The sequence below is a fragment of the Netta rufina genome, assembly GCF_964035555.1.
Source record: "Netta rufina genome assembly, chromosome: 2".
Taxonomy (NCBI): Eukaryota; Metazoa; Chordata; class Aves; order Anseriformes; family Anatidae; genus Netta; species Netta rufina.
The window spans coordinates 18,975,813-19,086,147 of NC_140124.1; the positions used below are offsets into that span (position 1 = coordinate 18,975,813).

At 42.2% G+C, this 110,335-nt stretch overlaps 2 protein-coding genes across 2 annotated transcripts; both read right to left on the bottom strand.

Annotated features, from left to right (window-relative positions):
* Window positions 1–1,006: 1,006 nt before the first annotated feature.
* On the bottom strand, window positions 1,007–1,978 carry PTF1A (pancreas associated transcription factor 1a; the record flags this gene model as incomplete). The annotated part of the gene is made up of 2 exons (XM_084282869.1): window positions 1,007–1,209; window positions 1,354–1,978. The coding sequence occupies 2 exons, from the start codon at window positions 1,976–1,978 to the stop codon at window positions 1,007–1,009; spliced, it is 828 nt and encodes a 275-aa protein (XP_084138995.1).
* Window positions 1,979–44,312: 42,334 nt separating this feature from the next.
* Window positions 44,313–96,579, bottom strand: ARMC3 (armadillo repeat containing 3; the record flags this gene model as incomplete). Its single annotated transcript, XM_084307035.1, has 17 exons — window positions 44,313–44,522; window positions 45,573–45,735; window positions 48,354–48,551; window positions 52,777–52,869; window positions 53,940–54,040; window positions 54,906–55,074; window positions 58,425–58,561; window positions 59,591–59,840; window positions 73,156–73,261; window positions 73,387–73,539; window positions 79,350–79,533; window positions 80,314–80,508; window positions 81,980–82,155; window positions 82,488–82,556; window positions 84,320–84,445; window positions 87,153–87,270; window positions 96,532–96,579. 17 exons carry the CDS (start codon window positions 96,577–96,579, stop codon window positions 44,313–44,315), a joined length of 2,496 nt encoding a protein of 831 aa, XP_084163161.1.
* Window positions 96,580–110,335: the final 13,756 nt, after the last annotated feature.

Consider the following 110,335-nt stretch of genomic DNA (forward strand, 5'->3'; position numbering starts at 1 on the left):
GCACCTGCGGCGCCGGGCCGAGCCCCCCGCCCCAGCACCGGGCCCCCCCTCGACCCCCCCCCGGCCCTCGCTAGTGGCATTTGCAGCCCCCCTCCTCCTTCCCCAGCCCCCGGGCAGGTGCAGGGCCGGCCCCCCCGGCCCCGTGCAGCGGTGCAGCCCCCCCCCAGCACAGCCCCTTTGCCACCAGTTGCCCGACGGCTTGTGTGTGTGTCCCCCCCCCCGACACTGCGGCGTTCCCAGGGTGACAGCGGGGGATGCTCCGCAGGTGGGGGCAGCCCCATGTCCCCTCTCCGGGGTTTTTGGGGAGAGCTTTGTCCTGCTGGGGGCGAGGAGCCCAACCCCATGACCGTGGAGATGGGGCAGGAAGAGGGGGTGGGGGGGTCGCAGGGACGGGGGGGCTCTTTCTGCTTGGAAACCCCAAGCGGAGCGAAGGCGCTGAAAGAAGGGGACCTCCTGAAGTCAGACAAAGACATCACTTGGAAACACTTGGGCAAGGGACGGCAAAAGGGGTGGAGAGAAAGGGGAAAGTGTCCCCCCCGCCCGCCCCGGCCCCCCGGCCCTATAAGAGCGGCCGCCCCCGGTGGGGCAGGGGCTGGGACCGGGGCCGGGCTGCGCGGGGCTCCCTCCCCGCAGCCTCTTCCCCCAAACACAGGGCTCCAAAAGGTGTGCTCCGGGTTTATTATTAACAAACACAGGAAGAGTCCACGTGCGGCAATAAATTATTTTCACAGGTTCCGGCGTTATTATTATTATTATTATTATTTTTCCTTTCCGAAAAGGTGCTGGTGGAATAAAACTATTGCATATCTTAAAAAAAAAAAAAAAATCAGGATAAATTATATAAATTATACATTCAGAACAGACGATTCTACCTCATTGTGGCTACTCCGTAATAAATAGATAAATAAAGTTGATTGCCCTTAAGAGTCTGAATCTTAATTTACAGCGGAGGTCTCCACGCACAGCATGTACAGGGTGGGGGGGGGGGGGGGCGCGCAGCCCACCCTCACGCCACGAAGTCGAAGGGGGGCTCGTTCTCGATGTCGTTGAGGGAGGCTTTGTTGGGCACCTTCCGCGGGTCCTCGGGGGTCCACACTTTGGCTGTCCGGATGATGTTTTGTTCCTTGAGCTGCTTTTCGTCAGTCCACGACAGCGAGTGGCCGGCCAGCGGGGGGAGGCCGTAGTCGGGGTCGCTCGGGGAGGGGGATCCTGGTGGGCAGGAGGGTTGAGGTATTTTTTTTAGGGGGGGAGGAGAGAGACAGAGGGTTATTGCCGGGGCCGCCCCGCCGCGCAGGTGAGCGCCGCATTCCTGCGGAGCCGCGACGGGGCGGGCCGGGCCGGGAGGCCACTTACTTGTGCCGCGGTGGCAGATGATGATTTTCTTGGGCTGGCTGGGGCTCTCGCTGCCGGCGCTGCGCAGCGGCAGGTCGGACTGCACCAGCTCGCTGAGGAAGTTGATGTAGCCGATGGCCAGGCGCAGCGTGTCCACCTTGGAGAGCCGCTTCTCGTAGGGCAGCGTGGGGATGTGCGAGCGCAGCCCCTCGAAGGCGTCGTTGATGGACTGCATCCGCCGCCGCTCCCGCACGTTGGCCGCCTGCCGGAGCTGCTGCAGCTCCGCCTCGGAGCGCACCCGCCGCCGCCGCTTGGCCGAGCCCAGCGCCTGCAGCCGCCCCCCCGGCGACAGCAGCGCCGCGCCCGCCGCCCCGCAGCACTCGTAGGCGAAGCCGGGCGAGGCGGGCGACGGGGGGAAGGCGGCGGCGGCCGCCTCGCAGCAGTAGCCGCCGTCGGGGTCGCCGCCGTCGCGGTAGTACTCCTGCAGCTGGCGGCTCAGCAAGTCCACGTCGGGCTCCAGCAGCCCGTCGGCGCCCAGCGCCTCCCGCGGGGCGGGCTCGGGGAAGAAGTCCTCCTCGTCGAAGTAGGGGGGCGAGGAGAACGAGTCCAGCCCCCCGGGGAAGTGCTCCAGCAGCACCGTCTCCATGTGCCACCGGCCGGGTACGGTAAAGCAGAGGGGAGGTGTGTGGGGGGGAGTGCAGCCCCGACGGGGCGCGCCTCCGACGGCTCCCGACGGACCGCGAGCGGCGGAGGACAGAGCGGAGACGTTGGCAGCGGCCGGGGGGCGGGGGGGGGCCCTGTCCCCTCTCCCCTCCCCTGCCCTCCCTCCCCTCCCCTCCCCGCCCCTCCCCTCCCCTCCCGGCCGGGCCCGGTGCCGCCGCTCTCCGGGGAGGAGGCCGGAGCCGGCTGGCGCGGCGGGGCCGGCACGCGAGGGGCCTTATAGCGACATCCCCGGGCGCGTGCCAGTGACCGCCGCCGCCAGCCAATCAGCGCCGCACGGGGGAGACGCCCCCCCCCCTTGTCCCCTTGTCCCCTTGTCCCCCCCCCCTCCCCTTCCTCCCCCTCCCGTCCCTCCCCGTCGGGGCTGGCGGCGCCGGGGACGCGGGGACCCGTCGGGGCTGCCCGCGGGAGAGGGGAGGCGACTTCGGGAGCCCCGAGGGGGCGGGCGGAGAGGGGGGACCCTGATGCAACCCCCCCGCAACAACGCGGGTCCCGCAGCCCCGGGGCTGAGCGGGGGTGCGGGAGCCCCGACGGCGCCCCCCGCACGTCGAGGGGGCGGCTCCGGGGCGCCCCGCGGGCCCCCACCGGGAGTCCCGGGCACCGAGCGGCTCCCGAATAAATCCCCCCGGCTCCCCCAGCCCCGCCGCGGGCGCTTTTGCTTTTTTTTTTTTCCCACCCCCGCTCCGATCGCCCCCTCGGATCTCGGAGCTCGCTCGGTTAATAATTCCCCGAGTGACTCTCACTGATGAAAGCGGTGCAAATTCTCACCGGGGTGAAATGGATTACCCGGCAGATTAGGGGAGGATTATCTCCGGCATTAGCGCCGCGATATTCCGCCCGGCAAAGCCTGTCGAGGTTGATGGAAAGCGACTTCCCAGCGCTCTACCAGCGCGGGCAGAGATCAAACCCCGAAGGGAAAGGCACCCCGCTCTATCAGCAGAGCAAGACAGGGCCAGCTTCACAAAAATAATAAATGACCCGACTTCAAAGCGCCTGACAGCACCGTGATAACGCCGGGGAAAACGTGTGAGTCACAGAGGGGGGGAACAAAGAGCTTTGCACGGCGACTTCTTGGAAAGCCCTGCCGCCCGACGGGCAGCACTTACAAACCGGACCGGGAAGGAGGAAACCTCCCCGAGAAACCGGGGCATCCCCCGAGACAGGGGCAGGGAAGGGGGCAGCCTCCGTGCTCGCCTGGAGGCAGCCTCGACCCCGCGGGAGACGCCCGGCACCGTGCCCCGACGGGGCGCACCCGGGCTCCGGAGCCCCCGGGACAAAGCTCCGGGGGATTTCCTGGCCACGCCGCTGGCGCCGGGCCCTCTGCCACGCGGCCCCGGGGGTGGCGAGCCTTTGGGTCGGTCTTTCAGCTGAAGAAGCGCTCCAGGTCGTTGAGCAAAGCACTTCGAGTGGCCCCTGTCACCGCACACTCCTGCGCTGATTCACGTCTCGCAGCACGCTCCGTGCCCTGCTGCACGTCACGCAGCCCGGCACCCGGAGCGGGGGCAATCCCCAGAAACAGGATTTTTTTCCCCCCTTTTTTCCCTTTTTCCCCTGCCTCCAGCCTTCTCCCAGCGCTCTGTCCTGCCGGGACATTTCTCCTAGACGCTTTGCGTGGTGGTGAAGCATCTTCCCGACATCCCAGCCCGGCGGCTGCGGGAGGGGATGGGGAAGGAGGAGAACAGCAGCATCTCCGCAGGTGGCCGGGGTGACCCTGCCACGCTGGGCACTGACTGTCGTCACCTCGTGGTCGTGGCAGGACACACGGGGGACATAAAACGTAGGTGGGTTGCTGGGGACACCCTATAGGGCCGCTCCGTCGGGAGAAAAGGGCATTTTGGGGGGCGTTGTGGGTGCCCCAAAGCCACTCCGGGGCCCTCGGGGCGAGCAGGGGGATATTTTGGAAACCCGATGAGCTGCCAGCATTGAGAGCAGCTGAATCCAGCACTCACGGGCTGCCAGGGAAAACATTTTCGGGGACTATCGCTGGAAGCAAACTGCTGGGGACTCCCCACACCACCCAGACCCACAGCGGTGCCCTGGGGGCGTTAGGGGACGCATGGTGATGCTGCCTCCTCTTCCTCGCCGGGACTCCTGCATGTGCAGGGCTGGGTGAGGCGGCGAAACCCCTGTCCCTGGGGGCTTGGCTCGGGGACAGCAGCACCCGGGGCCGCGCCGAGCTGAGCCGTGCCCGCGGGGCGCTGCGGGGGCAGCAAGGACCCAGCCGCATCCCCGGCGAGCAGCCTGACGCGGGGACCTCTCCCCTCGGGTTGCCCAAGGCTTTACGAGAAGGAAACTTGCGAAAAGCAGGAGGGAGCGGCAGCAGCAGCACAGCCCCGGCAGGGCCGATGCACCTGGGCAAGCACCGCCGGTGTGGCTAACGCCGCGTCCCAGCCGTCGCCCACCGTCGGGGCGGCAGCGAGGCTGCCCGGCACCGCCCTGCGGCAAAGAAATTGTTCGACGGGCGCCCAGCACGCCGGTATTTCTATTCCCCGAGTGCAGGAAGGGGCGAGGGGGTTCCCCAAGGGCCACGTTTGCTCCCCTCCAAAAGGCGAGGAGCACAAGGGGAGCCCACCCGGCAGCCTCCCCGGCGGGGCTGGCCAAGTGACCAGGAGGTCTTGGGACAAAGGACAGTGAGAAGGGCCTTGGAGGAGGGAAGCAGCACCGCTCGCCCTCGCTGCCTCTCGCTGGAGGCTCCCCGAGGATGCTTTGCGCTCCCCGAGCCCCCTTTCAGCTTCAACTTCAGCCCCGGCTGCGCGCCCACCGTGGACCTGCTTTGGGCACCGCTTTGTCCCCAGGGGCTGGGAGACCCGTCCCGACTGCAGGTACCCGTTGTGGAACCACAGGTGGAATGGGGCGAGCAGCAGCGAAGCCCAAAGGGCAGCAGAACCACAAGTGTCGGGGGCCAGGTCCATGGCCCTTTCGGTCCAGAGCCTTCTGAAGCACTTCCAAACCCATTTGGTTTGGGTATAACCCAGGAAAACGAACCCTCTTAGAGCTAAGGTAAGGCCCCAGATGTCCTGGTAAGGCCACAGGGACACAATGGGGCAAATACAGAGTATGACTTTTTTTCTTTTTTTTTCGCTGGATTATGAAACGCACCGGCTCCTATTGTGATTCTTTGGGCTCTTTCGGAGGTACACTTTTTGGTGCAGAAGGGAAGCAGGAGTCTTTTAATAGACTAACCCAAAGCTGCCCCGACACCTGTACGAATGCCATTTTGGCAGGAAAGGAGAACGAACACAAAGCAGTCCCTGATTTCAAACGGCACTCGGGCTAATTGAAAACACAGCATCTCCTCCCTCCCGTTTCCCGTTAAAACAGCCATTTACCGCACTGCACCCCCGGGGGGGCTGCCTGCCTTTTTTTTTACACCCCCCCAACGCACCGAGGGGGAGGCGAGCGGCCCCACGGCCACCAGCGCAGCCCCCCCCCCCCCCCGTCCACGCGTGGCCGCCGGCCCCGGGAGGGCGCAGAGGCTCCCGAGCCCTCCGCCGGTGCCTTGCCAAGAGATGAGGGCTGCGGGGAGCCCGCCCCGTCCCCCTCCACCACGGGAGGGCCATAAATAAGGCGGGGACGAGGCGCTCCCCCCTCGGCGCCGCTCGTGGGGCGAGCGCTGCGCCGTGGGGAGGAGAGGAGGCACCTGCAGCCGGGGTCGGGCTCCCCTCGGCGCTGGTACCTGGGCGCCTGGCTGGTAATGCAGCGTAAAGAGCCTCCTTTCAGGCTCTTTCAAGGCGAGATCGCGGAGGTCAGCGAGCCTACAAACCCCCCTCTGTCGGCCGCACGGCCCGGGGTGCCAGCGCGGCAAGCTGGAGAGCAGGCGCAGCCCATGGGAATCCCAACACTTGTGCCGGCGGCGGGCGGCGGGCGGGGGGCGGAGGGAGGGCTCCCCCGGCCCGCCTTTCTCCCCCCCTCCCCCGCCCCGAGGAGCCGCTGAATGTAACAAATGAGCTGCAATCGATCTGCGGGCACGGGGGAAAATCAAATTATATGGTGCGGCCGGCGAGGTGCGGCCGGGCGGCTCGCTCCCCGCCGGCTGCCGCTGCTCCGCTCCAGCATCCCCCGGCTTTCCTCCTCTCCATCCTCCATCCTTCCTCCTCCCCATCCCCAGCCTTCCTCCTCTCCATCCTCCATCCTTCCACCTCTCCATCCTCCATCCTTCCACCTCTCCATCCTTCATCCTTCCTCCTCTCCATCTTTCATCCTTCCTCCTGTCCATCCCCTGCCTTCCTCCTCTCCATCCCCGACCTTCCTCCCCCCCATCCTTCATCCTTCCTCCTCCCCATCCCCTGCCTTCCTCCTCTCCAACCCCTCAGCGCTGCCCACCCTTGCCCTGCTCCCCCTGGGTTGCCTCCGGGACCACCTGCCCGTGCCCGGGGGTGTCTCCCGGGGCTCCCCGAGTCCCCAGGAACCCATCTCAGCCCCCCCGGAGCCTCCCGGCCCCGCCGTCGGTGCGAGCACCCCCTCCCCGTCGGGCAGCCGGGGGCGCCGCGCCCGCCGCCGCCTGGGAGGGCAGCACCTGCCGGGGGGGCGAGAGGAGGGGGTTTGGCAGCGAGCTCGTACCTGAGCCCCCTTTTTTTTTTTTTTTTTATTATTTTCTGTCCCCAGACGTGCCCGAGCAGGGCTCGAGCAGCCCGTTCTGCTTGGGAAAAAAAAAAACCTCGGCCGAGCCCGGCGTTTGTCTGCGGCAAAGCTGCCGTCCATGGGAATCTCGCCACTTGTGCCGCCCGCAGCCGGGAGGGGGCTGTGCTGCCTTTACAAAAAGAGACACAATTAAGCAAAATGCTCAATGAACATTATAAATGATGTGCAATCGCCTCGCAGATTGCTTAGCAAATCAGATTATATGGTTGCCCACGGATGATTTCCATGCGCTTTAAAACGCAAACAGGTACTTTCTGATTTTGTTTTCTGTCATCCCCCCCCCCCTTTTTTTTTTGACCAAAAAAAAAAAAAAAAGTGCTTTAAACGTTGCGGAGAAATGCCACACGCTGAAAGGCGGCTGTGTGAATATTCACGTTCTCCTTTGTTCGCCCCTGGATTTCACAATAGCCTGGGGAGGGCACGTCCACTGCGCTCTTGTAAATTTACCAACCCCTGACTAAAACCGCCAGGCACCTGCTTGGCAGAGCACAAAGCTGCCCTACGTTTCCACCAACAATTTACTGTTTCGTCGGCTTCTAAATCGGCCTGACAACAGAGGGGCGCAACTCTCGCTTCATTTACAGCAGGGGGGGCGGCCGAGCTCGGGAACATTTCGGGAAGGAGCCCCGCGCACGGCAGCGCTCCGAGGGGGGAAAGGGTCCCTGCGGCAGACCCTGGCCGCACTGCCCTCTCCTCTCCCTCTCCTGTTGCAGGATCCCCCAGCCGAGGACCTGCACAGGCCGGCCGCCGTGCCTGCAGGAGGGTTTGCTGACAACAAAGCAAAGCAGGTGACGACGGAAAACGCGAAGCGGGTGAGCAGGGGAAGCGCTGGCTCCGCGCTGTAACGTGTGAAGCCAGGCTCCCCGGCATCAGCTGGAAGGAGGCACTTTTCTTGTTCCTGGGCTTCACTTTTCTTATTCCTGACGATTTCTCCAGGCTGAGCCCTGTCCCAGTGGATGACAGCACATTTTTCCATTCCTGTAAACAACCACTGTCTGTTCCACAAGTATATCAAGCACTAAATTAAATAGAATTAAGTTTTTCCTCTCATCGCTCCCCTTTGTGGGCCAGAGACTCTTTCTGTTCTCTAATCTCCTCCCTCGCTTATGATCATTTGTTCTTGTGCAAGCGTGGGGTCCCATTAAGAAACCCATACTCGGCGCCCACAGGATGCCCCTTAGGTTTATTTACAGTTTCCATGTTCCTTCCTGGCTCTCATCTAGACAAGGTAAGCAAAGCATACTCAGTACTAGACAGATTTAAATCACCTTTCCCTGACCTTTCCTAAGATCTTCTGGGACAACCAGATCTGTAGTTTTACGCATTTGTCCATGAGAGCCCTCGCAGCTCCTTGGAGAATGCCATCAGCCCTTGCCTTTCTGCCAACAACCCTCGTGTACCACGAGGGTAATATTTACTCTTGCCATGGCCATGTTCCTTCAGTGGCTTATAGCCACTTGGTCATTAACTACTGCCCCAAGGTCTTTTTTTTTCTTCTCTATCTGGCAAGGACTACAGACACCGCAGCCCTCGTACATGTTCTTATCACACGCCCAGGGTGCATGACCTCAGTACTGGATTTACTTTCTTCTTTGTCATCCTGCTACTCGCAGCCGTAGACTTCCTCCTGATGATTTTTTCAGGACTCCTCAGCGCTGAGATGCCCTTCCTGCTCTGTGACTTCGTCAGACGTTGTTAGCAGATTCCTTCTTCTGTTCTGAAAGTGTTCAAGAAAATTTTCCATTGGCTCCATACGAACAAAGAGGTGACTACCCTGGGACGTGGCATGGGTCCATCCAGTCCCCTCACCTCTCTGTGACTGTGGCAAGAGCTCAGGGAATTCTTTTGCAGAGACTGCTTCCGTGTGACTAAGAGCTCTTAACAGATCTCTTTCTCTTCTGGGAATTTGTCTAATGGCTGTTAGAACTTAAGCAGCATGTAGTTTTAATAAAATTATTAGGTCCTGCTCAGTAGAGCTGAGTTTTGAATGGCTGATTCCTGTTTTGGAAGCAGGTACAAGACTTAGAGGTGCAGGTAGAGCCTAAAAAGGCCTAAAAGCACCTGAGGGGTTCCCATTCCTCCGGATTCTCTCATCAGCTAGTGTGGCACCCCACCAGTGTGGCTCCTGAGGAAGTGTCCTACACAGGTGATGATTTGGTGAATAGTCTTGGCTGTAACAAGACATGGAAACTAAGATGACTTTTAGCTACGAAGACCTGCCTTGGTTGTTGAGTTCAAAAAAAGGATTTCCAGTGGAGATCCCTCCGTCTCCACTTCTAGGTGCAGTGAGGTTCTTCTCCAGCCCAGCGGTAGGTGCCTTCAAACCCCTGGCTCCTTGCTGAGCCCGCTGGCTCTCTCTTGCATTCTTTGTTGATCACCTGCCTCTCACCATCCCGGGAGCCTTGGGGCTGGGTGCCCAGCACCTACAATTCAGGCATTGCAAAACCACATCTCTGCATCCATTTAGCCCTGAGGCCTTTATCATTGTGGCCAATTATTAACCAAGCCAGGGACATGAAAAACATCTACATGAGGAGATGCTGCATTTTCTTTGGAAGTTGTCCACACATTAATTGTGCTGTTTACCTCGCCTGGCACCTCTTCTCCTCTGCCCACCTTCTGGTAGGCAAGGGAGAACATTGTTCACCCCCCTCTCGAAGCACCTTTCTCATCATGAGGATTGCTATCGTGTCACCTCGCAATGATCTCTTTCTGAGACGAAGCAAGCTCCCTTCCCTTCAGAGTGTATTTTTTAAACATCTTAACAGTTTTTGCTGTTCTCTGCTGTTTTCCCCTAACTTTTCTTCAAATGTCCAAACTGGACACTGTACTTAAGCTAAGCCTCAGCAGTGCCAAGTAGAGCAGAATAATTACCTCAGTGTTTTACCCAAGACGCTGCTGCTAATATATCCCCAAACAGCATTTGTTTTTCTGCATGAGTTTTATTTAGTTTTACCCACTGTGTGGCTCGCTACAGCCAATCAAACCATCCCGGCAGTATTGCTGCCTTATCAGTTCTTCCCCATTTCACAACCCATGCATTTGGTCTGTCTTTTGTTTTAAAACTGCATTTCGTATTTGTCTTTATCACACTCAGGCTTATTGATTTCAGACAGGCTCTCCAATCTGTGAAGATCAATTCGAGTCCTGATCCTGTTCTCCAAATCAACCTTTCCCGGCCTGTCCCAGCCAGCGCTCCCAGGAGTTGCATTATGTGCTCCCTTTTCCAGCAATTTACTGTCGAAAACACTGGGGCCACAACAGATGCGTGCAGGACCCCACTTGGTACGTCCAGCTTTGACAGTGAACCACGGCTCAGTGCTCCCATATGATTCAAACAAGATGTGCTCATTCTAATCCCTATTTCATTTAGATCTCATTACACAATTTTGTTTATAAGAAGAGCGAGTCTTTCGACGCTAACAAAGTCAACACACATCACATCTATCCCTTTACACACTTGGCTAGTTAGTCCTTCAAATAAGGACACTGAATTAATTTGAAGTGATATGTTCTTGATTAATCCCTTTTGATATGTGCTACTGCCTTCTTATCGCTTATGTGCTTACAAATTGATTAATAATTGACTCTCATTATCATGGTTATGCTGATAGATTTACACTTCCCAGGATCCTCTTCTTTGCTCTTTTTTTGGGATTGTAAACACATGCTTCTGGCATCAATGTCCTGTGGGACCTCAAGCAAGTGACTTAGGGTGTGAGTCATTACTGCCTATAACTTCAGTCACTCAAAAGCTGGACACGAATTAGGAGACAGATTCAGGTCCTTACACACAGGAATATGACACACACACGGTCCATCATCACGTTAAGTACTATACAGCATCCCAGACATTTCCCGAGGCTCACAGATATGACACAGGACCCACCTGCACCTTTCTGGAAGCTCAGCTGGAGGCTGTGCATACCTGAGAAAATTAAAAATGGGATAGGGCATGTGTTAAAGTGACTGAATCCCTCAGTTGTTCATTAAGAGTCAACGAAAAAAATAATGGTTGTAACAAAACACCTTCAGTAGGGAACTTTCTTTAGCTGGAGTCATTTGGGCTTTGGAGGTGCCACTTCTTTTTCCTAGGTAATACAAGGAGCCAAAAGTTTTTAGCTTCAGGTTAGAGGTCTCATATTTAGCCAGCTACATGTTTTACAAGGCATTGTGACATTTAAAGGTTCAAATGCCCAGTAAAAGCTTTGTAGTATCTAAGTGCCTAGCTTGCAGACTGGCCCATGTTTATTCTCTGATTTTCAGTACTACTCAAGATGCACAGGGCAGAAAGTTAATTGCTGCAAAGCCTACTGAATTCTGGAGTACTTTCTTTACACACTTATCGCTCTCTAACAATTATCAAGAGAATCCGAACTGATTAAACCTTAGTTTGGGTGTTTCTGTTCATTGAGAAGAATCCAGATTTTTATAATTCAGCCCTATCTATTAAGTGCAGAAAAACAGACTTTTGACTCACAGGGTGTTGTGAAGTAACCACATGAAAGCTTACAAGGCACTCAGATCTACGGTAACACAACCACGTGTACCCAAGGCAGAAGGTTTTGATGTACCCGTTAGTACAGAATGCAAAACTGGAAACTCCCCTGTGCTGCCCACAGCCCCAAAATGTATTATGACTTTCCACGAGATCTACAGATAGATCACTGTTGTCCATGAATTAAGAGAACATAAAACATCAAATTGGATAACAACTGCCTCCTATTTGTTACTGAGATGCTCAAGATCTCTTCCAGACATCATGAGTCCCAAGGGTTCATGACCACCACAAACCCATGGGTTTGAGCTGCATGCATGCACCCATGCTCATCTCATGTGCAAGATCTCTATGACGAATTATAACTAAACAAACAAGTGTTTGTGCCTTTATCTGCAAGCTGTCCAAAATGTGCAGGAATAATTCCACTGCCAGTTACATATGGGCTATTTGATTTAATCCATGCCTCCATCGGCTTCCACATCAGTAGAGCCACAAGGAGTTATCATCTAACAGTTCAGATCCAAATGAGCTGCTGCACTTTCCCACCCCAGCATGAGGACTGAACCCGAATTACCCTAGGCCACCTGTCCCTGCTCACCACTGCAATGTACAGTAGAGGGATTTAGCCCTTATTTGTAATCTTTTGTCTGCAGCGTTGTTGTTTGGGTGGGGCTGCACCTGTTCGTGGGGAGTGGGAATCCCTTAATTAACGCTGTGGGGCTGGGCAGCGAGAGCTGGCCCTGTGCACTGGCACACAAAGGCTTAGGGGAATGCGTGTGAATCCGGTGCCCTCTTTATGCCATGCCAACATTCATTTCAAATCCTCTGCTGGCCTTTATGGCTCAGCTCCTGCATTCCCAGGACTTCTGCTTGGTATTTCCCACAATGGATTTTCCATTCTTTAGAAGGTAGAGATGCTGCCTCCCTATATTTTGGATTCTAGGGGTCTGCAATTGTTCAGGAATAGCTGTTGAAGGACAATAATAGATTTTAGGATGTACTTTTGGCTATGGCATCATCACCAGTTCTTCCCTGCAACCAAAAGCAAATTGAGTTCATACAGTGAGCATGTCTCCAGTGCTTTGAAGTGTCATGTTAGGAAATACAGCCTGAGCCATAAAGTTGATCCAGGTTATACATGCTACTGAATGCTCACAGATAATGCAGCCCCAATTTCTTCCCTCACTAATCCCAGTTACCTACTAAACCTCTCATCCATGTCACTTCATTTTGGTGACCCCTCATTCCCTCCCTCACCCGTCCTGGACTCCTCTCTGTCCTCGACACTCAACCTCCCAGTGCCCAGAGCTGCCACCTCCTTTTGCTAGCCATGCCATTCCCTCCTCTCTCTCCTTACTCAAGCTCTGCCTTTCTGCCTTTCCAGTCAAATGTTGTCGTCTACCACCAAAATGCCAGCAGATAAAATGCAGAGGCTGTGGGAAGTCTCCACCTTTTATCACCAGAGACTTCTGAAGATGGGAAAGCAGACTGCAAGTAAATTCATGCCTAGACCTTGCAGTCCTGGGCTGAACTGTGCTCTGTTAGAAGGAAACCATGGTGTACTTGGCTGGCAAACTCTAGCAAGCTTCTTTTACGTGTGAATAGAGACATACCCAAACCTCACAATGCACCCAGTTTATTCTAGCCATCATATTAAATGTAGTCTTTTTCCTGGTCAGCTCTCCACCTGCCACTTCTGGTGATTCCTTGGAAACTGAGGCTTTGTTTCTAAGGTGCAGAGCGGAAAGGAGCACGCCAATTTTCAAGTGGTCAGTAAACATCACACTTTATTTGGGAGAGGTTTAAAAGAGCCTTTAGCTTCATGTCCCTTCCTCAGGGGATAGAAGCCAGAGCTGCAGGCGGGTTTTCCAGATGAAGTCTGTGAAGCCCTGAGGATCTTCTCTTGTGCTAAAGGGACTGTATGAGCGGCAGGCTTGTGAGGCAGCTCAGCCACTTGCAAAACAGCTATTATATATTTAAAAAACACATATTTTCCTGGCATTTTCAGCCCCCACCAGCCAAAGCTGCCTGTGGGCGCAGGCCTCGCTGGTCGCCCTCAGGAAATGGCGCGTTTCTGGCGGGCAGCCAGGGAAGCGTGGAAAATGTGGCCGAGGTTTTGGGCACGAAACCCATATTTTGGTCCCGGGTTTGCCACGGCACCGGGCTCCCTGCACACCGCCGTGCTGCCCTACGGGCCCGGCGGCGCTCGCCCCGTTACCGGCCCCGGCAGCGCCGCGGCCCGGGCTCGGTTCTCTGCCGCCATCTCGCGACGCCGAGCGGGACGGCGGCGGGCTGGGATGGCGCTCGGCCCCGCCGCCCTGCCGGCCCCGGGGAGCCCTCGGGAGGTGCTGAGGCTCCCCGTGAGGGCCCGGAGGGGTTGGAGGTGCCCTACAACACATCATTCCCCTTGAGCAGGGTGACACGGGTGCCCTGGGCATGCTACCTTTGCTCCTTGCTGCAGGACATACCACCCGTACTCCCCTCTCCAAATTTATCCCAAATCGCGTTGTCCGCCCTTGGCAGTGTGCGAATGAGGATCCGACACCCATACCTTCTTTGAACCTGTCCTAATAACCATGAAGATAAACAGGGTCGAGAGCCAGCTGTAGGGAGTTTATGCGGCAAATGAGAGGTTCAGATATAAGATTGATAGCAATTAGATTGCCACCTGCTATCTCTTTAATCCGTATCCTGGATTTTTAATTGTGGGGGAAGGGTGGGCTCTTGGCACATGAATACATAAGGACTATCTTAAAAGGCACAAAACATTAGGATTGCATCCCTGTCATCACAAGTGGGGCTGCCCCAGTTTTTAGTTTTAGCTTCTACTGTGAATTTTGGTCCGATTTTTCAACAGTTTTGCCTTGAGCCTTCTAGGATTTCTGTACTCTAGACTCCCATACATAAGTTTATTTATTTACTTATGTATTTTGCAAATGCAGATGATTTCATTTTAGGTTTGGCCAGCTCTCTCCCAGTTTGGCTTCCTGACAACCTTCTGCCGTCAAGTGGCCTGCATTCATTTGCATTGTGTGTGATTTTCAGCAGGTCCCTATCCGAGGCCTATTCCCTCTGGCTGTTACCCAGGTGAGCAGTCCTACTGCAGTCAGTGCGATAATAGCTTCCAGTAATTGGTACTTCCACAGGTTTGCAGGGTCAGGGCTTGCTTCTTCCCCCGCTTTGGATAGCTCTAATCTGCTTTCAAGCCATGCTTCATCAGAAAAAGGGAATGCCAAGAATTTTGAAAGGTTTGCTATCAGGTTCCACAAAGGGATATGCTTGGGAGAAACATGTTGATTTTGTTGGAGAGATACATAAAATAGACTGTGATTAGCATAAGGAGCCACTGAGAGGGGAACTGAATGAGGGGCCGAGGGAAAGGTTTTCATTGACTTCAAAGAGTATTGGATCAGATCCACACTGAGCATCTGCAACTTCCTTTGATACAACAACAAACTGTAGATAACAAGCCTCTTCTCTCCATACATGCCCTACCTAAGGAATTATGTGGAAAAAGACTTTGAGACTGGCACCAGCGAGTTTCAGAAGAGAAAGTGGGTCTGTATAATCTATTTGGGAGAAGCTGTAGTTTCTAAGTGATCTAGGGTTGCAGCAGGTCTGTCTGAAAGCAAACATACCCTAGAGGTCACTGCAGAGCAGCCATCAGTCACTCTGCGTTCTGAGAGAAAATTGTCAGATTATTCTGGAATATAAAACTAAATTAAAAAAAAAAAAAAAAAGTATTTTCAGGTAACCCTGAGTAGTCACTGTTCATCCCTCTCCAAAACCATCTAATGATATGTTATACCTCCACAGAACAGGTTCACAAAACCTTATCCCATTATCTTTCTCATCGAGAACACCACCTTCTTCGTGCTATACCCTCCACTTCATACTCCTACTTACTCCCTATACAACACCTCACCCTATGAGGTCTTCCAGCTGTGGTGCAACCCAGCCTCCTCATCATCATCATGCCTGCATCACACCTCCCCAGCACCCACAAGCTGCTGCTCCACCATGGTTCCAACAAAGGGTTTCATTTGTCCTTTTCCAGCCAGTAGGTTAGTTCTGATAGCAGACAGGTCCCTGCAGCCACTGCTGTGGGTGCTGCAGGCTGGGAAGTCATCACAGGTAGAGCTAAACCCTTCTATTTGGCTGTAGTAACTTCTGAGGAAGTGGTTAATGGCTTAGTTAAATTCCACTGCAAAGTGGAGGAGTTTTGCTATGTCTCTTTGGAGTGGTTCATTTGCTGTCTCTGTTGTAGGCAACACTTTTATCAGCACTTTCCGCCTATTCTTGAGGCAGGTGTACAGCAATAAGGTGAAACCTTGCAGAAAAGAAGACAAATTGGGGCAGGGGTGATAGAAATAACAACAGCAATGGGGCCAAAGTAATAAGCCATCACAAACATTTCTACAGGCCTTTTCAACTGTGGATTTCAAACAATTTGCCAGAGTTAAAAGAATAAGCCTCTCAGCAGTGCTCATAAGACCAAAATACATGCCGTTTCTTTCACCTACTGCTTAACTGCTGTCACCCCTGAATTCTGTGTCCTGAATTAGGACACAGAAGCTGTTCATTGCTCAAGGCAACAACGCCTGGCAATTTAGGGTGTGAGAGGCTAACTCAAACTGTAAGACAAGGCAGCATTTAGAGTCTAGAGTTGGCCAGGCCACTGCCTTACAAAAAGAGCCATGGATCTTTAAAACCAAGTGGTCAGGCCCTCAGTTTGACGTCCTAGCTGATAAAACAGGAAAGGTGAAAGCAGGGGCAGAACCAATCTTTTAACAGCTGGCTATAGGAGAAGACAAATTTGTAAACTGAAAGAGGGACAAAGAAAAAACATTTACCCCCTGCTTTTAATAGAGATTCATTCATAAAAGTAAAGCGAAGGCTACAAGGTCATAGAAAGTTACATGTGATCAGTTTTTGGAAAATGCTCTTCTTACAGACCAAGCCCAGAGGCAGCGGCTATTTGGACTATTGCCAAGGAGAAGTGTCATGGAGGCCCTTTTTTTTTCCTTCTCTGGGGGGCTAAGGAAACTCCAGCTAGACATATTGTACATGACAAGGTTTAATGACCTTTGTTCATAATGGACCCAAGCGTGAATACCCAAGTGCATTCAGGAGAGGCCCAGGACTAAGAGGTAATGTAAAGCCTAAAATAGGGAGTGAAGATTTTCTGGATTGGGAATAGGGTCATTCCTGGGGCAGTGGATGTGTGAGGGGTTCATTTTGCACCTGGTATTCTGATTAACAGTGCGGTCAATCTCCTAAATTTCTCAAGCATGAACACCTGCTTCTGGTTCTGTTCAGATCCTGGACCTTCATAAGACTTTCTCCTTCAGCAATCCAAGAAAATGCAGTGGTATCCCATGGCTCGAACAGAGCTGTCCCCAGGAGACTGCCACCTCAGGGAGGAGAGACCTCAGCTCACCCATTCCTGAGAGCTCGCTGCGACCTCTTTGCCTGCCATCTTCTACACGCTTTCAGTCCACTGTCCATATCCTCATCCTTTAGCACTGACTCCTGGAAAGGAAAGCAGTCGTGCTGACAAACCGTGCGTGCAGGGAAGGCAAGCTGGGTGAGCACATCTGATGCTGCTTCCCCAGAGCCTTCAGGCCAGGTCCCTGCAGCCACCAGATAGCAGCTGGCTCAGGTGGGCACATGGCTGGTGTCTGATCATCTCTCTGGCACCAGGAGGAGCAGACTGGGGGAGCCAGGAGGGTTCAGGCGCAAGGCGAGTGCAGTCTGGAAAGCCAGCATCAGGGGGATATTACAAAGGGATTTCTGGGGAGGAGAGAGGAAGGATACCACAGAGCAAAGGGAAGCCGGAGGGAGGGTGAGGGGGGAGGAGAGGGAGAGAGAAGACAGTATAAGGGAGGATAATAATGAGCATGAGTTTCTCTTTCTTCTGCCCAGTGGCAAGCTGCCAATCCCTTCCACACACATTCCTCTGCGCTACTAAAACCAATCCCCATGGACACACCTGCCTTGAGACAAATTCTTTCAGTCTTGAAAAAATCTGGGCACTTCTTCAATAAAGAGCTTTGCTTTTAAACTACTTTGCCTTTGTGAATTTTGGCAGCAGCTCACACTTGGAGAGCTTTTGAGAACCCTTTCTGTAATCAGATTTCCCTGCCCTGCCGCGGGGACTGCGGGCGAGTCACTTCCCACAGCTGTCCCTCAGCTTCCTATTCTGTGACATGTGGCTCACCACTGCCTCAAAGGGCTGCGGCGAGGCATCATTTGTGTGTAAAGAGCTGTGAAATCCATGAGGCTGATGGGGTGCTGAGCATTACACGGCATGCTGTGAGCCTAGTGTTACCACAGCTCATGGCTTGGGTACAGGAGGAGGTGGGACAGGCACAGAAGCATGGATGGAAAACACGTGGCTGCCCAAAAAGTGCAAAAAGTCACCAAGTGAATGGAGTGAGAGGCAGTTCGGTTGTGTGCTGGCAGGACTCATTTCCACACAGCAGGGCCAAGGTTGAAGACCAGGACACACCAGCACATGAGTACTAAGCCCTCACTGTCTTGCTTGAAACCACAAAACAGAGCAAAACCCAAACAGAGGCTTTCTCAGTTCCTTCTCAGGCACCAACCACATACAGATTGCCTCCTGAGCCATCTCATGCTGAGATGCTCGTTCTGGGATGGCAAAATGCTATTTTTCTCTGAGAAAAGTCTTCCTTCTGCTGCACTTCTGACCAGAATCTGACCAGGATGTCAACAAGCTTGAAGGACAAGCCAAATGGATTGCAGCATGGTGCCACAGGAAGGAGCATCCCTACAGTCCTGTGGGTACATGGCTAACGTAGTGGACATTTCTGGTGAAAGGAGGGTGAAGCTGCTAGTAATACGTGAGTAACTTGCTCCTTCCCTCCCAGTCTTCCCTCTGTGCTCACAAAGAAAGCCATTCTGCCTCCCAGACAAAGATGTTACTGTTAGCAAGCTGCTTTGCACCATTTCTATCTAAATCTGGCATGGAATATAAGAACATCAGTTCATTTTAGGCTGCATGGCAGTACGCAGCACAACCAGAGACTACAGCTGCCTATTTCCTAACCAAGCCTGTGCCACCTTTGCTCTGAAAAAGAGGGCAAGCATTGCTCTTTGTATGCCAACATTGCCCTAATTTGGTTTAGCTCTGGTTTTAATACAATAGCTAGAAAAATGTGTGCTATTTTTACTTCCTCTCTTTCAATAATTCACTCCTCAAAAAACTACCAAAAGAAGTTTTAGAAAAAGTAGGGTCTGAAAATCAGGATGGCGTTAGGAGTCAAACAAAGTCTAATTCTGGCTTGGCTGCAAATTTAATTTGTACTCTTGAGCAAGTCAGTTAAATTATTCTTATTGAGCCTTCCCTCGGCAAAATGGAGAACAATTACTTGCTTGTAGAGATGTTACAAAGACCAAGAAAGGCTTGGAATAGTTTATTTAAGATGTTAAAATCTCCTCAGAATTATGTAGAAACATAAATTAGGGTATGTAAAAAGGTTATTTAAAACACAATGGGAGAAAAATTATCATCACTGAAACTAATTAATGCAATAGCAATGTTGAAAGATTTCTCACATGTAAAGAATGGCACACTGACTTAAAATCACCTGGTAAAGTATATTCATATCAGAGAAGCAACTGTTCTTTATTTGCTTTGGTGGAACAAAGTCAGTGCAGATGCACAAGGTGCAACTCTTGTAGCCTATGACACTCTTTAGTAGCGTCTTCGATTATTAGCATTCATTTATGCCCTCCAGAGGGACCTGAGAGGTGGGCCTGCGCAAACCTCATGAGGTTCAACAAGGCCAAGCACAAGGTCCTGCATCTGAGTCAAGCACAAATACTGGCTGGGTGGAGAATGGATTGAGAGCTGCCCTGAGGAGAAGGACCTGGTGGTGTTGGTCGGTGAGAAGGTCAACATGAGCCAGCAGTGTGCACTTGCAGCCCAGAAAGCCAGACGTACCCTGGGCTGCATCAAAAGCAGCGTGGCCAGCAGGGCAAGGGAGGGGATTCTGCCCCTCTGCTCTGCTCTCATGAGACCCTACCTGGAGTGCTGCATTCAGCTCTGGGGCCCCAGCACAGGAAGGATGTGGAGCTGTTAGAGCAGGTTCAGAGGAGGGCCACGAGGATGATCAGAGGGCTGGAGCACCTCTCCTACAAAGACAGGCTGAGGGAGTTGGGGTTGTTCAGCCTGGAGAAGAGAAGGCTCCAGAGAGACCTTATAGCGGCCTGCCAGGGCCTAAGGGGGACTACAGGAAAGCTGGGGAGGGACTCTGTGTCAGGGGGTGTGGTGATACAGGACTCTTTCCTCAGGCCATTTTGCTGTATGAGAGAGGAGGCTTCAGCTGCCTAGCTCAAACAGCCAGTTGCCTACCATGATGTTCAGAGGCAAAAGGTAGTTGCTGTCTGGGCTCAGGCAAGCTTCTCCACTCAGTCATGAACTTGCCTGTTCACTATGAGGTGGTCTCTGCCAACCATTCATATCCCAAGTGCTGACCTGGGGGCAGTTTGCATGCAAGTCTGTGGCATTCACTCTTTCATCCTCAGAAGGTGTCAGTGAGATCTAGTGTCTGCGGGGACAGATAAGAAACATTTATTTTGCCAGTTCCAATACTAGTTATGCTGATCTAAAAGAGAACCCTTTTCATCACAAAATGACTGTGCATGTCTTAAGGAAAGCGTAGGGAAATTTAAAACCACTGTCAGCAGCCTGATGTAAACCCACCCAGATGAAACAAAACTCCACATTAACAAGCGACAAGAGGTATCCAGCTCCACTCCACGCTGCTATCTGCAGCCACAAAGAGCACTCTAGCTTGGTATCCCTCCCAAAAACTCCACACTTGGGCAGGTGCTGTCTGATCTACCAGCACCTGGCTGAACACAGGAGTCCAGCTAGGTCTGATGACAATCTACCTGTCACCATCTCCAACACTACATCAGACATCAGACCAGTAGCAGCATCTATTCGCACTGCTTCACACCTCTGAGGACCTCTGTGCAATTTTGTTTTAGGCTGGCTGTGGTTATAACAGTGCCTATATGATGTTTGTATATGAGTTATGAAATTGTAGAGTTCTCCCTTAGAAAGCACCAGGAGAATGAAAAACTGCAAAGCTCCAAGACACAAGATTAAGAGCAAAAGTAATAGAGCTCTGCTTTCTAAAGACATTGAACACTTTTAAGAATACACCAGGCCACAGAAGTCTAAGTAAATGAACACACCCTTTTTATTACTGAGGCAACCGAACCAGGGAGAATGGAAACAGCCTGTTATAGGTGAAGCCAAATGAGATGTTGCCTGGTAACTCTCAGCAGGGAGGCATTTAAACCCAGCCAGTTTCATGAAGCTGATGTTCTGACTCAGAGATGATTTTCTCTGAAAAAAAAAAAAAATAAATCTGAAAGCAGGAAAGCTCAATTTAACAAGCATATGATTTATTTTCCTGTTACAGAAAACCATGGTGATAATGCTTGGAGGAATTCAAAAGTATTTACAAACTTACACAAGGAAGAACAGACTAGGCATGTTTTCAACAAAAGGATCACTTTACTGAACATGTTTTTTGATGTTGCTTATTTCCCCAAATACAGAAAACTTCACATTATTTTTTTTTTCTTTTTATTTTCAGATTCTGAAACGCCCAAGTGATAAGAGAAGTTTGGAGATATTACACAGATCATTATGTTATAGTATTATTTCTGTAAAAGGAAGTCCCTAGACCAAAGTCTACTTCATCTCTGCTATTGGACAGAGAATCAAAGTCATTGATTTAAAAGAAGAAAGACTCCATGTCTCCACTCGTTGGTTCCATTTCCTGGAACAGTTTTAAATAGGGTCTCCTTCAGGACTTTGGCTTTTATGGATTCCCAGAAAAGTCATTGACTTGGGTAAAGGTCTCTTGCATCAGGGGAAACTAAGCCTCAAAGCTGATTTGGATGTTCATGTTATTTTCAGTTCCATTTAGGAAGATTTGATGATTTTATAGAAGTAAAAGCTCTGGCATGATCTGTCAATGTGCAACTGTGTTCCTGGGTGCCACAACTACTGTTCAGCGTAGGCAAAGTCCGGTTTAGGAGAGCATTTCACTTGAAAGGTCTCCAGACAGTTAATGATGATATAAATGTGAACTATTGAATAGATTTTTGTAAATTAAAACAAGCAAACAAAAAAAAAACATAAATAGATCAACACACCACACTAACGATGAAAGGCAAGCTGCCAAAGAGCTGTCATAAAAATGTGTATTTTATCAACCCCAATAGTAGCTAGAAAGAAAAGTTGCAGCAGTGTAGTTGCAAAAATTTGAGTTCTGTTAAAAGCATGTTTTTCACAATCCTGTTGTATGAGCAGTGACAAGAAGATCTATGAGCCACAGAGATCCACTTCTTACTGACCTGAGCTCAGTCTGAAGCTTAATGAAACACTCTGTTGGTACAGATCCTCTGCCCAGGAGGTGTGGGACCATTATCAAAGATGTGGCCTAGATGGCTGTTGCGCTGCAAGAGAAACAACCATCTTCAGCTTCCCAGGCACACATCTCCCTCCAGCCTCAAGAAGATGGTGTTGTAGTTTGTACAGAGCTGCTCCGTGATTGAGGCTGAGCACTGGAGGTGGAAGGAGGGGAGAGACAGCTCCCAAACCTCTTCTCATCAGCAGTACAAACATTCCCAAAAGGACCTCCTTTCACAGGATGAATCCACAACCAGAGTATGACTCACAGGAAAAACCCTCAGTTCACAGATCTTAGCGACAGGATGATCTTCTAAGGAGAGCAAAGCAGATACAGAGAGTGTCTGAAGATCTTTCTCTGTAGGATGGACACTGAACATATAAATAGACTGGAAAGGACTGGAAAGATAAACCCATTGGGGGGTGAGTCGGTTTGTGATCAATTCAAAGATCTGTATGCAGATAATCGAAGCAATGCTGTAAGGACCTACAAGTGTATCTTTTTAGAGCAACATTCATATCTGTGCACCTCAAGGAGGTGAAGAGCATGGCTGATTAGCAGGTGGACAGTAGACAGCATGGATAATGGAGACCTACCCGAAAACCTCTGGCACCAAACACAGGAGGCGGATGGACCAGGAGTGCCATGTGGGGTATTAACGACAGTGTGGAGCCAAATCTTGGACACCACATAAAACACAGAGGCTAACATATGAGAATGTAAAGGGTAGATACACAAGTGGAGATGGTAATGCATAAGAGACACAATTCATAACACAATACAAGGAACTGGTTACGTGCTTATAAAGGAGGTTTGTAATTAGGATATAATTTGTTACACTTGGTAGCAATGATACTCCAACAGTTACTTGACCATAGTGTTATGCTGGTACCTACTGTGCTGTCCTGGATGAAGATGATCCCACTGGTGAGATGGGTGGGTGGGTGAGTCTTTGGGAGAGGTAAGGCTAGAAATACATTCTGAAGTAATCACTTGTGGCCAGTGGGTAAATGTCTGACCCCAAACAAACATGTCCCAGAAGACAAATTCAAAATACTTTAATGCCAGATAGTATAGGAAAAAAAAATGGGAGGATCTAAAAGTCTCAATATATAATGAAAATTACAAGTTAATTGAGACACTTGCTGTAGCTGCCTCTCATAGGTCAACTGAGGATCCCCCCTCACACTTCTTCCAAAATTACCAAAATGGGAAATTTCCAAAAATGGGAAAAAAATAGACCCTGAATAGCTGTCAGGGGTTCATTATAAAGTTGGAAACAAACAAACAAACAAATAAACAAAACCACCACATAAATGGGAATGATTGAAGGGACTAGCCCTTTCCAGTCTAGGAGAGGGATGACTGAGGGAGTCGAAGCGGTGGCCACAGAATGGGAACTTCTCTGAAGGAAGAGAACCCCTGGAAGGCAGCTGTGAGGATGCAGGGAGCATCAAGGCTGTTCAGGGCAAATAGTCGTAAGCTCATAGTGCTGCAAAGCAAACCTAGTTTTCTCCCCAGTGCCTGAGCAGCAGTAGGAAGACCCGAGCATTGCACCTCATTACCCGGTGAGGATGTGGAGTCTCCATCACTGCAGAATTTATGAATGGCTTAAGCAAACATTTGGTAGGTCTGAATTAGGAAGCAGTGACCTTGTGACTGGGCGAATGGGTGGACTGAATCTCAGAGCACCTTCTGTTGTCTGTTGGCACACACTTCAGGTCACTGGAGGGTCTCTGAATAAATTATCTGTCCAAATGCCATCGCATAGCTATACTGGAATAACTACACTCCCCCCAGTCACATCATTTTCTTCATCCAAAACCAACTGTATGTGTTTGTTACCTAGAAATCTACTCATGTATTTCATACCAAGAAGCAAGACTGAAGATTTCCAATGATACTGCAATCTCTGTATTTAGGTAGATTCATTAACACAAAGAAAAGCTATCTGTTAAGATTTGTGTCCCTGGGTATCACCACCAAAATGAACATACCTGTATGCAGACAACTTCAGTTCTAGCTGATCTCAGTGAGCTATCTGGTCATCTCACGGTATTGGTATGACTTTCAGCTCTGTCTCAAGTACCATAAGCCTTGGAAAACGATGTCCATCCAGTCCCAGAACCATACTTCTTTTCTGAACCACAGCGGAAAACAGATCTTTATGTTAATTAAGAACAGAGATATAACAAAAACATCTGTTTTTAATAAGAACCTCGGCTTCTTTCCTCATCCCTGTCTTGTAAGACTATTAATAATATTTGGCACTGTAGACGTTTTCTCACTGGCACCAAACTGTGCTAGAACCTCTTTTCCAAAGGGAATTCTTGATCAGTCCACAATGGGAGCTTTTGCCTCCCCATTTCTATTTCACCAATAGTCTGGCACTTTATAAAGTTTGTTAAAAAAGTGGTTTCCACTAACTAGACACATTGACAGCTCAACTACACCTGTAAAGCTGTAGTTTAAGGCCTGGCACAATACAACACAACCTCAGAGAGCAGAGTTTAGAAGAAGAAATTAAATGTAAGACAAAACCAGAGTGAGGATGGAAAAGGGCTGGGTTGGCCCACCAAAGCAGCTTCTTGGGTGATGGTGGCTTCTGCACGCAGCCAGCAGTGCCACCGTCAGCCAAGCAGGCTGGTAAATCAGTCAGCGAGAGCCTCGCTCAAAACTTCAACCAACAAATGAAAAATTAATGACAGCACAAAGACCTGCTTTTCCCAAGAGATGACCACAGCCATCAGAAAAAGTACAGTAGGTTGTTCCCTTGTGGGTGCCTCCTTTTAATATACAGGATTGCCAGTGCTCCTTAGTTACATATTAAAACCTCGAGTGTGTTGTAAATAGGATCAGAAAATATTTGGGGTTTTTAACACAGAGAAATGTGAACATTCCAGGAATTAAAAGTGAAGAATTCTTCACTTCTTGCCAGTGTAGGGTGACTTAGAGGGACTTAGAGACAGAAATGAAGGCAGACTCGTATGTGGGTCCTTTCCATGATTCTATTCAGGGCTGTGTTGTCAAGTTTAAAAACCTCATAGCACAGGGCTTTCTGGTTATGCGATGCCTTCCTTGTCGCTGTTAGGATAAACCGGGTTGCCCATGCTCAGCCTCTGTCCCCCTTCCACAAACGCCAGGCTCTTACTGGCACCTAGTGGTGGACGGAGGCACCAACACCAGACACGAGCCTTGCTGTCAAGGCGATGATTGCATTATTCAGTGTATGATTTAAAGCAAAATATCCGGTTAAAAGAGCCATGTACTTTTTTCTGCGATATTAATATCACGAAGAAAAATCTGAGAATGTTCCTTGCAATACATTTTAGAGAGACATGATAAACAAGATGGCCCACAAGCTTAAATAAAAAAAAAATCTAACCCAAAGCTCGGTATTACAGCTTCAGAATGCATTTTATAATTAACTGTATGTGGCTTTCTCAGAGCAATGTAACTATGGAGATAAAAGAGGATTTGCAAACAGGGAATGACCAAAGGCTAGTGTTTGCGTGGGCTGTTGCTCAGTCTGTTACATTAATCCATGAAGACAGGTGAGAAATGCATTCCTACCTCCTCCCCCTCCATAAACCAGGGAGAAATAAGACACAGAAGCAGGCAGCACCAAAGCAAACACACTGTGCAGATTCTCCTTTCTCCTGAGAGGGTACCTAGAGGTCCAGGCCCATTTCTTTCCAGCTTTCTGCCATCCATGCTACAAAACCTCTCAAACACCATGCCTGCCAGGCACAGGCCCCCAGAGAGTCACCTGGGCGAGCACAAATGCCCATACAGCACTTCTGAATTTCCCTGACATGTACCTGTGCAATTTCCTTTCTATTTTCAACAGATTTCAACAGGAATTCTTCGTTTACAGACACGAGGATCCTTCTGCTCATCCAGACATGGGGAAGACATACCAGGTTCCTCCCTGAAACCCTGCAGAGCCGGGAGAGGTCTTTCTGCTGTAACACTGTGTGGGTTTTGCTTCTGACCCCGACTGACTCTGTCCCTTACACGCCGCCCACAATACTTGAATTTATTGTAGATGTTTTCCACTGCTAAAGGATCAATCTTCTGAGCTGTTAAACCAGCTCTCCGCAGAAATGGGCTCTGTGTGGTTTTACTAACAGTAATATCACTTAGATTCCCTAATAGAAACATTTTAGTACCCCAAAATATTGCTGTTCAAGATCATATTTGTCCTTTGAAGTATTTCACCACTTAATTTATGGATAAATGGACTTTCCCTAAACATATGCATTAGATTAGCCTTCGACACACCATTCCACCAGCACATGTCATTTACTTTGATCCCCATTTCAGTCGTCCTGGATGGAATCCAGATAATTCTAAAAAGTGCTTTTTGCTGTATGAATCTCAGCTGTAGGTTTATGGTTCGCTGAAGGTTTAAGATTTCATTAAAGCACCACAATTTGCTATCTATAAAGGTTAGGGGTTTGTTGCATGTATTTCTAACTCTTTCAAATGAATATTTGGTAGCAGAAGGTAATAAATTATGGCATAAGTATATACACAACCATGTATACTTTGAAAGAGAGGAGGAAATGCTTTACATTTACCTGTGGCTAATGACCTAATGCATTTGAAAAAGAAAGGACATTTTTAATGCACTAGGAAATAAATGTGATGAATGAATCTCTTATCAAACACCTTTTTATTTTTTTCCTTTGTGATTGTTAGTGTCCTTCACAACATAATACATTCATGGAAAAAAAGTATTTTCTGACCATTTTGCACATTTAATCATTTTCAATTTCCTTAAAAGGTTTTTTCTTTTTTCTTGTTGTTGTTGTAGTTGCTTTTTTGTTGCTTTCCCCCCCCCCCCCCCCCCCCCCCCCCGTATCAGTCTTTAAGGATTTGCATTATTTTATGCTTTAAACAAAAGTACCTATATTCTCTGAGAGCTGGATATTACAAAAAGCAGCATGACTGTTTGGTTATATTGTTGTTTTGTTATTAGTTTAGCAGCAGAAGCAATTCCCTTCAGTGCTCACCTCTCTTCGTGTCTGCCTGTCAATATCCATTGTCTAACACAAAGAATGCCTAAATTGAAGGAACATTTGAAGGTATTGAAGGAACTCTTCCACAGCTGAGCAATTTTAAATTTCTCTAATTTATCTGAATTTTCCATAGGTACTTTTTGGTTTTGTATTTCTCCTTAGAATATTCTGCAATGCTGCACTAGCTTCTGAAATCAAAAAATGTTTATTACCGACCTCCTAAAGAAAAACAGACATTACAGCAAATACTCGTATGTATAACCACAGCTTTCTGTACTTGGCCAAAGGAAAACTAACTGTTCACAGTTAGCTCCAATTTTACCAATTAATTGCTTAGTTCAAGTTTGTCTTTAAGACAGCCATTTTAATACAGTTTTCCCCCCTCTTATTACCCAGGTATCTTGTCCCTCAGCTTTCCACTTGAAATTCTGATCTCTGATGCATCCTTTAAGGTAAAAATAAAAAAGATGACACACACAGAAAAGGGCGGATCAGCCATATTCATTTGGACTCTCAGCTGGAAATGTATAAAGGCTATTTTCTAGATCAAAAATGAGGAACTGTCCTTTCTGGTTCAGTTACAGAGAACAGAACACCATCTGCATGTCCTACTCTGAGGCACTCTATTTCCTTTTACTCAGACTTTAATGAAGTTGCAGAATATATAGTAGTGTAAAGAGCACAGAGGTTAACGGCAGAGTCATTTGCAGCCAGAGTTTTAAAAGTAGAGGAAGCTAAAAAGGCAAAAATAGTGGAATTTAATTTAGGGAACAAGAAGGGGGTGGGGGCAGAGAGGGGGTCTCAGCTCCAGCATGAGGGGCCTGGCAATGAGACCATGTCAAGAGCTGTGCTGGGGCATACCAACAGCTGGTGGTGTTCTGCATGCTAGGAGATGGCTACAGAAGAGCACAAGACCAGAGCAGGCACATGGTGATATTCAGCACAAAGTATTTTGTGGCAATCTGTGTCTTAGAGACTTCTTAAACAGAGAATTATTGTCAACCAGAGAGAAATGCAGACCCGAATGCAACAGCTCTGCTGGCCCCTGGAGACCTTACATTCTCCAGAAGAAGGCATGGCAGGTACCTATAGCATTGCAAGTGTCCTGGAAGGGCCACACAAAGCACTCCAGCACCAAAGAACTGTTCTCTCCTAACTGAGCTTTCCATTCCTCCCAAACAGACACTGCACCTCCTGGCACAGTCGGGACATTTTCATGATGCTGTGAAATCTGAAGGACATTACCTGAATGGGGGTAGCACACACAGCAGTACCTTCCTGGTTCTGCGTTGTTCAGAGAGATCCCACTAAATAGCTTCTAAAAAGGGATGAAAAAAGGGAAGTTAATAATGTAGGTCTTTAAAAGCTCACCATCTGGAACAAGCATGTAGGAATCAGATTCAAAACAGGAGAAAAACCATAAAAAGAAGGCTTCACAGGGGGGCTTTGAAGAACAAACATTAGCAGCCCAAAGAAACGAAGGGGAGGATGCCTTTGGATTAATAGCGAAGACTACCCCCTGCCCCCAGAAACTTCGAGAGCAGTCAGACACATAAATCACCCAGGTACCAGCGCTGGAGTCACGACCTCCGAGGAACTTGCAAAACATGCAGGATCCCAAAGGGTGAGCTTTTGGTACGGGGCTCCACAACTTCAAAGTGGCTCTGCAGAGGGACCTCCTCCTCGCTGCACAGTCTGGAATGAGGATCCTTGCTGCTGAGATAAGGACCTGGGCGCAGCTCGCATGGTTTCATCCCACGGTGCATGCTTTGTGTGCAGAGCTGCAGGCTCCAGGCTGGAGAAGGCCTGCGCTGCCCTGGGGCCTCACTGCCTAATTACTAATATTATTACTGATATTAGTAATAAAGAAATCACAGAATCACAGAATGGTTTGGGTTGGAAGGGACCTTTAAGATAACCCAGTCCCAACCCCCTGCCATGGGCAGGGACACCTACCACCAGGCCAGGATGCCCAAAGCCCCATCCAGCCTGGCCTTGAACACCTCCAGGGATGGGGCATCCACAGCTTCTCCGGGCAGCCTGTGCCAGCGCCTCACCACCCTCTGAGCAAAGAATTTCTTCCTAATATCTAATCTAAATCTCCCCTCTTTTAGTTCAAAGCCATTACCCCTTGTCCCATCACCACACCCCCTGACACAGAGTCCCTCCCCAGCTTTCCTGTAGTCCCCTTTAGGTACTGGCAGGCCGCTATAAGGTCTCTCTGGAGCCTTCTCTTCTCCAGGCTGAACAACCCCAACTCCCTCAGCCTGTCTTTGTAGGAGAGGTGCTCCAGCCCTCTGATCATCCTCGTGGCTTCGTCTGGACCTGCTCTAACAGCTCCAGAGAAAGAAGAACGTGCTACCTCTGAACCCACCAGGCTGAGAACCAGTGTCAGTGCCATGTGTCTCGCTCCCGGCCCCAGGTCATCAGGGGAAAGCCAGTGAAGAAACCACATGGCAGCAACTCCCTGAAGCAAGTTTTTCTGTGGTCCTCAGCAGCTTTGGTTACTGGGGCTCCATTCCTTTTTGGGCTACAGCCCTAGGGAAGGGGGACACAGTTACACAGAGGCCACACTGCAGCTGAGCATAGGTCACCCACCACAGCACAAACCTCCAGCAACGCCTCCTATCAGTCTGTACACAGTGAGCAGTGGATTCATGATCAGGAAAGAATTAACAGATTGGCTGAAAAACAATGAGGAATAAACTGTTCTAACAGCTTCCTTAACCAGGTGTGTGCCAGAAGACTGAGACTTACATCCTTGCTCATCTGCCATCAGCACAGCTTAAACCATCAGCACAGCTTAAACCATGGGGAAAAAGCTCCCATGTTCTGCCAGAGGTGGGGTGTTTAAAATGGTGAGCCTGGCAGGTATCAATTGCTTCTCACCACCACAGGTTTAAAATCAAATCAGCACTGCGGCCAGAAGCTGCAGCATGTACTCTAATTTGTGCAAGGGAAAAAGAAATCCTGCCGAGGCATTTATCTGGGGCTGTTATGGATTGTTCGTAAGGAGAGCAAGGCCAGTATTTGCATGCAGAAACACTCGTGCTTCTTCTCTCCTAAATGCATGTTACATGCATTACTCTTAGTTGTATCGATCGAGTAATTGCAAGGGTGATGTGCTATCTGGACATCTAAGTGGCTGCTTGTTCACAGGGCATGATTTGCAGCCGCAGCTGCTTTGCCTTTCCCTATAAATACACCTGTAGCAGTACCCAGTTTAATTTGGCCTCCAGTCCTTAAAAAGCAGACCCAAATACAAGTGCTTTTGCCAGTTTAAGCCTTGATGGTGTTGTCTGCTTTTTCTGATAGTTTCATTTCTGGTTAGGTAGTTAATACTGTATAATACAGAACAAAATATTCTTGTTGCAGGGCAACAAAGCCAATAATAGCGTTTAATATGAGATAACTTTGTTTTTAGTCTAATTCTTCTAGCACAAACTCTAAACCAAAGCAAAAAATATATATATTGTGTGTGATCAGCCCTGTGTGTGCACACCCTTTCCATTGCAGCAGCCGCGTGTGTAAGGCGTTGAGCTCAGCGGCAGCCGAGGACATCCAGCGCACGGCGTGGGCAGCGCCACGGCTGTCATCGAGCCCCCTGCTCAGCCCCGTGACGCCGCGCACCGCGAGATGGATGGCAGGAAGGCTCCTGGATGATCGCTTCTGCTGTCTGCAGTGGCAGGGAGGGGGGCACGCAGGTGATTAATGGCTTTGTTCTGTATAATGAGACACAGTGCAGTGAAGCCAGAGTACCGTGATAAAAATGCTGGAGATGTGATGCCTGCAAGGCCTTGGACAACAATTCCAGGCTGGGGGGAAAGTGCTGCTGGACACGGAGGAGAGGCTGAGCCTTAGGGGCTGGCAGGGGACAGAGCCTCTCTCACTCTCCTGGGCAATGTTTTGCCACTTGGGGAAGCAAAACCAGGGGAAGATCTCTCCAAAATCTTTCCTTTTAATCCCTGATTCAGTTGAGGAGGGAACTGAAACGTGGTAGGAAGGCTTTGGAGGTGAGGGACCCAATGTGACGCTCCCCAAATGGCCTGGGGACAAGGAGCATTGGCAGGCATGGTGTTGCTGCTGGGCCGGCCGTGTCCCCAGGCCGTGCCTGGTGCCGAGACAGAGCAGGTAATCAATGCAGCCCTCCCTTAAGTATCCAGAAAATGAAGAACGGTAAGAGAAAGAGATTAGTCCTGCAACTTGCATGTTTTAATGTAATTGACATTGATTTAACTGCTGGTTGTTGTGCTCTTTTTTTTTTTTTTTTTTTTTTTTTTAGACAAAACTCAATAAAAAATGGACTGTCAATATCTTCCTTACAGCTGTCCGTCGCTGTTGCTACTCCAAAATGCTGCAATTTAGAGGCAACAAGAGATGAAACGAGGCGGAGCAGTCGCTCTGTGCTCTTCCTTGTGCTCTGCAGAGGAGCGTTGTGTATGGGGTGTGCAGGCAGGGCAGCAGCAGGAGCAGAAAGATCTGGGTTCATCAGCCACAGACACTTCGTCCTCCTCATTTCCTATCTCATTGCAAGCTGCTCCTTGATTGCAATGAGCACAGGAGCAGGACAGGCATATCCAGCTGACACCAATGCCTGTAGCCCATGTTTGAGGGCTCACACTTAATGCCGAGTTACTCTCAGGCATGGTGTGGTGTTCCTGACCGCTGTCCTGCCTCACCTTGATGCCCCCCAGCTGCTTTCGGCACACATGGGGCACAGGTGAGCAGAGGTAGCGGTGGGCCACCTCCTCAGCCACCTCACCAGCCCCGTGTCTCCAAGAAAAGCCCAACCTGCCACCCTCCCAGCCTCTGCGACAAGTCTTCCTCGAGCGGAAAGCAGCCCCCTCCCTCCCCGCTTGGAGGTGTTTCATTTTTCTGATCTTCAGTGCTGAAAAACAAAATCATTGTCCTGTCATGCCTGTAATATTGCCTCCCATGGTTACAGCACATACCAAGCTTCGTAGCTAGGCAGAGAACAGGCCTGCATTTCTCCCCATAGACTGTTATAAAAGCCAATTAGGCTGTTACTTAATTTTCCTCCTTTCCCCCCCCTCCTCCTCGTATGCACAAGGGGAAGCAGTTGAAAGTCTCCCCTAGCTACAGTATGCAAATTATAAAGTAAATTCTCCCCGAATTGTAATTCGGCTGGTTTATTGTTAAAAAATGTCATCAGCAGGAGCTGCACACGGGGAAGGGTTGCTGCTCTGAGCAGAGCCCCTTGCCAGGGGTGTGCAGGGGGAGCAGCCCCCTCCCTGCCCTCCCCTCCCTGCAGTCACCCCGTGCACGAAGCCCCAGCACCGTGCGTGTAGGCGGGCGGAGGCGCGGGTGGGAGGGAAGCGGTCACGGTCCAGGCTATTCTGCTAATATTTATTCAGGCTCTAACCACTTCCCAGCCCAGGCTCTGCCTTGACTGACAGCTCTGGGGACAGGCAGAGCATCGCATCGTGCCTACGCCGGCAGATACTGAGCAGTCAGGCAGGGAGCGGTGAGGGGCGGCAATCACATGAGCCCTTCTTGAATTCAAACCTCTGTTTAGGCAGCTTGTGTTAATAAAGCTTCTCGACGTTACTACCTATGGAAAAAATACTGAAATGGCAGCGTTTTTATTTTATATGCATCTGTAGGTACTCAGTTGTCCTCTCCTCATCTTGGCATACCTAATGCATGTCCCCTCCTAGGGGGTGTTCCCATTGAAACCTTTGGGAGCTTGGCATGCAAGGATGTGCTTGGACCTGTCGCTGGCAGTGGTGCTGCACACCCAGGGCCCAGGAGAAGGAAGAAGACAGACCAGCACGAGCACTCGGTGGGTAGGCTGTATCTGTGCCTGGCCCTGGCTTCCCCACAGAAATCCCCACTGCTTTTGCAGGAGGTGGCTGGAGGAGCTCCACATCCACCCTCAGTAGTCTCACCTCTCCCCTAACAGCCTCGCTACAACTCCACAGCGTGCTTCTGTCTGCTCAGGTAGCATGAAACTGAGATCTTGGTACATGCAGGTGCTGTTACCACATGCAAATGCTCTCCAAAGACATGTGGTAATGTTCCAGTGCTGGCTTCCAACGCTGGAAAAGGATTTCAGTAAAAAATCTTTTGGAATTGCTTTGTGCATCTTTACCCTGAGCTCCGGCTGGGCCCAGCAGCAGAAGTGCTGAAGCATCATGGAAAAGTACCGTCGGTTTCTGGGGGTAAGGAGACTTACACGGATCCAAAACCCACTGCAGCTGACTCATGGATCCTGCTGAGCTTCTTCTGCAGAGCAGCCTGATGTGATTTAGGTCAACGCCATCATCAGAAACACACAATTGCTCTGCCTTATTTGGTTTGCAGCTTAATATCTCTTTTTGCTCATCACATGCTAAAGGATACCTAATTATTCTGACTTCTGTTTTTAGAGAGAAAAAAAAATAGTTTGTACCTCTGGAGAAGCTTAAGGAGAAGCCTTCTGCTGGAGTCTGAGGCTGGAATTCGGCCCGCCATGACAAATGCTTGGGTTGGCTTTGACCAAGTGCTCTCCAGAGGTCCTGCCCAGCTGAGGTTATTCGAGGATGTTAAATGCTGTGAGAAGTTTCTTGCAAAATGAGTGAGGACATGAATTCAAGGTGCAATGGATATTTTGGAGCTATTCCTTGCAGGAAGGCCCCCTGTTCAGCCAAACTTTGAAAAGCAGACGTGCCCTACGCCAGGCATCAGCTGGGAAGCAACAACTCCAGGCCATTTCCCTGGGCTTCCCCTTGTATGCTCCGTCTCATATCATGCAAGTCACTTGAGGCACGTGGACAGAAATAACACATTCCCCAAACCCATCTGTGTGATTTCTTATCCCCTGTACCTCAAGGCAGTGAAGAACTGTGGTGGCTCTCCTTCCACCCAGCGCCCAGAGCCTGAACAAAGCATCAAACAAGCAATTATTTGGCAGCAAGCGCCGCCGCAGCAGCTTCCTGTGGGTTATCTGAATGGATTTATCACCCTGAACTAAGCCCTGACCATCTGTTCTACCCTCTAATCACAAATGCAGAAAGAGCTAATTCACGGTTGCATCATAAAAAAGTAAAATATAAATGATTTAGGAGTGGGGTACGTTATGCTCCACACTCCGGCGAGGGGAATGGCTCTCCCCTTCCCAGCAAGTGGGAGGACCTGAGGAGCTGGGCTCACCAGAGCAGGTTTGTCTCCTGCTCATTTGTCTTAGGTATATTTAAAATTTGGGATTCACAAAAGTGCAGTCATGAGCCTCCTTTCGTTCTCTCTCTGTCGTGGTGCTACTGTGAGCAGGCAGCAGCGGTAACGTTTTAGCTGTGAGCTCAAATTTTGTCAGTGTCCATCCTCCTTTGCCCTCTGGAAGTCTACTGATAAAAAAAGATGCGATTGGACAACTCATGGGGCTGTGTGGTAATGCCTTGGTCCCTCCTATGGAGCTCGTCCCACTGCCACAAGCCCCAATACCCAGAGAGACAAAGTCTGCCCTGAATCTGCAGCAGCTCGAGCAGCCCTGGGGGCTGTCAGTGGTCCATGCAGGAAGGTGATGGGGCACTCAAACGTGCTCTCAGCCAGACACCAGGTCCCCCACTGCCCCACTTGTGAGAGGTGGAGCAATGAAGGGGGCCATCGTAGAGTAGATGGGCAGTGGGGAGAGGAAGAGGTGGGGGGAAGTACCTCAGAACTAATCATTTGGCACCTGGGGTTTTGGTTGTTTTCTATTTATTTATTTATTTATTTATTTATTCCCCAGTTATCTAAAACCAGATGCAATTTCCTCTAACACATATGTTATTTGAGAAATAAGGAACGTTGGAAGGTGGGAGCTGTGCAAGAGGTCACTCTAATTAGGAGGATTGCCTGAGGGATTCACAGATGTACAGCGTGCAGGGCTGGCCTGCCTACTGAGATTTGCTTTCCTTAAGCTTATTCTTTCGGCAGTACGTTGAGATTTTGTTATCATCTTTGGTCTCCAGAATATTCACCAGGTATTTGTAGGAAAAGACTATCCGTCTGTCCTCCAGGAGTGAGCTGTTTTTCAATTTCACGACCCTTTGACTTAAATTTTAGGATGTATTACTCATTCAAAGGTTGCCATACATAAATATTCTGCTAATGTGATGCTCCCATGGCAAACAAACATGAAGGGAAGGGAACCCAATGCAGCGGAACGTGTTGAATAAAGTTTGGCTGTGGAGTTTGATTGGAGCACCTCCTCAGCTCTAATTGCCATCATGAAAATGGGTGAAATTAAAAATACCTCTTGATATCTCATTGCCCCCAAGATAAAAGTTGCAGCCCTTACCTGCTGGCAGGGAATGCACTCATGCAAAGTGCCACGAGGTATTGGCACCCAGTGCAGCCTTTGGGCCAGTGCCGCAAAGCTCCAGCCCCCAGTTAATTCCTGGTACTCAGCTGTCCTGACATGGGAATTCCCAAAGGGATTTAATACCTGAATATCTCTAAGCTCACCCAGTCTCTAGTATTATGGCCCCTGACTAGTTTTTAATACCTGAAGGCCAACCTGGAGACCTCTAACTCTCTTTTTGGTACCGCAGCTCCCATTCATAGTAAGCAGATCTAGAATTAAACTAATTTGTATCGGAAGTCAACAGCAAAAAGTGTAATGGAAAGAAATCGGGTCTCGGTGTGTAATTCTTCTGCACACCAGCAAGCACAGATAACTGTGTGTCAAAGTGCTTGTTTGTCAGAGCATACTCTAGTTTTCCAGCTTTAGATGTCATTACCAAAATCTCTGACATCTTGGGACATGGAGCAGAACTACATCTATATCCTCTCATAATTTGTTCCCTAATGCCAATTAAAATTAATGACTTGACGTTTCAAAAATCCTTTTGACTCCTGAATATCCTTTTGGCCTTTAAGGCCTCATCTTTCAAAACCAGTCACCAAAAGCATCTTGTTTAGAGAAGTTGAAATTAAAAAGTTGAAATTAATACACCTCACGGTGATTACATTTTTTGTTCCTTCTCGCCTCCTCCCAATACTTTTATAAGTAGGAAGTGCTGCTGATCGTTAGGATGTAGGTTAGCACAAGAAATTAATATCAGAAAACAGTGAGACAATCCTTTTGTTGTCTCTTGGTCTAGACTAGGCCTTTGGCCATCATGGCCCAGCTCAGGGAGGTAAGATTTTCCAGCCTGCTACCTGTCATAAATACACTGGCAAGATCACAGAATCACAGAATTGTAGGGGCTGGAAGGGACCTCCAGAGATCATCGGGTCCAACCCCCCTGCCAAAGCAGTTTCCCTAGAGCAGGCTGCCCAGGTAGGCATCCAGATGGGCCTTGAATATCTCCAGAGAAGGAGACTCCACAACCTCCCTGGGCAGCCTGTCCCAGTGCTCGTCACCCTCACCATGAAGAACAACATTCTTTCACACGTTGGTGCAGAGCTTCTTGTGCTCCATTTTGTGGCCATTACCCCTTGTCCTGTCCCCACAAACCACTGAAAAGAGGTTGGCCAAATCCCTCTGTCTCCCACACTTAATGTATTTGTAAACATTGTTAAGATCCCCTCTCAGTCTTCTTTTCTTAAGGCTGAACAGACCCAGGTCTCTCAGCCTTTCCTCAGAGGGAAGATGCTCCAGGCCCCGTATCATCTTTGTGGCCCTCCGCTGGACTCTTTCCAGGAGATCCCTGTCTTTTCTTGTACTGGGGAGCCCAGAACTGGACACAGTACTCCAGGTGAGGCCTGACCAGGGCAGAGTAGAGGGGGAGGATCACCTCCCTTGACTTGCTGGCCACGCTCCTTTTAATGCATGCCAGGATCCCACTGGCCTTCTTGGCCATCAGGTCACATTGCTGGCTCATCCAGCACAGACCACACGTGAGGGTTGCTGGAAGACGGGGTGAAAGCAGCCCCTGCTGGGTGCTCTCTTTGATATGATGGCTTTTCTCATCTCCCTGCATTTCCCTCAACGTTTAGCCAACTTCAAGCAAGAACTGGCTTCAATTATGCTTTGCACGTGGTTTCCGTGGATGACATCTCAGCATGTCAGTGAAACATCAATGAGCTGGAAGAACAAGCTGGTTAATTAGCATGCAAATAAGCTCAGTCCTTAATGAGAGAAAAGCTTTTACTAGCTCACTGTGTCTCCAACACGCTAGTTTCTGCTATGTCCTGCAAATAACATGTTTGTAGGTCAAAGACACATAGGTGTGCGCATTTTTCCCCTACATTTCTGGCATTTCTGCATGTACCCTACCTGTGCCTGAAGCCTAAATTCTGCCTGGGTGACAGTGGACAAGGAAAGCCAGGTGAAGTTATCCCAATATGCCTGATATCTTTCAATGTCAGAGGCAGCATTTGTATAATAGAAAAATAATTAGCTCATTAAGAGGGCTAAAGAGCTTTCCATTTATCTGCAAAGTTCTGCTCTGATAGCTGTACTGGTAAAGAGTGAAAAACCCATGCCCCGTGTCCACACAGCTATATTGCAAAGCCCTTGGAAAAATGCTGGAGCCCTTTGGCCTTCCTTTCTGGGTGAGGTGCAGGTGGGGTCCTGTGCCCTGGCACAGCCCCAGCAGTAGAGGATCTGCTCTCAGGACACCCTGTGGGTGTTTGTACCCCTTGTATAGTGCTTCTTCCCGGTGTTTTGGATGTGTTGATGGGCACTCAGCAGTTGGCACATTTCTGCTGACCACTGATTTCCCAGGGGCAGCCACTGCCTCCAAGTGTTTGCTGCGTGTTCAGCCCACCTCCCAGCGCTTGGGTGGCATCACTGGCCTTTAGGAATCCCCAGCTCTTGCCACAGAGCAATGCTTTATATTTTTTAAGGACAAAAATACTAAATCTTTTAACCAGTTCAACTCAGTCATCATAAAACCCACCCCAAGGTGTGTGGTGTCGTTATTATGAGGATTAATTTTGTTTTGCACCTCATTCCTCTGCGACAGCTGCCACCGAACAGGACATGCCAGTGACTTGGTTGTAACTCTGAGCAGAGCCTGGCCTCGTGTCCCCTTCTGCAGCTCGGGAACTGGCCACAGCCCCACGCCTGCTGTGCAGCAGTGCCACGTAAACCACATTTAGCGCTGTCCCCCCACGAGAGCAGACAGCTTGGGAAATACCTCTGATGGATGAATGTGCCAGGTGGCCCCAGGCAAGGCTGGTCGGGCCATTAAGGCCTGTTGCTTCCCTCAGTGCCTGACAATCGGTCATTACAGCAGGATTTTGTAGCCTATATCTCATCCCATAGTTCCAAACAGCCCAGGGACCCAAACCTGCTCCTGCTGCCTGAACCATCGGCTCCCCGCTGGCTACAGCTGTCGTGTCCATTGTTACGGGGAAAAGATGGGTTATGAGGAATGAAATCCTTTGTAGTACAAAATCAATTGATCTGAATGACTAAATCAATACAGGCCGCTTTGCCGACTGCTCGTTTTCGTATACCATTGAAGTTCTGGAGCTTTTAAATGAAGCTGCCACTGAACCTTCATTCTGGAAGTGCAGAGTTCTGCAGCATCAGGAGCTGGGGCACAGGGTTAGGGCCCCTCTTTTCTCTGCCTTTGAAGGCAGAGAAGGAATAATAACTGGAGAACACCTTCTGGAGCTAGTAGGACCCTACAGACCAAATTATTGAATACTTCTATGGAAGACTTTCCCATTTTGGCCAGCTAGCCAGTCCTTGCTCCACAGGAATGAAAACGTGGGATTGCACGAAAGAAGCTTTGGTTTAGTGGCTGACATAGGTGGTAGGGGGATGGTTGGACCAGGTGATCTTGGAGGTCTTTTCCAACCTTAACGATTCCATGTTCTTCTAGTTAATCAAGGAAGATACCAGAAGCAAAAGAGCTGTGCATTTATTATTTCACTTGAAGTTTGGACTTGTCTTTATTGGATACATCCTATTCTTCAGACTCTTTCCTCTGAGGTGAGAAGTAACAGAGTAAACACATGTAATGGGGACAGGTCCATGAACTCAAAAAGGTGTTTCCAGGAAATTTGCACTTTCTAGCTAGTGGAGCATAACAGCTGTCCTTTACTGTTGCATTTAGCAACTGAGGATGGCACATGGCATAATTATGTAAGGAAATTGGGTATTTAGAAGGCCTGGAGAATGAACCGCAATGCCATGTAGAGGGTATGATTTCCAGAGACTGTTTATTTATTTTTTCCACTCGATGATGAGTCAATTCAGTACCTCCTAGTTGTTCACCTAGTGCATGGCAATGATGTCTGTCAGGGAGTCATAAAGAAACCTTGAGTCACGTTAGGGCTCAAGAACAGCATGGAGCTAGACAGAACATCCTGAGCTCCAGGACATTGATATAGTTTAGGATTAGATTAGTCAGTGATAACCACTGCCTTTGCAGCTAATCTGAAGAACTTTAAAGACATCTCATTAGACCTTGCATAGCATGATTCTTGAAATGAGCGCTACTTACTCCTCCATATTCTTCCATTCAAGGAAACTGTGTAGCTAAATGATCAGTAACTATCTCTTGTAAATAAGGTTTTAAAATAAAATGGAAAATTTAGATTAGATATTAGGAAGAAATTCTTTACTCAGAGGGTGGTGAGGCACTGGCACAGGTTGCCCAGAGAAGCTGTGGATGTCCCATCCCTGGAGGTGTTCAAGGCCAGGCTGGATGGGGCTTTGGGCAACCTGGCCTGGTGGGAGGTGTCCCTGCCCATGGCAGGGGGTTGGAACTGGGTGATCTTTAAGGTCCCTTCCAACCCAATCCATTCTATGATTCTGTTTTTCTAAGATAGTGAGCCGGATTTGTGGAGAAATGAATCGTGTAGTAGAAGAGGTGTGGATTCATGCAATAGAGCTATGGATGAAATAATACATCACCATCCAAAATCCATATTCACTAATAAAAGACTTTGTTTGTTTTCCCCTGAAGCCAAGCTTGATGTAAAAATAAATAAATAAATAAATAGAAAAAGTTCCTCTTGGATCTCAAACTTAACACCTGTTTTGCTCCGAGACCCTTGGATCCTTCTCAGGACTGGTAACAGAGATTTACTGGAGAAAGAGTTCATTTCAATTGCTACTGTGCAAAGGAGTACAGAGTTTGAGAGAGTGACATACTGGCAGCCTTCTGCCATTGCTGTAGGATAGCAATGGGAAATCAGAATCTATCTGAAATGTATTCATTCCATAAATTACACAGCAGTTGTTCCTTGCTAACATAAAGATAAAACAAGTGGAAGTTAACCTGGATGCTCCCACTGATCAGGGATCAAGGGTAACAGAGGGGAAGCATGGAAGTGCAGGTGCTGCTGCTGCCAGCGATCTTTACTGCCTCTGCACCTGCTTTGGGGAAAAAATGAAGAATCCATTTGTGTAGCTAGAGGTTTATCTGAGCCAGCAAAGTGGTCTGAAAAGCCTGGAATTATTAATTTAGGATCCTATTAGTTGTGATGCTCTCCACACATGAACAACAAGTAAATGCAGAGAAGTGTGCAGGGTCAAAGCATTAGACCTTCTCATATCAAAAGCTCTATTGCAACTCAAAATCACATTGACAGCATCACCAATTTCAGTCTGCTGCTTTGCTGGTTCACATTCATTAGAAAAGTCGAAACCATGTCTGACCTTTCGTCAACACAATCCAGTTTTGTATTTCTTGATATGCAGATGTGCTCTATATTAAACGTGTTTTTCAATGCCAAATCAAAAGCAAAATTCTTTTTTATCAAAACGAATGGCAGTTGTGCGCATGCAGTGAGTATGAGGTGTGCCTTGGAACAGCCTGCAGTGAGCAGCACGCTGAGCAGGGTGCTACCTCCGTTTGGCAGAAGCAGTTTGAAGCTGGCTATTCCCAGTGAACTGGAGAAATCAAGACTACAGTGTCTTTGTCCTAGCTTCTCTCAGAAGCACAGACATCACAATTGGGATGACTTAGAGGTGCCTCTTTCAAATAAGGGTCTACAGTCCACAGCACTGTCCTGGGATAATCATCTATATACTCTTGTCTGTCATGAAGCTGCACAAGTCTCATTTGGTTTTCAGTCTGTACAACTGCTGGTCATGACGCCTACTTTCATGTAATTGCCCAGTGGTTACAGCTATGGAGGAATGGACCTAGTTTCACTTGCTGTCTTTGCTTAAGAGAGCCTTTTACCTTGCAGGACAGTGCCTAACCAGGACAGCGTTGGTTGAGGTAGGGTACAGTTTCTAAATGTTACAGTAGACACAGTAAACTGTAAGAACACTTCTGGCAGCAGGTACTCGAGCCCTCTTCTCGAGGAACTTGAGACTCTCTTCTCCCAAGTAATACCGTTACCCCTCATAATATGTTGAGGAACCCCTAGCAGTGCAAGGAAATGGGGGCTGAATGTCAGTCCCTGATGCTTTCCTTCCACTGCTCCCTCACGGTCCCTCTCTGCCCCTGCTCCGCTGCTCCCCATGGGGTCCCTCCCACAGGATGCTGTCCTTCCCGAACTGAGCCAGTGGGGGCTGCCCACAGGCAGCAGCTCCTCAAGAACTGCTCCCACACGGCTCCGTCCCACTGGGTCCATTCCCCAGGAGCAAACTGCTCCAGCACGGGTCCCCCACGGGTGGGTGGCAGCTCCCCCCAGACCCCTGCTCCTGCGTGGGCTCCTCTCCACGGGCTGCAGCTCCGGCCCAGGGTCTGCTCCTGCAGGGGCTCTCCATGGGCCGCAGCCTCCTCCAGGCCACATCCTCCTGCTCCACCGGGGGCTCCTCCACGGGCTGCATGAAGATCTGCTCCATGTGGGATCCATGGGCTGCAGGGGGACAGCCTGCTCCACCAGGGGCCTCTCCACAGGCCGCAGGGCAACTGCTGCTGCCTGCCTGGAGCACCTCCTGGCCTCCTCCTGCACTGGCCTTAGGGTCTGCAGTGCTGGTGCTCACTCCTCTCTCCCAGCTGCTGTTGTGCAGCAGGTTTTTTTCCCCTTCTTTCAATCTGTTCTCCCGGAGGCCCACCCAGCATTGCTCCCTGGCTCAGCTCTGGGCAGCGGTGGGTCCCTTTTGAAGCCGTCTGGAGCAGGCTCTGCTCTGACATGGGGCAGCTGCTGGGCTCTGCTCACAGAGGCCACCCCTGCAGCCCCTGCTACCAAACCCTTGCCACATGAGCTCTACAAGTCTATATAGTCTATTATTCTATTAATCCTGCATTATTTTCTATGATAGCAGTGCTTCAACAAGAGAGATAAATAATATCTATATGTATATACTAATAACTCATTAATATAATAATTAATACTATTAGTAGTAATAATAATATACACTAATACAAATATTACACTAAGCAGTGGCTAGAATATAACCTGGCAATTAGGTAGCTGCAGACTGTTTTGCTCATCCTTAGGAGAGCATCAAGCCTGATTCCTTCCATTTCCTGAGTGACCCATCTGCCTCCTGAACTGTCATGTAGAAGGAAATATGAGGTCCTTCCCCCTCTGATCCTTAAAATAAGTTGGGCCATCACTCCACTTATGCATGGCCCAAGCCAAATGGTGCACTCTGGGCATATTCTGGGAATATTTACCCAGCTGAGCAATGCAAAAACTTTTGAATAGTTTATTGTCTGATTCAGCTCTGGAATGAGTGTGACATGGACTGCTCTTGTCAAAGCTGGGGGAATTCTTGACTAAATTGTGGGCACACTACAGGTCTCTGAGAAGCATCAAATAAAAAAGTGTGGCATCTCTTGATTTATGTGACAATCAAACTCCAGTTTTTCAAAATAACAATTTTGGGGATTTAAATGTTTATTTTCTATCTAGATCCTAGATCTCATTTCTGACACCCAGGTCAGAAATGAAGTGACAGAAACTCAGCTAATACAAAGCTAAAAACTGTGCAAAGCGTAAACCTACCCACATCTGATATTTTTGAATCAAAGTCTGCAGTATGTAAGGTTACGCAGTATTCTTTTCATTTCCCTAGCTAACTATTTTACATAAAGTAAGCTTATGTGTCTAGAATGGATGTTTCACATTATTTTGAATAAATTACTTTTTAAATTGACTTTTATTAGAAACTACTGAAATTGCTTTGTTTTTCAAGACCTCAAACAAAGAGAACGTCACATTTTAACGCTATAGTTCCAATACATAATAATGAAATTCTAATGTAGGAAATCTATACAAAATGAGAGGTAATAGGAAATTAATTCTCTGCCATTTACTGCACTCTCAAAGTTGCAGGTTTCTATATCCAATCATGTCTGTCAGTGAGAGTGTATCACTTTTCCTCAGTCTCCTGCCAGCACCATAGCAATGATAAGAAATACATCCTCACCTTCCACTCTGCTCTGCTAGTATATTCTATGTTTTGTTTCCAGAGTTCTCTCATTCTGATTTCTGCATTACTGCTGAACACAAGGTAAAAATTGTACATAACATAAATGTGAATTTACAACAAAAAGATAAATCTTTCGCTAAAAGGCTACCAGAAAATTATGCTGCTTGTCAATGGAGGAAGGAGGGAATAGGGTGGCATCGTACTCATAAACAGTATTGAATATAACAGATACAAACCTTTTTAAACCAAAATAGACTATACAAGTGACTGGGCTTACACAAACATCAAAAAATTAAACAAACACAGACTGAAATTTTATCTTTTTTTTTTTTTTTGATGGTCAGGAAGTAAATGCCTCATTGTCATTCTCTTCTGAAATTCAGTTATGCACAATATTGACTGCATTGGCTTAACTTTTGTACCGTTTTTTGTCACTTGTCTACAATTAAGTATACTCATTTGCATGATGCTCCCTTAAATACTCCAGTACATTCCTGACTACTTCACCAGAAAGTGTTTACTGGAGTGTACTAAGCAGTGTTTTACCTCTATTAGGTGCACCATCACACTTTGGCAACACCACGTTACCCAAGGCTGTTAGAAGTACAAATTCTCCACCCAGAACTGCTCCCTTCTCAGAGTCCATTTTATCTTCAAGTGAAAAATGAAGAATTTAAAGGGAGATTGAATGCAGTAACTTATCAGTCATCTGTCTTCTCTGTGTCAGGACAAATAGTATTTATGTTCATCCAGAGTATGTTTCTATCCATAATTATTAACTCTGGCAAGTTCCAAGAAATATAAATGGGGTATTTATATTTCAGCCTCTTCAGAGGTTGGAAGTACACTGTTATCCTAATTCTTCTAATTCTCAGTTCTTGTGCTATTTCACACACAAAAAGATGTGCAATTGTTTTTAGACAACTTGTTATTTCACCAGACATCACATTTTCTTGCTTCATGAACACATAATTTCTGTAATTGTGCATGGGGGTTGAAGGAACATAAGAAAAAAAATAAATATATACTGTATATATATATATACTGTAGTTTGGAAATAATTTAAACCTATTTAATAAGTAGTATAATGTTAACACATATAAAATATTCTTGATCTACCAAATCTATAGTTTTACAATTTCATCTTAAAATAGTACCACCTCCCACACCCAAGTCCCCACAAATATCTAAGAATTGAGGTTGGCTACGTAAAGTATGTTTAATTCAATGCTTAGGACAATGTACCAGATGCAGATATCTGAAGTAAGTTCTCAGAAACAAAGAACATCTTTCAGCAAATGACTATAGAAATATATGCTTCTTTTTGATAATCAGACCACAAGCCCCTTTTGTTTCATAAGTAACAACACTGCAATCGTCTTTAAAATGCTTATTTTGGAGAAATTTGGGGATGATTAAATACGTTTGTACTGATCTGCCTCTGCACTTCCCTGTTTCATCAGAAAGCCTGGCTCAAACATTAGATCTACAATATACTCTTGAGGAGGAAGCAGAAGCCCAGTTACTCCTTGTGGAGAGTCATCAACCAATTTAACTTCATTCCAAGCTCTGTTATACTCGCCACGAACTAAACTACAGCCAATGCCAATTCTGTCTGCTATTACCTAAAAAGAAAAGAAAAAGGTGTTAATCACACGTAGCTTGTGCAACATACAACAAGTGATGCTTAAAAAGAAAAGAAATACTTCAAAGGCCAAGAGCTTTCTTGATACAAACTGTGTAAATCTCTAGGGTGTTCTGAACTACAGATCTTTACTGTTGGTTCTGCTTAGACAGTGCAGGCTTATAAATACAATTTTTACCATATTCTGTGCACAGAAATGAAATCCTGAAAGTTTTTTACATTTTTACAAATGGACACAGATATCCTGTGCTTAGACTGATGTGTCTCTATGAGAGATGATCTGTCCCTACAAAGGTTTCTTTATAAACATCACAGTCAGAGAACAGTTGAGGGTATGAGAACACCAGTGCTGCTTCAGCACAATTAATTTATTCCCTCAGACCTCCACAAAATACGTCAGGAATGTTCTCTCCCCATGTATACCATAGATTTCAGATTGTACTCTTTCTCCTAGGCTTAGTGTCCTAGGCCTTTGCTTCTTTTCTCCTTTCCATCCAAGGAGTAAAGTCCAGCTAACCAATGGCCAAGGAAGGGGGATGGGACAGACAAGCAGGCTTACGTGAAGCCAGAAAAAGAAATGAAGCTTCCCAGTCTGTGAAACTGGAGCATAAAAGCTGTTACACTCTGTCACAGAATACTGGACAGATAGTGAATAGAAATTGTCCCAAGAAGCTTACATTTACAGCATGGGAAAAAAAAATCAGGAAACTGCATAATTCAATATTTTACAGTTTACAGAAAATGTAAAATGTTTTGACTACCATTCAAATAACTTGGCTTTTTGCCATTTATCAAGTATTCTGCTGATATCACTTAAGACAATTTAATGACAACAAGAATGTTTACAGAACGAAGCGATGCTGGCATTCATTCACTGGAAAATCAACTTTGCCAGTAAAAAATGACTTAAATATATACACAAGATTTTACATTAATATAAATATTATATTATACTGATGCAAGTATACTTTAGTTTATAATATACATTTAGCAGAAATAACTCTGTGTTGTAAAATAAATGTTAATGTACCTTGAAAAGTAAAGCCCTGTGGTAAAATGTCCCTTTTTTAACTTTCCCAATAGGCACAACATTGGATTTCAGTTCATATTCTATTTCACTTATATGAAGTTCCCAGCTGAAGTCATGTAGTTTTTCTTTTTCGATTGCACCACCCATCTTGTCTGCAACAAACCTGCAACAAATTTACAATTACAACAATTAAATCTATAATGTTTCTTGAATTTATTACAAAAATGCATCAGCAAAATGAAATGTACAGAAGCAGTAAGACAATGATATATAAAACATTAATACTGTCTCTACGTGTACTTGAATTGTTTTATTCAGCAGCTGGTATTTTACATATGCTCGCTATTAAATCCAGATAAATCTAACTCAGGTCATTCACATTTGTCACAGACCTAAGCCAAGGTGCAGCAGCTGCCAGCAATTCTGGAGATGTCTGATGTAGGAACCAACTACTCAGAGAAAATCATCAGTAAAAGTGAATTTACTGAAGAAGTGTTTCAGAAGCTAATGTTCATCTTCACAGCTAGTAGATTATGTGAGCTATACATGTATATTACAATCCTTAGCCCTAGCATTCATTTGAAGTAATAATAAAGACATGAGAATAAATATAACAAAATAAAGGTAATGATCCCAACACAGGAAAGCAATGATATCCAGAAAGGGTACTTCAACCTCTACATGTGTTTTCTTATATCAAAGCCAACATCTGGGGGCAAGGAGCTGTCTTTATCCATAAAAGAGAATAGCTCCATCAAAGAAAGAGAAGATCAGAATCCACAATCTGTGCAAACACTGCCCAAACCAGTGCCTTTGGGGTGATTGTGCACAGATAGGATCAACCCCCAATCTGTAAGTCCTTAGCTCCTCTTACCCACACCTTCACCCTGTGCAGCTCCTGTATGTAAAGACCTTCGTTCCTCACGGTGTCCTCAGACAAAGGCACGGGTGTTACTGAGGGCTGTAACTCCAGACAAGGTGTTGCAGAGCTGACACGGGAATCTGAGGCCATTGCCTCAGACCAGGAGAAAACCCACACCACCACATCTCTATTATAAACTCTGTCAGCAGGTTCTGGTTTCAGTAAATACGAGGGCAGCCCTCCATAAAGGGAGCAAAGCTTCCCATGCCTGCGTGCACACCACTCCCATGCATGCACAACGATGTGCTGCTTTTGTTTAAAAGGACACAGCCAGCACCACAGCATGTCCCCTAATCCACACTGGCTCCCTCCTGGCAAGCAACAGCAGGGACCCTGCCCAAGCTGCTGGGGGCTCCATCAGCTGCCCCCTCCTTCCCCTCCCATTCAGCACATGCCACCCAGGCAGCCACTGAAAATGCCACATGCATATAAAAATCCCCACAGAAAATATACTACTTCTGTTCCTGATGATTTTTTTTCACTGGGTTGTGTATTTGCAAATATTTCATTGGTGTGTGTGAAGAGCGGACTTGAAAGAGTATTTTACGGATTCCACCTTGAGGAAGGCAGCCTAATTTATACACAGCTGGATAGTTAAGGATGAATACCTGTCTTGTCAAATTTTGCAATCAATGGAAAAGTCATTCCTCATATCATAGCAGACCACTTCATTAAAAATGAAGGTTAGTAGAAGAAACAAATTCTGTGAGACTCAGCAGGATCTGACGCCAAACTCTCCAGATTCAGGAGGCAGCCAGGAAACTGGTGAGATAGTAAAGGTTAAACTGAGGAGAAGATGAAAGCAGCCACACTGCTTGGAGATGACAGTGATTGGTGCCCAGGCCGAGCAGTCGGGGTAACTAATGAATCACACATTGATAACAACGGTCTGTGCACACATCAGTGTGATCTTCTGGTGCTATTTAACCATCGGGATGTTAATTACAGCAGCACCTAAAAACTACATTAAAAAAAATGTCTTGTGCTTTTGGGTCTACAGAAAAACAAACAAACAAAAAGAAAAAAAGAGAGTTTTGTTGCAGGCCCCAGCTGGGCCCAAACCCCAGGAGAGCCGGGCCCTCCAGCCTCTGCCCACCATGGGCTACAGCGAGGCAGGCACATTCCCCAGATGTGAACGGCTGCTGTGCTGTCTCAGCTACTGGGAAGGCCTACATGTGCTGCCGTGAAGTGCCAGTGAAGGTATAGGAAGGAAGAAATGGAGAGGAAAAGAGCTGTCTGGGGAAGGTCCAGGCAGAAGGTCACAAAGGCCTCTCAACACCTGACAATCATATGGCTGACTAAAAGTAAATGCAAACTGTACAAAGTTCCAGGTGCAAGGAACTAAAAGGACATCTCCTGGGAATCTGGACTTTCTCCTGCAGAGCACTGAATTTTTGCATTTCAGTCAGTTTTTCAATCCTCATCCAAAACTCACTGGAGTCAACAGAAGTGCTCATGGCACTCCTGTTTGGGCTGGGCCATACCCAAGTAGCAGTGACAATAGAATGGCTTTATGTGCTTCCTTCTAGTCCTTTGTTTTAAAATTCAGGGGAGGAAAAAAGCATTAATTACTGATGTCTGATTGCTGTTCAACAATGTTCAGGGCATTATCACAGCAAAGATCACAACCAAGAATAAAGGCAACCTGAATTATCACAAAATAGGTGGAATGTGAGGAGGAATGGAAGTGGACTTAGTTCATGAAACAAGTTCTCTAATAACACTGGGCCAAAGCTGATCTGGATTCCAAGTAAAGATGAGAAATATAAACTGAAAAATGTTCTCCTGTGATGAGAAAGCTAGTATTCTACCAAATGAACATATCAGCATTACTTACAGAAATATAATTTGATACTCACTGTGCAAGAGCCACAACCTGTTCCCGCATAGTAGTGAGTGGTAGGATTGTTTTAGAAGCATCATTAATATAATCCAGTAAAATGAAGTCAGGTGGTGCTTGCCATTGTGCATTTTCTTGATTTATTTCATCCTGGACTTTGGATATAACCTGAGTAACATCTATCATTTTTTCCTCTTCTTTTTTCCCCTTCCCTTTTCTTATATAGAAAACAATGTACAGTTATTTAGAGTACTGTAATCTCTGAAGTCCAAATCCTGAACAGGTACCATAACCAAATAGCAGAAGTATAAATTAAATGCTTGTTTTGCTTAGATAAAATACCATGCATTTCACAGCTTTCATAGCAACTACAAAATCAGTACCTTACCAGGAGTATCATTAAAATCTATACAATCAGACAGCTTAGGATTTTTCATTTCTGGGAACAGGTAGAATTTGTGTTTCGTAAGCATCATGTCTTCTTTCAACATAGGTCTTGAGTAATTCTACTGGGAAATATGACAAAATGTCTTCTATTTCTTTAACGGGACTGGCTTTTTTAAAGAAAAATAAAAATCCAGAATATTTCCAGTATTTTTGGAAGGAAAAGAAAAGAAAGAAAGGGCCACCAGAGAGTAGCGTGCTTGAGGGCACAATATCATCACTGTATGGTCTTCAAATTATTCTTAAAATTTTTACAATGTACAGCACTCTTAAGAAGGTATTGTACAAAGCAGAAAGGCATATACCATTATCAGTAGTCTAATTCAAGCAATTTGTCTTCAGACTACTTTTCAAACTTTTCTTTTACCTATTGAGATTCATCATATTCACAAAAAGACCTTTTCATAGATTTTATAAAGCACATTTTTTAGAAGGACAACCAATTAAGATTTAATCTTCAAATTATAGAAAATTCACCACCCTGTTAAATAAACTGTTCTGGTTATTAATTACACTTACACTTAAAAAAGGAGACAAACTGTTTTCCTTATCTAATTTGACTCTATCTAACTCCAGCTAGGGAACCTTATAATGGCAGATTAAACCACTACCTACTTGTCCACTTATAGAGGTAGGCATAATGCTTGAGAATAACCTGTTAAAAACAACAACAAAATGAACTACTCCCACCTCTCTGATGTCTGATTTGGCAAGTTTTCAAAATGACAGACTTCTATAGATAGTATAATTCTTGTTCCTTGACCTTCTTGTTCCTTGTTCCTCTTTTTCTCCCCAGCTCTTCCCTTTTGTAGACCCAATATTTTATCTTCCCTATTAAAACTGCACTGCTAAGTGGTTGCACTCTTTGCAAATGCAGAGGAGCATAGAAAAGGAGAACTAATGGCAATTAATAGTCTCCAAGCTATTAGGATTGCTGCTATAAGTTCAGTCCAAATGTCCTTCAACACCAGAGAATCAGTGTGAGGAAGATGGCAGCCAATGCACCTTTCTACCACCAAAAGACAGCCATGACGCCTATTTTCTTTCCTTTTTTGCATAACTTAACCTCTTGTCTGTCTTTCAAAATGGAGTAAATGAGCATTGGAAAGTATTTCCTTAAATGCTCTACGAGAACATAGTGTGGAAGAAATACACATATATCAGTCTACATTAAAGATAACATTTTAGCTCAGTCATTGTGTATATCAGATACACAAGTGTTTGATCAAAAATGTTGCTATCTGTCTATGCAAATATATGTCAAACTATCAACTAGGCACTTCCTCTACATCTAATTCAAACACTTCCAGCAGACAATTATAACTCTCGTTTCTCTTAGCTTTCAACTACAGTTTATATAAACTAGTATCACTTTTCAAAAACAATGGTTTTAAACTGTGTTCAGTGGTACTCTGCAAAATAATGATGAACAAAAATGTATGATCAAAGGAAAAAAATATCTAGAAAAAAGTCTAAGCATGTTCAAGACTTGGAGTCAGCTATTGACCTTCAAGTAACTCCCATATATCTCACAAATTAATAGTAATAATGGTGTATGAATTATGGATTCAAAATGAATGACAATGGGGTTATAAATCATACAACTTGATCATGACATTCAAAAGCAATTATTTCATACTTGAAGAAAGAAGGCTTTGTATCCCTGCAAGTTTACTATGGGGAAATGGAGCCAGGCATTTGTTTTTTCCTATTTTTTTTTCTTGCTTTCTGGAACAGTTATGATCACTAACAATGCAGTCACTTACTGTGTAATTGACATAAATTACATTAAAAAGCAACTATCTAAGAGTATCCTCACCTTACACAATAATAAACAAACACATGATCTTGTCAGAACAGGTCTCTAAACTCCGTACTTTGAGACTATGCAAAATGCTCTAAGTCTCCAGAGCTTCTTCTGAAATGAAGAAATCCCCCACAAGTGCACAGAAAATATCATTGGCTTGATCTCTCCTCATCTCTCCTGCTGTATTTAAGTAAACTGGCATATGCTTAGCATGTCATGGCCAAAACATGCTGAGCATCAGGAGGACCTTCCAAATGAGCAGAAGTTAGAATAGGCCCAGTTAGACACTCAAGATGCAGAATTTATTCTTTTGCATCCTGAAACCTTCCACAATGTGACTCATTTCAGGTATTTAATATGAAATTGTTTAAACTGAATTCCAGAAGTGCTCGCAGCACAAATAACCAGCCAAATGTAAATGCTGTCCTGTAGCTCAATAACTTTTGGCTAGATTAATCTCACAATTTGGATCCTGGTTCAAAGTCAGAACCTCAATTCTTCACCTTCAGTAGCTATTACCTGTCAAAAATTTGTACTGCAGTTCTGAATGAACCTATACACACACAATTCAGAATGTAATACCTTAAGCCTTTTTCTCTACTGCTACTTTTGCTGAACGAAGATCTCCTTCCAGGTGGCTCCTGCTTTTCCTCTACTGGAGATACCATTAAGCTATTGAGAACACAAAGCAAGGTCAGTTCCCATTTTCTCTCATCTTTCTTACTGCAAATTTCACCTCTCACGCACACACAGATACATACATACACAGAAATATATAAACAGTGTAAGAAATCAACAATTCTATTAATTAAAGGTCTGTATAGACAGTAGCATATCATAGTTCATGGATGAGCTTCAAGCCAAAAATTGCAAACGCAGTACCTCAGTTCCTATGACAGACACAGACACTCTTTACTCAAACCCTGCAGAAGTTAGCATTTTGTAATGTCATCACTCACTGGAATTCACAGCCCTGAGATAGAGCCAAGAACCCCTGTACCACAAAACAAGGAGAATTTGGAAGTCAAGACTGGGTCCCACAGAAACCAGCATGATGCACGGTTGGCTCCCTAAGTGAGCTAACAAGAAAGCTGAGTCGAGTTTTAGGCTGCATCACGTTACTATCAAGGATTAGATATCATCCCCTTGTTTGCAAGGAGGCTGTATTAGGACTGGTTTTGCTGTTCTGAACAAGCCTCTGGAACTAGGTGTGTTCTCCTGCCTTCTCTAAAAGGCACCCTTGTGGTGATGACTGTGCTGCTGTTTTACATAGAGTTCACCGGCTGAGCTGGAAGACCATGGTCCAGTTTTCTTTTCCAAAAGAACAAGCTCAGGGTTAAGTATTTTATATTAAAAGTGATTATGACTGGGACTAGAACTTCAGTCTCGGCTCTGTCAGATAAATGTCCTAACAGCTGAAGCAGAAAGCACTGTTCATTAAGCTTCATCGTTAGTGAAGCTAGTGAAGCTACAATGAAACAGAGTAAGACTGCTAAACCCCAAGCACCCTATGATCAATGTGCAGGTGGGAGGGGTAGGCTCAAATCCTCTTTCTGTACAGGAAGGAAATGAAGTTTACCACAACATTAGAGATTCAGACCTATTTGGTACCAGCAGATATGCCCATCAGATCAGTCCCACAAAAAAGCCTGCTAGGGCTGTACCTACTGAATTGTACGGATCGGAAAGAGCCTTGCAAGTATGAGGCATTTTTAGCCTCATTGCTGTCAAAACTGGGACAGTATTGAACACATCCTTTTCTGCTTTTAGTCAGGAATTTCACTGGAAGACTTTTTATCTAGAAATAAGGATGGATGTAGGCAGTATAGGAACTTTTTGTAGGTGTATGTTCTAAATTGAGAAAGAACTACCCTCATTTCCCCTGTCTTGGCTGTCAAGCTATAACATAATTGCATTTCACTGTCTCCTAAGGATACTGAAAGGAAAAAACAGCCAAATAAATGGGAGATGTTCTAATACAGTATGGGGAGGACAAATAACTACTAAGATAGACAAAGGAAGATTAGTGCAATTAGGATGTGAAAGAAAGACTCTAAAAACATATTTAACATTGTATTTGAGCTATTGTACTCTGTTAGGAAACTGTTCATCACTATTTTCAACCAGAATTCTATTTCCAATGGTAGCACAATAATAGAACATTGACAACTAGTAAATCTTAAGACCATACCTTGATTTTTCTCTACTGCTTTTTCTTGAAACAGGTGACAAGGTAGTCTGTTCATAAGATGAATTTTGTGGCTTTTCCTCTACTGCAAGGACACTGAAATGGAGCAAGATGTTTTTGCATTATTATTTGTAGAGATTGTATAGTACGTTAAGCTATGAAAATAGAGCTTTGATTTTAAAGGACGGTAAATATATTCATAAGCAATATATAACTGGAAGGAATAACATAGCAACTAATAAACCTGATATTGATTCAGGGATCAGAAATGAAGTATGGGATACCAATGATGGACACAAAAGTAACTGGAGAGTAAGATTGCTGCCAAGGTGCAAAGGCAATAAGCTGTATCGAGTCAAAGAAAAGAAAACCTGATAGTTAAAGACAAGCTTAGGGATTGACAAAGAGCATGGAAGGTTAACTTGTCATAGATATTCTCAGACATCTTTATGGTGTCATATACAAGCTTAAAAGGAAAGCTAATGACACTGTAAACCAAATATGTGATGTGTTGACAGAGAAGATGATTTTGGACTTGCAAAATACTGGTAGAGCATTCTTTGATCTCTGAGACTGTTTATAGGAAACGACTCCCAGTTAAACAAGCTCAATACCAACTTCCTGCATTCAAATCTAAGAAGATTTGTTAGGTTGGCTTCAACTTAAACATAGAAGAAATAGACATAGGTTCTCTATCAAGCCTGAAAGCTTTGGACGGCCTCTTGGGACATTATGCTTAAAATTCCATGCATTTGTCTGTACAAGAAGACCATTAAATCACAGATTTCATTGTTGCTTGTTGACATTCAGCTTCAACGACATTATTATTACAGCAGATGACAAGCTTTGTTATAGCTAATAAAATAACTGGCATCCCATCATCAGAAATCAAAGGGTGTTAAATGAATGAGTCTTCATGGCTAAGTTTTCTAACGAAAAGTAGACTGACGCAAGTGAATGAATCTTTTCTATCTAGCGGGAAAAAAGTTATTTTCCAAAAACCTATTTTATAAAATACAAATCTTTTGCCTTTTAGGACATGTAGCACAGTGCTAGGATTAAAACAGATCTCTCACAATACCAACTATATAGTAGTTTCATATTGGAAGCAGTGGAAATGATAGAAAAATGAGTTATTGCAATAAACACTGGTAGATCAAACTTACTCTTCTTGTGGTTTAGCATTAATGAAGATTGTGGCCCTACGGTCAGTAAGTTCTTGCATACTCAGTTCCTCCAAAGATAAAAGTTTAATTCCAGGTTTTATCTGCAGGAAAATTAAAATAAAAGGTAAGGAGTTCTGCTCAGTTAAAGATGAAGACAAAAAATATCTTAAAAAGGTATCTAAAGAGTCAATCTTTAACAGAAGACTTACATGAGAACTTATAAAACCTGTTCAAAACATATGAAATCAGTTTCTTCTATATTCACATTTACTCCATTTCTAACTTGTAATTTATCTTGTAATTATTGTCATTATGTCATTGTAAAATCTAGGATAAGGAAATGTTCCTGCCTCTGAAGATTTTACAATTTACGATGAAATTTTCAAAAGCAACCAAATGCTTTGGAAGCATGCCTTTCACTGATTTTCAGTAAGAATAGTATTTCTAATTCATCTGGGCATTTTGAAAAGTATTTCTTTGATTTAAACTGAACAGAGCAGTAATTGGGGATACAGAGTGGGGTCAGTCTTTATATATAAACAGTGCTTCGTGAAAGAAAGGGTCATGACCAAGGTGAAAATACGAACCCTTCTTTATGTAAAAATAAATAAACTAGAAGTCTACAGGGTCATTCAGTGTCAGGTTAGTATTAAGTATACTGCAGTGAAAGAGACCAGAAGAACTGAGGTCTGAGAATGGCTCTGGAAAGGAACTAGGAGCAACACTGCTTACACAGGATTGGGAAGAAGATTGCAACTGGAAAACAGTATGAAGATGGTGAGATTTCACCCATGTGGAAAGATAATCAAAAGAAATTAGTATAAAAGCTGGAAAACTGCAGGACAAGAAAACACACCAAGGTATTTTAGGTAGCCAGACTCCAGCTTTTGCTACAGACCTCTTACTTTTGATAAATTGAGTGGACAATTTTACTCTTTCTAAGTAGAGTAATTTAAAGTAGCTTACCTGACCATAATCATAGAATCCATCAGTAATGATATTACTTGATGATAAATAACCCATCTGGCTGTACTTTTGGGAAAGATTATTATCAAGTAGTTTGTCCAAAGCAGCTTCACTGAAGTTATTTTTGCGCCCTGTTGACAGATTAATTTCTTCTAGGATGTCTAAAGCACTGTTAAACAAAATACAATAGCTCATCATTAAGTAACAATTAATTGCTATTACACAGTTCAGAGTTAGCATTACAAAGGCTAAGGTACAGATTCATTTCCAACTGGTAGCCTGGTGTCCTCTGGGCCAGCAAGGAGCTGGATGTGCTACACTGAATTCTTTCTCTAGAGGAGAAAAATGCCTTGTGGTGCCAAAAGTAAAAGGAATTCCTTTTGGCAGTTAAACAGTTACATAAAGAAAAGCTGACAGGATACCACAATGTTTTATCAGAAAGATGCTGGGTATCACAGAGAACTGGAAAAAAAAAAAAAAAAGAAAAATGTCAGAGTAAAAGGAATAATATTCAGAACTGACCATACAATACATTGGCAGATTCCAGTTCAGTATTATGCAAGGACTGAATCCTGGTTTAGGGCTGTTCCTGTGCTTGGGGAAGGGGAATTAGGCAGAGATGTGCTGAACTCAGTTTAGCACATGAGCACAAGCAGTTATATCAGCACAACCAGGCTGGCAGTGCTTTTGCAGCATGGAAATAGAAACAAATAATCATGGGGGGATGCTGGAGGACAGGGATTCATTCCTTGGTGCTGAAACCCACAGACTGACAGCTTCTGACCTGAGAAACTCAGGAAAAGCTCACTAAGAAGGAGTAAGAAGGAAGCTTAATCAGGAGAAAATAACATAGTACAGTTTTGGAAATATTTAGGAAAAAATAATGGAAGAAAGAGGGAGATATGTTTGAGTAAGTGCACACTTATTCAAACACATGCGTGTGCATATATGCACATGCAGACATTCTTCATATCCAAAGGAATAAATTTAATACAAAATGAACTCCACATTTATACTGCCTGTTTCTCTCTCTGAACTACACAGGCAGCCTCAGCTGTGGATGTTTTACAGGGTAGACTTCTGAAGGTATGTCAGAAGAAATCCAGAGATAAGTTTTGCAGACAAGGCAAGTGACAACCGTCTGTTTTAGAAGAAAGCACTGGGAGAAAACCGTGGAACAACCATCCAGGCTATTTGTCATAAAAGAAATTTCAACAAGACCAGGCAATGAGCAAGTAAGCTAATGCAGGGAAGAAATTTCAAGTGGAAAAAGGGTAAAGAAAAGTCTAATGAGTACAGCAATGTCTAAGACATGACATTAGAGGCACATTTGCACATTAGTCTCATCTGGAGAAAAGAGAAGACAAAAAGGGACAAACACAGAAGCACCAAAAATTCTGTGACAATCTGAAAACCAAAAAAGGACTCATGCAGAAATGGAAACATGGACGCTTCCAACAGGGAAGAAAAAGTAAGGTGCAAAACCAAAAAACCCGCAGGCAAATTGAGATACAACTATTCAGGGACCCGAAACAAAAATAAATGGTTCATATGCTACGAGTCAGAGAGGAAAATGTAGGCCTATTACTCAATGTGGGAAGAAAACTCATAACAGATGGCACAGAAAAGACTGAAGTGTCTGCTGCCTTTTTTTGCTTCAGTTTTGATATAATGGTTGCAAGCAGATGCCTAGCAGCAATATTAACAAGGAGGTAAAAACAGTAGGCTTAGCATGTCTAGAGTAAGCCGGAGAAGACAAAGTTTGTAATGCAGGAGAAGACTTTCCCCATAGTACAGTATGAAACAGCAAAAGCGTGCTCTGAGCTCTTTATAATTATCTTTGAAAATTTAGGGAGGACAGGCTGGGAGCCAGAAGAGTAGAGAAGGGCAAAGACACTACCTAGATTTAAAAAGGAAAACCAAGTAAATGATGGAGATCATTCAGCCAAATTTCAGTCTCCAGAGGACACCATATCAAATTATTAAATAATCAGTCTGCAAGCAAGCAAGAGATAAGGTGTTAAGAAATAGCCATTATGTATTTGTCAAGAACAAATCATGTAAAGCCAATCTAATCCTTTCTGTGATGGGGTAACTGACTTAATGTATAGGCGCAAGACGTAGATGCAAGATATGTCTTGACTTTGAGCTATGTTTTGACTTTAATAAGTCTTTTCAAATATTCCTATTTGAATACTCATGAGCAAGTCAGGGAAATATGATCTACATGAAAATAACATGAAGCAGTGCCTGACTGGTTGAAAAACTATGCTTAATGTGTTATTATCAATAATATGCTGTCAAACTGGAAGGACACATAAATTAGAGTCCTACTCTGATACTGTCACAAAGAAAGGACTAAATAAGAACAGTGCTCTATGCAAGATAGGGAAAATAATTACTGAGTTTTATTTGATGGTGGTATGACCTCAGCTGAAGTACCTCATCCAGGCTGGGAGACAGCACTTCAACATGGCATAAATAAATGAGGGAAATTCAGAGATGTGTGACAAAATGATACCAGATTTCAAAACAATCTTCAATGTTTTTACTTTGTCATGAAAAGGAAATTGAGAAAGGGCCAGGGAACATGAGAAAATTCAGTAAGTTAAAAAAGCAAACAAACTGCTATAAAAAGGTGGTTATTCAATCCCACTGAAATTAGGACAAGATGCAATTGGATGGAATTACCACAAGGGACATTCAGAATTTGAAAAACCCTTCTAATTGCAAGGATACTTCAGCACCCAAACAGGTTACCTCAGGATGTTACGAAACCCCTTTACAATTGCACTGAATGAGCAAAAATTTTTCAGTGCACCTGACTCAGTTCCAGGGGGCACACAGATAGCATCCCCTTTGAGGGCGGACCTACATTTTTAAGGTGAATGCAGAATTCCCTGACGGGTGGGTTGCAAGGAGCTGTGCAGTAACCAAAGGACTGTCCAGCAGAGGGAGCAGGGCAATTACATATATTTTACTCTAACAATAAAAGAGTCACCCCGTATAACAGACCTGTGACATAATTCTTACAGCTAAAACAGCTTTTCTAATTCAGATATTAATATATGGAACTCGGAGTTTCTAAGAAGGAATAGAACAGATTCTCTTTTACATGGCAGTTCAGCAAGCCAGCAGCTAACCAGACATAAACAATTTGCTGTGCATTGAATTTAGCCTGAAACCTTAATTTCGATTTCATATATATGAGGAACTTGCAGTCCCTAATTTTAATGGATATAACCACACCTTTGATATAAAGCGTAACTCAGTCACAGGAACAATAAACATTTTTATAACTCTAGATAGTTCTTTCTTCAGACTTCTACTTTTTCTTAAGATTTCTGTAACTTTAAATCAGTGCCATTTCAACTGCAACATCGGTAGTACAAAAGTAGTTTCTGCTTGCCAAAAAGCATAGCTTAACTTTGTCATTCTGCTATAAATGCATAAAGACCAACTTATCAGAGTTCTCTCATTAAAATCTTTCCTCTGCCCCTTGATACTATTTCTACTCACCCCAGCCTGCACAGTTCGACAGCGGTGAGTTCATCACTTGCACAGACCATAACAGCCCAACAGGCATTTCTTCTGACTTCTTTGTTTTTGGAATGCAGCAGCTCAACAAGTGGTCCCAGTCCACCTGCATTTCTTAACTACAAAAACACAAAGACATTGCTGCTGACACAACTCATCTATTCCATCCCAGCAAGAACAGCGTATCAAATTCTCCATCCAAAGCACTCAAGCCTTGTAGACAAGCAAGGCTGGGCTGGCAGAAAGACATTTATAGGAATTCTCTGCTCCTCTGAACCTTGTGCAGGCTGGAGCTGAAGAGAGCTTCGGAGTGGTTCAAGACCCACATCTCCTCTGGCTCTGGCTTGCTTTTCAGTTATTAGGTTGCGGTGCAGAAACTGAAAAGACCATGCAACCCAAGACTGCCATGGAGAGTTATCCAGCTCTTGTCTGCATTCTGCTGCCTCCTAGCAACTAATTTACATCACAAAATATTTGAATTTGTATTGTACTGTATGCATGACAATCTTATTAACATCCTATTCTCTTGTGTGCCACAGTATCTTTCCTATACATGCTGGAGGAAATATTGCTCATTTGGATTTCTGAAGAGAAAAACATTTTAAGAACAGTGAAAGAGGTAGATTGATTATCTATGCCCCTTATTCATGTCCTAATTAACAGCTTTGACCCTTGAGAAATCTCTAGCTTATGATCTATGAATGCACACAGCACAGTCCTTATTTATGAAAAGAAAATAATATGACCATTGATAAACAGTGAAAAGTTCAACTTGCTGGATGCTACTGATCAAGGGATTAATTATATTTTGAATTTTGTTTGTATTACATTTACTCCACTCGCATCCAGTATCTCATAAATCAAAGTCAGGCATTGCCATTTGGGCCTTGAAAGCAGACAGCAATAAAACACTGAGGGAGAGTAAAGAGAACTTCTCATCTTCAAAATACAGCCTTCAGTTGCAGCTGAAAGAGTTGCAGAAATAAACCTTCATGCTTAATGCTCGTAAACATAGATTAAGATATAGCCACAGCTGAAGCTTCACTGGAATCTGTATAGCATGAATTTGTGCAAGCTTGGTAAGTGTGACACAAACCTCAGGATTCAGAACTGTTATAAACAACCGTGGCCTTGAAGAGGGCTTTTACCTCAGCTCTGGCATCAGCATCACAACCCAAGGCAGCCACGAGGAGCGCGGCTCTGCTTTGCACTTGGCTGTTGGTTGAGCGCAGCGGCTCCGCGAGCGCACTCATGGCCCCGTGGCTCTGAATGCTTAGGCGTAAGGGTTCTTGCATGGCCATGTTTGTCAGCACTGCAGCAGCATTAGCAACAGCTCCATCCCTCTGAGCATTCAGGGTTTTTACTAGCGGCTCAATTCCTTCAGCCTCAGCAGCTGTGCTAGTAAAATAAAGAAGAAAAAATTCTTAGTTATTTTAGGACCATTTTTTCCTCTTATTGTGTTACGTGTACCAACTAAATTAGCCTTACGTTTCAAGAAGAACTTAAATTTTTGCTTACCTACAATAAATTGAAAGAGTGATGTTTATATCTAAATTACAATTTGAAATTGAAACTAAAAACTGAATTGTGAAAGCCCTCCTTCTGATGCCTTCCCTAGGTCTGACCCACAGTGTGAAGCTCAAGAGGCACAACCTAGGCAGGCAAACCAAGGCACACACCTATGGATTCTTTCTGAGGTTTTGAATGTTGTGCATCTTTTCAAAGATGCTGAAATTCTCTATCTTTAGTTCCAGCCAAATGCCTCTTCAGAGTCTTATCAGCCTTCCTTATAATAATTCTAGCACATTTTCTAATGAGGATTTTAGTGCACAGAGTATCACGTTGCTGCTCTTTTTGCTGTCTCCTTAAATTTCCATGCTAGGATATGTGGGTGGCATAAACACAGCACAGCAAGCTTCTGCCACTCTTACTGAGTAGGTCTACGTGGTGCAGTTCAGTGCAATGCAGAAATTACTGAGCTGGCTTTATACAAGCTGATTTAGACGGGAGTACAGCAGAGACACCAGCACCAAGCTCAGGGCTGGCTATGACTGTACCTACACATCACCAGGAGACCCAGCTTAAATATTCCCTCTGCCCCCAGATGACCACTGCAGCCTGTGGCTGAAGGCTGCTGTTGCAGCCACATTTTAAGCAGCAAATAAAACAAGGGGAAGAGCGCTGGGGTTTTTGTAAGGACCCCTTCGTAGAGCTAGGTAGGAGAACAGGCAGGCTGAAGCAGCAGTAGCGAGGAAGTGGTACCTTTAGGCAGGAGGCAGCAGAAGGTGCAGGCAGCTGCACTACTGGAAGACACGTTTGGAGGGCTTAAATGTGACGTGCTGCAGAACTAATAGTCATGTGTGGCTACAGCTCAGTCCCAGCAGAGGGAACTGGCCTATAAGCACCTCATCTTAGCACTGCTGTTCTGCTTCTGGCAGTCACCTGAAGAGTGCCTTTTTTAAAAAAAAGAAAACCAACCTCATATTTAATACCCAGGATAAATAATATATTCAAAAGCAGCTGGTGACGTGGCTTATAATGACAGTAAATTCTTGACTACAACCGATGCAGACCCTGAAGAGAGAACCTGGATCTGGCTGAGGGGAAACTACCATGCTCTGACAAATGTGAATCTGCCGTGCTGAACAGGCACACGCTCCTGTTACCACCTCATTATGTATTCCTTGGATCCCTTGCCATAGGCAAAAGAGACTGCTGGTACAAATAGAGTTTACTTTCTTCAAACACCGTAAGATATTCCATAACTTCAGACTCTTGTTAACCTTCTTGCCAAGGCTTTGCTTTCTGCTCAAGAACAGGCACTTATTTCTTTCTCTGCATCATCTTACGTCTATATCATCTTACGTTCGTTTCAGGGGTATTCTTTCCAACGTTACTATAAACCAGCATGCTATAAAAATTGAATTGTCTTCCTTCTGGGTTTGTATATAAAATTTGATCAAATGATTTGAGGCATATGTCGAATTTACTGTCTGCTCTTCGTAATTTTACATTGGGCTCATCTGTTTGTTAAACAAAAGTTGGCAATATTGTTAGCAAAGGAAATGCACAGATGGCAATTTGAATTTCCCTTGCAACTGCTTTTTTCATACCACCTCTTTAGTACATTTTTTCTATATCAAAAACTTAACAAACTCCCCCACCTCTATCCAAGCATATCTGAGCTCTTGAAGCACAGAAGAGCACGCAGTCTTTATAAGCTTTGCTGACTTCCTGGCAACACATTAAGAGGAGAAATCTGGATGTGAAAAATCTTGCTTTTCCTGGAACAGCTTCTTACCAAAAATCTAATTAATCTTTTGGTAAATTTTACAATTACAAAGTAAACACAAGCTTAAAAGTATAGCATAGGCAAGAAACAGCTACACTCTCAAAGACCGTCAAGGCATTGATAAAACAAAAACACCTCAGGGATGCTGGTGGTCACTCACTTCTGCAAAGGAGATACAAAGCAGAGTACATGGCAAGCCCTGCCATATAATCGCATTACATGGCAACATAATGCAGATCTTACTGTGAACTGATCTTAGGGTAAGTATCTCCAAACCATGCTTGCAGAGGGGGGGGGTGCAGATACTCCTGCGCAGACCTGGAATGAATCAGTAGAGATCAGCAGGGTTTCTTGGGTTGATCTCTGAACCTTGGCTCCAAGGTGGTGGCAGCTGCAGGCAGGGCTCGAGGACGTGTATAAGGAAGGCTGTCAGGCAAGTGGCAGTCCCCAGTACGGAAAAACATGCAAAAGGCATCAATCCAGGGACTGACATTGTGTAGGGTTATTAGCTGGGGTGCAGTGTAAATGTATAGGGCCAGCTTGGTGTTGGCTAACTAATCCTCCTGGAGCACCTGTATCTTTAATGCAAGCACTTCAGGATCTGGTCAGAAGTGAATCCAGGTTTTCAGATGTCCTGCACTGTGCTCCTCAGAGCACTCATAGTTGGATTGCTGCATATCTGGGTGTCCTCCCCTTCATTCCCTGCTTGACCAGATAAGAAGAGCTGAAAATGTACTTTTTTTTTTTTTTTACTTAGGTAAGGCCACAGCATTTCTAGGTTTTCCTGGTAATAGATATTGTCTTTTCTTCTCCCCCAGTATTTTATCCAGATTTCTAGCTCCAGTAGTTCTGTAGCTCTATCCAGGCTGCTTTATAGGAAGAAATCCTGTACACGATAGCATGTAAGGATCAGCTATACAGCACACAGACCACAGCTTTTCAGGAAAGTATCACATTTGGAGCATGTGTATCAATGACACAATGTACGTACACCCATGAAAAGTGAGGGAGAGACTCACCATACATGCACACAGTAAAGTACATCCACAAGCTATTGTACTTACAGCATTGCACAGTATGTACACACATACCTTATCCAGAAAACAAGCAAACAGTTTTCTCTGTATAGGGAATGCACAGAAATTGCAGTACTCCCAGGATGCATGGGACAGAGGCGCTGTTCATGAATTGCATCCTTGTCTCACAGGTGTAACACATCCAGCACTCCTCCAAAGGCTCAACCTACTATTCCTGCACTACACCCAAGCACACGTGGATTCTCCCACAGGAAATCCTACTCAGCACGCAGTGCCTATCACACTGCTTCCAGGATGACACCCAGAACGGGGCCGTGCAGCCGACCACATTAGAAGCAGATTTACTGCAATCTGCATAAAGCCCGCGAGTACACAGGTACTTAACAAAAGAGCAAGGTGCCAGCCCCTTGCGCGTTCAGAGCTGACCTCGGCGAGGTACAGAGCACAGCCAATTTTCTCAAGTGCCACTCAACTTCAGAAAGATTGAGAAGCACTGCTTCCGAAGATCATACATATTTATTTCAGCCCTGCATTCTACCTCCGCGCGGATTCATTCTGAATCGCAGCCTCGTGGCTGCAGTTTAATCAAGTAGCACAATGGATCACACGGCAACAAGAACTCCTGTTAGGAGTGACAACAGCAGGTAATAAGAAGGGAAAGTAACCAATACCTTCAGGGATATGATTTAAAGAGAGGCTGGAACACCTGAGGGAAACACTGTGTCACCGCCACCCACAGCCACAGAGCTCCAGCTGCTAACGAGACAGCAGTGCCTGACCTCCAAAGGGAACCAAACAAATTAATACAAATAAGTTTTTAAGGTGCTGAAACACTACAACATTAAGACCAAAGTATGGAGGTTGTTCCCTTCCATCTTGGCAGTTATGCACTCTGCAGTTTTTCAATGACAAGGAAAGAAAAGTCAGAGCAAGAAGCTTCCACCAGCACTGGCTTTGCCCAGCATAGGTGGTGGTAGCCTCTCCCTGCCCGCAGAACACATTCCTTCTGCCTCAGACAGATCCTGCTGGGGTGGCACACTTCACAGGACTACCTCTTCAAAGGAAGAAGTGAGCGGTGGTCCAGCTGAAAAAAATAGATGCACTATTATATAGAAAGTATTCTACTATAGCAATAGAGTTCTTTCTGATGCGAAAAAGAGTAAATTATATACATCCTCATTTTATTGTTTGTTTTTGTTGTTTTTTTTTTCTTCATGTGGTGTAGAGACCCAAAATACATCAAATCAGAGAAAAGATGATGGAAAGGAAGACAGTGACAAGGGAAAAAAAAAAAGGATGTCACATTTGCAACATCAGTTTCTTTGAGAAGTGGAAGCTGACTATCTGAATCACAAACAAGAAACTCAGACAAGGTAGGTCTAGGCTTAAGTTAAAGTTAAAATAATTTGAATGTTATGATACAGAAATGCATGGTTATGATCATAAGGGCGCCTAACCTCACAGGGCTAGGCATTAACCTGAACCAGGGTGTACAGTACAATTCTGATTACATTTGGATTGTTTCAAATGAGTACATACAAGAATAGCTAAAATATTTTTCTCACATGGCATTGGAAAGGCAAACATTACATATTCAGATACTAAAAATTTATCTTAAATGATTAATTTTAAATATACATGATAGCATAAGTTATTAAGATATTTACTTGAAAATTCTCTAAAAGATCTCTCAGGACTCAATGAATAAATGCTGAGAGTTTGAGAAAAAGAAATGTTTTGTTCACTGTTTTTATTGCAAAATTCATTTCAAAGTAGACAATAATATTGTTAACAAAAGTTTCACAACACAAACTGTTTTTAAACAGTTAAGCTGTAGATGCATGTTAATTTCACTTAACTGAGTATTTCATTGTTTTAATTGTCTGGGGTGCAATAGGAAAGCTCAGGTACTGGTAGAGTGTTGTGTAAACAACCAGTAAAAATCAGAATAAAACTACAGATTTTTTTTAGGACAGTAAGCTCTCTGGGGCAAGAACCATCTCTTTGTTAGCATCACATCAAACCTAATAGCTCTGCTCCCCGATTAAGCCTCCCAGCCATGGCAAGAAAGGCAACGGATTATTGACTTCCTCAGTGCATAGGGATGGGTCCAGCCAGCATTTCTTCCTGAAGAGAAGGTTCAGCATAATGGAGAGAGAATAATGTTCAAAGAACCTCTGAAACCACCGAGACCACCCCTCCAAACCCCAAAGTAGGCAACCTCACGTGGAGCAGAGACAGAGGGGAAGAGCTGTGGTGCAGCTTCACATCACTGTTTGCTCTGGGTTGTGCTTAATTAACACTTGTGAGATTGACAAGTCATAAAAACCATAAAGTATATTCATATCTGCTCCTTCTACCACTACTGAACATAAATTGGCTTGTACTAAATTTTATTTTTGATTCTGTTCTATTCCTTTCTCCCTTTCTTGACTAAGGAAAGATTTAATAGAATTTTTGCTCAGAAAAGAATTAAAATTTTCCTCCTCACAAAAGCCATTGGACTCCTTATGGACTTCATTTTCTGAATACATTTGCAACTGCATGTTTAATTTCTGTGCAAAATTACTGTGATTGTGTGTGAGGTGCTTAGCTAGCCATTTATGCATGTGCATATCTCATTTTCATACATAATTGCATGTAAATTATGCATAAGAATTATGCATCTAATTACACACACATTTTTTTAAATCAACTCTGTGTTAAATCGCATGACTTCTTTTTCACACAAGACGTTTTTGATCCAGCTCTATTACATAATTTCTGTCTGTAAAGCAACTTCAGAGGCTGAAAAAGAACATCACAACCAGAAGTTGAAAAAACCTCAAGAAATACATTCCTTTTTGTTCCTTAAATGTATTGGTTTGTTAATTCTTTATTTACCTTCTTATGCCATTTGAATAATCACATACAATAAATGTCTTCTGCATTTACCAAAAATCTCACTTTGCAATTTAGATATTTTCATAAGCAATGACTGTTTTATATAGTCACTCTTATTTTATTTAATGACTATCATTACTTCTGCTTTCTTCACTATTCAAGGGAAACTAATGTCAGTATGTTTATTCCAAGTAAGAGAATCTAGCACATGGGAATCTTATCTACAATCTGGGGACCCTTTGTACTACAATAAAAATATTGATTATATCAGCAAACAAAATTCATTTTTCATTTTGGGAACAGAGCCCTCCATTCCTATTTTTTAATGGCAAGTACCTTGTTAAAATATCAACAAACCTAAAACTCAATAAACCTCACGGTCTGGAAGCAATCAAACCTTAAACTGTCTGGGCTAGCAGAGGCCGTGATATCTGACTCTCACTGAGCGAGACACCGATATTTTCTAAAATCTGACGTTGAATTCAGCTGACAGAGTTACAAAGATCTCACTTCCCAAACTCCAGTATAGCTAATTTGGATTTGAAATATTACAGAGGCATTGGTAATGAACTGGTAATGATTCTGTTCATGGTATCTGAGCCTTTCAATTATAATATTTTTTGCAGTCTTTATAAAGAAGTCCTGACACTTCTGCTGTTAGAAGAAGGGCTTGAAATTCAGAAAAAGCAAGCCTTTTTGTCCCTTAAAAATCCCACGTAGCTTCAGCCAGGATAAGCTCATGAAAAAGATACTATCCCCCCTCTTTTTTTTTTTTCTGATTCAAAAGTCAGTGCATGCAAAAAATCAATAACGCAGCACAAATGTTGAGAGTCTGTAATCCACGTTGTCAAAAAAGCAAAATAACAGAGAACATTCGGGAGCTGCCGGAGCAGCTATATCATGGTGTAATGAAAGGAAAGAAAGAGCCTGAGCAGGGTCCACACAACTCATCTGAACACAGGGACCGAGCCACCAGTGGCTCCTCTCCATCTTCGGAAGCAGCAGATGAGGAGGACAACAAAGCTGTGCCAAGTCAGCCTCCACAAATAGCACTCGGGCTGTGAAACTTGAGCCCATCTTTCATTTCTGGATAAGTCTTTTTTGGACAACTGCTAACTTATCTCAAGTGGCAGCAATCTGTTTTGCCCTGCTAAAGGTTCAAGCATTTAGGATGATTCAAAGTGGATAAACTATTACACCATTTTCTTATCTCATCTCTAAGGAACTACACATACACTACTACATTAAGATAACTTTCTATGCTGCACGTCTAAAGGTTTAAAGCCACTTGGAAAGCTTAATTTAATTCCCTTGTGTGTATGATGCCCTCTAATTAGATAACATGCCCCAGTCAGTGCACAGGTTAAATTCACAGCAACACGGAAGTTTGCATGATCAGAACTGCTACTTCCTTCTGTATGATTTCGTCCTAGATTAAAATAAGTTCAAGCATATACTTTAATAATTTGTATTTAATTAGATTTGTAATATATAAACAGCTACAAAGAAAATGTGCATGCAAAACCATCGACAGACTTGCCAGAAATGTACTCAAACGTAAGATAACCCTTGTCACATTTAATTCATAAAAAGCATAATTCATCTCAGTGTGTACCACCGAATGTCATCATAGGGATACACACTCAAGAGAAATCAGCATATTTGTACCACATCATAAAATGTAGGATGTTTTTTTGTTTTGTTTTGTTTTCCCTGGGCTTAGGAGTCTTCATCCAGGAGGGATCCAGTCTCATCTGATCCCACAGAAATCTACCTTGTGAAGTTACAGGTGAAAACACAGATGCTCTGAAGGAAACTCCAAACTAAGCTAAGACAAAATGGATCATATTGCAAGGCTTTGAGGGTAGGAGAGTATAAATAGCCCCAAAGATTTTGTTCTATTCCACAAGGCAAAACTTCTATTTAGTGTCTGCAATTTGGAAGCATTCTATTTTCTATCTGAAACCGATACCTCATAAGCCTCAGGATGCTGTGACGTGAGATTCGTGTTAGAGATTTGTGTTAGACCAATGTGGAGCATTGGTCTCTGTTTTCAATATAACCCCTGAAAGCAACACAGTTAAAAATAAATCAACCAGGAAAATACATAAATGTATTATTATCATCATCATCATCATTATTATTTTGTGAAAAATGAGCTGTACCAGGAACAAAATGCAGTCTTCAGAGAAACGTTACCATATACCCACACCTTCACAAATCTAGGAGAGAACAGCAGCTGGCTGAGTGAAACACCTGTCAGCGGGGGATGATTTAGGGTACTATCCACAAGTTGTGCATCAGTCATCTGATGCGTTTCTGCATGACATCGCTGCATCAGGCATTGATTCAGCTTTTATGCTAAGGGAGAAATCTGCTATAAAACACTTGCAGTTTTCAATCAAGTCAATACGTTACTTGTAAGGAGAAGCTTGTGAGATCTTGGGTAATGACCATGCTGTCTTTTCTGTTTAGAAAGTACCTATCACACTACAGATATACGGTGAGAGCAAGTCACACCAGGAATCTATTCATGGCTTGAGTTAACTGGATGTATTTGTATAGGGCTCTGCAGAACGGGTGGTAATGTAAAAATAACAACTCAAACCACAAAACCCAACAAAATCCCTTTTCATTGCGGAATAATAGCTCAAAAATGTAATTCTGTCACTAGGGGTCAGTATTAAAACATATTACCTTTATTCAATACAGTTAGAGGAATTCCATTGTTGATTTCCTCCTTCAGCAACACACTTATGTTGAACCATAAAAAAGACAAAACCTCTATTATGGATTATTGCCTATTTCTGTTTTAAAATTTAACACTCACATGCTAGACATTTTTTTATATTCTCATAAGTTAACACATTCATGAAATACTGACTCTTCAATTTTCATCCATTTACATGAATTAGTACCCATTGACAGTCTTGAAAAAGAAAATTGATAATTAAGTTTTCCATTTTCTAATAGGCAAGATTACTACCTAATGATATTACTACTTAATGGTAATAATCATTACTTTTTAATGATATAAACAACAGCTGAAATGTAAGGAAACTGGACAGTCTTTAAATTGAGTCCTTGACAGACAGACTCTTCTCAAAAATAATAAAAATCTCTTGTGGATAATGATAATCTCCCTTTAAGAGGGTGAGACTCTCACTACAGGTGAGCCCTATCCACTCATAAGAGACTAAGGATGTATTTTGGGTCGTTAGATCAGGATATGAATTTCAGTTTGGAATAGATGCAAAACCCACTGAAGTCAAGGGAGAAACTAATTTTCTCCTCACTGGGCACTGCCCCTAAGCAATGAGTTCCCAACCTATGTTCCTGTTCCAAGCCTACTCCCAAATCGTGGAAATCTTCATACATCTCACAAAGCACACATTCAGATGCTGTAATAATGCCTATAAATGCCTATACGGACATAATTTTCCTGCTGTAAATAGGTCCAGAGATTCCTCTGAAGGATTCAAGAATTAGAAAATGAAGTAACATCAAGCTTGCTGACTTTGCAGTTTTGGGGATGATATTTTATTATCTTGAGTCCGGATAGGATTCTTAGAAATATGTAACATGACACTAATTATAAACTCCCGGAGAAATATTCTGCCAGATCGTCAGGCTGTCGGGTACCACAATTTCCTGCAGTACTGAGTACAGATGAACAATATTCATCCCTTTCCTTCTTCCCCCAGACCAAACCGAGTGCTATCGATTTTGCATTTAAAATACACAATTAAAGACCAATATTATTGAGGCTGATAATTAATTTTCATGTTCATTAGAAAGCTGAAAATTTTCATGTTTTTCTTTAGTGGTAACTCCAGTAGATGCCCACAATTCAGCCACTGGCAGATTTATGAGGCCAGCTACTAGAAATGGCATTTGTGCTAAGACAATACTGAAGAAAATGGTTGGCCAAATTAACTAATGCCTAACTAGTATATTTGAGATCTTATTTCTATGTGTTACTTCTAACCAATATCATGCTTATATTTAACATGGTTAGATTACCCCAAATACATGATGAGAAAAAGTAATTGGTTATACTTTAAACAAGAAAATATCGGCAGAGGAAAAATTAAAACGTTTGTTCTGTAGCTAGTTGTGTAACACAGAACAACTTGTTTTTCTGTCCAATAGATGGCACTGCTGTTTCTTTATTTGTGTTTAATTCTTCAATTTGCGCATAATGCACATTACTGGAGTGACTGTGCCTACATTTCCTGATGCCTGGACACATCAAAAATGGACAGATTTCATAGACTATAAAATGGCATTCAGCCATCCAAATAACTGTATACAGTTTTCAACAATGCAAGTTAGTGTTCTGGATTTAAAAAATGTAAAGTGGATGCAAATACCTAGTTGAATACAATTCTTTTCTTCCCAGAAGCAGGCAAACAGAAACAAATTCTGGCACATATCTGAAGGATGGCCTCGGAGCTATGCGCATAGTAACATCCCCAAACCATTTCTTTACCATATGTTAGAGTAAGTACACGGGATTCTAAACTGCAGCATACTTCACAATTTTATTTTTATTTACCCAACTATTTTCAGGTTAACACTTTATTATCAGTATACAGAACGGCTTCAATTCTCTCATGCTTTATGATAAAATTCGGATAAAAGCATCATCAGAGGGCATTTTACTACTGTATTTTTTTCTATGTGCTACTGAAGCATGACCACATCAGTTATGCAACAAAAGCTTAAATGATGGAATATTTTTAAAGTTATTTGCAGTAATTTTTATGTATCCTGGTGGATATCATATTGAAAATCTATGTTTTCCAGTACGCCTGAAAACTCAAATTGTTGGTATTGGATTCATGTTCTCTTCTGCTCTAGACCTTTGGTTAAAATACTGCGAGGGCTGGAGTCATTGATTAATTTATTTACTTTTGCCAAATAACAGTTGCTTGGGGACTGGCGTGAAATGACAAGCTGGTCTCTGTCCCGTACATTGTGAACAGGTGTTCTAATTACAAAACCTCCACCATATTTGACACCTTTATTAGCTGTCTCAGTTGAGAAACAAAGGATTGATTGGGCAAGGGTACAGAACTAGCCTTTCATTGCTGTGGGGAAGCACCTAGAGGTCAAGGTTAATATACATTAGTGGGGGGCAGTATTGCCCATTGCCTGTGCTGCTCTTGTGTTATTAATCAATGGAAGACTTTATCCTAATGAGCTGGCTGGAGTGGGAGCCTTAATTACACGTTTCTTTTAACTTGTATTTTCTTCCATATTATATGAGAAGCAAGCAACGTTACTTGATCAAATATTCCTAAGAACAACAAATCTCTGGCAAAAATAGCAGTTTTGTCCCGTTTACATTCTGTAATATATATTGTGCACAAAGAAAGGGCAAGCTACTCTTCCTTCAATTAATATTAACACATGCAAAAACAGGCACTAAATGAAATGTGGCAGAACACACATATGAGTTCAACAAGATTGAATTTTATGTTCTGGCTGGTAAATAATGAAAACATATTTACAGTAAATAGTCTTCCCCTCTACTATAGCCATTTTCTTGTTCTTGCCATATAAGGCCTTCCTCATACTACTAGCTTTATGATTTAATATTCTTGGAGGGTTTTTAACAAGAATCTAATACATAGCCAATAAAAGGGCACTAGTCTCATTAGTCCCATTTGGGACCAGAATATTGTCAACATAATTACACAGCAAGGTCACATCATTATAAAAGTGTATCAGCATCTTCATTATATATACACTTATTTTCAGTGGTTTACAAGGCATACACACAAAATACTCCAGAATGAAATATGATTATGGTAACTCAATCTGGGATTCATTTTTTCCAAACTAATTTTTTTTTCTTAATTACACAAATGTAGAATACATATGGGCCAGATAGTCAGTCAGTGGGCTGGAACTACACCAATTTGTATCAGCCAAGGGTCCAATTCTATATATTCATTTGTAGATCCTAGTCACACTTGGAGCCATCTATGACTTATTAATGGTTTTGATTTAGAAATGAAGCTTTGAAGTAATTATATAGTCACATGGCATTCATCCAATATACATATTTAATGTAAATTATTGCTTCCTGATTTTCGCAGAAGACCTGTGATTAGATTATCTTGTGCTTGCATATTGTAGTTGGAGCTGGATTGCAAAGACAGAGAAGTATATGCAAGCCACCTTTACAATTTTCTGACTCTGTTTAGCAAGAAACAAATACGGCCTCCATTATAATTCGGAGGAACAGAGACAGCTATTTCCCTGCCTGAGGTCTCAGAGAATTGTTCTAGCAGTTGAGCTAAACAATGTCCTGACTATCTCCTTGGCAAAAGAAACTGAATGAGTTGGCATAAGCTGCTATACCAACTCAAAACTCTCCAGAGACTCCCTTTTCACAATGCGAAACCTCAAAGGGCTGTGCTACGAAAACCAGCTGTAGCGGGGCTGAGAGTCTGACCCCTGGACTCCAGTACTGTGCTCTTTTTATGTGTGCATGACTCCCACTGACACCAAATGGAGAGTCATGCACATGAGGAGAGCAGAAAATCAGACAAAAAAAAATCTCCTATGCGAATCTGAGAACAGAGTATTATTCTCTTGTGTCAAATTATGGCTCCATCTGGTAACATTAAGGGAATACTGGTGACTATTAGAGCTGGATCAATAAATTGAAACAAATAATTTATTTGGTGAGTTATTTTACTTTTTCACTTCAAAGAATGCTTGTGAATGGATTACAACTTCCTTGAGTATATTCCAGGAAACTTTTAAGGAATTTTATTTTATGGTTTGTTAGTTACATGTGATTGCTCATATACGTCAGACTGCTCTGTTTCTTTTCCTTGAACAGAACTTTTAATAGAGTTGGGATAGCAGAACTCTCCAACTGACAGTAGAATTTAGTTGGTACAATTATTTTGGAGCTTACAGTCAGCTAACCAACCTTTGCTAATTATTCTGGATACTGAAGTTACATTTATTTTCTTTTAGAGTACACTGTGAGTATTCTCTATTACTTGGGAAACAAAAAGAAAAAGAAGGATGGTGCTGATATTTAGAATAACTGAGTGTATAATGTCTCAAATCAGTCAAAAAAAAAAAAAAGCTGCAGGAACCATCAAATTTTAAAGGATACCTTACTGATTTTGAATTTAAAAAAATAAGTAATAGTAATCCCACATTGAATGTCTTAGATTATGAGGCATATTTGCCTCATATGTTCTCTTCAAAACATGATTTGTATCTCTGCTATCATTACATCTGCTTCATACCTTTCCCTGATAGAGCAAATGTTAGTGGAAATAGTGTAAGTCTTGTAACACTGACGAGAACCAACCTAATCCAGCCGACTCATAAACACCAAAAAGAGCTTTACAGACACACTCAAACAGATTTTTTATGATAAGGACAAGATGAGACATTCATTAAAAATCAAAACATTATAACTTGTGTTCAGATTAGTGTTTTAAATAATTAATTATTGCAGACTCACCTTGAATTGCTAGGACTGGCTGTAGTCAGATTAGCTAATGCTATGACTGCAGCTTCTTTTACCTCTTCGTTGTTACTGCTTAGCAACTCTACCAGCTGGGGAATCCCTTTAAAACAAACAGTTGTATACATGAACCTTCAAATAAACCACGACAATCTGCAAAATCGTAACATGTTCCTTACAGAAGGAAAATGCACAGACTGTCAGTTTGTTCCTTCCCACCTTACTTACCCTGGAGTCCAAACACACGTTTGCTAGATAAATTCTCACACATGGCAGAAATCGCTTGGGAAGCAGCAACTTTAACTCCATCATTATCAATTTCCAAAAGGTTTATGAGGCAGTTCTCAACCTCTTCCTCATTTAAGATTTTTCTATTTTCAGCTTTAAACAAAAAAGAACAATAGCATTAATCTGCATTTGTTTTCCAAATCAGTGAAAGGACATGAATTTGATTTCATATACTTGTTTCTAATGTAACACTTCCTTTTGATACCATGGAACTTAAAACATTTTGCTAGGAGGCACCAGCAATTAAGAAATGTGCACAAAGGACCTGATCCAAAGCCCATTAGACTTCAGTGAACTCTGAATCAAGCCCAAAAGATGCCTATTAAATACAGCTTTAAACACACACAGCCCAACAGAATGCACTTTAAAACTTAAATTCACATAATGTCGACGGACATGATGAAAAGAGATTTTTCCATTCAGTAGATCATACTTACTCAGGAACATATTTACTCCAGTTTATGCTAACAAAGTTCAAATTTATAAAATGAAGAACATACTAGTAAATGTATAACTGAATTTAGTGGAACACCAGTTAGCATGCTCTCGGAGCCAAAAAAAGGCAGGGGGAGTTAAAATTGAATTTTAAATTCTGTATAGCTTGCAGTTCTTCATTAGAGCACACTGTGCAGAGAATTTCAATTTCATATTTTTGCCTGGTCACGCAGGGTTCACTGATGACCAACTATATGCAGCAGCTAAGAAAAGCCACAGATGTTCCTCTACATAAGTAACAACAGAGAGTCTCTGCAAAGTACCTACAGGAGTCTGACGAGTATGTTAACAACCTCACTTAGCCCCAAATGGATTAGATCAGAAGTCTGGAGGACACGTCCAAACTCTCTCCTCTCCCAATGTGCACGTATTTGTTAGAAACTGCTCTAAGTCAAACTTTCTTACCCAGAAAGACACTGCACAGCATATAAACTGTACCGTTAAGAGTCAAGCAAAATGAATTTAACTATATGCATAATTTGAAGTGGATTAATTACATGTTTGAATTTATATCTACATGGTAAAACTTTAAAATGTATCAAAGAAATTTGGGAACCAAGTAGTCTGCAAGACTTTGGCACATTTGGAAATTTTACTAAGACTTGCTAATGCTTTCATGGATCAATGCCTTATGTGGTCAGTTGTCTAATCAATTAAAAAAAAAAAAAAAAGAGAGAGAGAGAGAGGGGGGGAAGAAAGCAAAGAAAAGCAATGGAAGTATCCTTTTAAATAAAACTGAACCTATGGAGAACAGAAGTAAAGAAATGTAATCCCACAAAGCCAAAGAAAAGACAATTTCATTGAAAACCTAGGTATGACCAAAAAAAAAAAAAAAAAGACAAGAAGGCTCACTGCACATACATGAGAAGCTAGCTGTTTTGTCCTCGCTAGCTCAACTTTAACTGCTTTTAGAATCATCTGAGATATGCGATTGAAATCTGAACATAAAACACGCAGCAGATAAAACAGGGAGGATTTTAAGCATCAGCAGAACCTTGGCCACAACCTTGATGTGTATCAGCCAGCTCTCAAGAGAAGGCCTTAATTGGGATTACAGACCGTTTTGACAAGTAATCAAGTATGCCCCTGGCCTGTTGCTTGCCAAAGTAGTCCATAATCCCTAATAATGATCTCTAGAGGTTCTTCATGCCTCAGTAATTTGGTTCTTATACACCAAGTTACTTAGTACTATACAGGTTTTCCTTAAAATTGTTCTTGTTTTTAAAGACAGCTATGATCATAGGTAAACATTGTTTACACAGTCACTTTAAAGATAATTTTAAAGATATTTTATGCCTGTATGAAGTCAGAATAATCATCATTATAATAATATGAATAATTTTTGAATGAGTAAAAATAGTGATTTAAAGTATATTAAACAGAATGAAGAATTTTTCAATAATGAGGAAAAACAGATTTTGAATCTCCTGTAAGCAGTATGCACCTATACTTAGCCAGCTAGATAAACAGAAAATTATTAGCATTTTAAGATCCAGGTACCAATTCTATTTAAGGGAGGAATATTTTCTGCTGATCCTCTCTCTGCTTGTACAAGTTTTTCCCTTTGGTTTTTATAATAGAAATGAAAGACTTAAGAGTTGAAAAGCATCCTTTGTGTTAAAGCAATTCTCATGTTCAGTGCCAACACCATATTTACAGTACCTAATTTCTTGACCCCTAAGTCATTTGAATACATTGATTTAACACTAAGTAAAATACTCAGGGTGGATAAAATACCCAACCAAAAGAGTCTGGAGTACTAACGCTTCTGTCCAGTGTTTCATAAATTGGCCCCATCACAAGCTAACCTTTGTTTTTCAGTGTGTTTTCCTGTTTCGCCTTCTTTCCCTAAAATTGTGATCAAAGAGTTCTACTGATCATCCATTCAGCTCATGGATGTCAGTTTATGGAAATATTTATACCGATTTCAAATGAAAAAATGTTGTCATTAAATAGTATCATAAACTTCCACTGATCTTGAGATAACCCAAGTATATAAAAACTTGTATTGTAAAAAAGCAGATGTTAATCAAGTTACAGAGCATATTTAGTATGCTCTCTTTTGAAAAGATTTGCATTTAGATACATGCAAAGAACTCAGAGAGCTTGAAACCAGAATGTTGGCAGAGTGAAGCCAAACTTGAGTGAGCATGATCATCACTTTCTTCTTACACGTTCCCTAGCATTTTGCTGTTGTGGTGCATCAAGTGTTGGCAGAGGAAAGTCAGGCCCTCCTGAAACAACAGTCAGGATAATCCACTCACAGGTATTCAAAAATTGACAGCTTTAAATTATATTTTGCATTCTGAGGTGATTGCATTATTTGCTGTGCAAGGAAGGAATCACAATAAAATTCAACACTAATAGAACTACTGATAGATTGATATATTAAATTCAAAATTATGTTACAGAACAAAACAGATTTCCAGTGTCAAAAGGATAATGATTACAGAAATTTGATCAATTTTAACTTACTCGAACAGAGTAGCACCCTGAAGATGCTATTTAAAATTGAACATAATGTTTGTGCCACGTAAGTTATTCTGATATTGAGAATAGCTCTTAAGGGTTAAGCTTGTCTTATAACATAAAACAACAACAAAAAGTTACAGGAGTCCTTTCTAAAGGGCTCCGAGGGGCATAAAACAATACTGTTTGTCATGATAATATCACGAAAGTAAAACAGTAAAAAAAATTCAAAAACAGACACTGCAGTATACCTGCCTGACAGGATTAAAAAAGATATACATGTTCTTTCATAGCAGAAGTAAAATACTTCATTTAAGGAAATACAATACTTTTTGCATGCAGGAATATGCATGCAGGAAATGTTCTTAAAATACAACCATGATTATCAAATCTGAAGAATGTGGGCGACCTTATGGCTATTGCAAATTTAATGAAAAGCCATGTAAGAACTTCAAGCTGTGTTGTGTTAGAGAGGACTCCCTCCAAACCTCCAAAAAACAGTAGGCTGGGGGTGGGCAAGAGCTGGAGAGGGGACATCACCAGGGCAGCTGACCTAAACCAATCAAAGGGATATACGGTGTCACTCAGCAATGAAAGGTGGGAACGGGGAAGGAGAGGTGGGGGCTCTTGCTGTAAAGGTGTCTGTCCTCCCAAACAGCCGCTCTGCGTACTGAAGCCCTGCTTCCCAGCACATGGCTGAACATTGCTTGTTGATAGCAAGTAAAGAATGTTTTTTCCCCTCTCTCTGTGCTTCCACGTGGCCTTTGCTTGTTTTTTTTATTTTTTTTTTCCCCTCTTCCTTTTCCCTTTAATTAAATTATCCTTATCTCAACCCGTGAGCCTTTTCTTTTCTTCCCAGTGTACTTTCTTCTCCCCCTCTTCTTTTGAGGAGGGGGAGTGAGAGAGCAGTTGTGGTGGAGTTCAGCTGCCCAGCTGGGTAAAACCACCACAAGAGGCTGCTTGGTGTATTTACAACCAGGATATAAACAAAACAAAACAAAACAAAACAAAACCAACAAACAACAACAACAACTGCATGTTGTGGCAAATATTTCCATTATCTTATTGTCTTTGGACTATTCCTTAAAATGGCCCCAATGCCACTTCTCTTTCCACTGGAAGCCCAACTTTAGAGCAGTAGCTCTTGGTATCTGTAATAAATTCAGTGCTTCTGGGGGCCATGTTGAGCAGCACCTGGACTGTGTTTCTCCTGCGCCACTACAACACGTTGCCCTTTATCTAACTGGCTGTCACCAAAATTCTACAGCTGGGGAGCCAATATTTTAAATCTTCTGATCTATTTTCCCATCTTGCTCCATCCATACCAACTGTCATAGGCTGAAGAAGAGAGCAAACCTTTATAATGAAACCACATTGACTCCATTTGTAAAGATACATGACAAGAAGATGCATCTTCACTGACGGTAATATTCCATGATATAAGATCATACGCTGTACTGCAATATATTACGTGTACTTCTTGCCACCGCGCTTTACAAATGTTGTGTTCAGGCATGCTTCTACTAACAGCTGCTAAAATATTAGGCCACAAAAACTGAAAAAAGGAGTGAAAGAGGGAAAGAAGGCTACGCTTATTTGAAAATAAATATGAAAAAGGATGAAGATGCAATAGAAAGTCATAGGAGCAAATATAAATCTACTTAGCATACTACTTACAAGCCTGTCACAGGACTATAAAAATGATACTGACAGTCCTAAGTAGCATAATAAAATAACAATGCAGGAAAAATACACAAAGAAAACACTGGCATAAGAAGGTTCCTTCCTATCTCTGATATCTAAACATAAATGAAAATAATTTTCTGTGATTTGCAAAGCTTCCAACAAAGAATGATAAAAGCATACAGAAACACAGAATACTAGGAAAGGTAGACTCTATTATTTTAATATATCATTTACAAACAAAATAATTACAAATAGAAAGTCAAACTAAGGAAGGTGAGAAAAGAAGTGGAAAGATAAAATGGGGAAAGAAGAAAGGAGGTCTGAAATACTGTAGAAAGGAGAGATTGTTTTAGCCATGCATTAAATTAGACAGCATATTTGTAAAATAAACCTAAATTAAAGACATGACTCAACCATGAGATGACAGAAATATGAACAAAATATTTAAGCTCTGCTGTCATAGTTACTGTCATCAAAATCCCTCGACAGAACCAAAATCTTCTATAGACAGAAGTATATTATTTCTTACATTGCATTTTGTTATATAGCAGTCCTAGGCATATGTTGCAACTCAGAAACCAATGTATGGAAGGAATTTCAAATGTAGATTTATTTAAAGATCATCCTCGTGGGCAAAAGTGATGAGTATGTTCTGCCTTATTCAGAATTCCTTGGTGAATTATAGAAAAGTCTATAAAAAGAACCATAGGACGAATAATTATAAAAAGATGACAATGAAACTATTTAACTCCACTGGGAATATTAATCTGCAAGCCATTTGAAAGGCTTTTTTCATGTCCCTGTTAAAGGAATTTGTATTTGAAATTGCCTGACATTTAGATGAGCAGTTGTATGCAAAAGGAACTAAGCTTGTGATTAAGTCTTAACTGATATTGATGAGAAATTGTGCCAGCAGAGGTGACAGTTTAAGATGGTGGTGACTTGGCAGTTAACTGGCATCAATAAACAAAATAAAAAGGTTGTGTTTTCAGAGGTCCATTTTTCTTTAGGAAGTCAGCATTTTGCAAGAATCCATTATGTTTAAAAATAAGTTAAGGCAAAATCTTAAAATATTCATATATATGTATTACCCAATTGTGCTCTGATTGCCAAGATTCATCATTGCAATTCTTTCTTGGCAATGTTTTCCTCAGCACAAGTACTATCCTCAACCAGATAAGACAGCCTCATTCTGGATGAAAATTTACTTCACAAACAAATTCACATACACAGATTTTTAAAAAGTCACATACAATCATAAGCTGCTTTGGCAATTGCCTTTGCTGCATTCTTCTGAATATCAGGAACAGTAGAGTCTCCTACAAATGAAAGTAGCTTTTTAAGGCCTCCTGTCTGCTGAATCAATTGCATAGCATGCACATCTTCAAGACAATTTCCCAACACAGCAAGAGCTTCCACATGTAGATCGTTAAATTCCTAAAAAGGAAAAAAGCCCATACAAAAATAACCTTCAAATCAGGATTAAAATATCTCAGGCTTTTAACTTTGTAGGATAATTGTCATAACTTTCTTTAGGACATTTTGTTTATATTACAAAATACATATTTTCATATTTATATTAGTCACATACTTTCCTCGATGTGTCTTAGGACTGAACACAACTTATTAAAAACAGTTAACAAAAAAGAAAAAAAAGTGTCTCATTTATATCTAAATATGTTAGGCAGGTATTCAGAAAGGACCTGTCATCTTGGAATTTCAAAAATGTCACAAATTTCTCTATTTCTCTATTATATTTCCCTAGGTGACATCTGAAGTCAAGATGCACAAAAGTGAGTCTCATAATAACATAAACAATGAAAATTCCAAGGTAGGAAATTATATTTAAAGCCATGAATATCAAAGGAAATGCAGAAAACAAGATTGGTATTCAAACTGTGAGCCAGTACCAGAGTTCACCATCTAATAAAAAATTGAGAAAACATAACATTAAATGCTACATGGTGAGTTTTTCCTGATATTTACAATAGTTTGAGAAATGGACTGCAGATGCAAAACAATATGGCAACAATTTTAATCCCTTTGCTACCTCTTCTACTAAATTAGGTATCCTAGCTTATCTTGTTTCTATCATAGTTAGCTCCAACTAAGGAACTGGTTTTTCTGTTATCACTCTCCTATAACACCAATATTTTTCATTAGTTATACTAACAATAGTGGCAAGAACAAAAAACTCTTAAGGCAAGTAAACTGTACATTGGTTTCCAGTATCTTCAGAAGACAATCTAATCCTTGATTTTCTCCCAGTATTATCCTGGTTTCTCTGTCTTTGCTAATGACTTCTAAGGTTTGAAGGGCTAACAACTGAATAACTGGGTATTCGGATTTCAGTAGTTCCAGCAAGGGTGGAATTACATTCAGTTCACAAACTGCAGCACGGCTTTGAAAATCCTGTAGCAAAATATTCAACAAAGAATGTCAGTGATAGAAAATACAGCAGTACAGCAATTACTGACTTCAGAGAAAAGAACGCCAAAAATCTGATTTCAAACATACAAAAATAAGCCAATACAGAAGAACATCAGTTTCTGAAGATTTCATTTTTCTTTGCTAAGAATCAAACTGAATATGATCAACCTCCCCCCTAACCTTAAAATAAAAATTTTTTGCATTACTGAAGTATACCCTACAGTATCTAGCTATAGCTAAAGAAGTCTGTTTACTCTTGGTTTTGCCATGTTTGTCTCAACACACACATTTTTTTGAGAAAGTTTAAAAAATTTCGTTTCATCATTTTTATTCATCTCAGTGGGGGAGAAAATAGTTTTAACAGTACACTGTGGTTGCCTGGTTACTTCTTCTTTTGTTTCAGTAATTATAAAATAATGATTAAAATTTTCAACTTTAAACAATGTATATACCGCTTAATAAAAAGACAGTAGTAGATTATATTAAAATAGAAAAAAAATATAAATAAATTACAATTTGCTTTTAAATAGCTTATTGCACATGTGCAGCATGCAATTATCCTTATCAATATAAGCAAGCACCAGGTGCAGTTATCCAGATATACCCTGCAACAAAGACAGGGAGATAGTAAAAGAGGAGAAAGAGTAAAATGTGATTCTGAATAGACATGCTCTGATGCCCCAAAAGAGATAGAGTTATAAACTGAATTCATTACTGAATTGATTCGCTTAAGCCTTGGAAGAGAACTGACATACAAATGCACCATTCTTTTGCTAAGCAGCATATGGATGACAATAGTGCTTAGTGTGAAAGTAGCCAATAACAAATCTATTCCTCCAGTATGGAAAGTAGCTGTTGACAGCAGTCACCTATCATTAGGAAGATGTTCAAAAACTGTGACTATGGACTTGCTGGCCAAGACAAGGCACAATGCAATTACTACTATAGTTCTAGAATTATTCCAGCCTTTTGGATACACAGGTTATAACTCCCATTACTAAGACTAATATTTTCCAAATAAGAAAACATATTCCTATTTAACTGAAAACACATTTGAATCCAGTTCTGTTCTCACGCTGCTGTACGGCACAGATAACTGCATTCAGTTTAATAGAAGTACAGTGAAATCAGCTGTATTCACAGTTAATCACAGAATCATGGAATGGTTTGGGTTGGAAGTGATCTTAAAGATCATCCAGGTCCAACTCCTCTGCCGTGGATGGTGATACTTCCCATTAGACCAGGTTACTCAAAGCCCCATCCAACCTGGCCTTGAACACTTCCAGGGATGGGGCATCCACAACTTCTCTGAGCAACCTGTTCCAGGTGTGACATTTAATGTTTTAAAATACATTGATAAGTCCTGAAGAGTAAAGGAACCAAATATTTTAAAATTATTAACCCCACTGAAAATGTTTCTCTCTCTGTAATTTAAAACAACAGTAAACTTCACCTGTACCAGGAGATAGATACATTCAACTGAATTCTTCTTAACATCGGGATCAGGACTATCTAGTAGTCTGATAAGTGGTTCTAATCCACCTTGCTCAAATATTTGTACTTTAGTAGTATAGTCAACAGCCATTTGTGCCAGACACAGAGTAGCAAATTCATGAATAACCACATCTTCTATAGGAGAAAAAAAAAAGAAAGAAATATTTTGATCAAGTTTATTCAGCACAATATATGCTCACTAATCTGGTGGTTTAAAACATTTTTGAAAGTAAATAAACATTAGCTGTTAATCATACCTTATTTCTTCATAAACATGTTGCTCCATCTGTACAGCATAAAACATTACTCAGTGAAAAAATGAGCTATGCTTATAAAAGTGATTACCTATTTAATATATATTATGAAAAATCATAAGTTACATGGAGGATTTTATTAAATTGTCTGATCAAATGACAATAGAAAAATATTTTTGAGAGTATTTTTGCACAAGGAATATTGTAAGCTACCTTCTGGCACCAGGTGGGATAAAAGTGCATTTGTGACATCCAGTTCCCTCAGTAACTTCTTGACGTCATCTACAATGAAATAAATGCACCCATGAAATCTTTCATTTGGCAAGCTGGATGGAGTAAAGAAACAGATTCTGCTCCAAGGGGAATGTACTTAAGGTTACTCCCTGAGTGTCAAAAAGAATTGACTGGAAACACATAGCTGAAGTTATACCAAGATCATAATGGGCCCAGAAAACGTACAGGAGATTTTCAAGTACAAGACAACATTCTTTGCCATTTCATAGATAGAAATTTTCTCTACATTTCATTGAAACTTCATTCAAAATACTTGTCTCTAGTAGGTTCTTACTGCATGTTGCATGGTTTTAGTTGTCAAGGAAGTCATACTCCAACAGTTTAAAACTATTTGTACGTAAAATAAACAAACTAAAAACAATCCTTCCTTTATTTAATTTTCAAGCCTTCACTTTCTAATTTTCTGATAACAGAGCCCACTTTGCAAATTGAAAACATTAATTACACAGGTCTTATTGAAATCACAGCAAAGACTCCCAGAAGCATTTTTCTTGTTAATGGCAAAGTAGCAAAACTACAACCACTAAGCAGAACGAACAAGAAACATTTGGGACAGACTTCACGTGATCCTACAGAGCTGTGTTGTTACTATCAACACATTGCAGTGCTGAAATGCAAGAGAAATGGTACATGACGAATGTACTTATAAGGAAATATAGATATGTGTGTGTGCATATAAATGGAAGATCTTCAGCCATGCAAATCCATGTTTGTGTAGGAAGCCACGGTCTGAAGAGAATAACTGCATGCTAGCATGGAGTTGAAAGTAAGGTAAAGAGCATAAGATCTAATGCAACATGAAAAGCAGGTAGCAGTTGGTGAAATGATATAAATAGCGGTTAGGATATCATCATGAAAGACAACTGGGCAAATCATCTTCCAAAATAAGACCTGATTCATTATATTGATTGGGTATAGGTTTACAAAGCGATGCTAAAATAACTGCCACTGAAACTCAACCTTATGTCACTTATGTTTTCATCTTCTTTAGGTATGCTTACACTCTGCTTACTGAGGCTTGATCATCTGGCACTCAGCCACCCAGCATGGATGTAATACATACCTTAGAAAAAGGTACAAGAAAATCTGCATATACTCATCATGGTTAACTCATCTAACAATGGTAACGGCTCCACAAGATATGCTGGCTTGCCATGACTGCAATGTCTCTGAGAGATAGGTTGAATATCACTAGCTCAGATACAAGTAACAAATACCTACACAGCAGCACTGACCTGCCAAAGAAGCTGTGTAAATGTGCATGTCAATGCTTCAAAGTTCAGGGCTTTTTTTTTTGCCATTGACACTTGAGTTAGCTGCTATAAATTTAACACTTTTTCTCCATTATCACTACAGTTATACCAGTGCCCCTAGTAACAACTGATATATAACCATGCATTTTTTTATGTACATGATATATACTACTTTATCCTTCTCTTCCAGTTTTTGTAAAAGAGGAGAGTGTGTCATTTCAACACTGGTTGGGCATCTTACATAGTCTGAGTTTCTCTGATAGAGAATTCCAGTACTAAACTCTTTCAATTTATTCCTATCAAAACAAAACTAATGACTGGAGGAAAATTCACTTCTCTTGTATTTTTTTTTCCAAAATCAGTGGAGTTCTCTCTAGCAAAACTAGGTCCTTTGTTTTGAGTTGCTAATATTAGAAAAAAAAAATCACATGAGCGACCTATTGCTTTGATGCCCACAACCATACACATTGAAAAATGTTAAAAAATTGAGACTCTTACGATTAGAAGCCATGATACCAAATACCATCATGGCATTTCTGCGTACAATTGGATCTTCATGTGAGATGAGTTTATACAGACGTTCCACTGCTCCAAGACCAAGAAGTGTCACTTTGTTTTCATCACCTAAAGAGTAATTAGGTTAAAAGTAAGAAATGTAACAAGCTCACAGTTCTAATATAACAGAGTAAAATAGCTACCATCTTTCACTGGACCACAGAAACATAGGAAAAAAAAAAAGATTGGACAGGACCATGGGCGCTCCTATTCAAGATAGAGCAGGAAAAAACCTTGCTCTTACCATCATGGGACACGTTCTGCTCTCCTTGCTCAGGCAGCGTGGGGCTGTGCTCTTGCCCCTGAGGTCCTGATCCCTCACCTGGTCTGCTGTCACCCTGACTGCTGGTTCCCATCCCTTGCGGAGCAGCCAGTCCCTGCTGCTACCTGGGAACACGGCCTAGCTGTAAGAGTTGTGGTGACACCCACTGTTAACTGAGCTTACAGATAATCCAGAACAATTGCCCTGAAAGTAAGGCATTTCACTGGCATGGTAACTGGATGGATAAAGTATTACTACACAACAGATCACCACAGGAAAGGATGGTCCCATATGCCTCTGCAGAGAAGTAAGGAAGAACCTGTCAGTCCTGTGCCAAGTGGTGGGGAAGGATACAGGCTGGTTTGTCATCATCATCAAGGGTCATTAATTCCTTTAACCTGTTTTTGGATATGTCTTGGATATGTCTTTGAATATGTCCTTAAAATGTTTTTGGATAAGGCTACTGGTTACAATAGGGTTCATCTCAACCTGGATATCTTTATGAAAGTAATATAAAGTGTATATGTAAAGTAATATATATAATTACAATGTATATGTACATGTAAGTAATATATGATAAAATATTTACTTTAAGAAACATTAAAAAAAGTATTCAGAAGCCAGAAGTTCCAGTGCTAAAGTTGACTATTCAAATTAAATTATGACTTCTTAATGTGCACAGTGGCTAGTCTTTAACAACATCATTGCACAGTAACATTTCCTTCGGATTTGTATATCAGTTCTATGATTAATTTATATTTTTAAAGCAAAGGATGCCTCTGTCTGTTGGACAGCCAACTCATTTATTAGAGACTACCACAGTAGTACAAAGGATAGCTTCCTACTTGGTTAAGTGTAGGTGACTGATATTGCTATGAACCTCATTTTATTTTCCTGTTTTCTTGCATCCTAAATTTACTTTCCTAAAGCAACTACCAGGATTTGGATCATTAAATCTAACCTGAGATTTTTACCAACAGACGTGTTTTGTATGATTACAGCCTTCTGTTCCCTGCTCAAAACAAACAACAACAAACCCTACTCCTATTTTCGGTTCCCACATCATTTTTATAATTAATTTTACAATGAACTGTGGGAGAAGCTGCCTATCCTTCCTGGCTACAAGACAGCAGTGTGAGAAGAAACTGGAGAACTGTGCTCATTCTCAAGCCAAAACACAATTAAAGCACAAGAACTAACTTTTATTGAGGGATGGAACTTAAATTACTAACATCATTTAAGAAATAAATTAATTTCAATGTGAAAACAACCCTTCTCTTTTGCCACAGTGCAAAATTACGGCCTAGAGAGTCTACAAAGAGTACAATAATTTATACATGAACAATTGAAATGACTGTTCATTTAGAAGACACAGAAAAATTAAATTTCCATCCTCTTGCAGCACACCATATGTTACTGTGGACAGCAGGGAAGAAGGCAGCAAGAGTTTATGGTATGCAGTTCATAGCTGCTTCGCAACATTTCAAATTCTCTCTTTACATACTAAAAATTTGGTTGCATGTCCTCAGCCAAGTTTGCCACTGTAAGCTGAATGTAGACATCTTCCAAAATCTAGGGATTCCTAACCAACTGTCAGAGCCTTCAGATTTTCTCTCGTAGCTTCAGCTGTGTTGATAATTGCCATCAGCACAATAATCAGCATATAAAAACATATTTTTTTAAGAACACAGATTAAATGGAAATTAATATACAAAGAAGATTAAATATACCAAGAATTCTATCAATGTATACCAATTTGGGTGGCTGGCAAGGTATGAGAAGGCAACTTTGGAAACGATGAATGAGTAGGAAACTCAGCAAACTATGTGCTATATCCCTTTGAGCCTTTCTTAAAAGTTGTCTACAGGGCATCTGGAACATGATGCTTATATATTATAATTATATATTATAGTTATATATAATGCAAGGACCTTTGGAACATGTGGAATCTTGGAGGCTTGTTAGATTCCCAATGCATACAGAAATAAGCTTGATAAAGGAGGCTGAGATCTTTAGTAAATTTTCTGTCCCAGTACTGTCATGTGGATATATGCAAAAGTAACAGAAGCAGGCTAAAAAGTAATTTTCATTCACAGTACACAGCTCACTGAGATACACAGACATGAAACAACTATTTCTCCATATTCAAATATTTAGCTGTTTAGTTTAGTACAGAAGTTTCAAACTGAACATAAGAAGGAGAATCATTTTCCCAGAAGCAGGTCTGTTGCTCCTAACAAAACAGGTACAGGTTATATCTAAACCAAACTCTATTGAAAAGATAATATAATTTTCTACAATAAAATGCTAAAAATCTAAATGTAAATCAAAGAACTTTTTTATAACTTCAAATACAGGAGTGACAGATATTTCAGGAAAAAAAAAAAACAACACAAAATCTTGACAGATATCTTTGAAATGAAATGAAGACTTTATTGCTAGGAAAATAAAAAATTCTGAACTACTATCAAAACACAAACAAGGCAAAGGAAAGCTTGTTGCAAAAGGACTAACCTTTTGATGCAAATTTATATATAGCATCACATGCTTTGGCCAAAACTTCCTCTTCAGGAGAACTAAGCATTAGCACGACTGTTGCTGCGGTTTTGCTTTCAATCAATAGAGGATCAAACTAGGGAAAAAAAAAGGAAGAATAGCTTGTTTATATTGAGCCTTACTGTGTGCTGCAGTAGACTCCATACTTCATTTAAAATACAAACCAAACCAACCAACCAACCAAACAAACGAACAAACTTAAATTTGAGATCTACACTGAATTAGAAATATTAACATTGTTACTTACTTGAAGAAATTCAATTTTTAATAACAATTTGAGATGTTGAAAAATAGGAAAGAATAGGAAATCATCATGATTTCATCTACTATGAAGATTTTGGAAAAAACATGACCGTTCACTATACATCCAGGAAGTTTTGAAGGCAACAGACTATTTAACTCTGTTACACATGAAAGAGCATCCTGCAGCTTTGGAATCAATGGCACCACCATAAATGACCCCTTCCTTTGCCTTCAGCAACACAGTTCACCACGATCCTGTATACTAGCTGAAGTATTTCTATGATAATCCATGCTCAGTCAGCTAGAAACGATGCAGCATTCACTTCCATTTCTGACCTCATACAGAAAGAAAATTTCCAACAAATCTGTCTGCTTTCACCCTCCTGATAGACTTTGGGAATAACATCTCTTGAGGAAATGAACTCTTCTGAAAAAGCTTTTCGTTCTTTAGCACAACTCAAGAATTTCCAAGAAAAATACCCATTAAAAAGTTTTAAGTTAATTTGGATTTAAAATACAGATTTATATATGCATAAACTCTCATCTGTCCCAATGCTGTAGACATATGGAATACCTGTTTTGCATACAGAAGCTACTAGATACTGGAGTCATGCAGAATCTCTCAATATCAATATACCTATCTTTAAAATAGAGCACATCAATCATTTAGGATAGCAATATACTATTACAATATATATTTATGTTGTGTATATCTTAAAATGTCTATAATTTGTTTTACTTCATTTTAAAACACTTTAATAGCTACATCAGAGGCACACGTTGCTGAATATCAAGGGCATGTATATATATATATATATACATATATATATCACTTGTCAATCAAGGAAATTTTTTGGAGCAAATATTCAACGAAGTTATGAGTGTGCTAGAAGGAAAATGTAAAATGAAGTGGTTTTTTTTCGGCTCACCCAGACGTGTTCCAGAATTAGGCAAAATATGATATGGACTTCTAAATCCTTATTTTTGGTAGGTTCTTAAATCTAAATAATTTCATCCTCTTCTACAAGGCACATCACACAAATTAAGTCTGCAAGATCAAGATCCAGGTTTCCCTAACAGTTCAGAGGTTGCCTGGCTAATGTGTTTAACTGCTCTCCCGACCTTCAAGCAGGTCCGAAAACCTGAAGACCTGTCCAACTTCATGCTTGTTGAGACAAGTTGGAGGCAAGGGACAAGCTGTGGAACAAAGCTCCTTTTCTATAATCAGCTTATTGCACCAGAAGTCATTGTACTCAGTAATGACTTGGCAACAAGATTTAAACCAAACAGAGGCACAATGGTCCAAGTTACATCTTAATGATGGGCCTAAAACAAAGGAATTCATTTTGGGAATCTTCTTTTTACATTGTAAGGAGGCAAAAAGTTCAGCATATTCCAACAGCTTTCTTTATTGATTCACTCTAGCCATATGAGAGACATACAGGAGAACTAAGAGACGCGTGGAACTCCCTTTATCCGCCCTCACACATCTCTACTTCTGCACATGTGTGTTCCTTGCAGAGAGAGAACAGAACACGATCCTTCAAGTAAGCACTAGGATGTAAGCAGAGACAAAACTTTTTTTCTGGGAAAAAAGGTGTTTGAGTCCATTCTAGCCTATTATTGAACCCGCTCCTTTGAAACAATGACAGATAGAAGAGATGTTATTCAAAACATATATTTATACTTCAGCTTGTAAAAAGGTCATGATGCTTCAGGTAAGAAGTTCAGATTCTTACATACTGTAAATTTAAATGATTACCATTAGTATTACATGAATACTAAACAGATGTGGCAGAATCATTAACCAAACCCAGATGTACACACGCTACCTTCCAAATCTTTTGCAAATTGAGGACTTTTAGTATATAGCACACAGCAAGACGGAGAAAAGAAAAAAAAAAAAAAAGACTTTGGCAGGGAGAAAAGGAAGCCATTTATGACTGTTCATTATGGGCTGCAGCCAGCAAGCCTCCCTTCGTGAGCAGGTAGCTCTGCTCTCCCATACAAAGGGGGGAAAATTGCGTACACACATCTAGATTAAATTTTGCATTTTGATTTTTCATTAGTAGAGAGCATTAGGACGATGTCTAAATTCTTACTGCTTTAGCAGTATGGGTACACTCCACCTGTAAATTGCAGCTGACATGGATATAGTTAATCCTGTGGAACAGAACTTCCTTCTGACACAAGAAAACAGCTAAAAGAGACCAAACAGATGATAACCTTTTGATGCTGAAGTTGTATTTGTTCAGCTTGGCTGATTACTCCTCTATGACCAACAAAGATATGTTGTCAATAATCCTTATGTAGGTGTGGAATATAAGCTTGTTAGGGCACTTTTTTATTCTACTGAAAGGTTTTTCACAACTACAATTTTCCATTTCCCTGCAGCTGCTCCACAGGGGTACACCTCTGGTACAGCACCTCATGGGTTGAAGCAATGACCTGGACATCCTCAAAAGACCTTGCAGTAGATCAGAACCCTTTCCACACCTTGTATGCCCTCCTTCCACACATCCCTGAAAGTGTTCTTCATCCCTACTGGCTGTAGGGCTCCATCAATAATACATTCTGCTATAAAGTAAAAATATAAATAATAAAAGAATAAATCACAATCTACATTTTCTCCACAGCAATTCAAAATGGACTCCTAATAGCTGTCCCAAGCAACTGCAGACATTTTAATTACATTAGGCTTTGAATGAAAGGTGATATACAGAGAGGCAGAATCAAACCCAACCCTCTAGAAACTTCATTGGCATCTGTAGGGCTGAGTCTGGACAAATACGTGGCAATGGGATGAAACAGTAATTTTTAGTAAAGGACGTTAGTGCTTCAGAGAAACATAAATCAAACACAAAGATTGATCTCACATAAAGGTTAATAAGAAATGAAATACAAAATAAGAGTTTTAAATCTCTGTTATTTATTTACATTGATCTAATAACAAAATTGCTGTTATGTTGCTCCATTTTCTTTGCCTCTCATGTTCGCAGGTAATTGTATAAACTACAATTCACTGATAATTCCTAGACTTAAATCACAAGTTAGCTTATGAGCCGAGTGAAATTGGTCTAATCTCTACCCATTTGTACACATACTTGATTTGCTACTACTCTGTGAAATATGCAACAAGAGCCTCAGAATCACTTTTGGCTGAAAACACAGTAAGAACAATCACCAATATTTATATGCATTTAAGAAGTCAGCAGTCTGAGTAGGCCAGTGATTTGCTGGAAGTAACATTCTCAGTCAAAAACATCATAGAAATAGATGTGACCTTTCCTTATCATAATGGCAGCATAGCTAGAGTTCCCTTTTTTGCTATCACAACTTGCTCCTAAATCTTCATACATCATTGCAGACTCTTCCTTGAATGGCACATACAGGACAGCCTAAATGCTAGAACAATATGCCTGAAGTGACAAATGACATTGAATTAAATAAACACAGGCATTTGGATTATAAGCAACAACATTCCCGGCACTTGATTTGTGCTGAGAAAAAAGCAAATGAAAAGGGAGAAAAAAAATGCTGTAATTCAAAACCTGTAGCTCTGATCATAGTGTTTGTGTGCATTCCACTTTGAAGCCATTAGAAATTGCAGAGTATTTTTTTTGCCTTCCATCAACTTCACTCAGTTAAAATGCTAAATTGAAGGCAATATATACATTTACAGTCAGACCAAAGGTCCATCTAGCCCAGCATCCTGTCTCTGAGACAGGCTTATAACACATGGGCAGACTATTAAACTTTACTTACATTCTCCCTCAGATTCCAGCACTCTGCAATGTAGAGAGAGCTGGCGAGCTAGTGGTTTTATCTATCTGTGTCCAAAAAGTCAAAGAAAAATTTTCCACCAGTTTATCTGGCAAATAGTTTTGAAGCCATTTATATTCAGGCCACCCTTACTACTCTGAGACACAAGTATCAGAGTTTAAGTCTTAGACAAATAGTCGTGCCTTTTCTTTGTTTTAAAAATATCACCTGACAATTTTATTTGTCCTCCGCAATTCATTCACTGTGGAGGAACAATGAAATAAATAACACCCCTCTCTGTATGTTCACATTTTTGTAAGCATCTATGATATTCATCTTTAGAGTCATTTCCTTTTGGGAATGAAGAAACCTACTCTCTCTTTGATCTTTCCTGATATAGAAGTCACTCTGATTATTCTTGTTGTCTTTTTTAGTATTTTTCGAGCTCATCTGTACCCTTCTTGATATGGAAACATCAGAACTGTTAATGGCATTCAACATACACAGGTATCACGCATTTGTTAGTCATATGGTGTTTTGCCTTTTATTTTTTGTAATTTGAAATGTTGTATTTATTCATTTTTTTACCTACTTAGTACTGGCTGCCATTTTCATGAAAGAATCCATGTGCATTCTGAGAGGCTGGATGGCACAGACTGCAGAACAAAACTCGATGACAGTCCACTGGCAACTTCTTTCATTAAGAAACCAGAATGGTGATTTGTTTTCTAACCTTTGCTTTCTATTTTGTTAACCAGATGTTGTAGCCAGGGAAGGACTTTCTTTTCATCTGTCAGTGTTTATGTGAATAAAAAATCTAAGTAACTGTATCAACCAGACCACCACGATCCACTTGCTCACTGACTTCTCCCTCTACAGAACTCAAATGGATTTCTGAGACAAAGCTTTCCTCTACACAAGCAATATGGGTTCCCATTACTATCATATTTATCCAGGCAACTTTTTTTTGGCGGGGGGGAAGGGGGGGCAATCTTTCCTACTAACTAACCCCGTGTAGTAGACAAACTTTCTGCCCTGTAATTACTAATGTATTTCTTTTTGAAAATTATTTTTTCTGCTCTCCATTCCTCTAGTGTACAAAGGGTACACATTAAATACCATAAGAAAGAGTACCTCCATTTCATATTCTAGTCGTTTTACAGTTAAAATAATTCATTCACATTAATTTCAGGTGATTTGCTGCATAGGTGGCTTTTTTTTTTTGGACAAATAATTACTTCTCCTTTATGGCTTTAATCACCCAGTAGTCGCCCTCTAAGAAGTTTCTTGCTTCTAGTGATTTTGGAACAGCTTTACTGCTAGTTTTTGTACCTTTGCTGGATCTCTCCCAAAATATTTTGGTACATCATGTCATTGTGCTTTTGCTTTTCATTTGTGAGTGTAAGTTTTTTCTGTTTTGCTTTCCCATTTAGATGCAAATCCCACCTTTTGAAGGATGTATCTATCTCCTATTATTCTATTGTTTAATCACTCTATTGTTTTCTTTTTTAAAGATCCTTTAAAAGCCCTTTTTGAACAAAATGACTAAAGGTCTTCTTTATCCTTACAGCTTTCACAGACTCTTTAGAAGAATTACCAGTATCTTTCATAATCCTCAATCCCTTATCTTTTGCCTAGAAAAAAATGGAGTTAACATATACCTGCTCATGCTATCTATTTCACTTCTGTCCAAGTATAATCTCCAATACTAACAATATAAAACCGACATATTCCATTGAATCATTGAATAGTTGAAAACTACAGGCACTTCTGGAGATCATCTAGCTCAAAGCAGGGTCACCTAGAGCTGGCACAGTCTGATTCTGAACATCTCCAAGGATGAAGACTCCATTCACAACCTCGCTGGGCAACCCGTGTTCCATCATTTGTCAGTAGCAGATTTTTTTTTTTCCCACATGGAACCTTGTTTGTGTTTCCATTTGTACCTCTTGTCTCTCATATGTTCACTGGGCACGAGTGAGAAGTCTGGCTCTGACTTCTTTACTCTCTCCCATCAGGTGTTTGTACACATTGACAAGATCCCTCCAAGCTTTCTCTCAAGAGTGAATGGACTCTTCAGCTCTAAGCCTCTCCTCACATGACAAATGTTCCAAGCCTTTGGGTATCTTTATGGCCCTTTGCCAGGCTCATTCCACTAAGCCCATGTCTCTATTCTTCTGGAGAATCTAGAATTGGACGTGGCACTCCAGACTCAACAAAGTTGAGTGAAAGACCTCAAACTGCTGTGGCAACACTGTTTAATGTGCCCCAGGATGTTGTTGGCCTTTGCCACAAGTGGACATTGCTAGTGAATATTGAATTTCTGTACACTCAGACCACCAGGTCATTTTTTGCAAAGCTGCTTTCTGGCTGGTCATCACCCAATCTGTATTGGCTATTACTCACCCAGGTGCAGGACTTTGCACTTTTTTTAATGAACTGACTGAAATTCGTATTTTCTCCATTTCCCTAGTCTGTCAAAGTCCCTCTGAATGGCAGCACAACCATTCAGTGTCTCAGCCACTCCTTGCAATTTCGTATCGTCTGTGAACTTGCTGAGGATGCACTCTGTCTCATCAGTCAGGTCACTAATGAAGAGGTTAACCCCTGGGCACAATAGTAGTCACTGGCCTCCAGCTGGGCTTCGTGCTGCTGATCATAACCCTTTGAGTTCAGCAGCTCGGCTTGTTTTCAATTCACCTCGCTATTTATCTTATCCATACTTCATCAGTTTGTCTATCAGGACATAATGAAAGACAGTGTTGAAAGCCTTACTAAAGTCAAATTAATATTTAGGTCTCTTACTGATTGCTCAAAAGAATGTGTTTCTGTGGAGTCTGAATTTCAGGAGTTGACAGTGCCACTTCTGTTCCTCCGAACTTTGACTTGTAACATGACTGTTGTGAGTGAAGCCATCTTCAAAAATACACAGGGACTTACAGCTTTCTTTCATGGATAATGACTCAGTACTTTCTCCAGTGGTAACCTTAAGCTTCTAATGCCTGTGCCCTAACTGAGAATCAAATAGTAATACTGTCCAGACCAAACTTACGGAAGGTATCATATGAAAAGTTCCTATTGACCTATGTCAAAGCTAGCATATTTTCTCTGCCTGACATACAGTCTTAAGGTAATCCATACAGAGAAAGAGACTTAAATGATTTTTATTTTTTTTCTGGAGAAGACCAGCCCCCAGAATATATAATAGTTAAAAAATAAAAAAATAATGGAAATTGGTGAAAAGAGGGTCCTCAGGAATACTCTCTGAAGCATATAAGCAGTGGTTGGTCTAGGATATGTGTTTTCCACCTGTTCCTAGAAAACTATAAAAAAACAGCGGTCATCTGCACTATCATATATTCTCAGAGAATCCCACATGCACAAAAGCCCTCTTATATGAATCTGTCCACATTATCTCAAGGCTTCTTTTCTTGGACTTGACATTTTCATAAGCAGCTTATCAATCAGAAGATAAAAGCTAATATATCAGGTATTTTGTCTGCATCTCATTTCCTGCCATCTGAAATACCCAGGTGAAATGTAAAGGTTTGAAAATTGATTTTACATGATCAGTGTTAACAATATTCTCACAGCTAGAAGATTTTCTTGGTTGATAGTAAGAACTAATCAAGGATCTATTTTCATATTTAATAGTGTTTTGCTATGCAACATTCCGTTATTTTCTCCTGATAGGGCTGCTAGAAGAGATATGCTAGCCTGAAGTACAATAAGGGTAAGTGTCTAAGCCAAAACCCGCAGATGCCATCTGGAGTTCACTCTTTCCAATGTTTTCCGTTTTAATTATTTTATTAACCTCTTTCATCAGTTTATTTTTTTTTTCAAATGTTGATTATCTTGTCTAACATTATTCACAGTTTATTGTAGTAGGTAGAAGGCTATACTGTACTTTTCTCCAGAAACTCAAATGGTGGCTTCTGAATCCAGAAACTGTGATGCTGTTTATATTGATTTTCTAGATATTTACTAAAATAGTCTCATTACTTTGGAGGGGGTTAGCTTATCTGTATGCCATAATCTATTATTATGCCTTTCCATTTTTTTTTCTGTTTTTAGTCAGATTCACATGTATCTTCTTTGTGTCTCCTCCTTGGCTTTTGGGTTATTCCATACAGAAATGTCTTTATCTCAGTTAACTCTCTCATGTTAAAGGTTTATCTCAAGTCTCCCTTTGTAAGGCTTTATTATTGACTGTAGCTTTTCAATTATATTTGTAATATTCACCTTTCCACAGAACAGTTGTACAAGAACTGGCAACTGCTCACCCTCAGTGACATCATGGCGTTGGGTATTTGAGTTCAACCATAATGACTTCTGTCATTGTCTTCCTTAAAATTATTTATGTTTATCTAACACTGAAATCATGATGTAAGTTTTGCTGATCAATTTTTCTATGACCTTTGAAAAAGATCTTGCAGTAGTGTTGCTCATAATGGACAAAAAACCTTTTTTTTTTAAAAAAAAAAAAAAACATAGTAAATTTTGCATTTAATTTTATGCTCTTTCTGGGACTAGCTGAGGTCCCAATTCTTCATTAACTTACTCATTATCTGTTGCAGAATTTGTGTTATATTTTGTTTAGTGTTTCAGTCTTATTTCTTCTACTTCTTTCTGAACAAACCAATAAGACTTTAAACCTGTATTTTGAAACTTTTTTTTTTACATAAAATCACAAAAAGTGTGCATAAACTAGTGTCAGACTTTTAAATAAATAAATAAGTGTAGTTTATGAGTTGAATACTCTTGGCTCAAAAGAATTAATTATTCCATACTTGGCTTCAGCTCTAGTACTTCTCACTGTTGCACTTCCAATGATACCAGAAAAACTGCTGCTAGAGACTGTATATCTTTGCAAAAGATCTAGAACACATAGTACTGTCATTCAAAATATCTGTAAAACTTTTGTATTCAGTAAAAAACTCCACAGATTCATCTAGGCTTTTAACTCTTTCATCCTAGGCAATGTCTCCACAGTTCAAAAGAGGGGCAGATTTCAGGTCTCTGCTCTTTTGTCCTTTGATTTTTACAAATGGAAAGCTAATACAGCTCTTCAAATAAAAAGAAGCCTGGATTGTTTCATACATTACTACTTGCAAAGCCTGCCAAAGACAACAATCTTCACAAAGAACTACACATGCCCAGTCACTCTGGTTTGTATGCTGTCCAAAAAAAGCAGAAACAGAATCATCTTTAAAAGACATTTTTAGAATAATGCGTGTTAAGTTCCATAGTAAGGAACTATGTAAGGATGGTAGAGCTGGGTCTATAATTGTGTAATGTTTATTTTATAGCACGTAGCAGTTTATAAACTTACCACATCCTTGGGTGGAGGCTCTACTTCCTTCTTCACTTTTTTACCCATTCTGAAAATAAAAAACAAAAAATAAAAGCAGACAAACAAACTCCCTTCTATGTCTTAAGAATCAGCTTACCAGTGATTTAGGAAAGCTTTTAGGACAGATGTTTGCATTCATTTAATGCATCTAATCAATTTGAGGAATTCTTTGACATCATAATTTCTATGCACGAAGATATCCATTTTAAACGGTAAGGTTTCTTTTGTCCAAAACAACAAACTTTCTAACACTTGAATGCATTTTGTAAAATATGTCTATCAACTAAACTAAAAAGAGAGATGCAAGATATCACGGGCTCAAGCTGTAATGTGGCACAAACACATATGGCATGCACTGTCATATGTTAATTTTGTGTACATCTACAAATTGTACGTGAACATGAAGGTCCTGCTAGGGAACCTGTTTTTCCATGTTCGTCTATATGTGGTGGCAAACATTCTACACAGCTGCAGAACGTACAAATAAGTTCTACCTTAAAAATGGGGTTCAAATTCAATTCAAATTCTCCACCCATATTTTACGGAAGACAAAAATCAGGTCTGCAGTTATTAAGAAACAGTTTTGCACAGCACAATTTTCACTGATTTTTTAAAAGTTACATTATTTACACCAAGTCCAACTTCTGGCTTCTGCTTTTTTTTGTATTAGCACATGTGCAAGTGAACCTGGAAGACCTTCTCAGCTGCATCTAATAGCAGCTTCTGAAGCATATGGATGTAATAACCCCATGTGGACCTAATTTCATATGGCTTGCAAAACTTCAGCCGAGAGCCTTCCAGTTAAGCTACGGGCAAAAAAGTAAAGAACAACACAACCCACTAGCACTAGCTATGCACACAACATAGCCCAAGTTATGCCAAATTTAGATTCATTTTAACACTCTGTAAAAGCAAAATGTGCACTCAGTACCCCTGAGTAACTCCCTGGTTAGTTCTCAAGGGGAAACCACACCTTCACCCTCAGCCAAGACTACCCTGACAGCTTTCCTGTGGTATATGAGATTATTATCTCCTGCAATACGAGCTGTTGCCTGGCTGATTACAAAACACAGTGCTATAATTTATTGTGTTCACTAAAAACTTGGAGCTTTCCTTGAATCCTCTGACCTTTTTCAGGTATTGTTCCTTTACTAGCCTCCCAAAGAAACTACAACACAGCAGTAGCGATACGAGCTGATAAGCACGTCTGAAAATTCTGAAATTTAGAAATCTGAAATTTAGAACTTCATAGGCTGGTCACGAACTATGGTTTTGAGAGGAAGATCCATATAACCAAAGATTCTTTGGCTCCTATCTGCTTTACCCTTGCACACATATACAGGCACATGTATGAATACACAACACACTACAATTCAGTGTTTCAAAGAGCACAGTTTTGGTTAGGGACCAATTAACATATAACTGTTCACCACTTTCTTTTAATGCTCACAGATTCAAATAATTATGCATAGTCCAACACCGTGAATCACTACAGCTTTTAGTTGTAAATATTTCTTCACGCTTCTATAATTGTATCTAATATCCAAGAACATTGTCAGGCAACTTGAAAGTTTTTCTCCATGTTCAGAAACATTTGGTTCCTTGGTATTAAAAAAGTGGTATCATCTGCAGCAAAAAGCACAGAGAATTGGATAATTACTGTGGATTATGCCCTTCAGGCTGTTTCTTACTGCAGTTTTTATTCTGGATTTCAATGCCTTCTGCCATCAGATGTTGGTGTTAGCTTGGTCCCTATAAAGATCTCTGTATTCTGCCTTGAGTCAGAGAATAACTGCTATGATGCATGTGGAACTCTTTGACTTACTGGAAATTAAAAATGTGCCTTCCGTATTCAATTTTCATTATCTCAGACAATCATTGAGTTCATGTATTGAAAAGCTACTGGCCCATAAGTCCACTTCTTATTCAAAACTCCTCTCTCTCCATAACTGTGTACAGTCTTCTTCTAAGTAGACCTACAGAATGTGTATCTGATTCTCAGCTTGATACTCTAAATATTTTGAATTCAGACAAATTTTTAATGGGATTTATATTTTTCAATGTAATTAAATGCTGGGTCTATGCTATCTGAAAGTCTTACTTTAAAAGCTAAAACTCTATTCACTAGTGACCAAATGTAATTAAATCTTTATAACAAAATAAAGAATATTCTTCTTTAAGTAATATTCTCTACTTCATGTTTTTTAAGTTTCTAGAAGGAGTGTAATTCTTCACATATGTCTTCAGATTAAAGGCTTGATTGCTTAAATCACGTAGAGCTAGAGGTAATAAAGGACTTTAACAAAACAGATGTAGCCAACGCATGGCCAAGCAGCCTATGAAGTTATCATTCTGTGCTACTTCCTGTCCTCCACCTGGAATTCACTGATTTCCTTAGTAGATAAATTAGCCTGTTCTAATCTGCTCCCACCCAGTTCCAGTGGGGTGATATGATCAGATGTTGTCCCCCAACCAGCAGGGCAGTCGTTAGGTCTAACTACATCCTCATTCCTACACAAACTGCAGCCCCCAAAGCTTTTCCTCAGCTGTGGCATTTCCATCTTTCACTCTGAACTCCACAAGGGCCTCCTGGTTTTCTACAGGACCAGAACTACCCCAGCCTGAGCAACCCGTTCAATTCAGTTCATTCAGTATCCAGAAACTCTGTGGAGGTCCAGTAAACTCAATCAAGCATTGGTACTTAAATTAGTCACTCTCCTTTACAGTCAGTGGAGGTCTAGTCAGTACATCCAATAGGCAGCTCAAGCTAAAGTATGTATCTAAAATTCATCAGGTAAATTGCACCTCAAAAAAGGACCATTTTTTCTTCTGACCAAAGCCAGAGTTTAGAGCTGCTAGCTCATACATTGACTAAAATCAGTGAGATAGACATATTACCCTGTTTCTCCACAAGAATCCACATGCCAGGTTATGCCTGGCTGATGCTATCACAGCAGACTGAGCATTAGCAGAACTAGGCACACGACATAACACAGCCTTGTCTTTTTTAAAGGGGCTGAAGGAACAGGCCCATCTCCAGTAACATCTCCATGACTAGGACATTTTGCCTGTAAATGGAAAATGATTTTAAAGAAGGTCACGAATGTGTACTTTTTAGTTCAAAAGCAGAACCCTCTAACCTATTGGCTGTTGTATCATGACCTGGCATCTATGCATCTCCAAATAAAATAAGGAAAATGTATTTAGTTTTTGAGAGATTTCTTGTAGATGCCTGCCCAGTGGAACAGATCCTAAGCACCAGATCTGCAGATAATGATGGCCATGATTCCTGTACTTGTTTTATTGACTTGCTCTATAAACTTCTTTGCACAATGTGAATCATTTCCTACACTGCAAATCTGAGACAGCCACCTCTTTCTACCCACTATACCAAAATAAATAAATAAATCTGGCTTTCGATCTCACTGGTTAGAAGCTGGGAGACGTTAAACATTGCTGCTTTTAACTATAGATGACTAAATGCTTTATTGGATTAGCAGAGTATTAGTTTTATGCTCTATGACAGATGACTTTTTTAAATTAAAAAAAAACAACACACCTATCACCAGATTTTAACACCTTTTTTGTCAATACATTTGTTCACTAGTGAGTGTGCACAGTTCATTATTATTATTTTTTAAATACAAGATAATGGTTAGATAATGAGCATTAATTTAAAAAAGATAATTAACAAAAGATGTATTTTTTCAATATAAATCTGACTTTGAAATATGAGGAAAGTTTTACAGTGGCTGTACTAGTCAAAATAATGAAATTTTGTAAGTACTACCTTTACAGTATGGGGTGTACATTGACATTGTCAGGGTCCTGTTGCATGCACTTGGTGGCCATACTATTTTGGTTTTAATTTATACAACATATTTACAAAGTAACTACCTGTTCAATTTGCATCTTCTGTTTTCTAAGCCCTTAAATAACTGACACAGTAACCTAAGACCCTGCACATACTGAATGTTAGTGAGACGAGATAACGTGCAAGAGTAAGTCAAAGACACAGATGACTGCAGAACTTACCTCGTTGTCACAGACTCAGAAGTCCCTCCTGAGAACAATTATTCCTATGGAAAAGCAGGGCAAAGGAGGATTTAAGAAAGGCTTCTAATACATTACTTATTACAAAATCCCCTTTGGGATCTGACAGTACCATGCTTTCAGGAAGTCTGAAGCTGTGTTATTACAACCTGACCATGATCACAGAATCACAGCGCAGCTAAGCTTGGAAGGGACCTCTGGAGGCCATCTGGTCCAACCCCCTGCTAGCAGAGCCACCTACATCTGGGTGCCCAGGATCACGTCCAGGCAGCTTTTGAAGATCTCCACAAACTCTCTGGGCAGCCTGTGCCAGTGCTCTGTCACTCGCACAGTAAAGAAGTGCTTCCTGACCTTCAGACAGGACCTGTGTTTCAATTTGTGCCCACCGCCCCTTGTCCCGTCACCGGGCAGCACTGAAAAGTTCCTGGGTCTGTCTTGTTTGCACCTTCCCTTCAGTATTTATACATGGGGAATCTTTATTGATAAGATCCCTGCTGAGCCTTCTCTTCTGTAGGATGAAGAGTCCCAGCTCTCTCCATCTTTTCTCATAGTAGACACGCTCCAGTCCCTTCATCATCTTCACGGCCCTACCACACTGGACTCTCTCCAGTATGTCCATGTCTCTCTTGTACTGCCAAGGCCAGAACTGGACACATTACTCCAGGCGTGGTCTCATCAGTGCTGAATCGAGGGGAAGGATCACCTCCCTCCACCTGCTGGCAATACCTTGCATAAAGCAGCCAAGGACAGATTTAGCCTTCTTTGCTGCAACAACACATTGCTAGCACCTGATTGTCAAGTTCCTCCACAAAAACGATGAACATGCAAGATTCTTTAGAACAACCAAGTGATATTTAACCAATGTCAATCTGTCTAGCCATTTTAAGGGAAGTCTTGCTGTTTTTTCTTGTCTCAGACACTCAAAGCTTTTTCTTTGCTAACAGTGGAAACCGCCTATAAACTGGTCCACCTCACTGATTATGTCAATCGATTTCTGTACGGACATGCTAGATCTGCTGCCTTGCAGTGCAATCAAAAGGAAGATGACAAACTTATAATCCCAGCATTAGCAGACAATCTCACTCCTTTCCTGAATCCATGAACCACATACAAATGTCTTTTGTACGGCAGCTTAAACATCTTCATCTTTCTCATCATTCTCTGACAACTTTGTCATTATTCCACGTTGTTATGTAATTATCTTGAAATTTGCATATTTCTTTCTCCCAAATCCTTCTTCTGGTTTTCATCCGTCCTACTCTTTAATTGCAGACCAAGAGATTCCCCTTTCTCCTTAACCAAACTACCCCGTGTTTTCTCCTTCTATGAAGTCTACAAACATTAATACACTGGGGAAACTTGGCTTCGGAGAAGGAAAGAGTTAAAGAGAGATACCAGGCCAAATTTAGTATTTGGTTCCAGAAGATACATGCTGTATGAAAATAGTACATCACATATGAGACCAATTAAGTCAACACCTTCGAATCCGCTAGCTGTTTTATCTGTGCTTACACGTATATTAGGCAAGAAATGACGAGGATTAAGTGAAGAATTAGCTACCGTGCAACAGATGTTAACTAGCCCAACTTCACTAGAATCTGTTCACAGATTCAAGATCGTATCTTTCATTTTGATTCAGCTGAACAAAGTCAATCCCATTCCAGAAAAATAAATAAATAAATACACTCTGGTCATTCTGAGAGTTTTAATGATCTATTTGTTTCTAAATAATACACCAAATTATACGGAGCAAAGGAATCACAAAACAATTAACGAAATACTGAGAGATGCAGAGTGGAGTACTCCATACCTTTAAACACAAAATGAGTTTCCAGTTAGGTATCGGGTTGACCAAATAGCTGAGAGAAAGAAGGGGGGGGGAGAGAAAGGAGGGGAATTTTAGGCGAGCTAAAGAATAATACAATTACTTATTTAAAACCTCAGAACTTTCAGGATGTACTGGTACTGCTTATTTGCATTTCGGTATCACGTTAACATTCAGCTGTTACTTTCAAAATTCCAAAGTACAGATGCTTAGATTTTGAAGTTATCCAAGTTATTTGATTCCTTAACACAATGCTGTAAAAATATGCAAAATTCGCAATAAAATTTTGATACAGTAGTTCCTGATACCAGTGCCTTTTTTCATGCTGCCCAAGGACCACGATTCACTGTTTTCTGAAGCTGAACTTCTTGGCACACCAAGAGGTGCACTAACTAAGGAGTATCTCACTCCTTAGCTTAAGGAGTAATGTATGAAAGACGGTGTATGAACGAACGTTCATAAAACGAAGTAACAGGAATTAACAAATGTGACGGCATTCTTTACAACTCACAGAGCAACTGAGAGGCCTCAGCTCAAAAAACCCTCCTTCACTGAGTAAGAACAGTCTTCCATGGCAGACTGGTATCCTGCCTCCGGTGATAAGAGCCAAATGCTTCTGATAAATTCATGAAACCAATCCCAAAAGTCAGTTTTCCTCCATCTGTTACAGGTTTTTTATTTCCCTGAAGTACAAAGGTTTAGATCTCCTGAAGTTTTTATGTTCTTTCTCACAATAGTAGCTATTTTTACTGTCCACATAAATGCTTAATCCCTTTACTCTTCATTCTATGACACACTATGGCACAGGTCCAATTGTCAAGTGTACTTTACAACCAACTACTCCTTAGATTTAAAAAATATGTAAACAGTTTATTCAATTCAACACAACATTCCTTTGTTCTTGTATTACAAATTTAGTTAAAAGATACCCTGACTTGATCCTTTCTACTTTCTTTTATAATTTCCTGTACATTCTGATTTATCACCTTTCTAAACGGTCTTAATTATTTTTTCCATACAGCTTTTCCAGACATATATGTTTCTTGTCTCAGAGCCCCTCTGTGACTGTTAAATCTTTCTCAGATATGAATAACCTAACCCTGAATACCATAATCAATTCTAGAGCACCACTGATTTATTACAGTGACATTACATCTTTTTGAGGATTAATTTTTAGCCAATTTCTTCAGCGAAGATTTTCACTAAGCCATCCACATATGGTAAACAGGTCATTTCCCCAGTAGGTTACAGTTAACTCAGGTTCACTACTGAAGAATACAGTGTTCCAAATATTCCTGGGAGCATAAACTATATTCCATTCACCACCAATTAATTTTATTTACCATGGTGTTACCAGATGCACCATGATAGCAGAATCAGGATAGCTCTCAGATGTTTCTAACAACCTTCTTAAGTCTTAATTAATACAAACTATTTCATCTCAGTAGAAAATTCTGATTTCTCTGTGTTATTGTTCATTTCCAAATTATAATGAATATATTAAATAACATCAAACCCAGGATCTATCCTTGGAGAATCCAGGCTGTGACAACCCAAATGAAGGAGATTTTTAGAAATTATGTGTGTGATTTTAAATGTCTGAGACACAGTGAAATCCCACATCCCATGAGAAAGAGTCTAAGAAAAATTGGCTTAATCTAAAAAAAACAGAGAGAGAGAGAGAAGTTATGCAACCTTTTCCTGAAGAATAATAGCAGGACATTTCTCATATAGAAGTCAAAGCTGGTCTGCCTTTGGAAGAAGCACATTTTAAAGACAAGTAAAAATTAAAGACACGCTGAAGTTTTTAAGCAGTTGTGCCAATGTACGTGTCTTAAAACAAATGCTTCCATCTGCCAGCTTTGTAGGGACATGGGGCTGAACGTGACATTCTGAATGGTCAGATTCATTCCTGCCTGTCACATGCACCACGTCCCATTAATCCCACCAGATAACTCTAACGCTCTACCTTAAAAAAAAAAAAAAAAAAAAAGGTATTTTATTCCCACTCCTCTCACTGAAAAGCTGTTGCTGAGCTGATTGCTCGGATGAGACCTTTTCTAGTTTTCAACATCCATTTATTCATGACCATTTTATTGTATTCGTATTGTGTTTGAGCTTTTGTCAATTACTTCCCTTCCTTTACTAGCACATAGCAAAATATGTTACTTACACTAAATATTTATACTATTGGAAACACCTGAAGTGTGTCACTATCACATTCATGATTTTTATGGTTACAAGGGCAGACCTACCACTTAACTCAGATAATCAGAAAACAGCAACAATAATCAAAAGCCTAAAAATGGTTAAGATAATATAGTATTGGAGTATGTTATATAGATGACTAATTCAAGTTAGTAACAAGATTACAAAGGAAGATTTCTGTTCTGCAGACGATGCTCCTCTGCCAGCAAGCCCCTACTTGGTGTTGTGATGCCTGCCTGAAGATGCCCCCAACCTCTGAAACATCCAAAATTCGGTGAGATTTGCTCCCCCACAGCCCAGCCACCTGTTAGCAGTATTTAGGGTAAAACTCCTGTCTCTAAGGTTTTAGTCTCTCTCATTTTCCCCCCTCTGGTCTATTATCCACACAGCCTTAGTTGCGGCACCTCTCACGTTACTGTCCCCCACGAACTCCACAGGTAAACCTCACAGCTTTATTATAACCCTGAGACTGCACTATTTTCCTCACTGGTGTAGGCATAGCAGTAAGCCTGAAAGAAACCTTTAGAAATAAAGCACCAACCGGGCGTTATTCCTCCGCCACCGGCTCTCCCCTCAGCCCCCCGGCCCCGCTCCCCGATGGCGCCGCCGTTGCCCTGTTGCTAGGAGGCGGCTGCGGCGCATGCGCGGGGCGGCGGGCGGGAAGGTGGCGCCCGCGGCCGGGCGCCGCTGAGGGGAGCCCGGGATGGCGGCCCCCGCGCCTCCCCTCGGCTCCCTCAGCCGCCCGGCGGCGGGTCCAAGCGGGCTCCCCGTGGCCCTGCCGCCGCCTGGAGCCCTCCCCGTGTCACTGCAGAGCGCTGTGCCGCCCCCTTTCCCCCGCCTGGCCGCGCCCCGGCTGCTGGAAATGCGGCTTTTTGCTTGTTTTTGGCCGCAGTGTGGCGGGGCAGGAGTTCGGGGAGGGCTTTGGAGGGGGGAGCTGAGGGTACAGGGCAGAGGGAAGCGAGGATCCCGCTTCTAGCCCTAGATTTTGCTGTAAGCAGCCGTGGGAGAGGGGAAAATGGCAAATAATGGCACGCAGTTGAGTCCCCTTTGCAATTTATCCCCACTCAGGAGTGCAAGTGGCAGTTCTTTTAGGGAAGTGCTAAGTCTTTAATACAGGTGGGCTGGGGTACTGATGAAAAAATAAATCCTTAACTTCTCTAAATGAAAGAGAAAGGCTAGTTCCTCACACAAGTAATACTGAATTCTTATGAAAATTAATAAATATATACCATCTGTTTAAAAACTAAAAGTTCTCCTGTGCATCCTTCCATCATATTATTTCTTTCTTCCTTTCTTCCTTTCTTTTTTGGCTCATATTATTCTTGTTTCACTGTCTGCAGAGCATTTGTGGGAAAAGAAAAAGCCGTCGGTTCTTGGGAGCAAGCAGACAAAACAGTATGCAACATAGAGCAAGGCAGAGGCAAATCTCTGTTAGAGCATCATGCATGGTGGCCCCGCAGTTAAGACACCAGCACAGAGCTTTGTTAGAGGACCAGAAGAGTTATCTCCTTTCTATTATCAGCTTTGGGCTGATGATGGAGAAAGCCATGCCAGATAGTTGTGCTATTTTCAGAACAAGAATTCATTGTCGTATTCTCTTTTGCCAGCTAAGGCTGTTTTGGAGTGAATGCTAAGCCAAATTCTGAAATCGAATAACATTTTCTAACTTCAAATTGCAGTTTAATTGCCATCAGTAACTGCAGAAGCAAATGGGAACAGGCAAATATAATCATTTTTGGACCTCAAAGTCGGGTAATAATAGGTAAAGACATTACAGCTACTATTAACTCTCTCCTGTGATCTCTTTTTTATCACATATCTCATTCCTTTCTCCCCAGATTTTTTATTACATTGCACTGCAAGTATAAATTCAGTTCTATTTTTATAATCCATATCAATCTGCAGAGATCGTAGCACAAATAGGTCCAGGCCTTGTTGGTTTATTCTGTGATAAATGTGATTACAGTTGTAGCAGAAGAGTTGGTGGGTCATTTTTAGTTGTAAACAAGCCCCATACATAATGGTGTCTTGTTCCACTTTTACCATCACCACTCCCGTAGAAAACGTATAGAGATTTACGATCACCTTCACTAGAAACAGCTGCGATAACAAGTCGGAGCCATTTATACTGATCTGTATCTAACCAGAGAAATCACACTGAAGATCTAAAGCCAGTCTCAGACTGACTGACTCTCCATGAAGTCTCACTGATCTTTGATAGTTACAATGGATATTAGAGACAGGGAAAGAAGGGGGAAAAAATGTAGCTGCTTGGTAGAGAGAGGCAAGTCACCTGCTTCAAAAACTTCTTGTGGGTCTTTATTTTTCTAAACAGGCACTGCAGATGACAAATGTAAGGAGAGATGAATGTAACTACAGAAGGCAAAGATTTGGGTTTAAACTCTGTGCTGGGTCTGGCTGGGATGGAGCTAATTTTCCTCACTGCAGCTAGTATGTTGCTGTGTTGTAGATCTGTGGCTAAAACAGTGCTGATAACACTCCCGTGTTTCAGCTGTTGCTGAGCAGTGCTTGCACAGCATCAAGGCCTTCTCTTTCTCACACTGCCCCCACAGTGAGGAGGCTGGTGGTGGGCAAGAGGCTGAGCTGGGACAGCTGACCCCAACTGACCATGGCGTTTTTCTGTACTAATATAGCTCAGCAATAAAAACTGGGGGATAGTCTCACCAAAGTAGCCATTGCCTGTAAACTGGCTGGGCATCGGTCTGCTTGTCAGAGCTGGTGCCTTTACATCATTTATTTTTCCTTTTTTTTGTTTCACTTATTGTGCTATCTTTATCTTGACCCACATTTTTTTTCTCACTTTTGCTTTTCCGATTCTTTCTCCCATCCCACTGAGTGTGAGCAGTGAGCAAGTTGCTGGTGGATGCATAGTCGCTGGCTGGGATGAGCTCACCAGAAACTCAATGGTTTCCGTAACAATAGCTTTTCTTTTACGTATCTTCAGTGGTGATTGTTCTTATGGCTATTTCAAACGTAATTCTGGCCAATCTCCACTTAGTTACATCTTTATTTCCATCTAAACTGTCGCACAAACTTTTGACAATGTAGAATCCACGTGAAAGAAGAGGGAGAGAAAAAGAGAAGTGGTAATCAGGTGCACAAGTGCTGTGTTTCAAGACAGTCCTGGAACAAAGGGTTTAGTTACTTGAAGATTAAAGTGCTTCGTGCAGATAGGAAACAGTCACACGAACTCTATGAAGAGGATGCACCTGCATTGTGAAGTAGATAGGCGTACAGACAACAGCAAGAAGAACAGCAACAGATGACCTGGAGAAAGATGAGCATGCTTCAGAGCTTCTCCACAGCTCTGTTATTCATGCGGTGTTTACGGATCTAACCTCCAGGACCCTGAAGCACCTCCAGGTGTGTGCTCTTGTGGCATTTTGACTCCACACCAGGTGAGATTTGAGCACATCCCTTCTGTGTTCTTTAGTCCAGTACGGATTTCTGTTCAGTTGTGTGACTGGAAGTTAAAGACTGTGAGCACATTGTGGGCACTTTACCTACTTTACTCCACGGTCTAAATAAAAGTGGTATTGTCATACCATGGAAATGAATTTTGCAGAGATTATCTTTTCTGTCTTTATTTCTATCTGTGTTTACCATGGGTAAGAGGCAATCAAGCACTGTGTGACAGCCATATAATTGCAGTATTGTTATTATGTTTTGGCACAATTGTACAAATATATCAAGGAAAACATTTTTTTAATTTAATGTTGTGAAAATATTCTGAGGGTGTCATTAAGTAACAACATACTAATAATGAGGAAAAGGAAGACGACTAATGAGAACAGTTACAAAATGTCATGAAAATTCACAACTTTGACCAATATTCACAAATGACAGAAATATTTTATTGAAAGTTAATTTATTTTAGCACTAAAAAAATATACACGAAACAGGATAATACAGGTTGCATTAAAGATAGGAGATTATGAAATTAAAGAGTTTTCTAGAAACTAAATACCTAATAGAGTGAATAAGGACTTTATTAACTACACGTTTTAATGAAATTTCTTCTGATGATTTAGCTTATGACAAAGCCACTACCGAATTTGTATGCTTTCCTGTGAAGGAACAGTGCCAAATGACCTATCAATTTGATTAAATTAAGGCTTCTGCAAAAATAAATCAAGTGTGGATTAAAAACATATTTGAAAGAATATTATGGAACAACATTTTTAATATTTAATTTCATAAGGTCTTTAAGCACATAAGCTACTGCTAAATCAAAGTAGTTTTTGAATTTAAGTGTTGGAAATTTGCATGTTGAGGTGTTTCAAATTATCTTTCTAGTGTTACTGAAAGCACCACTGGGGGAGTTGTTTCTCATTTCCTGAAACATCAGAAGTGGAATTATTATTTGCTGGATTGCTTGTCTGAAATAATTCTTTTTTCCATTTAAAAAAAAAAAAAAATCACTCATATTTTATGCTTTAAGAAATGCATGATGACATACAGTACATACAGTCTTGTCATATAGCTTGCTTTATGTCAGTCTCAGAAGACACTTAAAAGGAGCTTTCCTTCTCTGACAAGAAGCAGCTGGCTTTGGGAATAATGAATTTACAACATATCATCATCTCATTTCAGTTTGGTATATTATTTCTCACATTAAAATACCCAATATCGATGTAAATTGACCTCTTTCTCTAGAAAAAAAAAAAAAAAAAAAAAAAGGAAATAAAAAAATGAACAAGCCTTTCATTCTTTTGGCTTGCAAGTGAGATTTGTAAGTCTTCATTTTCTGCAAACACCCTGCCTTCACCCAGGGTATGGATTGGATGGATTGGGACTACTCAAAAATGCCCTCCCACTGCAGGAGTATTTTTTGGCAGGTTTTGCTTCGATACGACATTCCAGGTGGTTCAGCAGTGAAAGTTTTAATCTTGGAGCTGAGGTCTCAGCTCTGTCATAGACTTCCTGTATGATTCCAAATAAACTCATAAAATGAAACCAATTTGGTTGTTTAACTGAAATGACTAAATACATTTGAAAATACCTTAGCATTTCTATACTTGAAATTCTGGCTATGAAACAGGATACTTCTGAGTGACAGGACATTATCATGCAGAGTGTTTTGAGCTGATGTTCATTAATGTCCTCAAATACAGTTGCTGCAGCACAGAAGCAATACAAAATTAGGAAGAGTATGCCTCAGTGGTATCTGGTGAATCAGTAGGTGGCACACTTGTTTCTTAGGGCATGTGTATCTTAAGAAAATGAGGCTGTATTTTAAGTCACCTTGCCAATTATATTTTTTGCTTTATAAAACCCAACAGCTTAGCTAACATAAATGGACGTATAGAAGCCTGCTGTCTAAGGTGGTGTTTGAAGACTGTATGTTGTCAAGAGATGTTAAGTGATGACTGTAAGGAAGGATTGAAGGAAGGGTTGACTGAAGGAATCACCTTTTTGACCATACATCTAAAATATCAGATAATTCTGCCTAAATGTTTTCACAGCATGTTAGCAAACATATTTTAAAGCATCACTTGTTTTCAAAGACACAGATCCTTCTTAAAGCTAAACTGAATCAATTCTCCAGCATATTACTAAGTGTCATCCTGGACATCCTAGGATTGACATCAGATGTTCTCAGAGGCCTTCCTCTTGTGTTGATGAAGGAACACAGAGACTATGTTTTAATAAAGAGATTTTTTTTGCCCAAATTTC